At 40.3% G+C, this 144,179-nt stretch overlaps 6 protein-coding genes across 12 annotated transcripts; 3 read left to right on the top strand and 3 right to left on the bottom strand.

Moving 5' to 3' along the window:
- Nucleotides 1-45,843: 45,843 nt before the first annotated feature.
- Nucleotides 45,844-81,329, top strand: jag1b (jagged canonical Notch ligand 1b). 2 transcript variants are annotated; one of them, XM_077582188.1, is made up of 26 exons: nucleotides 45,844-46,281; nucleotides 46,518-46,823; nucleotides 56,180-56,231; nucleotides 59,146-59,397; nucleotides 59,835-59,895; nucleotides 62,337-62,467; nucleotides 62,545-62,664; nucleotides 65,183-65,296; nucleotides 66,520-66,633; nucleotides 66,741-66,854; nucleotides 67,173-67,219; nucleotides 68,199-68,372; nucleotides 68,736-68,886; nucleotides 70,587-70,751; nucleotides 70,832-70,945; nucleotides 71,030-71,143; nucleotides 71,274-71,387; nucleotides 71,817-71,933; nucleotides 73,194-73,221; nucleotides 74,858-74,943; nucleotides 75,537-75,650; nucleotides 75,729-75,838; nucleotides 77,073-77,312; nucleotides 77,700-77,840; nucleotides 78,869-79,010; nucleotides 79,384-81,329. In XM_077582188.1, the coding sequence occupies exons 1-26, from the start codon at nucleotides 46,225-46,227 to the stop codon at nucleotides 79,863-79,865; spliced, it is 3,660 nt and encodes a 1,219-aa protein (XP_077438314.1). In that variant the 5' UTR covers nucleotides 45,844-46,224; the 3' UTR covers nucleotides 79,866-81,329. The 2 variants fall into 2 exon arrangements, with proteins under 2 accessions (XP_077438314.1, XP_077438313.1); XM_077582187.1 differs by having other exon boundaries at nucleotides 45,847-46,281; nucleotides 59,140-59,397.
- A 2,836-nt stretch (nucleotides 81,330-84,165) lies between these two features.
- On the bottom strand, nucleotides 84,166-118,750 carry slx4ip (SLX4 interacting protein). Of its 3 annotated transcripts, XM_077582858.1 has the most exons (8): nucleotides 118,604-118,750; nucleotides 118,386-118,441; nucleotides 108,164-108,253; nucleotides 107,781-107,907; nucleotides 96,413-96,490; nucleotides 95,213-95,301; nucleotides 86,026-86,132; nucleotides 84,166-85,948 (listed from the first exon to the last, which is right to left on the bottom strand). In XM_077582858.1, the coding sequence occupies exons 2-8, from the start codon at nucleotides 118,410-118,412 to the stop codon at nucleotides 85,264-85,266; spliced, it is 1,203 nt and encodes a 400-aa protein (XP_077438984.1). In that variant the 5' UTR covers nucleotides 118,413-118,441; nucleotides 118,604-118,750; the 3' UTR covers nucleotides 84,166-85,263. The 3 variants fall into 3 exon arrangements, with proteins under 3 accessions (XP_077438984.1, XP_077438983.1, XP_077438985.1); XM_077582857.1 differs by lacking the exon at nucleotides 118,604-118,750 and having other exon boundaries at nucleotides 118,386-118,560; XM_077582859.1 differs by lacking the exons at nucleotides 96,413-96,490; nucleotides 118,604-118,750 and having other exon boundaries at nucleotides 118,386-118,560.
- A 337-nt stretch (nucleotides 118,751-119,087) lies between these two features.
- mkks (MKKS centrosomal shuttling protein) lies at nucleotides 119,088-121,811 on the top strand. 3 transcript variants are annotated; one of them, XM_077582855.1, is made up of 5 exons: nucleotides 119,088-119,853; nucleotides 119,977-120,148; nucleotides 120,266-120,447; nucleotides 120,521-120,631; nucleotides 120,706-121,811. In XM_077582855.1, exons 1-5 carry the CDS (start codon nucleotides 119,164-119,166, stop codon nucleotides 121,126-121,128), a joined length of 1,578 nt encoding a protein of 525 aa, XP_077438981.1. In that variant the 5' UTR covers nucleotides 119,088-119,163; the 3' UTR covers nucleotides 121,129-121,811. The 3 variants fall into 3 exon arrangements, with proteins under 3 accessions (XP_077438981.1, XP_077438979.1, XP_077438982.1); XM_077582853.1 differs by having other exon boundaries at nucleotides 119,088-120,148; XM_077582856.1 differs by lacking the exons at nucleotides 120,266-120,447; nucleotides 120,521-120,631; nucleotides 120,706-121,811 and having other exon boundaries at nucleotides 119,930-120,109.
- srd5a2b (steroid-5-alpha-reductase, alpha polypeptide 2b) lies at nucleotides 121,162-127,195 on the bottom strand. Of its 2 annotated transcripts, XM_077582861.1 has the most exons (7): nucleotides 127,022-127,195; nucleotides 124,215-124,394; nucleotides 124,051-124,114; nucleotides 122,401-122,561; nucleotides 122,223-122,324; nucleotides 121,996-122,146; nucleotides 121,162-121,914 (listed from the first exon to the last, which is right to left on the bottom strand). In XM_077582861.1, exons 1-7 carry the CDS (start codon nucleotides 127,062-127,064, stop codon nucleotides 121,848-121,850), a joined length of 768 nt encoding a protein of 255 aa, XP_077438987.1. In that variant the 5' UTR covers nucleotides 127,065-127,195; the 3' UTR covers nucleotides 121,162-121,847. The 2 variants fall into 2 exon arrangements, with proteins under 2 accessions (XP_077438987.1, XP_077438986.1); XM_077582860.1 differs by lacking the exon at nucleotides 127,022-127,195 and having other exon boundaries at nucleotides 124,051-124,346.
- A 2,110-nt stretch (nucleotides 127,196-129,305) lies between these two features.
- Nucleotides 129,306-136,424, bottom strand: memo1 (mediator of cell motility 1). Its single transcript, XM_077582451.1, has 9 exons — nucleotides 135,952-136,424; nucleotides 134,452-134,533; nucleotides 134,287-134,355; nucleotides 133,857-133,969; nucleotides 133,562-133,673; nucleotides 132,953-133,095; nucleotides 132,796-132,872; nucleotides 132,528-132,632; nucleotides 129,306-131,593 (listed from the first exon to the last, which is right to left on the bottom strand). The coding sequence occupies exons 1-9, from the start codon at nucleotides 136,010-136,012 to the stop codon at nucleotides 131,462-131,464; spliced, it is 894 nt and encodes a 297-aa protein (XP_077438577.1). The 5' UTR covers nucleotides 136,013-136,424; the 3' UTR covers nucleotides 129,306-131,461.
- Nucleotides 136,425-137,885: 1,461 nt separating this feature from the next.
- spast (spastin) lies at nucleotides 137,886-143,504 on the top strand. The gene is made up of 16 exons (XM_077582718.1): nucleotides 137,886-138,283; nucleotides 138,368-138,451; nucleotides 138,522-138,605; nucleotides 138,690-138,853; nucleotides 138,920-139,032; nucleotides 139,103-139,196; nucleotides 139,270-139,344; nucleotides 139,430-139,501; nucleotides 139,587-139,662; nucleotides 139,759-139,850; nucleotides 139,964-140,043; nucleotides 140,126-140,168; nucleotides 140,642-140,721; nucleotides 140,807-140,877; nucleotides 141,015-141,055; nucleotides 141,138-143,504. Exons 1-16 carry the CDS (start codon nucleotides 138,166-138,168, stop codon nucleotides 141,261-141,263), a joined length of 1,413 nt encoding a protein of 470 aa, XP_077438844.1. The 5' UTR covers nucleotides 137,886-138,165; the 3' UTR covers nucleotides 141,264-143,504.
- Nucleotides 143,505-144,179: the final 675 nt, after the last annotated feature.

Raw genomic sequence — 144,179 nt, 5'->3', positions numbered from 1 at the left:
GCATGGTCTACTGTAATTAGAAGCAGTGGCCTTGTTGGAAATATCTCACTGAATTGATTAGATTGGTTTTGTCTGCAATGTAACAATTACTTTATGTAGATGTACTTGGCATACTGTACATACTTTTTTAAAAATAAAATACACATCAACAGATCTAACTTTTTGGAGGGTAGGAGGGTTGTCTTGAAGGAGGTCTTTTCTCTTCTTTTTTTTTTTTTTTTTTAATATGTTATAAAGTATGTATTGTATTGCAGTATGTATTGTTTTGGGGCCAAAGGTACTTTTAGTGCAGCTCTTCAGCAGCATGTCAAAAATGATTCTGATGTTGCAGCTTAGTAATGGAAACTAGACACAGATTTGAAATATACTTGGGTGGGTGGACTCCAACTGCGAGGTTTGGGGGGTTGGGGAGTAGTAAGGTTATGGTTTACGCATAACAAAAAAAAAAAATTGGGGCCATTTTTCACTTCATATTGTGCATTCTAGTGAATTTTCAGACTGGAAATGTTGATAACACATTACTCAGTGACACCATATTTTTTTGCACTTATTCTGTATTAAAATAAAAGAAAATAAAAAATATATAAATAAAAAAAGGCTGTCATATCTAAAGTTATATACGGTATCTGGTTGTGGCTCTCTCTCTCTCTCTCTCTCTCTCTCTATCTATCTACATATATATATATAAAATTTTCTTGCAAACTTCTTGGGTGGCCCGCCCAAGTATTAACATGGTGTGGGAAACACTGCATAATGCAGATTTTTTTTTTCTGATATGATGAGAAAACATTGACAGAACAAAACATGACGTAGTTTGTGAGACAATCCGTTGCTGGACAAAGGCAGTGAAAGGGTGAAGGAGAGCTTTGCCTTGTTTTGCCTTCAAAATAAGAAAATAAACCCAACCACTTCTAAGGGCCCGCTCCCATTTGTACATACAGCTAAGCTTTCAGTCTGCTTTTAATATTGTACCAGAGCAGCTGGCAAGCTACATCACACACCTGGGTAAACACACAGCTCTGGTCCTGTTCACTCTGGCTCTCAATGCGCAATAGCCAAACATTGTCTTTAATCTTTATCCTGTTCTGTCTCACAAGACTCATGTGAAACCGCAGCCCAGTCACATGTTCACTGGCACTGTCCTCTCATACGTAGTGCCATGCATTTTGCATTACCTCAAGAGGCTGACAGGGCGGCACTGCTCCTCTGGACTGGAACGTCCCTCAAGCAGAACTCTGTTTGCATCAGTTCTGATGAGGTCAGCCTCTGCTTTTTGCCACCGCCTCACTGTTCTGCCAACCCCTCACCTCCCCCCCTGTACAGTATGCCAACCCAAGACTCCCAACCACACACTCATCACGTTTTCAACATGCTCAGGCTGCCAAGAAGAGGAAATAGTCTATTAATGTCCCACCTGAAGAACATTTACATGGTGTATGCTGCCCTCACCCACGCCTACATCACTATGGTTCACCAACTTATTTCACATTATTGAAAACGGCTGCTCGTGCGCTGACCTTCCCTCTGCTTGTTGGTGACTTAACCCTCGCCTGTTAAACTAAATCAAGAAAAACACCCTGGTTAGATATTATGGCGCAAATGCCTGGCTTAATCATTCACGCTGTTTTCAAGTGGGTTGAAAATGATTAAGAGGGTGGTGTCATTTGCACACCAGCACAGCATTTTGAAGTGTGCGCTTCAAATTTGAAAACTATAAAACATATACTCAGTCAATATTTATACTGCACAAAAAAGTCACAAGAATAAAAACTTAAAAAGCTACTTAGAGATCTAAAAGATTTTAAAAAAAAAAAAAAAAGAGAAAGCAAGTACAAGTTCAAAGGAACGCAGATCTTTAAAAAAAGAAAAAAAGATTTAGGACCAGACTGATGTTTCAGTAAAAGGAATCATCTTATGGAACAATCTTAATAAAGAAATCTTATTAAGAAATCAGAGAATCCAATTCAAAATGTACATTTACATACAGAAAGACTTATTTAATTGTATTAAAGAAATATGAAAGAGATTAAGTTCAAACATTATGCCATTACGTCATTTTTGTTGTTACGAATGTCAGAAATCATATTGTAAACCGACTACAGATGTGACTCTGAGACTAGCTGTCACAATTTTATTTATTTATTTATTTATATATATTTATTCATATTTATTTTGCTGTTGTTTATGTTGTTTATTAACTACTTTATCTTTTAAATGACCTAGAAGACTTATTTCTGCTCCTTTTCATTCAACGCTGAAGAATACGGTTTTATATTGTTGTTTTCTTTTACAAATGAATAAATTACATGATTGAAATGGGGAAAATTTTTAATGAAACTAGACAATGCATTTTTGGCCTAGCTTGCATATTACAATTATCAGTTTTATTTGCTAGTATGTGTAAAGAAAACTGGTAAAGATACTGATTTGATTTATTTTCTTTAAAAAAATGTTTTGAAAAAGTAAGGACTCTGAAACGTAAAATGACTTTTTAACCGTAGATTCTATGCAATACCTGCTTTGATAAGCATATTATATATCGTTTGAATTTTCAGAGGCCAGACGTTTGTGGTTTTTAGGTTAGCACAAGACGCAACACATTTGCCATGAATCATTGTTGGAGCAGACAACGGTTCTCATAAATAAGGCCATGGATGAGAAATATCTTGCTTCGCCGAATCTACTGAGTCATTGTCATTAATGTTCTGTAGTTTGTGTTCCTCCATTAACTGCTGTCTCTGATTTTGACACATTACAATTGCCCAAGATCTCAAACATGGTTGACTTTACTTCTCTCTTAGGTCCATTTTATGTTGTGTCTTCATACCTTGGGATTGTAAACGATAACAAGCCTATTTAAGTTAGAAAGTAGAGTAGAAATGTACACGCCTCAAAAATCTACCTTACTTCTTTATTTTCCTCCACTGTTAAATGGAGGTTTTGGCTCCTGTACAAGCACTCTCAATAGTTAGCTGTTAGACTTTGGGAACAATTTCATTTTATCAGACCAAAGCACCACTAATCCCACTATTTCGGTTTTACCCTTGCCATTCTGTCAAAGTATCAGATTGTAAAGCAAAGGTCTAAATGATACTTATTTACACCTGCTTAAATCATTTGCTCTCAAAAACATATAATTACGTTCTAGTTAATTTTTTTTAGTGTCCCAAAGACGTATTTATACGTATTTATGTTTTGTTTTGTTTTATGCTAAAACATACAGAAGGCGTTGATGCAGCCTCTCAACTGCAAAGAACAGTTGAAGAAATGGTAAATATTACAAATAATAACGGCCAGCGGGTGCCAGCAGAGCAAAAGAGATCAACCAGAGCCATGTTGAAAAAAGCTTATTTACCCACAGTTCTAAATGGATTTGTAATTAATGATGAAATTTAGCTATATTCTAATGCTGATTGCTGCAAAACAGATACTGATAGATAGGACTTTTTCCTGATGAAAGAAGAGACTCTAATCTTTCTTTTGGTAGGTTCCATGTTTTTATAACAATAGAACACAATATTCTGTTGGCCTTGAAAAATCTGTCAAAATCCTAAAAAACAGCCAGGAGTGAAGGGGATTACTTCAATAAAAATGGCTGGGGGTGAATGAGTTAAAAACCGTAGCACCTTGGCCCAGACCTTTATGGAGAAGAGCTACCTCTCCCTTGGTAACGTTTTACAGTGTCCCACCGCACTCTCCAGTGCAGCAAGAAGAAAGTGACGCCATGGTTTAGAAAGTTTAGGCAACTAATGGCCTTTTTAAGCTGCTAAAGTGCACTCTAAATAACAATTTGGACCACAGTCGATGCCCAAATTTGCATCGTATAATGTCACTGCGTCAGCCCAAAGGCCAAGTCACATCTGTCAGGCTTCAGCATCACTATAGATAATGGAGACACACTTTATCCCAGTGATCCGCCATGTAAAGCAATCCCCATGGCAACCCACCCACCTTTCTCTCTTCCTTCATATGGCCTTGATGAGATCCAGACTTAGCATGGAAGCATATTAAAGTGGCCCAACAATGTCAGCAGGAGAGCTAAATGGAAGGTAGTGAAATCTTTTGAACCTCTGTTACATGACAAAAGTTCTAAACACATCCAGCTGAGTCCAAAGTTCAGGGAAGACATAAAAGCCCTTTCCTATGTTACCTTGGAGGATGATAATAGGCAAACAGCACTAAAACTACTAAGACAGTCCACAATCAAAGGCCCAGAGAAAGGACTCCCTGCACCTCTCACCATTCACTAATGGCCTGTGTGTGTCACACAAAACTGATCTGACAGTCGTTATATCTCCTCTTCTTTTCTTTTTTTGCTGCTGGTGATTATACTCTATTAACTATGGGTTAATTGGAATACAAAAGACTTAGAAGAGCAGTAATTACAGCTTGGTAGGTCACCCTGAAAGCAAAGTGATGGTTGGCTGCTTATATGCATGACTTTGTGAGCGCCAGACTCCGGAGCAGACTTGTTTTACAGGAGTCCAACTTACTGCTGACATAGACAATAATTCAGCTTCTGGCTACAGTGGAGAGGAACGACAATGCAGAGACAGCGTACACTATTGTGTATGTGCGCCTTCAGCTATGTGTACAGGCTCCTCTGCGGCGTTTTAACCACACACCATAAATACGAGCTCGCGGTGAGGCCGTGGTGCCCCAGGAATGCTCACATGTGGCCTGGTGGCTCTCACCACCATTGACGAGGGAGTTAGGTGGCTTTTGGTCAGCAGGATTCCTGGTGGAGAGCTACATGACGCCGTGGTTGTCCATGCCAGCTTCCTTTCTGGCGCAAGACTCTCACTGAAGTGTGGTATTTGTTTACGCCACACATTCGTAAAGCAACCAATCACACTATTGTTTACGGGCTGACAGATCTCAGTAAAGGACAAATATGCACTAAAATAGCAGCATCTGAAACAAACATGGAATGGCACGGCAGACGGCAACATTTCTCAGATAAATTATAACTGTGCGAATGTCTTTGCATATTTATTTATATAACAATAAAAACAGCCCCTGCAAGGCCAAAGTTAACTCAGATAAAACTATCTTGGCTCACAGAGGAGGATTTGGAAATTAAAAGAACAAGCATGGAAGTTTAAGAATTTGACTCCAATGCCAAGTAAAATATGAGATAAAATCAGTGTTCCTTGGACTACGAGTTTATTAACTTAAATAAACTAAAAGCAGTACAGGGATCTCTTAGGCCCCGTCCACACGAAAGCCCATTTCAATGTATCCTCACAAGTTTCTTACCGTTTAGGCCATTCGCTCACACGACGACGCGGTTTCAGAGCTTGAAACCGATCACTTTTGAAACCGGGCTCCAGAGTGGAAAGATTTCAAAATGCGCCCCGTACGCGTCCTTCTGGACACCATATGCAGGATACTCCTCCAGTGATGACGTAATGGTCGTAGCTCGATGATGACACATTGTCGTAGTTTGATGACGTATACTCCAATTCTCGCGTGACTGGGCGAAGCGCCAACCTGTCAACACCAATGGCGGATAGCCGTGTCGTAGTGGTTTTGCGCAACCTCTTTAGCGTGCTTATGCTTTTGCGGCAAAATATTTTGCTTCTTTATCCCCACGTTCAACAAGTGGTGTTGTACTTGAATCACCCACCTTTGTCACTTCTTCTGTGTTCGTTTTCTTCATGTTGTTTTGATACATGCAAAGCCATGTTTGTTCTGTAAATTGCAATAGAGTTTTTAAAAAAAAAAAAAAAGGGAAAAAAGTATTTGTTTTCTTCACTGATTCTTCTTCTACGCTTTCCGTTTACTCCATGTGGCTGCGTTACAGCGCCACTCCAGACTTGGCATATACATTACAGCCATTAAACGTCCTCAGCGTCTTCTTTTGGACACAGACGTGTGTACAAGATTTGTTTAAGGAACGAAGCCGGCTTTGCTTCCGCCTGGACGGGGCCTTAATATGCAATGACTGATGCATTTTGCTACAATCGGCACTCCCTTCAGTTTATCTGCTGAAACTTTAACATAACTGAACAAAAACCCTCGTCCATTCCTTTTGTTAGTAATATAGACAAACTTGTGACAAAGGTGGAAAAGTGTGCTCCCAGGTATGGCGTGCATTCGGTCAGAAAGATTGAAATGGTGCAAAACAATAAATGAAGCTTTCTGTTTAAAAGACCATTACTACTTCTCGTTTTTCTTACTTCCACACTGTCAAAATCAACGCACGGGAAAAAATAGTTACCAGCAAGCCAAATAATGCTTTCAATTTGCTCCCTTATATGGTTCAGAGTTGACGATATTGGCAAAACGTAACAAGCTATAACAGGACCAAATGTATCCAAGTCAATCACATTGGAGTCACAGATTAACATACAGTATGTTGCCTTGTGATAAACTTCATAAGTGACTCAAGATTTTAAAATAAAATAAAAATTCTCACAGACATTCTACCCGAGTCTTACCGGGTAATTTAAAGATTATGTAGCTTTGTTTTTGCATCATGTTAGTGTTATGGACATCGTGTGTTTTCTAGGAGGCTGTCAAACAAAAGAAGACAAAAAACACAAACTGTGATTAATGCTGCAATTTTTATAACAGCCATTATTATAATACTGATCCCATGGGCGGATAAAAATCAAATAACTCTGCCAAATTATTGATGTGGCACCATTAGTCATAATGGAAGCGTAATAGAGGTTCTCAAATAATGCTTATTCCGTGAATGGCTGTGCTGAATCAGAAATCGTTAAAGACTGGCAAGAATTCACACGCCTGGACTGGAATGTGAACGTCTCTGACAGTAATTCATAAAACTAACACACCAAAAAAAACAATCATCAATTCGAGTCACTTATGTTGTGGTTAGCAATTAAAATCTCAACCAAACGTCAATAGCATTACGAAGGAGTGCGTGTAAATCATGAGACCATGAACCAGTTTTCCGTCCACACATTCGTCATTGGAGACTAATCTGTTGTCTCCCGTAACTTCATGGCTGACAAGGGTCAGTCGCCTCAGGCACCATCAGAGACTCTATCCCCTCGGTGGACAGATGTAGTGGCATAAAAGGGGTGGCGGTGAGGGGGCCCGGATGCCCCCTCTCCGCCGCGCTGACCTCTTTCTCTCTTCCAGAGTCTGAGAAAGGGTCTCGAGGTTGAGGGGGGTCCTGGGGACTGGACGCATTGCAGCATTAATTAGACACTCAGTTACCACTGAGCCTAATGTTTGGCCTCCCCCTCCTTGAGGTTAACTCCTTCCTGACAAGCAGGGAAAGTAATGGGGCCTCTGTGGCTCGTTTGCCTGATAGACTGCTGCTAAACGCTTCATTCCCACATTGGTGTACATTCAGATCACACACACACACTGGCCGAAGAAGGGAGGTGTGAGGTGGTGGACGACAGGGAGGAATACTTCATCCCATCAAAGGCTTTAGCGGGTCATTTTATGCAAACAAAGGGACTCTTTTGGCGCATTATCTATCAACCACCGACATCCTTGCTGTGCGCCCGGCACTGGGATTGACTGAGGAGGCCAGGAAAGAAGAAAGCGAGCGTGCGCCGACAGGATGTCCCTCTGGGTTAACAGCAGAACAAACAGTGGAGACGAGAAGGAAGCCTACCTCTGTGGGATTCAAGGTGGGCCGCTTGCTGATGTCCTTCAGCGTGTGAAAGATTACTTCCCCTAAAAGTTGCCAGACCTGGTTTCCACGGTACTTTTGGCAACAAATATAATCACAAGTGTCTCTGCCCATTGTTTAAGTAATCAAACTCAGTTGACAGCAGTAATCTGATCGTAGAGGACTTGGAATATTAAGACTTGTGTTTCATTTGATTAATTCATAGCCTACAGGTTCTGTGCAAACGCAGCATGAGATCATGACCCTGAAGTTCTAAACAATAACCATCTGCGGTGAACCGTGTTGAGTTCTCGCTTCTCCTCTCTCATTTCATCTTTGTTTTGCACCCTTCTCTTCCTTGAGATAATTTATTACAGTCCACCTACACATAGTACACACACACCTGGATCTGCCCTCCTGCATAGGCACCGGACCAGCCATGTACTAAAAATATGTCATGACATGCATGCTGTTGAAAATAGATTATTTCAGCCTGAGGCACATATCAGCATAACACCTGTGTTAAGGCTGAGCCATTCTGACGTGAATGCCTGAAAGAAGCAAATATGAGGGGTCCTTACGTGCCTTTCCTTTGACAACATTCTGTAATTTCGCAGTTGCCGGTGTATAATCATCCTGGCTTCAGTGATCCCATTTCCATTATGGATTTAATGAAGATAATAACCATTGTTGGGAGCATGGCTCTGCGTTTTATACTCTAAAATTAGACATTTCAAAGGAACGATGAGTGGGTTTTCACAGCCATAGACTTTATTTGTTGCTGAGAAAAGTGCATTTAACAAGATTTGTTCTTGGGCAGTTGATCCACACAGGACGGACAGTGAAGAAGAATTACTTATGTGTTAGTTTTTACCTTTCCGATCGAATATACGGATTAGGTTAGAGGCACGTTCTTCGCTGTCAATCACTGAAACGTGGCATTAGTTTTCCACTAAAAGTAGTTTGATAAGGTGACAGGAAAATAACAAATAGACACTTTAACACTAACAAACTTTTCTACAGCTTGGACAGTCTCACTTTCCTCTCTTGGATATTGATGCAGAATGCATGTGTAAAAGGAGAGCATGAAGTCTCCTGATAGGAACGTGAATAAATGCCTTCGATACTTTTTCAGCAATTACAACAAGTGTGAAAGTGGCTAATCATGAAGCTGAAAGGAAAATTTCCAATGAAAAGTTAAAAAAAAAAATTTTGTCTTATAAATCTGTCTTGGGGCAGAGAATGATTTAAGTGAGTGAAAAAGCAACTTGGAAAGCTCTTGTGGAAATGTGACTGTCAGACCGAGCCCAAAAGCCCAAAAGGTGAAACAGTACATGCCAATTTGACAAGGTTCCATTGTGTGTTTTACTGAAAAGTAAAAACATCCTTTCCATCAGGAAAATCCTTCCATTCTGTTCATTGCTCTTACTTCCACAAAGAAAGGTTATCCAGTTTCTTAAAACTGCTGCTTATGGTAACATCCTCCAACTTCTCACTTCTGGCACATCTAAACAACACCTGTCACTGATGTCTCTTTCCCTTCAAAGGAATTGTATCATTTTGAGGATTGACAAGATGGATTAGAAAAATTGCAAACCTCTGTACATGCCAATACAGCTGCTTCATAAATCAACCCTTTGTATTTATTCATTTTTTTAAAATACTTTTTAAGATGTTGAATTAATGACAAATAAGAAATTAAGCAAGCTCACAAACCCTTAATTAATATATCAACAGAGATAAAGAGCGACTCATTTTAAAACCCAAGACGATCAGCACATTTACGGTAAAGTCTCTATAAAGTGAAAATAAAACTGTCTTGTGAATTTGATGTACTACAATAAGTGTTGTGAACAACCCTGCCAATGTTGAAGGATTAAAAATGTTGCCAAGTATATAAAACATTTTTTTTAAAAGGCTTTTTTTCCCCCATGCCCTGCTCAACTGTAAACTGTCCGTCAAATATATGTGTATGTCTATCATTTCGTATGCCTAAAGGTCCTTATATGATTGATCCACAAAAATATATATCCTCTTTAAGCCTGTGGTGGCTGGAATATATCCCATCGAATCCCACCGATGAGAGACGTTATAGCTACCAGTTAGCTCGCAAGCTAACATGTTTAGCCACTCTCCAAAGTAGAAAAGTTGAAAACACTCGGCTGTTGCGTTGCCATACACATGGCCCAAAACTCCGCTTAGATCTGCTCTCGTCGCGTATGTGTTTACATACATGTGACAGTACACGAAAGTAAACAAACATGTCCGACGATGTCCATCTGTCGGCCCTTCAGGCTGCTCTGTAATGATCCTACCGCAGGTTCACCGACGGAAACCTTGTCACGACTTTCTAGTGAATTAAGTTTGATCATCTTCTCGGCGCGCCACTGTTAAGATCGTCTTCATATAAACGTGGCCTAAATGTCTTGCAGTAAAACATCAGCCGATGTTATAGCCACGTGCATAAAAATCTGTAAAATTCAATTGATAATCAATTGTCAATTAAAATTCAGTATTACATTGTTTTTAGTCTTGCACATTTTCAGCACATATTTACGATGTATACACAAACACATTTCTGAATTCACTTTACAGGGCCTTTAAGAATTAATTGCCATTAAATCTAAAAACATCAGGATTTTTATGGATTAAAAAAAAAAAAAGTCATTCATAATGGGAAAAAGCAACTTTTGAATAGCTGTCCACTGCAGTGACCACTGTCCTTGAAAGAGTTAAATTACAGATGAGCAACACAACTCTTTGTTGGTTCAAAAAAATGCATTAACCCTCACAGTCACTTCAAGGCAAACCCTTTTCTAAAATAACAGCCTACGAGCGGCCTCCAAAAGCTTTTCCTTTGACCTTTGGCTGAACAGGATGACTGACCTGTGAAGGATGCGGGGTCTTCATGGCCATTACCTTGGCCTGGCCAAATGTTTATGTTTGGAGGGGTGTGTCAGGATGAGTGTACGGCTCAGATTCTTTGAGAGAACGGGAGATGGACCCTGCCCCTTGGCAAGATTTGAATGTCAAGTGTAGATGGATTTTGAACAATGCACCAACAGCAGCGCTGATGAAAAATGGCCCTCAGTCATTGGCCCCAAAGAGAAAGCACACTTTAGATTTCCAGTCCACTTTGTTTTCCATGAGAATCAATAATATTACTACGAATAGCTGTGTGTGTAATATATCTTATCAGCACAATATTCATCATGTCTATCTTTACACTTTAACATTATGGTGATAAAGAGTGTTTCCTTGATTATGGTAGCACAATGAACAATGACCGGTATCGAGTTACTCTCTTGGCCCGAGACTCTCAAATTCCACGTCCACTGCAAAGTGAGCCCTACGTTTTTAATTACACCCTCCAATTGGTCCCCAGCCAACCACCCCCCTCTAACACAGGTGGTGGGACGGAGTGCAAATTTCTCATTCTATATACGCACCAAGAGAGGACAGAAAAAACTAAGGCATATTTGTTTGGAATGTAATCTGGTTACAGATGTGACGCCAGACTAACAATGTCTCCGCTCTGTGGACCACAAAAGAAGCCAAGCCCTTCATCAGAAATAACACTAATTATCATGTAGCATAACCAAAGAATACAGTTAGTTGGCTGTCGCTATATTGCATGTCACACATTTTACTGTAAACATAAAACTTAGAGAAACATGTTTAGGAAAAGTTCCTAAATGTTGAATAGCTGCTTGGGGTTTTTTGTTTTGGTGTGCTTGGCTTTTGGGTGGCCCCATGCTACCAATGGGGGGGTCCAGAAGTACACAATACTGTATTATGCATATTGAACCCCACCCACATTTTTCCCCATGCTACACTCATAGACATTCCATTATGTGTTTTGGGGAACGTGTGATGAGGCCCACACAGCAAGAGCAGAAATAGAGCATAGTGTGACGGGAAAACAATATTGACGTGCACTACTTCTTAAAGACTACCATTATAATCAACAGCAATGAAAACTTTAATATAAAGGTGTCATATAAATACTATTGGTATTAGGTTAGGGTGATTAAAGTTCCTTGATTGACTGCAGAAAAAAAAAATACATCAATTCAATGTTTTTTTTTTAGAATATAATAATTGTGATATAATCCTTTCTGAATGGTTTGAATTCTCTTTTGATGGCAGCAGCATCTTGAGCAGATTGGTCAGCTGTTCCACACCTCCTTTCTCCTTTATCCTCACCTTGAAAAGGCTGTAGCTGTTTGACAGGGTATCTGGGTTATCAAAAAAAGAAAGAAAAAAACATTTCCACCCGTCCACATCTGCAAGTCTTACGCGTTATGTTTTAATACTGTGCCCCACTCTAAAGGGACAGAGCCTGTGCCTTGTTTTTTCCCTCTGCTTTCCTTATGTTTTTTCTCTCTCTTTTTTTCTTGATTTGAGAGACACTGAAATGCCACCCGACAGGCTTCCTATTTAGTTGCCCCTATTGTTCATTGTTTTCATTTTTGTTGGATGGGTTGTGACTGGGGCAATTGCCCTTTTCCAACCTACTAATAGTAGTATTGCCCATTAATCAGCGATCAGTTCTTCATAATAACCCTCTCTTTAAAATATGATATTGATATTATTATGACCATCGATGTTACTTACTGTACTTTCATGTAGCCGGCCTGGGATCAATTCCCATGATAGTATGCATTTGGAAATGATGAATTCTGCCCATGCACTATGACTAGACTGTACCTGTCATAAAATGAAATAAATAAATAAAGGTCTGCCTGTCCATCAAGAATATAGAAACTAAAAAGGAATGTGAGAATGTATGGCATGACCAAAGAATGCATGCCGACTTAAGTTATGAAATCCAGTATGATTTTAAAATCCCTTTTTCAGTTCCAAAGAACGGACCTTTCCAACGAAAGAGGTGTGTACTAGACACCCTAATCTAGCATGCTTAAATAATTATTTTACTGGTCAGATGTTAAAAAAAATTCTGGTTAAAGTTAGGGGTTGGAGATGGAGAGACAGAGAAGAAATCATCCGTTTGGCTCAATTATTATCTCTACTCGCTTGTCGATCTTTTAAAGTATGTGAGGGATTAACGAAAATGTCGACTACAGCTGCTAACCTTCATGCAGTAGCCACGGATTGCATGCATGTGAACACTTTCCATTTTCTTCATTAGTCCAGATGAACAGAGCGCTATTGAAAGAGAGAAGACTCCCTCAGAACTGACCCCTTAAATGGTGGCCATGCCCTTTAACCCCTCCACCATCCTGTCACAGGAGCACACTTCTAGACGTACAAAGCAAACACACTTCTTTAAGTCATGAGCGGTTAGTATTTATTGGAAAATGGAAATGTAATAAGTGGTTTAAGATTGTTGTCGAGAAGCATTTCCTCTTAATCAATCCATGTCACAAGGTCTCTTCTAATTCTTATGTTTTATTGTGTTTTGTCCTAAATTTACAAACTTTGTCTGAGGTGAAATAGGCAGTCAACCCCTGATTAAATATTGCGTTGTGGATAAGTTGGATATAACCGAGTTGGTTTTTCGCAGTTCTGACCTGAAAGCGTTCGAGGCAAAAGTCTTCTCTTCTTTTCCTTTCGGTAAACAACCAAAATGGCGGATAGTGATAAATAGTTTTTTATTTTGGTCTCAAAACTAATTTTGACCTCCAGCAAACTTACCTTCTCACAATTTTGCTTCATTTATTGTTTTTATCTTATTTCATAAGCATTCTATACAGTTCAGTATTTTACAGTATAATTTCATGCAAAGCGATAGCGGCATTCTGTCACGTACGTTGTGTTACGTGAAGTCATGTTGAATATTTATGAATGAAGAAAGCTTTATACTCAAGTAAATTGTGTTTTACCATTTACGGTCTGAGTTTTCTAAGCGGTCGCCATTGTATAGTGGCGTCACTTGTAGTCCGTCGGTGATATCGGGGTCCTTTTTTTTCAGAATTTCCAAGTTCAAGGGGGCGTTTCCATACACACTTCCTGGTTTGAACTCGGAAAAGTCCGATTTCCGACCATCCTCGAATGCAGCATAAGGTAACAACCAATCACGGATCAGCTTGTGAACGTCACATGACTAAAATCGGAAAAAACAGTAGGGCACATAGAACATATTACTAGTAAAGAAAATTTGGGGGTTGACTTCCCTTTTAAGTGTTGCATAAACTTCAATTAAAGTGAGAATGCTGTGATTTTATTATTATTATGTTGCTTAGCGTTAGCTAAAGTGGCCTTGCTGTTTTGGGTCAGAACACAACCTTTTGCTTTGGCATGCACTTGACAGCTTTTATGTGGGCTGAGACTTAGTAAACAACAATGGAGTGGAGAAAGAATATTTTAACCAAGAATGGGAAAACTACTACTACTGTGTAGTCTTAAAGTTAGCACAAAACCGTTTGAAAAGGAAATGTTGTTTTGGTCTTCCACACCCTTCTGTCATTTGTCTTTACCAAACCTACCCCCAAAGAGAAAAAAAAATGCAATCCTTCTTCTCTTGTACTCATGTGCTTGTTTTTTGCAAGTGGAAAAGCAGCACGTTTTGTGGAATCCAGTCAGCCCACGCACTCTGTCAGGACACTTGATTCCAATTAGATATTTTTCTTTGCTGTCTTGTTCTGGCCTGTCTGGGCCTCCTGCTTTCATCCCTCCCTTTGCCCTCCCTTGCTGTTGAACTCTCCCCACCTCTCCTTCCCTTCCTCGCCTGCGTCCTCTTTCTAGCAGCTGATAGCAATATGCCATTTTCTGATTGCTTTATTTGTCCGGACCAAGTTCACGCGACCAACGTTAAACACAAGCACACAACACGTTAGGGCTGTAACCAAACTATTAAACGTGTCAAACAATTTGGCCTTAATATTGCGCAACGCAAGTGAATATTAACCTATGGCTCTTTTGATTATAGTGTGGCCAACCTTGTGAAGTCACAGTCCTCCCACACATTCACTAATGATATCCTTGCCACTGAGTGTACACAATACATTTCACCCACACTACATTGGCCACATGTAATTCCTCATCCAAATGACTGTGATTTAAAAATTCCAACAACCCATTTTATATGTAGTTTCATGCTTTGCATGCGGTTGTCTTGTCTCTGCTTTTTTATATATATATATATATATTCGGAAAACTGAAGTTATTAGTCTCACAGACTTGTGACCTCTGCTTTAAACATTTATACTGACACAGACAATGTAGTAAAAGTCTGTTTTATGTATAGTACCCAGGAATAAAATTGTAACTCTAGTTCAGTATAAATAACCAAAAAGCTAAATTTTTCTGTTCTTGCGGGCCTTGACAGATGATTTAGGGGACATCTTTCTTAAACCTAAACACTTCCAGGCAGGGGGTTCCTCTGCAGCGTCCAGCCCGTCACTCCACAAGTGAGGCCTCAAGTTTCCACCAGCAAAGCTATTGTGTGTGTCAGCAGCATTCATCATGTAGATGTACAACTCTGGAAAATTCTTCTTTTTTTTTTTTTTTACTATTTGTAATTTCATGGCGAGCCACAATAAAAGTCTCAGATTTAATTTAGTATGTTCAGTGTTGCGGATGTTGTTTCTTGGGGTTTTGAGATGGAGAGCGTGCAAATGAGTTTGTTATTGAGTTGGCAAGCTTCTCTTTTGTTGGATGTAATTGCCTGATGGTGAGCTAAATGGATTTCTATTGGAAAGGCTGAACTTCAGTGTCACTTTGTGGTCACACACCATCAATTAAAGCTTTTGGATAGGATTTTTCTGCAGATGGGCCAGGTTTCATAACAAGCTCAGTTTAGGACTGATGCTCAAGGGACAGATTAGTACCAAAAATTGCATGTGGGGGACGGTATCTACATGCCTGCTTGCTTCAGCAAATAAATGACTTATTACTCACTTGGGTCGAACCCTTCGACCCAGGGAGAGGAGATATGGATGAGAACATAGCCTATGGTCAAGGAGAAATTCATTCACTAAGTTAAAAAAAAAAAAATCATCAGATTGCCTCGAAACTCAAAGCGCGTCCACCTCATCCGGAAGATAAAAATCAATGCCGTGCATGGACAGGATGGAGATGGCAGATGGACTTCTACTATGTTATTTCCAGATGAACACATTTGGTCATGGATTCCAAAAGCTCTAAAGCAAACTTTTCATAATCAGCAGATAAATCAATTCCAATTGGGAAACAATCCGAGGACAAATGAGAAACTCGTTTCATGCAAAATAACCTGCTCAAAAGAAGACAAAGTGGCACAAATCATTCTCACAAATTAAATACTGTGGTGTCACTTTCGTCTGCCGAGGTTTGTGCTGTTCCTCTGATGTTTTTATATGAGAATCCTTTTATTTTGTTTAAAAGTTAAAGTACCACGGATTGTCACACCCACTTAAGTGAGGCAAAATTTGTTCTCCGCATTTGACCCATACACTGAGGGAGTGGTGAGCAGCGCCCGGGAATCATTTGGTAATCTAACCCACCAACTTCAACCCTTAATGCTAAGTGTCAAGCTGGGTAGCAATGGGTCCCATTTTTCTAGTCTTTGATATGATCCTGCCAGGTATTGAACCCTCAACCTCCCAGTCTCAAGGAGGACACTCTACCACAAGGCCACTGAGCTGGTTTGACAAAGCTGTTGTTTCCCATCCATTAAAGAAAGAAAAGCACAATGGCCACAAGTAACTTGACACTGACAAGACTGGAATTTGCCAAAATGCATATTGACAAGCCACAAAACTTCTAGGAGACAAAACCAGAACTGTCACATCAGTTCTATGTTTACAGACACAAAAATGAAGCATACAAAGAAAGAAAGACTCTACCTACTGTGAAACATGGTGGTAGCTCTGTTATGATTTGGGGCTGCTTTGCTACCTCTGACATGGGCTGTCTTAAATCTGTACAATCTGAATAGAAATTCCAAGACCCTAATGGGATCCAGAACCAAAACTTTAGGGTGACCAAACAATACAATTTTGCTGATAATCAAATAATAATTTCTCACCGGGAACTATTTCTAACAAACTTGCCAATCTGGTTACCTGTGGTTGTGTTATTACTTTAGTGTCAAACTTGGAGGTTTCCCTCTTCCAACACAAACTGATTCCAATCAGCAGGATCGTTATCAGGCTTATGCAGAGTTTGCTGATGAGCTGATCATATATCAGCTGTGTTGGAGAACGGAAACATCCTAAACCTGCAGGACTGCGGCCCTCCAGGACCGGAGTTTGACCCCTATGCTTTAGCGAATGCTAAATGCTATCTTGGTTGACATTTCAACAGTGCTAAACAAGCAATGCACTCATCATTATCCAGCCTTTTTTGTTTGGTCACGGCAGCTATTGGAAGTGGCTGTGCCGTTTAACCTATCACTGGTTCTGTATTGTAACATTGTAAGTATGCCGCCAGGAAAGCCCACCTTTTATTGAGTGTGACTGGCGACTGCAACATTAAGCTAGTAGGTCTACATTTTTCATGAGTCTTTGACATTAGAAGCAGGAAGTAGTTCTAGTTCCGGTATGACGAAAACATGCCTAGTAGGGATTAAATGCGTATGAGAAACAGGAAGGAATTTAGCAGTTAAATACCAATTTAATTGTTTTATCGTATGAATCGCTATCACTGGGGGGGGGGGGTACCTAAAAAAAAAAGGGTTTTTTTCACTCTGAACTTCTAAGTGAATTTTACAAGGAGAGTTTTGAGCACCAAAAAAAAAAGGCTACTCAAGGGTTGAGGAACGAAGCCACAACAGCTACTCTACCACCTGAACCATGTCACTCCTACTGTGTGTTAGTATATTGATGGTGCCAGGCGGAATCCTTGTACCTCCAAGCCATTTTTGGTTAATTTTGGACACACCAGCAATCCAGTATAACAGCAAGAGTGGCATGGCTAAGGTGGTAGAGTTGCTGTCATAAGTTTGTTTCTCAACGCTTGAGTAATTTTTCTTTTAATAAACTGGTCAAATATACTCAAAACTCTCCATGTAAAATTGCTAGTTTTTTTTCCAAGAAAATGTTGCTCTCTCTTTTTTTTTTTCTCTCTCTTTATTTTATATTTTTATTCTGTTTTATTTTTTTTATTTTATATATTTTTTTACGGTGAACTGTGTTATTAACATACACATGGCCCAAACAATTTGATTTCTGACTGAAATATAAAGAAAAAACAAAAAAGCGGGATAGCAGGATTGGACCTGCGTGAAATTGGAATAAAACAATGGGGTTGGCGAAATCTGCCGGGGCTCAGGGGCAAGGCTCAAAATTGGGACACCCTACGAAATGTGCCTAAGCTTGGTCGCAGCTACAGGTCATGGATCCTCCAACGGATTAAAATACACATTTGAAAACACCCAAGAATGGCTAAAATAGAATCATTGATTGACATGTAGTCAGGCAAAGTTGGGACCACACAGGGTAATCCTTCACGGCTCTTCAAGGGCAAAAGCATGCATGCATGAAAGATGGCCACTGGAGAAGAAGCCCAGTCTTGCCCCCCTTTCCACTTAAAAAGCACTCGCTCTCCTTGAGTGTCTCCAGAGTGGGACAGATGCAACAAGGCAAGCCGACCTTCTTGGAAGGGTCAAGGGAAAACACAAGGACTGTTGGCGGTGGGGGGGAGTGTTGACCTTAGCGGAGGTATGCATCACTCAGCCAAGATGATGCCACCTTGGTGCACAAACACAGGCCCAAACGTGAAGAGAAAAAAAAAACACTCTCACACAGGACAGTGGGGGTGGAATGAATGAATGAGTGTTGCCCTTGCTTGTCTGCATTTCACAAGATAACCAAAGACAAGTGTGCTCTGTCCAAGGCTAAGGGACATTTCTACGTCCCCTTGACGCTGTCAGTCAGCTCTGAAGGAGAGATTGTTCATGCCTCTTACAGTTCCGAGTACAGTGATGAGGCCCTTCAACTTAACAATAGCCACTTTATCCATCTGCCGACTTCCGCGCCTCCGCCGTCTCTCCGCCGTCTCTCCGCCGTCTCTCCGATTCTGTCTCCGTATCCAACACCCACTCAAGTGACTGTATAAATTCAGATTATGGAAGAATTATTCTGGTCTGTCTGGCAATTAAATGCTCTTATGTGTGGCTTTCCAAGGCAGCCATCCAAGCCTCCATCGGCACCAGTCCCAGTCAGATCTAATTCTACAAGCGTCTGTGGTAATGTCTTTGTCTGTGGTAATGCGTTTTTATCAGAAGGGAATGTGTCACTTTGGATTGAAATATCCCCTTCCTCTCACGCTTCCTCAATCCCTTAGCACAACAACAAAGAGGAGGATTTATTTCCCATTTGTAGATCCAAACAAGACGAGGCCATCTCAAAGTCATCAGACATTTGTGAGACACTCATTTCTTTTTATCTAATTCTCAAGTTTATTACCCTGTGACATGAAACATTAAATTTACCATCGCTGTTGGATAGGAGAGTGAGTGATGAGGTTGCACGAAGCAGTAAAAATCCATTAATGTAACATCCATACATGTTTATTTTGGAGATTAGTTACATTGAACACATCACAAGGCCCCTCGACTTTATTTCCAAGAGACATCACGTCAGAGCCATCCTCACCACATTTAGCCACAAGCTAAGGTCTCTGACAGAGTTGCGCACACGCTCACGCACACACCGTTGCCCTTAGATGGGAGCCACTAGCCGTGGCAGCGCCTGGCATCGGGCCAGAAGAGAGGATCTTAAGTGTGGAGCCCGACTTTGCCTCAACCCAAACGCAAAAACCACTTTAAACACATTCTTGCACATATTTAACACAGCAGCTCAACAGCTGAGGTTGAACCAGTTGGGGTCAGTGTGCAGAGGACTAATACAGCATGGGGGGGCTGTGGGATTAAGCTATTACCTTAACCACAGGAAGTGGGTGAAATATGATACTTGGTCATTTCACTAAACCTCTTGCTGAGCCGTTCATGTAGTTGTTTTGTGTTTTTACATTTATTTTCAAACACTTTAATTCAGATCTTTCAAGACATCTTCAGTGATTTTCGGTATTTTGATGGCTCAAGTCTCTTTCTTCGTAGTTTGAATCCAAAGTCTGAACAGGACCAAAACTGATTGCAAACTTTCACATTTTTATAGTACCATGTTCCTTGAGATAGGTTGAGTGTTGAGTCAGTTTTCATGGTCTCTTATGCTGTATCTTTTTCATGGCTGGTCGGTAATATACAGTATAACTATACTATACTATACTATATTACAGAGGTGGGCACTTCCGTCAATTGTCAATTCCCATCAATGACGATGCACACCTTTCGGTTAGTGTACAAAGACGCGAAGCCTTGAAAAAATACACAGACTGAGCACCGACCAAAGCAGGATTAATTCCGTCGATCGCGGTGATTATACACAGTCCTTCTCATTCCGTGTATTTTTGTGAGGCTTTACATTATCAAGCATTCGCTGAAAGTGCTGAAGCACTCGCCAAAAGGTGGGCATTAAGGGGAATTGAAGATTGACAGACGTGCCCACCTCTGCTATACTATACTATGCTATACTATATTACAAAAGCTACAGTGGAATTCAAGAGACAAGTGCCACTCATTTTGTTTACATCAGGGGTGTCCAAAATTTTTCTTCCGAGGGCCACATACAAAAAAATAGAAAGATGCCACTTTCATATTTTTTTTTAATTATTTTACTTTAACTTATTTATTAAACACGGTAAGATCAATGAAGCAATTATACAATGTTGATATAATGGAGTTATTTTTCGAAAACCTGCTTACAGTCATAAGGCAAATAGTTCAGGATTTATATTTTAGGTTTTGGCGTGATCCCTGTGTCAACATTCAGAACCACAATAAAAACAATCGGTAGTAAACTGACCACACTTAAGAAGCATTAATGTGATGTTTTCACAAATTGGACCTTGACACAAAGCGACAAGTAGATGAAACCATTTTTGTTTCTGAAAGTGAATTATCTTGATCTCCACAGTGTCACAAACAGAAATTCAGTTACTATTTTAGCTGTAAATTTATATTTATGTCTCTGCCCCCTTCCTGAAGATACAAGTTTTGCATCAGAACCTCTGTCTTTGCTTAAGAGAAGAAGCAGGTGGACTCTGGCAATGCTTTAAAAATAATAATAATAATAATAATTCAATAAATGATGTGTGATTTAAAAGAAAAATGTGCACAGAGTCAAAGATAAACCCCAAGTTTTTAATTTTTTCTGATGTAGTAAAATAATGTTCTTATAATTTTAAAGTTTCTCCCTCTGAGCTCCATTGATTTTAATTACCAACTTGAGGAAACTGTCCCTCCGGCACACGATTACTTAGAACTACAAAGGTAAGCACATGCCTGATGGCCCAGAGTGCTTGTGCCAAAGAAAATTATATATTTTACACATACACTGCAGCTACTGCACATGCAAAGTTAAAACCAGATAATATAATTACAGGAGCTTGTATTGGTGTCCATCCATTAAATCTACTGTATATCATTTGCACTATTAAAATGTTTCGGGGTGAGTCATCGAGCAATTAAAATGTTCTTCCTGTGTGAAGTGCCTCAAGGGGATCATGGTTCCCGTCGTCTGATATGTCTGATATAGATTACACATTATTTGCAGTGCTAATTTACCTCCCGATGCACATCTGATAAACATCTGTTCTTAATGTGAGGTCTTACGGAGCCTCGCTGGAGGTGTCAAGTTCGACACAGAGTCTCATGAGGACACACAGAGCGCTGCATTCGCTTCTCATTTTTTGACCAATCTAATGATCTAAGGAGGCCCTGCAGTGTTTTCAAACGCTCAGATAATATAAATACATGTACAGTACATTTACTGCACTACGCTTTATCAGACAGGATTATTTGAAGGCTAGCTCATGAAGCATGTAACCTTGACGTTGGAGGAAAAAGATCTTTATGTGGGCTCTAACAGAAAATACAGTAAAAACATTGAAAGTCCCTTTGGTGAAAGATGTGGTGGTTATTATAAGGACAGATAACACATGGGAGCATGTGGAAAGAATCACAGTCAGACTCGAACACACGCAAGTGCAGGCCCACACACTTCCTGTCAAAAACATTTATCCCACATATGAAATTTAACCAATGTGATGTGGTGGAATGGGAGATTCGCACCATTGATGTGCTGCCGAAAATTAGACTGCATGTGTGTGATGCGATCATATCAAACTGGACCAAATCTTCGGGGAATGTTTGCAGCATCTTGTTGAATCTAGTGACGCATTTGAGATGGGAAATATCCCGTTTGGACCTCAAAGCTTTCTAGTCAAATGTCAAGAATTTTATAACCACAGATGTGCTTGTATGACCGTTACACAGAATTCTCATCCGGTGGTCGGAAACCCAAAAGTGGGTCGCAGAGCTATTTGGGTCGATCACAGACAGGTGGTCAAAAATGACAGGCCTTCCTTAGTTTACGATTTACCTACAATACATAAACGTTACAGATGATCACTGGATTGTTCTATATTTTTGACCTTGAAATGCTTTTCATACAAATGTACTGCAATTATGACTTTCATACAAACGTACTGTAATTATGACTTTCATACTGTACTTGCATAGGTTAGCAAAAGACAAAGATTTTCCTAGACAGGCACACATGCGCTCGGCATAAAAATGGTCGCATTGCAATTTTTGCGTCAGACACTCTGCCCTGTTTGGGGCCATCTTGCACATCTCTCGACATTCCAGCGCATCTGGCCATTTGGTAACAGAAAGTTGACTACTGGTGTAAAAGACGGCCGCATCAATCACTAATGCTAAATGTGATCTTGGGTGACTGTTCAAACTACTGCTAAACTGTCAATATACTCACCATTATCTAACCTTTTTTTAAGTCCTGACAGTATTATAACAATGGAAATATATCGCTACACCCAGCTTGCGTTGTCTGACCGACTGGCGACCGCAGTGGGTAGTAGGACTACATTTCCCATGATCCTTACATGAGAAAGCAGGAAGAAGTTACGCTACGCCTCTAATGGGTATTCCGCCACACCGAGATACTACACCGTCATGCTGCCCAATTCTACCTGTGCAAAGACTACAAAAATACCAGAAGAAAGAAAACACCACCCATGTGCACAGTTAGATTGCGCTTTGCGCTAGACTTCTGGAAATGAAAATGGGGCCCCATGTGTTAGTTATTGTATTATCTTCACATCTGACTTCTTACAGTTCGCAGCGATTCTCCGAGATGGACAGCCACATTTGCACATGATCCATGTTTGCCTATACACAGTAGAGCACGGACGGGCCCGATCTCACTTTTCAAGGGGGCATGCTTTGAGTTCCAGAGGGGTGTACATGAAAGAGTAGCAGAATATAAAGCAGTGCCCAAGGATACACTGCAGCGCTCAATGGGAGGACAATTTAGCCCTGATGGAAAACCTGGATCAAAGGCCTGGCCTCCATAATTGCACATTCCCCAACAAAACACTATGCCATTTGAAGAGCGGGCCAGACCTCCGGACTCCTGAGACATGTTCCTGTGCACCGTGTACACATCAGCCTTGTTTCCTTCACCTTGCAGTCTTGCCCCAAGATTAGAGAAATTCTTTCATTCCACAAGTGTTCGTGATTTTTGTTTGAATGTGAAGAATCCAAGTGACGCTAGCTCAAACAACCCTCCTCGCTGCTCATTTAATGTGGCGTGCTATCATTACACTAAAACAAGTCTTGTGAACATATCAGATGTACCTAACATGTACTGTCATGACATCAATGTTGTGCAGGGTGAACTTTTGGTTGCAATGTGCTCACAAAAAAACGTAAGTATTTTGGTTATATAAGGAGTGCACAAATTAACTGTACTCCTGAGCCTCTGAAATGAGTTCCTGCTTGCCTGCTTAATTCTAATTATATTAGGAAGATCTGTTTAAAATCATGGGTTCATCTTTCTGAGAGAATCTCTTGTGTGGCTCTCTCTGTCTTTACCTGTAATGTACGCAGGACAGTTTTTCTTCCAAACAACTTTGAGGATTTGTTTTGTTGTTGCATCTTTGTTCATTTTGTTGTTTCTGCTTTTGTAAACAATATTCACTTTTAAGCTAATATAGTAAATGTAAATTGACACTGGCTAAAGTACAATTGTTTTACAAGTAGTGCCTTAGCGCAATAAATGTTGGGAAACACTGTCATGTACAACAGCTGCCATCCAACACCATTCCAAGCTAGTGTACTATCTAGAGCTCAGACTTACACCGAAAATCGATGCGCTATTCATTTTGACATTAACAAATGAGTTCTGTATGAACTCGATTCGGTAACTTACACCCTAAAAAACGGATTGGTGAAATTGACCCAAAAAAAGGTTACATTTGACCAATTTAGCTGGTGGTTATGTGTCCGACAGATCCTTTGGTTAAAACAACCACTCTAGAATGGTAGGTGTTTTCAACCAATATACTGTATATTGGTGGTTGGGCCAACCGATACGAATTGGTCATTCTGACCAAGATACTGGTTAATCTTTGTTAGAGGCTGACATTTTTCCCCAAAAAAAGGAAGTACCATTGACTGTCACGGTCACGTTAGTGGGGCGAAATTCATTCTCCACATTTGACCCATCCTCTGAGGGAGCGGTGAGCAGCAGCAGAAAGGGCCACACTCAAGGAATTATTTGGTGATCGAACTCCCCAATTCCAACCCTAAAGTGTCAAGCAGGGAGGCAAATGGATCCCATTTTTATAGTCTTTGGTCTGACCCGGCCAGGAATTGAACCCACAACCTCCCAGTCTCAGGGCAGATACTCTAACAATTGGCCACTGAGCTGGTAACGCCTAGTGATCTATATCTAGACACACATTTCCATTTTTAAACACTATATTATTTATATATTATATTGTAATCACATAATAATTAATAAATACATTTAGAATACAATAAATTCATACAATAAATATATTTTGAAGTGCTCTATCAAGACTTGCTTTCTATTGTAATTTATTTCATTGGTTGTTTGGCTAACCCAAAAAATTGGTATGCCTGTAACCACTCAAAATGGTCAGTATCTGATCACTATTGGTTAATCAAGCCAATATGAACTTAACCTACTAGATTGGTAGTATTTTTAACCAATCCATTTTTAGAGTGTATTGTACTTTTGCCAAAAAACATGTCATAGTCCAACAAATGAAAACTCCAATTTGATCAAAATGGTAAATGGACTGCACTTGTGTAGCGCTTTTTTGTAAACCATGTCCAAAGCTCTTTACAAAGCCTCATTCATTCACTTATGAGAAATTTTATCTATGTATGAAACATTAAATTACGCCAGTGCAATTGACGCAGCAGCATTTAGCCTATGAAAAATTTTCCTTTTTAGTTTAAAATAGCTTACTTCAACATCCAGGATCCCTCGTCGTACCCTGGCTAATGGTAGAATAATGAAGTGTGTTTGTTTGTATTGCTACAGTAAATCCATCTTTATTGTGTCGTGCTAGCTAGATAGCTAGCTGGCTAGCTAACTGGTCCAGCGTCCAACTGTCCTAACTCTTGATGACCCGATTGACTTGGATGCAGTCGAGTCTGTAGATTGCTTTCACCCATCCCCAAATGGGCTACACACAAGATCAGATAGGATCTCGAAAATGACATGGAATGTCTTGGCAGTACTGTAAGGCTCCGTGGTAAATATTTCATAATTGCCAAGAAAAACGAACATTAGTTTTCTTCAGAGGAATCATTTTGGTGGACCTTGGGTTTGGTATGTTATTGTCTTTATGAAGCATAAAGTGACGGGACTTCCTTTAGCTCTGATACCAACCATTTGATTGGATGCACTGATATTTACACAAAAAATCCTCCCATCACTGCACAGGCGGCATCAGAAAACCATGGTGGTTAGGCACACACTGACTTCAGTACATGAGAGCCTTTTGACTGCTTACTGCAGGACTTCTGATGGTTTTATGTTGCGTCTAGACTTTAATAAGTGGTTGTGTTTTCCTGAGAGCACACCCCAAAATTCCCTTGAAAGTCAAATGACGAGGCTTTTGTTGTTGAGCTGAACTCAAATAAACATACCTAATAGGCCGAAATGTGGTCAACCTTCAGAGGGTTTGAGTACAGTGTATCATGTACTGCATATCCTGGATAGCGTCAATATAGTATGAATTTCAAGGAGTACACAGGAAGAATAGCAATCTGCCGGCAGTTGATCTCCATGGCCATGTCGTTCCAGGTGAACTGACACTTACTCTCATTTACCATCTGTGGGTCACCTGTGACCCATCCTAATAATACCTGCTTAACAGATGGCTTGACACCTGGGACACGCCAAGCATTTCATCCTCCAATAAGTCCTGCACCATTGTTAACCACAGGATTTTCTTTAAGCTAAAAGCTACCATTTAGTAGATCTAATTTAAAAAAAATAATAATAGAAACAGACAGGTTTGGGTTTAGACACAGTACTCTCAGACCAATGTGAGGAATTAAGTAGCAAAAAAAATAATAATAATTTTGTCATCAGGCAATGCCCTCTTCCAATAAGTTAGGTCTTTTAGGAAATGGGACACAAGTTTGTTAATTGGTAGCGAGGCAGGGGTTAAACAATTCCCTCAACGTTGCAATCTGTCAGTCTGCACCAGTGCATGCTGAGACCAAGGACCGGACACAGGAGTCAAGCTGAGCCCTTCCAAGGACACTAAACTGTAGCAGCCGTCGTCTCGGAAACACTCGAAGCAGCTGTGTGCTAAGTGATAGTCTTACACACGACCATCCTCTGACTTGAAAGTTATTTGGGACATTTCAAGGCAAGATAATATAAAATTGCGCCATTTATATCCAGATAAATGCAAATCAGTAGTCTAGTAGCACTTTTTTTTAGGAGTGCTATGAGGATCATATATACAGTACGTGACTACTCAAGCACATATGTGTGCTATACTGTATTTGTGTTTGTTATTTGGCATGCGACATCCTGCTTGATGGAGCACCGTCCGTATGCCACAGATGGGTGTATGCCAAGGTGACAGGTGGCACTATAAGCCCGTTGCCTTAAAGTCAATTTGGCGAATCTGAAACCTCTATGCCAATGACTCATTTGTGCTCTATGTTAGATATGCATACGGACACCTTCCGTCCGCAATCATTTTATCTGTCATATGTCATTTTTTCTGGACGTTTGCGGATACAAACGACACCAGAAACCATTCGGGCAGTGTTGAAATTTAAGGCCAATCCTTTCTACAAATGGTGGAACTTTTTGAAGAGCGTCTGTGGGAGAGGGCACCGATGCCTTGTGGTGTTTAATTAAAGGTTGTTAGCCTTCTAGAACACCACTGCAAGCTACACTGCTGCCAATTAGACATGGGCTGAGCACCGGTTTGACGGTTTCCCATAGTTTTAAAAAGTGAATGTTTTAATAACCACCAATACTGGCTCTCACTGGTAATGAGCTGCTCTTTCCTTTTTTTAAGGGGAAGTCTAAACAAGGCACAATATGTTTGGCTGCTTGCAGTGTTGAGTAAACGAGTTGGCTCTTTGAAGTTAATTGCCTCAAAATTGCATTTTTCTCCTTCTGGGCGAGCAGTTACACATGGAGGAGTGACAGAGACAATGCTGCCTTTTGCTCTGATTAATGTGATTTGTCCTGATGCTAGTTAGCATCAAGGACAACACGAGTAGCCCGTACATTATACTGCCCTGCTCTTCTTTGTACTTCGGGGGAAAAATTTATTCAAAGCAATGGATTATTTGCTGATTGTTCAATGTGTAGTGTGTGAAAGAATAAGGCCAACAACATTTGCACAATTTACTTTTAATACATTTATTTGTGTAGTAGTGTTGCAACCAAAAAGCTAACTTTTCAGGGTTAGGGTTAACCCTAGTCAACAAAAAAGTCTGGAGCTACTCACTTGTCTCCTCTCTGTCGTTTTGCTCTGGTCCAGTCATTGCTTTTTTTAACATGACTTGTTTCAAACAGCTTTATTAGCAAATTACATGTTGATTTGTGTGCCATTAAATGGCTGCAGGGAGTGAGTAGGCGTCACATTTTGTCTTCTTTTTTTTTGACACTATATGAGTTACTGTATTCATTAAGCCCCTCTGTCATGATCATCAATTCTCACTCTTGTCATGTCACAGCATCAATCATTTTAAAGCCGTAGCCGCTTCCACCCATAACATCTGTTACATGATTTAATGTTGTCATGTGCCACACTCTGCTGCTTTTCCTGCCACTGTTGAACACTAATGCAATAACAGATTATAATGAATTTACATTAAATCAGTGTTTCTCATAATGTTACAGCTGATATAAGAAAATTTGATTGGAATTATGAACATGTCATTCCAAACAGAGGAGTTTTTCTTTTACCAGAACGTTGGCATAATTCGTAATAGTGTCCAAATATGGAAAATATGCATCATGTTTGATCGTCACTTCAAGCCATGAGTCAGCAGGAGACTGTTTCTTCTTAGTGACCCCAGGTTTTCACAATACCAATAATCAGTTTTAGCAATGCAAATGTAAAACATACTTACTAATAGTCACTTCACAAGAGTGTTATTTATCGTAACAGTATGTTGGCCCCACCCTCTTACATTACTTAACGTGATAAACTGTTGGTCAAATTAACATCCAGCTTGGAGTTCATGCATAGAAAACTTGGGTATGTTGCAATTTTACACCACTGCAACCACAAAGTGGACCACACCTGCAGGATATTCAACCACAGGATGTGTATAATCTATACCACAAAATTTTGCAAATACCATCCATAACCACTTTTGAGCAAATGTTAAAAAACGGCCCAAAAATATATTGTTCTAATCTATGGTTTTCAGACAGATATGCGGGGAAAAAAAACACACCTTTCAATCCTTATTTGTTTATTTCCAAATCTTAGTTGCTTCTTTTGAGGATTTTGTAAACAAGACGTTGCATTTGCAGCAAGAGTGGTTTGACACAGTGGAAAGACATAAGCCAGCTGTGGTTCTGATCCAGACGCTCAATCGTATGGGTCCTCACAGTCCAGAGTGAGGGAGGGTTTGCTGCTGCGAGGCTACTCCACCTAATCCCAGGCTGCATTACTCAGCCAGTCCAGTCAAACGGCACACAGACGTGGGGACTTCCCAGTTCCTCCAAAGACATAGAGGGATACTGTATTGCCTCATGCACCACTGAGGTAATATCATGACTTCAATCCAATACTGCAAGGTCGAACCCACACTATCCTATAAGTGCACACCATATAGTTTGAGAACATATTGCACAAAAAAAAAAAGAAGAAACATAATCCTGAGTCTATTGTAGTATTAAAGACGTCATGCAATCATGGCCATAGTCAGCTATAAGTTATGCCGTTTTTTTTTCACTAAATACTTATTTACTCTTACTCAAGTAATGATTTGAAGGGCTACTTTTTACTTTAACTTGACTCCAATTGTTCTAAAGCAGGGGTGTCAAACTAATTTTTGTCACAGGCCACATCGTAGTTAGGGTTTCCTTCAGAAGGCCATTATGATCAAATCAAATTCCATATACAACAAATTGATGAATAACTACCGGCAGTTTTCAAATCAGAGGCCCATAAAAACATTATTCAATTTTTATCATTTAGTAATGAATCAATGCTTGCAATATCACATGGCTTTAAAAAAAATAATACAATTGAAACCGATGCACATAATTTGTTTTTTGCGGGCTACACAAAATGATGCGGCAGACCATGTCTGGCCCCCGGGCCTTAAGTTTAACACCCGTGGTTGACAGTATATGTTCTCAATTGGTAACCAAACTAATTTGATGTGAATCTAGTGTCTTGCACAAAGTCAAGTTAAAAAAAAAGTTCCCCACGGGGAAAATAAAAGTATATCGTATCGTATCATATCGTATCGTATCGTATCGTATCGTATCGTATCGTATCGTATCGTATCGTATCGTATCGTATCGTAAGCGGGCTATGCTCCAGGTCATTGTAATGTTGAACAAACAGTATGCGAGGTAGAAAATGAATGAATGAAATTAGCTTTAATTTCATGTCAAAATTCAGACACTACTGTAACAGAAAAATAGTTCCAAAAGTGAAATGAAAAGCTACGAGTGCTTACTGTAATTTATGTAATTGTAGCTGACAGCAAACACAGCACGTAGTGAAACACCAACTCTTAAGTAAAACCCTGAATAATAATAATAACAAAAGCCACATAACTACGAGTCTCGTGTGTTGCAAGAAACCAGTAGGAGTGTAAAATAAAATAAAAAATAAAAAAGAAAGTGACATATCCTCACTTGCACTTTGGCAAGATAAATGACTGACCAACAGCTGTACTCTGTACCACTCACTCCAAGTAAAGTTATTGGGCTATACTGCTCACTGTAGCGGTTAAAAGGGCAAATAATTGTATTTGGTAGCTTAGTCAAAATAGATGCCACACGCTTCACGCTTTGAACCTTTTGATTTCGCCCCAATCAATGTACATAATGTAAACATAAATGTAAAAATATAATCAATTATGATGGGAAAAAAAGTTTATTATATGGACATAATTATTGTAAATTTATATTATTTAATTTCTCTTTACTGACAAACCGATGTTATAGCAGTGATTGATTCATTTAACAGGGTTTCCTCGGGTCATTATATACATATTATTATGTGAGTTATGCTAAAAGTAAGTCCTTAAATGTCATGAAATAGCATACGATGCCCAGAAGCATTAGAAATTGAAATACCATTGATGTAAAAACATTGTTGTTCATGCTTTATTTTACATACAACATTGTAACTGTAGTAACTACAATGCAATTTAGCAGTAATAAATGTGATAAAAATATAGTTATTTGTGGGGGCTGGTGACTAATTGTAACTTACAATGAACAGATGGTCTAGATTCCACAAGTTGCTTCATGTTCCAAATACCAATTGCTCTAAATTTGAAAAGAAAAACTTACTGTTTTGTCACCAATGTCCAGCATGAAACACTAATCCCACCTAGTGGCAGATAATTACCTCAACACAAATGTATGACTCCTTTTAACTGTTTAGTATTTTTTTTAACCTCAAATAACTTCATAATTACTTACTATAGAATTTAATACCTTAATAGATACAGCCACATTTTTATTTGTTAACCATATTTGTCCACTTTTATGTTAACAAGAGTATGGAAAACTTGAAAAAAATATTTCATTGTATGTATGTATATATATATATATATATATTTTTTTTTATTATTTCTTGAGAGAGCTCTGTATTGTTCATTCGGTAAACTTACCGATCAGACATGTCATCATCATTGCTCTCTCTCTTTTTTTAATTTTTATTTCATTGCATATTTTTTTTTTAGTTCATTGTATTTTTAGAACAGATACAGTATAACGTGCGATTCATGTGTGATTAATCTCGAGTTAACTATTGAAATACTGAGATTTATTACGATTGAAAAATTGTAATCGACAGCCCTAATATATAAAACAGTAATACATGTACTGTATGTGTGTGTGCGTGTGCACAAGTGTGTGTATATACAGTACGACGTGGGCATTAAATTCATTATAATTTGCATTAAAAAGCATTAAATAAGACTTGCTGATACCTGCAGAAACCCTGTTTGCAATGTATGCAATTTTTTTACAATCTAATACCGGTAAGTTGTCTGAAAGGAAAGGAAAAATTTGCCCTGGCTACGGCCCCACATGCAATATAATAATAGTTTGTCTGACTGGAGCGACATACTGTGGAGAGTCAAAAGAAGAAATTACCTTATCTCTTGTCATGAGTGGTGCACAATGCATTTAGTCAGAACAGATACTGATCCAAAATTCTCCAGGGGGAAATCCGTCACATGGATGTGCAGCAGCTCCACGAGGTATCGCTTGCACGCAACTCTGAAATTACCGTTCTCCACAGTCCCTGGCACACGCTGTACACCTTTAGGGCGAGAAGACTGCAGGCGGAGGGAAACATTTGTACGTTGCAACAAGGCTCATAAAAAGCACAACACCTTTCATCATAAAGGGTTCACAGGAACTTGATTGTGCATAATTGTGGTTGCGGAGGACTATTTCTGGCCTCAATAATGTGTGAGCAAAGCAGTAAGAGTCGCCCAACATCCCACTTGTCACATCCCTTTTCATTTGCCACATAGCAATTAGGTTGTTTTTAGCATGTAACACCATTTGTTTCAGTACGAGAGGACACTTTACAAAGCACAAACCGTGGAATATTTGCCTTGATAGATAAATATGAACTTGAGGATAAATATGAACTTGTTCTATCTCTTAAAACAAACAGGGCCATATATTTCACTTGGAATAACACGGATCAGCTGTATCAACACTCCTCCTACTGCAGCCAACCACCTCAAGTGGGAAACTGGAGTCTGAGAAACATCCATTTGAAGAGACGAGGCAAGCCGCTGTATTTTTGGATGAGTCCAATAGGCAAGCAATCATAATGCTGAGTCACTCAAAGTACAGTCTATACAAATGTCTATACAAATCTCCTGTGCTGGGCTAAACACGGTAAGAAGCACTGACCTACAGCACATTTAGAACATAAATTCACATTTTTGTTCACTGAAATTGTATTCATTTTTTTCGCAACAATCTATTCTCTTCATACCATAGAGTTTATCTTGGCTTCCAGTACATGCATGTGTAAGTGGATGTTGAGTTTTTTTGTTGTTTTTTGCCAATCAGATTTCAGCCCCTATGTGCTGCCACATCAATCTAATCTGCCCAGGGGGGCTTCAGAATCAGTAGTGCTGGTCCATGTAACATAAACTATTTTAGCAGTGGAACTGTTTCTTTAACCAATCAGATTTCACATGGGCCAGCTGGCTGGCTCAAAATAACATCAACAATTTCTATCCTCTGAATGGTTGGTGACAGTGAGCTCATTTTAACTCACTAAACACATCTGTATTGATCAACACACAATTATAACAATAATGGTATTAATCAGCATCTCTAGTGAGTTGCATGTTGTTATGTTGCGTTTATTATAGTATTGATGGTGTTACTGTTTATAATTGTGATGTGATAGTGGCCATATTAAAAAGTAGTCTGCCCGCCACTGACAAGTAGACTTCATTAGAAAAAATACTGAACTCCAATGTATGGTTAAAGAATATATAATATATAATATAAATGGTTAAAGAGTATAATGAAGCACTTTTTTTTCAGATGACATACGAAACAGTTTTCTTTCAAATAATCTCACTTAAATGTTGTGCAGTAAAGAAAACGTCTGCATTGAATGCCTGGTGTTAGTGAGAGTCGCTTAACTTTGCACTCTCCAATAATCTAACCGCTGTTTACACTGGCACAGCTGTTAGCCTTGCCTTTGTTCAGCCGTCTGTGCGCTCCCTCCCTTTCCCCAGCTTGATAACATAATACCCTGGGTATGTTTCTACAGGGCAATAAAACGAGCAGGAGCCACTATCTGCTCTTTGATTGAGCAACATCAACAGCTTTAGACACAGTCCAAGCTGGAACACTTCAACATCACATTGTTTTTGTGCTCCCATACCGTATGTGCTTGAAAGTGAAAGTCTCAGGCCCTTGAGTTCTTTTAAATACATCACTCGCATTCATGTACAGTGTATAACGAGCATCTATCTATCTATCTATCTATCTATCTATCTATCTATTAGGGCTGGAACGTTTTTTGAAAACCGATAAAGCCGATCGGTTTAATAGTTTCGGTTCAGTCCGCCTTTTTTTTTGTCGGTCCCTTCATTCATTCTTTTTTTTTTTTTTTTGTTCCCCCCTCATGAGCGCAAACCCAACGTGGGGCTCACGATGCAGTGTGGAACAGTTCACAATTTACTTTCTGTAAGCAGAAGATCACACTTACCTTCACTTTTAAAGCCAAACAATGTAGACAAGTCATTATTCCACTTCCGTCCATTTTCCTATTGAAATAACGATCTTAACACAGTTTAGTCACAAATGTACTTAGTGTGAAATCTGGGCTTGTATAGTTGAACACAAAAATGATGTATTTGTAGGTAACCTGTTGTATGAATGGCAACAGACTGATACACACAGGGTGGTTTTACCTTTTGCCATACAATTGAAGAGCAGTTATTTGTTATGCCTGCCACTATATGCTACAAGCATAAATATAATAATAATAATAATAATAATAATAATAATAGCAATTAGCTGTGAATAATATACACTTTTACTTTTAACTCCAAGACATTGATTTTTCTAAAACCGAACCAAACCGAACCGTTAAAACCATTCCACCCCTACTATCTATCTATCTATCTATCTATCTATCTATCTATCTATCTATCTATCTATCTATCTATCTATCTATCTATCTATCTAGCTGTTTAGTACTACAGACGCTCCCCTACTTACGAACATTCGAGTTGCGAACAACGGTACATACGAACATTTCTGCGCGTACAGTATGTCGAAAAAGGTTTGGAAAGAAATGCTGTAAGTTAGATTTTGTATTGCGCGTAGTGCTTCTTTCCGCCGCTAATACCGACGATTGGCGCTGTGAGAGCTCATTGGAGGCTGAGCAACGTGGCGAGGAGGAGGAGGAAGAAAACGCCGGTCCCCATGAAGCAGGAAATAACTTTTGAAGCCGATTCCAGCGACGACGAAGAATCTCTCATGATATAAAATACTCCTCTTCCTCCTCCTCCATCATCTCCTTAAGCATCGAGTACATCTTCCAAAAGTAAGTTAAACTTCATTTTATTTATCTTATTACGTACATGTACATACTGTGTGTGTCTCTCGCTCTCTCTCTCTCTCTCTCTAACATACGTAGTACAGTACAGTACTGTACGTATTCTCTCCATTTTATTAATTTTTTTTCAGTACAAACCAATGCAGGTTACTTGTACAAGCCTTAAACATACTTATATAAACCTTCAATATACTTATATAGGCTTTAAACATAAATTATAATACAAAATATAGCACTGAAGCAACTTACGAACAAATTCACCTTACGAACGATCGTCTGGAACGTAACTCGTTCGTAAGGTGGGGAGCGTCTGTAGTTCCCTTCTTAACAAATGACATTTGGATACCGCAAAATATTGATAAAATATTTTATTTAAAAAAACATCTTCACAAAAATAAACACTGATTGTAAAATCATATTTAATCATTTTATGGTTGTTGTTTTTACTCTGTCACACTTTGTTAACGTCATGAAGATCGACTTCCTGTTCCCATTTGAGCGTTTAATGTCAAAGCATGCCGGTGAAGTCTTGACTTCAAGTGCTTTGTTAAAGCCACTGGCATGTGGGAGACTCAGCAGGTGAACCACCCTCAAGCACCCCTGGTGGTCTCCTGAGAACTTAACCGCGTAAACTTCACAGAAATTATAATATTGAAACTTATTGTAGGCGATTGGACAAAATAATCATTGCATTTTTCAAAAGGGTCAACAAAATTATAACCCGTCATATGGACCATCGACTCTACTTAATCTATTGCAGAGACAAGTCTGGCCGGTGCTGTGAGCGCTGCGTGTCAACTAGCAAACAGAAAGGTCTGTCTTTTTCCCGGCCTCTGGGGAGCGTTTATTGCTTGCACTCATTGACACACATACAGTGTGAATGATGCCAACTATGACACCCCCCCCCCCCCCCCCCCATACAAGCATGCCTACTGTAGTCACTCTGGACTGCAGAAGTCTGGAGGGACTCTGTGTTTTGTTTCCGTCATCAAAGCTATTGGGTTTGGGCTCTCCACCTATCACTCAGCAACGCTCATGGCCACTTGGACCCTGAAATTTTACCCCGGGTTGTTGAGAGGAGCGGGTGGAGGGGCCAAAGAGACGCACGTCTCCTTGGTCTTGCTCTGCACGGCCGGGGGTCACTCGGCCATTCTTCTGTTGCACAAAAGACTGCTTCAAGTGCCTCTGTGACAATGGCCCTTAGATCACTGGAGCGTTATGATTACTGGTTAACGTGAATGCACTCTGTATTAATTGAGCCAGACTTAATGTGAACTTTTTCGTTTTGGGTTGGCATAGAAACAAGGTAGTAATGTCCAGTAACCATGACTAAATGTTTATGGTGCCCTGCATTAATTAGATTTTTTTTTTTTTTTTTTTTTACAAAGCACACATGACTAAGGTTGGGGCTCAACGTGAGCCTGCTAATGAGAGCAACCTCTCACTTTCAACTCCTCTGCAAACATATTGTCATTCACAAGCAGTCCATAATGAACATGCTCAAACCGCATGTACACAAAAGGAGTGCTGCGTGATTTCTCAGGGCAAGCCTTTAACTTTGCACAAAGGAATGTCAGAATGCGGACACAAAAGAAACCAACCACCCATAGCATATAAAGCATCAAGTGAGATGAGATTTCACAAACTTTTCACCCCAGATTGGACACTATTTTGATCAGGCAGCATCGTTGCCAAATTTTAGCTAAGGACTGACAATGGAGTGAGCCTCTTGTCTACTGCAGACCCCCCTCATTTGCACTTATTGTGAGACTTTCCAGCGGTACGGCTTCTTTCAGCACTAGTCAAGTCAGCCAGTGACAGACAGGCACCCTTATGTCAAAACATTGTCTACTGCTGCCAGTCTGCAGCAACCTCAGACAGCAGGCAGCCAGCCGCAGTTACACTCTCAAAATCTATATCGCTGACATGTGCACGGACTCATCCCAGCACATGCTACATATGCTATAAATGTAACAGCTCAGCCATCAGTTTAATACATGCATGCGCTGGACAGAGTTTTTATTTTTATTTTATTTTTTATTTTTTTAATATATATATATATATAATAAGAAGAGAACAAATCCAAGCAGTGATGCCAGTTTGCTGCAAGATGACACGCCTTCAAAGGCTTATGAGGCAGCCAACCGTGCCAGGTTTCTTTTCTGACCCGAGCTCACAAGACAAAACTCTCTTTCTCACATTCAAAGCTTTAAGTGTTATATGTGGTAAATATGATGATTTCAGTGCAGCATACTAAACCGCTGGAAAGAAGGGCATTATCAACAACATTCCCATGTCTCAGATCCAGCGCAGTGGAGCACATAATCAATAGCATTCAAAAGATGTACTCATAAAAACTGATTACATGGCCAACATGGTCAACTAAAGTCAGACATTTGTATCTGGAAAATAACAAAAGTTAACTGAATTTGATCTAAAACAACAACAATATTGCAAGTTTATCAGGCAGTAATTTACTAGGGTATTTGCTCTTTAAAATAGTTTCGCAAATGTCTTCTGTGATTACATTTGGTGTGAAGTCTAATCAAATTCAGTTGAGTCAACAAGAAATGTTTTTGTTTTTTTAAATATATACCAAAGCAGAGTAAGTGACGCTTCAACTATAATCTGAGGAGCCAAACAGACATTTTTGAAAATAATTACACACTGCATTATGTTGAGGTATGTACGACACCCACTTGTGCACTGACTGTGTACTATTTGTCATGCTGTGTGGAAAATATTGCAGTTACTGACAGATTTACAACTAAATTATGCTGCTTTTAAACTTGTGGCGAAGACACGAAAAAAGAGGGGAAACACTCCTGTTGCACATGAATCGATTGTGAAATAACATTTAAGCTCGATTATGAGTCTCTCTAACATAATACAATGATTTGTAAATCATTTTCAACTTACAATATATTCACTTGAACTACAAATAGGCTACAAAAACAAGATATTTATAGTTCAAACTGATGAACAAGGTTTTCTTTTCCTTTTTTGCATGTATTCTCTCATTTTCAATATGTCTGCGACATGTTCCAAGCATGTTAGGGACAGGATGAAGAAAAGACTGGGAAAGTTGAGTAATACTTAAAAATCACCTGCTTGGAATGTTCCACAGGTGAACAGGTTAATTGGAAACATATGAGTGTCATGATTGGGTACAACAGGAGCATCCCTGAAAGGCTCAGTTGTTCACAAGCAACGATGAGGCAAGCAAGATTCACCACTTTGTGAAAAACTGTGATCAAATAGTTTAGGAAGGTTTTTCAATTGCAGGGAATTTAAGGATTTAATCATCAATGGACTATGGGTCTTAAAGCCATGAAAAGTGTGCTGTGGTCTGACGAGTTCACATTTCAATTGTCATATCTTTGGTTCTATAACATTAGAAATTGGATACAGCCTATGAACAATGATTCCTTTGCTTAAGTCCAAAAATTCAAGTCAGAAACATTCTTGAAAAGCAATGCAAGTATACAACCGGCTAAGTAACAAGAAATAAAATCATCAGTCATCAGTGTAGTTCTTATGACGCGATCACATGGTCACATGGGTAACGCAGCCAATCGGATGTGTGTGAATGAAGTGGAGAGATTCCTGTATTTGCCAGGCTAAACATTTTGGCATCCCTAAATATATATATATATATATATATATATATATATATTATATATACACACACACACACAGATTGGCATGTAAGTCAAAGTCAGATAACTGCATTACTCTGTTGAAAGTTTACTTACTGCTGTGTCTATAGAAGTTTATCAGAGTAGATTATAGTTGAATACTTCGAGGCTTTGGGAAAATAATGTACCCTAATTAATGTGTGCATGTTTTGCCACACACACACACACATGCAAACAATGCATTCGTTTCGCTGCTTTAAAGAAAACAATTCGACATCCTGAGTAAAGGTGCTTTTAGCTCTAAGTTTTCTTTCCTGCCAACATTTGCACTGACATCCTCATCAATCACTCAGCAGGCAAAGCAAACGGCCATCATGAAGTTATTTTAAAGAATGCCAACCCTCGCTGGTGATTTACATCATGCGCCGCCGGAGCCTTTACATTAACTGCCTGACCACAATGAGGATGGAAATGGGCTCATTAGTTTAACATTAACAGGTAGGTGACACGCTCCAGTGAGGCGGATTCGCAGCTTTGGCTTGTTTCTTGTTAATGAATTGTTACCGCAATGTTTCATGATTGTGGTGGTTGTGCTTCTCTGCAGCACAAACTGAACATTGTCTGTCCCTTGGTTGATGATTTAACTAATTTGTTTGACAGTAACAGTTGACATTAATCTGACTTATTACTGGGAGGATGTTAGTCCACATTTTCTAATGACGTTAAGTTCATTTTCCTGTTATGATATTATACACAAGAAGGCACAATGTTTTGACTGCTTGCACAATCTAATGAGATTAAATTAAAGTGGAAAACAATTCTAATTTTGCTATTTGGATTGACAGTCAAAACATTTTTTATTTAATAATATTTAACAACGTTTACGGTATCATACTGAGAGTAATGTTATGACTTCTATTGGGTAGATCTTGGTATGATGGCAGTGCAGTTCTACACCGCTGCAATCTACAACCGCAACAATAAAAGGTGGTAGTAACGTTGTGGCCTCTTGTGTATGATGGAAAGACAAGCACTTTCCCCATTGTGGCTTTCTATCTGCAAACTTCCCCAAAAATAACATCAGTCCGACCTGCTCACTCAACACGGAGATGATTGGACATGAAAACACATTTCAGCAAGCAAATTCCTGTTCTATCTCAAGACTTATTCTTGGTGCATGAGCCCACTTTCTATCCATGTGTGGGAGAACCAGCAGATCTTATTTACTTTAGAGAAAAGTGAAATGCCTGGGTCGCCTATATTCAAACTGACAGGCCCATTTGGAAGCAATCTTGAAATGTGTCATGGAAAAACCACGACGTCATGGTGCAGAGGATGTCAGATGTCGCCAGCATTAATATTTTCCTCAGAGGCTGGCAGTGATGGTAGATCCGACAGGGATTAAGTACATGTTATAGTTCCTCCCTGCATTCCATTGCCCGTTCGTTTTACTTTGAAGAGGGAAGACTAGTTTTTAGTTTAGTTTAGTTTACTCGCGGCCATAATCGGCCCTCGCTATTGTCATTCACGTTAACGAGCAATTCCAGAATCCACTCAAATCGGTTACTGCTTTTACTTTTACCACACAAAAAAAACGCTTCAGTGCAACAAATAAAAAATCTAATTTGATCAAAATTAAATGGTAAATGGAGTGCATTTAAATAAAGTTTGAACGGTTGTTTTATCTTTGGTCGCATTTTAAATCCATCCCTGTCGTGTAGCCTTGTCCTAGCTAATGCTAAGCTAGGTCGTCTTTCAAGTACGGCCAGGATCCATGTTTGTAAATTTCCTTTCGTTTTTTGCTAGGATGGTGTGAGAGTTAACAACGAGATGTTAAAGAATGTGCAATCCCCACGTACAAAGAAGGAAGACGGGGCATCCTATTCAAAAGTTTGCCTGTGACGCGATATGCTATGACGCATTCTAACTTGAATGGGAAAATAATGATTCAGTGTTCGTTTTCAACGGCCAATTCGCTACTCAATTCGAGTCACCACCGATTCGTGCAAAGCCCTACTAGTTTTATAACCAGAGTCAGATAGCTGATTCATGGCTGCATTAGCCGTAGTGAACTGTGGCCAAAAATCAGGGACAAAAGAGAGGAAGACTTTTATCAGTGTCACCTCCTCCAGATAGGAAGTTTAGCTAATTGACTGTATAGTCACGTTAAGTCAATATCCTGTTTGAAGAGAGCACTGTTCTCATCCAGTGAACCTCAGAGTAACATGCTTGGCTCATCTCACTCAGATATTGTGATGTCTCGAACCTCTCAGCTTGAAATGACTGTGTCCTGCCATCTGTAATATTGTCACATTTGCCTATTATTACACACATGTGCACGCACACACACACAGATTTGTTGAACACATGATTACAAGGCCTTGTTGAATGAACCGTTGTTGACTCCTTGGAACTGATGCCCATGATTGGTAGGCAGGGATAATGCGATTTGGAACCCCGGCCGGGCCTCCGCTTCCAAAGCAGGTTCGAATGCCTCTAACAATTAAAGCTGCAGTCACGTTTCTTCGCCAACATATTGCTGTATTTTCCAGAAATGTATCTTTTATATTTAGTGTTGACCGGCGACATTGTCACACCGTTGTACTGAAAATTTAGCCAAAATGACGGATCAGAAATTATGCATTTTACCTTGTCTCCCGTTCGTACAAAGCTAATGAAACAAAATTATTTTTGCATTTCTGTAACAGAAACTAAACAGTGATTATCTCTTCTCAAGATTGTTCTTTTTTTTCCTCACTGGTTGTCCTTCAAAACAGAAAAAAATGTTGTAGAATCACATTATGGCGATACGATAGCATAGATCATACATACTTTCATTATTGATTTTGTAATATGGCTTGTTGGAAAAGGCTTCAACAATCTGCAACAGTAAGTATGAGGACAAACTGACCCATCTACAATTGGTTACATACAGTTTAACCTAAGAATATAATACATCGAATACAACAAATGTTAAAATTCTGAAAAAATAACCTCAATATATGCGTTATGAGTAATCTAATGTAGTTAATTTGAAGCTATGTACCAAAAGAGATCATGCTTTTTCAAGTGTGATTTAGGTCTTCTTTTTTTTAACTCATTATTATCAGTCTCATTTTCCTCAAAATGGCCTTGTCGTTCATGTGCATTTTCCAAAAAATGACTTCTAAACTCCGGAAATGTCTTTGCTGTTAGGGAGTATTGTGCTACTTGTTGCTATGCCTGACAGCCAACAAAATTGCCTTCATGTGAACAGTGATTTCCTTTAAATAGCATTAGTGTACACAGCTATTTTGTTTTACTCTGGTGTGGGAAAATGTGTTTTTAAAAATATCCATGCAAGTGTGGCCAAAATGACATAAATGATGACCCCTTGGGAACAAAAAGGCAAAAACAACTAGAATAAACGCGACGTGCGTGAGTCACCGACATCACCCTCACAGCAATTAAGTTTACTTTAAACCAACTAACATCTAATCTTCTGCTCTCAACCTAACCCGCTGAACTGTAATCCCATTTTTTCACTCTATGCATTAACCGCATAAAGGTTATTTACACAAACACAGAGTATGGGTATAGAGGTGGCAAATCCAGGTTCATAAAGTAAAAACCCTGCCACAGTTTGGCTTTTTAGCCCCTTGTTCTAGCTAGCTCCTCCGCAGGTAACTGAGCACCCGAGGAGCTAGCTAGGGATCTCGCTAGCTAGGGATCTCGCTAGCTAGGGATCTCGCTAGCCAGGGATCTCGCTAGCCAGGGATCTCGCTAGCCAGGGATCTCGCTAGCCAGGGATCTCGCTAGCTAGGGATCTCGCTAGCTATCACCTGGGGCAAAAGACAAACTGTGGCAGGGTTTTTACTTTCTGGAACTGGATTCGCCACCTCTGGACCATGTCTTTTAAGGATCATCATTAGATGATCTGAAGTTACCAAGAGAGTGGCAGATTATTACAACCAGTGATTTGGAAACAGGAACAATTCTAACAGATTAATCACGTCATGTAAACTACAGACCATCGTGTTGTTCTGGAGACTGATATTTGTAATTGCTCATTTATTTATTTTGGGAAAAACAAGTTCTAAACGAATATTCAGGTTAGAAAAGGGTTTTACTTGGGTTTTTAAAAACCCAAGTAAAAAGTATATTTGGGTTTTTGTGCGTTTACAAAGCCTTTTAAAACCCAAATATTGACAATATTCATGTTTTGACTGCATGTAAACATAGTCATTGTTTAAAGCGGGGGGGATGGGGACATTCTGTGAGTACCTAATCCACCAAACTCTTGTTCAGGTTCCGAATTCAGACAGGCTTCAATGCTTGGCATGGCGACGGGATGGATTGCAAAAGGCTGAGGTAATTGGATTGGAATACGGCATTGAGTGTCAGACAACAAAAGATATCCATCTCCCTTGTGGTTGTTCAGCTCTTTTGTCTGCGGCTGGAATGTATTTGCTCATTCACGCTAGTCTTCCGAGCTCAGCGAGGACAGAAGGACGGTAGAGGGCCACCGGGACGGGATCAGTCTGGTGGTCTCCCCTGCGTGGCCCGGGCCACAGTGCCTGTGTGAGGATTCGTGAACCATGGGTTTCCCCCCACCACCCTTCCTCCCAAAGCCCAGGGGTCATTTGTGTGATCATTACCATAATCACATTAAGGCTGCAGGAGATTAGCACCATGGCCTCAGAGGAGAAACCCTCATGCTCTCCACCGTGCTTAACTGGACACTGAAAACACTGCTTGGCTACCTGACTATGAAGTAGATGGTAGTTTTTTTTTCTTTCTTGTCATTACAATTCATTCCTTGTTATATATTGTAATATTTTTCCACATTGATCTCCACCAACATATCTCCTCATCATCATTCCAACATAAGCATCACCTCTGGGCAGGTCATGGGGCCGTAACGCACACACACATTCTAGACTCAAATCTGCTTTTGCCGCCAAGGAAAAAAAAAATAATCCCCCCCAGGGTAAAAAACTTCTTCAATTAACCCTAATTACCCAGGCGGAGTGTTTCAATGAGGCCTGTAACCTGAGATGTCTATCAGCTCAGTCGGCCAGTGAGGAAGCGATACCTTTCATCTTGAAGTTCAACCACAGGAAATGCCGCATTTAGATATTGACAGCAGTGATTTCAAATGATGGAATGAGCACACTGAACTTTGAATTCACATAGCCTAGGTTTAAAATTTACATATAAGCTATGACCAATAATAAACATTCACAAATGACAAGATTTATTTTATTTTATTTTTTACTGTATGAAGGAAGCAAAACAAAGCTGCTCTTTTGATTGTGGCTCTTCCCTTTTCAAAATACAGATTACATTATGTTTTTATGGAGTCAAAATGTTGAACAATAAAAAAAAAAATTGTGAGGACTATAATGCCGGAGGATACAGTACAGCAATTCATAGAAACATTCAGCTTTGGACCCTGCAGATTTCAAGTATATCAAACATAATCAAACATAAACTGATAATTGTTTAATTTTATTTTTTTCCACATCTTTTCTTTATTGTCTTTTTCGTCTGCATGTTTAAGTGATAAAGTAGCAATAAAAATGTTTTAGTGCATTAATGGCAACATTATTTACACACTGACGTGATTCTTGAGACCGTTCGAAGCTTCTGTGGTAGAAATGTACAAAGCAGATGTGTGAATCGGTCATAAAGAGCATTAAAGTGTGATGGTGAAACTCGACATGGTTACTGATTGATACAGTCCACCGTAGCTGCCAACTGTGTTTCCGTTTTTGTGACCCATTGACTGACCTGTGTAATTGCCTCACACAAATCACTAACCACAGGGTAAGAGGGGGTTTCCATCTTCTTGTCTGTGAGTGTGTAGGCTCAGTTTGATCCACCTCACAGATGAACTCCTCCAAAAGATACACCTGGACGCAAATGCACTTCTACAGAATGGCTTCCGGGAAAGCAGAAAGGTTGCGATAATATCTTTCACCAATTATTTTTCTATTGAATGATAAATGTCTTCATTCTCTCCAGTTGAAAAATATTCCAAAGATAATTTCAGTGATAAAATATGCTAGAAAAAAATCAGGCATTCTAATTATTTTAGTGATGGAATTCAATGCATTTCATTCAAGGATAAAGATGATGAGGATACTCTTCATTTATCAGAAAGTCCTTCACACAGCTCCTGCCCTTGATGCTGATTTCTTTTACAATGCAGGCTACAATCTTGGTTACAAAAGAGTATTAGCGCCACCCAGAAATACAAAACAAAAATGTTATAAAATTAAAATCACAATCTTACCAGTGTAAAGTAGTACAGAGAAAAGTTGTTTAATTTTTTGCATTAAAGTCAGAATTTTCTGAGAATGAAATTAAATAATCAGTATTTTTGGTATTTGGGATGTCAAAAGTCAGATTATTATCAGAATCAGGACTTTGAAGCAATTGTCTAAATGTTTTGTGTCTGTTCTGGAGAAAGAACCACACGGATTTGGGTGTCACTGTGGATAGCCTCCAATACGAGTTGCTGTTTGTTTATGAAGTTGTCCGCAAATACTTTGGGGGCTGCTTCCATCCACAATCCGAGGAGACTAAATCCATCAATGCAGCCATTTATTTCAATACCAAACGGTTTAAATTTATTTCAATCCAAAAATCATAAATCTTTAGGAACTCCGATGTTGCGCAGTCGCAGCTGGAGATTACATGTTCGTTGTTATCTTGAAAATATACGATTTATCCTAAAAAATATGCAACTTTTTTTCTCTAAATGCTATGACTTAAATCTGAAGAATGTTTAACTTTATATTATGATGTATACACATTTATTCTTAACATTATACAACTTCTTATGTCAAAACATATAAGACTTTATTCTGATAATATGACTTGACTCTTGAAAATGTACAAATATTCTCGTAATATTATTATCATCTTGATATACATTTTTTTTCTCTTGAAATTTTTGGCCCTTTAACATCACAACTTTATTCTTGAAGCTATATTTCCCTATCCTGAAAAACCATGCAACTTTTTCTTGTAATGTGACAACTGCAATCTCCAAAAATATACATGACTTTTTTTCAAAACATACTAGCGTAAAACTGATTTACGAGTTTAATTTATTCTTGCCTGATTAGAAGTGATTCTCAAAGTGAGGTACGAGTTCCACTGGTGGTACACAAACTCCCTCTAGTGGCACATGAAAGAATCACTGAATTAATTGCTCAAACTGTGCATTTGGTTGAAAGGTGTGTCAAATTGACCCAAGTTTGCATTAGTTAGTTGTGATGCATTTCTCCCAGACTAACCAAAATAGGTTGTGCAAGCAATAATAAATAAATATCATGTAGATAACTTAACAACACATAATATACATGTGTATATACTGTATACATTTAATGTGGCAAATAAAATTGATGATTACAGTATTAAAAAATACAGCTGTCATGTGCTGTCATCGGTGTCTGTCTAAAAATATTAACATTTTAGCCTACAAGAACGCCACTTGTGCAAACACATTGCGGTTTTCAATGTAATCAATGGCCTATTGGCCCATTTTACTGTTTCATGAGCACAAACAAAGGAAATTAATTGTGGCTGAATGTGCCTTAATATATGCCATTTAATTAAGTGAATGTATTTTTGTCTGTGATAAACTAGGCAATATCTGAAATTGCACACTACGAGTCCCATTTTATTTTCTCAAACTGATCTTCATGCTCTGATTGAAGATGAAATAATAATAATGATTAAAAAAACGAATCAGAACCAGTTACTCCGTATTTGAGTAGATGGATTGGTTTTAGGACTTTTTATTTTTCACGTGTGACTATTCTGAAGTATTGTAACAGTAGTCTGGCGTACATTTTTTTGTCTGCTCCACCCACCTCTGATGGTTTATAATAACGTGTTCGTTTAGAAGCGCCAACCTTGGCGGTTTGTGAGCTCGGTCGCGGTAAAGGCGATGGGGCGGGCCCTGCGTGTCGCTCATGAATATGTTGAAGGTGGAGGAAGGCCGTGTAATGCACATACACGCTCACACACAGACACAGACACTCCCTCTCGGTTGAACTTGTGCAGGCTGCCTCGCTCTTCTCACCAGCTCTCAGTCAAGTCAGTCAGTGCGTCAGTGGGGCAGTCAGCAAACGCGCAGCGCCGCATGGCTTGTGTTTGCGCCAACTTTCCTCACTAACAAGTGGAATCTTGTCTCCACCCGACGAGGAAGGACGAACCGCGGGACACGGCGAGGGAAGTGGATCCGGCGCTAGGCTTGAATCGTGACGTCTTTCTGGCGTGTCGTGCATGTTTAAATCGGAGCGCCGTGGTGCCGAGTGTCGGCCAGACGAGTAGTTCGAACAGCGGCCACCTCAGTCCGCAGGCATGACTTGGAGACGGGTCGCCGTCCTTGCTGCCTTTTTACTCCTTTTTCTCCTAAAGGTACGTAGAGCGGGGCTCTTTTTTTCCCTTTTTTTATGGCGGGGGTGGGGGGCAAGTATGCGTGGGAAGGGTCACGCGGTTCAAGCTGCGTTGATCGATTGTCGCTTTAATGCGGCTATGCTAACATGACATAACGTGCACGCAAATAAAAGTTTGAAAACAACATGGTACCTTTTTGAGTGCTTTTCCCGCACTAATCTAATATGTCGCCGCATTGACTGCTCTGTCGTCAACAGGTGTCCGATGGATCGGGACAGTTCGAGTTGCAAATCTTGTCCACGCACAACGCGAACGGAGAGTTGCTGAGCGGCGCGTGCTGCCACGGCACACGGAGCACGGCGGACACCAAATGCACGCGGGGAGAGTGTCGTACCTTTTTTAAAGTTTGCCTCAAGGAATACCAGTCGAGGGTTTCGGCGGCGGGGCCGTGCAGTTTCGGAATGGGATCTACGCCTGTCCTCGGAGGGAATACCTTTTCATTTAGGAGCTCGGTCAGGAATGACAAGGCCAGGATAGTTTTGCCCTTCAGCTTCGCCTGGCCGGTGAGTTGAAGCACACACAAAAAAACGATGTGGATTTGGGGGGTGTTTTGTTTACAATGCAATTGTGTGCAATTACTGTCTGTCAGTCACTTGATTCTCTCTGGACGTTTGCAAGAAAGCACAACAATGTGAATGTGGCGAGAAAGGACCCCCTGGTCTCATTATCTGCACCAATTAACCAGGTGCGGAGGTATTTTTTTTCCTCGAGAAGGCCTTGGGGTGACAAGCTGCTGCTACAAGGTTCATTTTAGATAGCCATAAATTCCCATTTTCTGACAAATGCCTTGAAAATATTGGTTGTTTTAGTGTTTCGCTTGGTTTAAAGGATGATTAATGGTGTTGCAACTTCGGACTTGTTCCGAAATGTGTGTGTGTGTGTGTGTGTGTGTGTGTGGAGGGGGGGCATGGATGTAGCTTAGAAGCAGAAGATCATTTCATAAGATTATCTTATTGTATCTCTTAAGCTCATATAACAAGTCACATATTTACGAAGTCCCTTGGCACACCACCTAACAAAAAATCGAACGAAAAGTTGATGCACATGTTTATGTAGTCTGCCATCTAGTGGCTTAATTGTTTGATCTGTCACGATACGTCACTGGCATAGAAAGATTTACAAACAGCCATAGTTTGAAGTGAAGTTGGATCATTTCGGGAATCACTGTGCTGTGAAGTATTTCCGCTCGACATTCAACGATTAAAAAAAAAAAAAAAAAAATCTGTGGGTTTCTATGATATACTGCGATGTGTAACCAGCAGTTTCTTTGTCTGGCATTTTGTCCGCGGGATAGCATTTCTCAGCAATCCCATGCAATTTGTAGTTAAAAGAACAACATTGGTTTTCCAATGCCGTGTGGATCCTCTGCCTCCCTGGAAGCTGGTCATGTTCAAAACAGTAAAACCTCAATTCCTGGTTTCCTCAAGTGTCAGCTCTTTCTCACCGCTCGGCCTGTGGGAATGTTGTAGCTTTGTGCACGATGATTTGCCATGCTGGAGTGCATTTGAATGTTGACTGCACAGACTGACTGGCCCCACGGCTTGGCCCGCAAACAACTCGACGCGCGCACACGCACGCTGAAAGGACCAGCGGCTCTGTGTATGTGTACAATTACATCAAAACTATTTTTGTCTTACTTGAGGTGGAAGTGGTGTTTTTTTTTTGTTTTTTTGCTGCATGTTGAGCACGTCATTGGCACACCAAGAGTGCATAATTTTTTCTCACTTTGTACTTTTTATATGCATGTTTCAGCAGCCAGTTATTACTTGAGGGCAGAAAGAGAGACGTTCTCTATGATATAATAGTCAGTTAAACAATGTTCTCAGCAGGATTGTGTGCTATTTGATATATTCTGGCGCCTCACAAATCCCCCCCCCCCCCATTCTTTCACTTCAGTTGTAGTCTAGTAGTACCCTTGGACTGAATTTGTCGGATTGATGACGCAAGCTACCACCAAGTACTAAAACCACAAAGTGATTTCTCTTCATAGCGAGTCGACCTCTTCATCTTGAGGTGGCTGATATACTGTTCCCGTTCATCAAGGCCAGTGGTTCTTGATCTTGTTGTAGGTACTGAACCCCACCAGTTCCTAAGCACATTCACGGAACTCTTCTTTATTGAAAAATAAAATGAAGAGAATGATCAAAATGAACAGGTAGAGTAGCCTTTTCGTCAAATCGGTCTCTCTTCGCCTTGAAATCAGAAAGCGTTCTCCATGCAACTTAAGGAAGTGCTCCTTTTTAGTTTTGCTAGATAGCTAGTTGTGCTGGACTAGATTTGCTCAACTTGGCATGATAAATCATGCAGTAAGGAACCCAGGGATGAGCCGATACAATAAAAACAGCAGAGGTCCCAGAAATGAACCCTGTGGAACACCACGTAGTTCATATTGCACTTATTCGTCCGGCCACTTTCTTTTTTGCGTGTGCTCGATATAGATATTGTGAAGGGATTACAAGAATCAAGAAATCACATGAAGTACCATCACAACAGTCACAAGTCGACTGCTGAGCTAAATTCCCTGCAGCACCGATAGGCCAAGCAATGTAGCGTGATCACCTGCAGCAAATGATGAAGTGTCATTATGAATCTTTTGAGTCGGGTGTGTGCCTCTGCTGAAGCCCCGAGACTGACCTACCGAACGCCTCGGGATTGATCGATCTAGGTTACTATTGTTTATGCAAATTAGGATAAGTGTGGCTGATTAAGGACAAAATCTAAGTAGTTTAAAATGGTAGAGTTTAGTGCCTGCAGTGACATTTCTTTACTCTAATTGGGGATTTCTAAAGGCAATAAGATGTTTATGCTCCCATTATGGGCTCGTTTTTACTTCTGTATTCAAATTGAAGCCATAAATGGTTTGAATTCCAGTCCATTTCCTGTTTGAATGAAGATCTTATGGGAATAGATGCGTTTTTCTGGAGGAGAAGTTCAAAAGACAAGCGAGTCTCTTGATAGCTTCTCTCATCCATCACTTGAAAAATGCTTTAGCTCAGTGCACATCACTTGTCAAGCTAGGTATGATATCACACTTGTCATCAGTTGATTGGCTGCTGTGAATGGATAGCGGTGTGGTGCAATCGGGTTGTTGGGAACCTCGGGTTCATGAAGTCTCCCCCCCTCTCCGCCCCTTCGTTTTCTCTCAGAGCTGGCCTCTTGTCCGAGCAGGGGTCTTTGTTTAAGTCACGCTCGGTTGGACCCCAGGCATTTCATCACTTTAACCTTGCCACCCACAGCAACTGCTGCACTTAATGAGGCTGCACACATGCGCTTAGATCAGGTAGGGTGCGAGCCAAGCATCCAGCTGCATGCCATCGGCTGGATGTCTTTCAACAAGAGTTGCCATGCAGCCCCCGTCTTGATTGGAGCGTTTTTACGTGGCGCTTTCATTCAGCGTGTGAGCCCAGCCCGTCGGACCCTCGCTGTGTGTATCGCCGCGGGACAATGGTGCGCCCTCGGTGACTACAGTGAGGATTACTGAGCACAATGGCAGCAGTGCTGTTGTAATGCCAGTGCAGGACAAGCAACAGGAAGCGGTTGTAGTGGACTCAGCAGTGATGATGTTGGCTCGCAGGCAAACTGGAACCCTTGCCTCTGAAATCTCTTCAGCGTGTTGAGCCATATCAGTGCAGTAAAGAAGACATTTTAAATTGGATTAGCTGAGTGCCGAGTCCTTTGTTTAGGTATTTCCTGCTCAGGTCAAACCATAGTATACAATTTTTGTTACCTATGACAAGATGAAGATTTGTATGTTACCGGAATAATTCAATGTGTTGCCACAAAAGTTTGTGGAATAATCACTAGAGTTTAGTTTAAATGCAGGATATTTTCTATTAATCTTTGAGAAAACTTGGAAGACTCTGCAATATTACAAAGTTGTTCAACTGACTTTATTGAGTAATCATGCTTTTAATTATAGCGTAATTTTCTGCTGCATCACAATGTCTCTCAGTTTTGTTTTGGCATTTCAGTGATTGATGAACTGGGACTAGTCAGTCAATAGTTGGCTCAACCTTGAGGGTGACCACCTCTGGAAATTGGGGGGGTAATGATATGTTTGTTTTCTATAGGCTGCCCTGATGTGGCGCTCAAGTACAAATTATTTAAGTATAAGAGTAAAATCTTTCTTTTAGCCGTGCCATTTTTAAAGTGTGCTTGTGTTTTTGTGACAGTTACATAATAGGGTGAGTTCAACCTGCATGGAAAACATGTTTAATTGGGTTCAGCTGTTTTTGTTTCCCTATAAGCACAGTGACCCTCACGGAGGACCAGGGTCACGCTGCTTGTTTTGGTTTAATCTTTTATATGGCTTTCATTCTTGCTCCTGGGTTCAGGGCTGGATGGCCTTTGGAGTCCTTCGCGCAGTGTTTTTGTTTTTGTTGGCACAGAGCAAGATTCTTCATTCTCCCATGCCAGTTGACATACGTTGGCAGGAAGTTTAGTAAGCTGCTGATTGTACAACATTGTTTTTTTCCCCAAGTCCTTGTTGTGATGAAAATCTCTGCGCAAACAACACATTCCTTCCTCCCAGGGCATCAGTGCCATCGCCGGCTTAGTTGGTGATTCTCAAAGTGGCCTTATTATGACTGAGCTTCAATGTAATGACAAAACGCTGTGTGTTACTCAGTGGCCTCTATCACTTGTTCCATCTCAGGGTGATGCTCCTGAAGTGATTGACTCAGGAAAACTGATAGAGGAGGTTAACATGTCTTTGTCACAACTGTTTACATTTCCTCTAAAGCTGGCCTAATCTGTTGTGCCTTTCCTGTTTTGGGTTATTTTACTGTGAACAGCAAAGCGGGGCAAATGTTTGCAAAGTTAGCGACTGTGCGCCTCTGTCGGGGTTCATTAAAGGTTTGCAAACGTTTGCTAGGAAATTTTGAACTTCCTTGCAACAAGATAGACGATGAAAACACCCGGCAAACGTTGCGAACTTGTACAAACGCTGACGCCATCATTTGCTAGCGCCGCAAATAAGGGTGTGAATTGCGTAGTGCCTGGCGATTCGATCCGTATCACGATTCATTGGTCACGATTCGATTCGATGCCAATTAATCCAGATACAAATCTATAAATTGATTATTGCTATTTTTTTCTTTTACTCAAATTTAGAAAATACTAATGAGTAAACTCGTTGCATGTACAATGTAAAATTTGCATGAAAATTTATTTATTTATCTGAAACTTTAGGTTTATAACTGAGCCACTGTATTTAACAAACAGGTTGCAGTCTGTTTCATGTTTGAACCGCCTTGAAATAAAATATTAAGGCTTAATGTTCCATTAATATAACATTATTTTCTTTCATGCTAAAGTGTGAACCCTAACCTTAAGTAAGACATTATTGTTGAATATTTATATAATATAAAAATCGATTCTAAAATTGCGCACTGTAACATCGCGATATATTGCTGAATCGAACACCCCTAGTCGCAAACATTCGCCCGTCAGTGGGATACGGGCTTAAGACTTGTTTTTTGTTCCAATAAACTACCTTATGAGGGTAAATCAGCTAGCTCTAAGAGCAACGTTAGCATTTAGAAAAATCCCCTTTGTGGTAAAACTAGCGTTATTTTTGTGATTTGAACTGGAGTGATCTAGGCCCCTTACGGTATGTAACTTGTCTTGGAGTAGTGGCTGTTTGGCCAGGAAAGATAAGACGAACACACTCACTTTGCTCGGGAGCAAGCAAGCTGCAGTTCAAAGACAAGCTTTGGAGTCAGCTGGGAGTCTGGGAAAAGTGAACCTGGCAGTGGCAGACAAGGTGATAAGGCCCTTTCAGTAATGGTGTGCTGGAGTGAGGACCTGGTTCCTATCTTGGTTTCAGCAAGCGGTTATTTGGTCTGGAACCACATTAATGGCAAAGCTACTTAAGATTAAGTTACTGCTGACGTTGTTCACACTGAACTTTGCTCATGTTTGTGTTGCTGTCCAGTGGAAGTCATCTCCGAGTGGGGGGGGAATCACAAACAAAAATTTTGAATTTGGTAGCGTTGTAGTTAAGACCACAGCAACCGAGAACAAGACATTGAGACTTTTGGATGTAGAGACCGAGACAAGAATCAGATGTTGGAGGTCGAGACAAGACCAAGTCTGTAAAAAAATAAAAATTGCCTCTGAATGTTAGCAAAAAAACAAAAACAATTACAGGAGGAAAAGAGCATCTTTTTGCTCATTGTCTTGCGGTGTTCTGATTTTAACTTTTCACAGTGCAGTTAATCTAACGGTTACTTTCCCTGTCTTTATGCTTCCTCTGTATGTGCTGATTAAAGTTGCACATCGCATTCTGCATTGTTTCTCACTGATGACAGTAGTACTGGCCTGGTCTAAACCTGTCATGATCAAAAAACCAGAGTCCGCCCTGTCCGAGACCAAGACCACGCAGTGCAAAAAATGCCTTCGATTCCGAGACGAGAACAAGACCCTTAAAAAATGGTCTTCAGACCGGTCTCGAGACAAAGACTGATATTGAGAACTGCAACACTAGAATTTAGCTTAAAACTTTTGAATAAACTTATTTGTTGACATGCTTTTAATTAAACTTTTTTTTTCACAACTGCATTTAATAAAAAAATTAATATATTTTTTTTAAACCAAAATTCAGGAAAGAGAATTTTAGAATCAGCCATTTTTGGGGAGAAGCGTGCATTTCATTGGACAGCGCTGTATAGTCAATGTTTTAACTAAAAACTTTTTTAACAACATATCTAATGTTTGTGTTGTTTATAGTCAGAAAACTGAATCAAATCAAGAGGCAACAGTAGGAATGGAAAAAATGTTTAATATCAAGTTGTTTCTCACATACACCTCAGAATTTGGACTATTAGAGTTGTTTTTTTTTTGTTTTTTTTTGCTGCCTTAAAGGGTGATTCTTGTTGCCTCCACAAGTGTTGGATCATCCTGGTGGGTCTTTGGCAAAGGGCCGATCAGTTTATAAAGGCATGTGTTTTTAATTAATAATGTTACCTGGCGCCAGCCTATTCCAACTCTGTTAGACATAAACCTAACATTGGATTACATCAAAGTTTTGGCTTCAGTTTAGTTGCGGCAATATTCGGGTGTGTGTAGCAATTAGGTGAATATGGAGCCTAATATTGCAGGTTTCTTGTTTGCACAAATGCCCTGGGTACTTGCATGTGAAAGTGGTGTAAATCTATGGCGGCACAGCTCTCTTGCCTCCATGTCGAGGCAAGTCCTCAGCTGTGAAAGAGAAGGGTGTGTTGGAGATCGGCCTTAAAAAGGAATTTGCAGTCAAACATTAAACGTTGTGCACCAGGATGACAGTCCCCCATTGGGAAATGGAGCTGGGGTGTGTGTTCTGTGTGGGGTGCATGTCCTGCACCCTTAGGTCAGATTCGGGTTTGGCCATTGTTGTGCTTTGGTAACACGATAGTCCTTCAAAACCAGATTCCAAGATTTGTTTCAGAGCCACTTTAAGGTCAACTATAGAAAATCCCAGAGTCATTCCTGGTTTCTCATATCAACCACAGCTTACGTCAATGGTGATGTCGCAACTGTGACTGATGTTGATATTTTTGGGAGATGGGTGATCTTTGTGGTTTCTGTGTTGATTCGAGTTTCCCCTTTTTGAAAGGCACATTGACAAAACTGTGTCACAAATGGAACTCTTCAGAAAACAGGTGAGCTGTGATTGGTCCTTACCTGAGCCCTGAGCAACTTTGATGCCATGTTCAGTCGTCAGCAAGTGGCAAAATGGCCGCCCCGCCCTAAGAGATGGATAAAAACAGGAGGATTTTTCTGATTAATTCATATTCCACAAACAGAATATTAATACAGGATGCCTTGTTTAGACAAGTAGGATTGCATAGAATATGTGCAACAAATTGGCAGTGTTAATTCAACACCTACAGAGTTAAACTTAACACTTAAAAAGTGTATATTGGTCCACACTAAATATAGGTAAAATAACACTTTTGTAAAATAACACCTACTCTGGGCACCATTTAAAATTACATTTCAGCATCAATTCCCACAAAATTAAATTAAATTAAGTTTTGCTGTGTATTATTGTAAATACATTTTGGGGGGTTGAATTCCCCTTCAAATGCTCATCCCAAGTACCTTGATTTATGTATCCATGTTTGTATGGAAGCATTGCTTCAATGTTCAATTTATTGTTCAAGTCGTGTCCAATTTATTTATATAGCCCTTAACACAGTCTCAAAGGGCTTTACAATTCTACAGTTGACAAACATTAACAACATCCCCTGATCTAAACCCCCCCAAGAGAGCAAGGAAAAACTTGGGGGGGGGGGGGTCATTATATGGGGAAGGCACCACATATGGGAGGGAATCCCCCTTCCAGGAATGCCAGGCTGCAATTGAATCAGAGTGAGCAACATTTAAGACATAACGTGGTGCTATACAAAATTAGCTACAATAGCATTGTTGAGCTGAATTGAAGCCGAATGTCTCCCGTGATGAAAAAAGGAGTTGTAGTCCAAAAGGCTAAGTGAGAACACATGAGGGGAACACCAAAGTAACAACGTTGTTAAATGTTAGAGTGGGGAGGGGAAGGCGTCTAGTGGACCCTCGTTTCTAATAATGTAGCCGCATGCTGGGCGGCGACACTTGTTGATTAGCTCTTGGATTTCCATTGTTACTAGGTCTGCGTGTGTAGCGCTTGCAGCCAACTTGTGAGTCAGAGTCTGCCATGCATGGTGATGATGAGTGCTGTGTTTCAAATAATAGCCACTCTGATTGCAGGAGACGCTGGCACATGATGAGACAAACGCCTCCCGGAGAGATGGAAAGTTTAACGGCCGACAAAATAGGGCCGTGAAAAAAAAAGGGGGGGGGGGGGTGACTCGTTGCCACTCTGCCCTCCGCTCAGAGCCGATCGGGGGGTTTCCTCGGAGCAGGTGTGTACTCCGTGAGGTCATCGTAGCGATGGCGTGTGCCTCCGAGAAGAGTTGTCGGGGTGAAAATGTGACAATTAAACATGCCTTTGAGGATGTGAGAGGACATTGTTGTGCTCCCTCGTGAATGTGGTGACTCGTGAGAAAGTGTAAGCTGATATCGGCGCGAGTGCTACCGACACTGATCGGTCCTCGTGCTCCGGGAGTGCAGACAAGCCCGCCAGAACGCAGCATTCTTTCTGTTTCCCATATTTCTCCTTGAGTTATCATCCTCGTTATTATTATTTTGTCTGCCTGTCTTTTGTGACGCTCATCTTAAAAAAACAAGTGTCAAGTGTGGGTGGTTCCCAGCCTTCGTAGCGCCACGTTTTCAATTGGCATGAAATTGCAAATCTCATATAGACTGCAAAACAGACCTGCTTTCTCAGAACTTTGGAAGTCATCCGCTGACGTCTCTGGCCACATTTTGTAAACATGTGGAAAACTTTATTTGGGGGGAAAAATCGGTTTTCAAAAGCGAGCAAGCTTTCTGTGGCTGAGATGAAGACATATTTTTGGCATGGCTTTCTTTATTATCCCGCTTTGTGTACTATTTTATTATGACTTGTTGAAGTCATTACTGCAGAGTCTGTGTCGTGTCATCCGGCTGGGTCATTGGGGTGGGGGGGGGGGGTGGGGGGTCGTGCATCAGACTCCCTCCTGCAGGCTTTGTCTGCTCATCTTTCCTGCCATTTGTCTGCTTTTGTCTGTCATGTAAAAAATATGGCAAGTTTATCCTCCCTGAATCAGATCAACAAAACTTGTTGTTAGATACACAGGTGGTTGCTTTGGAAGCACTCAATGTGAAGTGACGCTTATTTTTAAACAAGTTTATTCTTGTAGATTGTGTAACCTTTATTTTAATCGTCATCGTGTTACACAGGTTTTTATTTATTGATTTAAAGGTTGTCTAACAGTCTCATTTTCTCTCTTTTCTACAGCGATCCTACACTTTGATAGTAGAAGCTTTGGACTTCAACAATGAAACTAGTGGTGAGTAACATTTTGAGCCCATTTCCTTCTTTTTCTCTCTTGTCCTTCATGGCATTTGTAAGGTCAGGAAAGGAAGTTATTTTTTTCCCCCACCTTCCCCTCACCCACCCGCCTTCCACACGGTCTTCTGGGCGTGCACGTGTCTGAAAGAAGAAAGTGTGCTGACAGGTGGATGTTAGGCGCGAGAGCAGGAGATGGGAAAGCAAGTGGGGGGAGAGAAAAAAGACGAAATGAAATGAAAATGTTTGCATTCTGCCCCGATGACTGATGGCAGGTGCTGCCCGCCAGGGTCTGGGTCACGCAGTCTCACTGTCACCAGGGCGTGAAACACCAGGTTCATCCGGCTACCCCCTGGTCCGCCCCTGCTGCCAGCATGCTCTCATAGAACAGAAGGAGCAGGTGGTAGTCTTGATCTATATTACTAGCTTGTTAGTCAAGGTAGGCCCCATAAGGTGTATGTGCAGTGAAGCGTTACCGACTCATGGGTGATGGTGTGTGTGTGGTGAGTTAGGGCTCTAGTGCAGCTATAAATTATTTTGGTATTCGGATATCCTACTGAAAATTCGAATAAGCAAGTATTTAGATGAAAATGAATAGATTTTTTTTTGCTTGGCTCAAGAGCAACAATAAATAATAATAAGAAAACATCTCCACTTAATAATGAACAACCAAATTATTTTAATTTTTAGATAATCAACTTTTTAATTTTTTTTTTTTACTTGAACTGCGCTCAGCAGCACACTAGTTTACAAATCTCTCCCTACAGACTTTGGTCTATGAGACAACGTGACGTCAGAACCACAGTTTTTGCTGGCTAAAACGGCACATTTGAGCCAGGTTTGTCAAAAAGTGATCAGTAGGAACGAAAACTGTGTCAGGTTGTCGGCATCAAAGTGTGCAAAGTCATTTACGTCTGTTAAACTGCCTCTGAACACTAATTTGACGGCTCTTGCCAGCCAAGCGCTGTTAGCCGCTAGCCCTGTCTGTTAGCCGCTACTGCTTTCAGCTTCCGCTAAAGGCTGGCACCAAATGTTGTACAATACTATGTCATCTTAAGTGTTTTTTAGCGCCCAGAATTGGCTATTGAAAATGATTTCAGGATTGCATTGTGTTGTTGAAGTCAGTAAGAAGAGCTGATGGTAATAAAAGTGTTTTACAAATAAAATTTATCATTATTATTATGACGCTCCAAACACAGTCAAGTTAGCCGTTATGCCGCGACATGCTGCCGGGAAAAACTTCAAAATAAAAGCCTTACAACAAGGCAGTAGATTGTCCATAGATTATTTGGTAAGGTAAGCTTTATTTTGAAGTGTTGGCGCAATGTTGCTATCATGCATAGCATGAACAATTGTTACTGCGTTATACATGTAGATAAACGTGTATCTGAGGCAGAGAAAAATGCCTCTAGCATTTTTTTTAACCAACGTACTCAAATTAATTAATTAAAGGGGTGACCGCAGTTTTGAGCCCATGCTTGTTTGTGCAACTCTGTCTGTATTAGGTCAACAAGGTTTCGGTCTTTTCTGCCGTATTTGGCGCTTCCCAGAGAGCTATTAGGGCACTGGTGTGAAGAGCCCCCTTGAATGTGCACTCAGTGCTGGTGAAGGTGAATTTTCTTACATCAGACCTAGTCAGAAGTACTTATTTCATTGCCAGTCTTCAGATAGATTTCAGAGAAATACGTGGAAAAGTACGGCCCTGTTTGCTTTCAAAAGTTAATATCTTCTGAATGCTGTGATGTCCTGTGCTGGAGTGCGGCCTCTGCAAATTTGCCTTGCCTATTTTACGCTCTGCCTCGAGCGGGGCAACACTTAGCGGGGATGTGCTAGCCCCAACACTGCAGGCCGCCGCCGCTCAGTAGAGAAGTGCCACATAGCTGAAGCACTAGATTCCAGGCCACTGCGAAATGTTGCCGCTCACTGTGATTCCAGTACTCAAACAGCGCCCCACCGCCATCGCATACGCGCCACTAACATGGTAAATAAATGACAGCAAGCCACCCTTTCCACTCTGGTTCAACTACATTGCATCATACTACACAGAGGAGCGACTCACCCTCTGGTCAATCCCCTCTGTGCAGTAAATAACATCTCTGACACATTTTTCATTCTCTCCCAGGTGAAAGATTCACAAGAATTGTTGTGTGTGCGTGTCTCGTACGTGCTGGACAGTGTAGTCTCTGTGTTGAGCTCCAGTGGCTCAGTTTAGATTGTTTACTCAGTGTGCGTGTGTGTGTGCGTGCAGTCCAGTGGTCTACCTTAGTCCTTGTCCTCTTGTCACAGCCATGACCCCCTCATGTTTGAACCGAAAGTCTGTGTGGTATCGGTGTAATGTTGTAAACGACATGGTCAAACACTTGTTGGAGAATATTTTGAGGGGGAAAAAAAGTTAATTTGAGACAATTTGAAAAATGTATGTGAGCTTGGGGAAAAAGTGCTGATGGGCACGCTGGCTCTCGCCCCAGCACTGAAAGTGGCGTTGGTGTCTTCACACTATAATTTATGGTGACTGCGGTTCTGTCCTGGCCCGAGCAGAAGCAAAGGGCAGCATGAAGCTGTAAACCTGAGTTGGAAAGCGACTTGGGACACTTTAAGGGAGTGTGAGTGAAGGCAGGAAAAAAAAAAAAAAGCAGTTTCAAGTGCTCATTAAAAGCCGCCTTCTCTTTTTTGCATTTCCTGTAACTACTCTCGCCTCACCAGTACACATAGTTGCTTTGATTACATATAATCAGCTATCTTCTGTGATTTGTGCTCAAGCATTTTCGGTTAGCCACTGCAAGTTCCCTGTTACGCGCTTTGGAGAGGCCTGGCACATTCCAGCACACTCGTACCGAAACACGGCGGATTCCTTGGATCGAGACGCTCGCAGCTGGTGTTGATGCTCTCACTTGTTGTGGTTGTTCAAGGTGCAGATGGGAAGGTGATAGAGAAATCTTCGCACTCGGGCATGATCAACCCCAGCCCGCACTGGCAGAAGCTGACCCACAACGGCCCCGTTGCGCAGTTTGAGTACCAGATCCGGGTCAGCTGCGATGAGCACTACTACGGCTTCGGCTGCAACAAGTTCTGTCGACCCAGGGACGAGTTCTTTGGGCATTACACGTGCGACTACAACGGGAACAAGACTTGCCTGGAAGGCTGGTCGGGACCGGAGTGCAACACGGGTAAGGAGTCGTGAATTGGCCGTGTGGACTAATGAGTGACATCACTGCATAAAGTATTAACTGAACTCCTTAAGAAAAGCTTGAGAAAGTCTTAATTATTTATGTGTTATGAAAAAAGCAGTCAGACTGCAGTGTGACTCATGCTGATACATGGTTGCTGGGTCATTGCTACTGAATGGATGACTTTGTTTATATAAATACTCCCCCCCCTCTTCTATTTCCATTCAGATGTTGTCATCAGCATGACTGAATAAACTTGTCCTAATTCTCTGCTTAGTTTTTGGATTCCAAAATGTTGACGTGACTAATCAAATGGAGAATACATGTGTATTTGTGCCCAGAGATTAGAGTGCGGAACATATAATATAGCTAAGCTAAAACTAAGTTTGCATTAAGTTGCCAGGCAACCAACATGAACTTTCTCCCCTCTCTTTTAGCAATATGCCGACAAGGCTGCAGCACTGAACATGGGTCATGTCAGGAGCCAGGTGGATGCACGTAAGTGATCCAAGCTGCCATTTATTATTGTGTGACTGTTTGTTTGTTTTTTGCCAACTGCATTGATACACAGTAGATCACTTCATTTGGTTGATCCGCTGCTTATTGAGGTTGTAGTTCATCGTATTGAGTGGTTTGTTGTGTTATTTCTAGTGCATACGCGTTTATTATATTCGTTTACCATTTACCACCAAATCCATTTGAATGGGTTACTAATTGTACTTTTGCAGGAAAAAACATGTCAAAGTCCAAAAAGAAAAATCGAATTTGATCATAATGGCCAAACTTTAAAGGCCACTTTGAAATTATTTGACTTCAATCGATGCAAGCAATTATATATTGTTTATATTTGCTAGTGTTGTTTTGGAAAAACTGTAGCATAACAGTTTTATGTTAAAGGTTTTGATAAGGCAAATAGTTTTGGATTTTTCAAGATTTTGGAGTGGTCCATGGCCTTTTATCCCACTAGAGTAGATCCCACTCCTGCACTGAACAGCATCTCCACAAAACAAGAGCAAACTGTAGTGAGCTGAGCATTTTCCAAACACTTACTTGTATGTCAAATGTAATTTTTAGTATATGCCACAGGCCACGGAAAAATGGATGGTGGGCCGCAATTGGCCCCTGGGCCATAGTTTGGACACCACCGATCTATATCATTTGTTGTCCAAAGTGCTTTTCAAAGCCTTCAATTGTTTGAAAGCATATCAGAATGTACTTGTGTGGCTGATGTCAACCTGGGAAAAGGTTTTTCTTTTTAGTTTAAGTTTTAGTCGGTTCGTCTCTCCGGTTCAGCATTCAAATTTGCAATTTGCCTTCGTGCTAGGATGTCGTCAGAGGCCAACAGCGAAATGACGACAAATGTGTTGATTCGCCTTCAGATGGGCTTTATTGACTGATTGCATAAATGTTGAATATAATGCTCATTAGCCGTGCATAACCCTAGTTATTTACTCATGTGCTAGGGCAAATATTAGAAACAAAACATTATGGTGCCGCACTGAAGTACTATTACCTTTGGTTAAGTGATGTTGAGTGAACCTCTGTGGGAGCAACCCGTTTGGAAAAACTGCTAAGAATCCTAGTTGGAAATGTCCCCCCCCCCCCCTCCCCTCTAATTAGGCTGACGTTATCAGTCGAATCTTGTGTAACATTTGGCGTGGCCTTTTTTAAAAGCGTATTGTTTGTGCAGCTAATGGCTTCCTAATGCTGTTTATGCACACAGCCAGAGGAAGAGCCAGGCACAGATGGGTATCGGCGCACGGGCATTGTGTGCATCATCCTGTACGAAGCCCCCCGCTCTCCTCAGTCAGACATAAAATGCTTTCTTCGTTGTCTACTTTGGCTCCAAATCAAGTGCAGGGAGTGTGGGCTTGGTTGGCTTTTTTTTGCACAAGCGTTGTTGTTTTCCCACAAGCTTTTGAACTCAATCGGGTTTGGCCACTGGCTGAACAAGAGGTTGAAATGTTTTCCCGCACAGGTGTGGCTGTGTTTGGATCTGACTTGCTCGTGTTTCTCATCATAGCTTGTATCAAACCTGCCTCCGGGTGGGGGCAGCTGCCAATGCTGCGGGAATCTTACGTAGTTGCGTACCTGTAAACTTCGGGTTTGCACATCTGTACACATTGAAGTGGTCTGTGTTTCCACATTGAGTGTGCGTCGGAAGTACTGCTGCATTCCCCAGTAATTTAAGATGCGTAATAAGAAAATCATTTGGGAGCTTGCTGGGGAACCCTCCGCCACTACTCATTGAGAGAAGATTAGCACACTTTTAAGAATAGGCTCTTTAATCACAGAGTGAGGTTTAACTTAACCACAGGTTTATTTTTACGGTCCATTTCTGGGGGCAAATCGCCATGCGGCTCTCCCAGAGAGGACACTCCGTTTGCTGTCGTTGCAGCCCCTCAGCCACCTTTTAAAGGGAGCACACCTTTCAGCCAGGTTATATTATGGAGCCCGGGAAGAAAAAGAGTGCAACATTATCCGTGTAATTAGGGACTTGGACATGTTAGAGGTCATCAAGAAAGAGAGCTTTCCTCCTCCTCCTCCTCCTCCCCTGCCCTGAGGCAAAAGCCGAACTCCTGACTCATGGGAACCAGCAGCATGAAGAGGCCGGTGGGATCCACGCTGCTCTTTGGTTGTCCTGCCAAGCCGCAAGCACACTGTTGGTCAGGAGAATGTGTGTTGCGATGCTAATGTTAGCCATGGCGAAGGTCTTTGGAAGTGGAATTTAGTGTTTGGACCCAAGTTGTTGCATAAGCAGCGTTTCATTGAAGTCGCATGTGTGGCCTTTTAAGATGCAGCAGTCAAGACAGGAATACTGCTTCTTTGTTTGCTGCGTGTTAAATCCAGATTATTGTTACTTGTTTAGCAATGTGGAGTAAACAAATGATTAAACTGTTTTTGTGTGTGCATGACAGCCTGTCTTTTGTTTCCCGCAGGTGTTTGTATGGTTGGCAAGGCCAATACTGCGACAAGTGTATCCCCCACCCCGGCTGTGTACATGGCACCTGTGTGGAACCCTGGCAGTGCCTCTGTGACACCAACTGGGGCGGACATCTTTGCGACAAAGGTTCACATTTTGGACTGCAGCGCCCTTAATTTGAATCATTTTAATTTACAAGCTAAATAATCCCTTCCATATCACAGATCTGAATTACTGCGGCACTCACCAGCCGTGCATGAATGGAGGGACTTGCATCAACACGGGACCGGACAAGTACCAGTGTTCATGTGCTGAGGGCTACTCCGGAGCCAACTGTGAGAGAGGTGAGTGCCACAAGATTACTGCTGACTGGAGCCATAATGAAAAACGCTGCTTAGATGGTGTTAGAGTGTTGTGTAATGTCCAAAAATTGCTTAGTGGGGTTATAGTTTATGTTCGCTTTCTTATACAGTGGTACACTAATTTACAAGTGCTCCATCTTACTTTTGAGTTATAAATCATCAAGTTTGTTTACTATTTTTTATTCTTATCATTTTTATGACAGTGATGCAAGCCAAAATTTGAGTTACAAGCTGCAACTTGAGTGAAGGCAAACGAGAGAGCACGGTCGCAGGTGCACTTTGAGGTGCTTATTGAACGGGACCGTCAAACAAATACAAAATGAGAACAATCGCAAGGAGCTGCAGTTCGCAAAACTTAACAATCTCCGATTCGAGTGATTACACCTGATTAAAGCTGTTCATTTCGTTACATTCTCTCATATTCTGTTATTTTTGTTCATTAAAACATGTAGCAAAAGTGTTGGTTTTTTTTATGGGGGGGGAGGGGTGGTCAACCCATTGTTTTCCAATAATATGTTCTATGCAGCTCATTTAGTCTAACCACGGTATTCTGATTAATATTGCATTAGTGGAATATGAATAAAGCAGCAAAATCCACCCGTTTTTATCCATCGCAGGGTCAGCCATTTTGGCGCTCCTTGGAGACTGAAAAGACATCAGTTGCTCAGGGTGCAGGTAACGACCAATCACATCTCAGCTTGTGAATGTCACGTGACCAAACTCAGAAAACAGGTGAGCCATGATTGGCTGTGACCTGAGCAACTGTGATGCAATTTTCAGTTGGCAGCAAGTGACAAAATGGCCACCCCCTGAGATGGATAAAAATGGGTGAATTTTGCTACTTAATTCATATTCCACAAACGCAGTATTAATCAGAACGCCATGTTTAGACTACTATGGGTGCATACAATATATTATTATAAAGAAAATATTTGACTTGACTCCTCCTTTAATGATATCTCAATGGGAAAACTATTTGACATTGAGTAAACGCAGTTACAAGCTTGTTCACGGAACCAATTAAACGCATAAAAAGGCGCCGCTGTATTTTGATTTCCAAAATTCTACACAAAAGGGCAATGTGGATTAGTGTTTCCTTTATGTAATCATTTTTGACTGCTTGAAAAGAAAGAAAAGATGTGAGGGTGTGGCGTTTGACATGACATTTCAAGGTAAGAATGGCCTAATAATTGTTTTAATATGCTGGAATAATGCTGGATTCTGTCTGATCTTGTTTGATATTTTAAGGCTTAATCTTGAAATCCCTCTATTCATGTTGCTTGAGTTGACATTCCTGCTCATGCTGTGCGGTGCTGCTTGTGAAAGTGTTGGTTGGCAAGCTAACAGAAAATAAACTGGTGACATTTTAACTCGTTTTTAACACTTTTGTAATTGGGCTCCGATTGGCAGAAGAATAAAATGGTGTTGATGTTGTTGAAGCTGTGTTTATTGTTCTGTTTGGCTAACAAAAACAAACCATACAAGTCAGGACCCATTTGGAACTGAGGAATGAAAGTGGAAACTTTGCCAGCTCTAACTATCCTATTTTGCCCAATTGTATTGTTGGAAGTAAGTTTTTGTGTAATCCTGCTGGCAAACAAGCAACGGCAATGAAAGTATTCAGTCCCTGGTGGAGTTGATGGATGATTTGATCTCATGTAGATGTGAGAAGGTTGCGCTGGCGTCAGAACTGAACTTCTCAGAGTCTGCAATCAGATAAACTCTGAGTCTGCAATAATCCGTGTCCACTCCTGCACAAATTCACCCCCCGCCCACCCCCACTCAAAAAAAAAAAAAAATCAGGTGATCCTCTGGGGGCCGATCGTCACGAAGCAGACGGTAATGCTAATGTTGAACTGCTGCAAACACTTAGCATGGAGATGATGGTTCTTTGCTCATTAAATGTGAGCCTCGTGGGGTGCTGACAGCTTAACTGCGGACATGTCAGGAAACCGTGCCCTCCGTGACGGGAGGTGTGGGTGGGGGGGATCGTCGACATGTTGGAGCAGAGAGGATTGTCATCTTACCTCCTCATTCCCTTGATTGCCGCATCAGCCCCTGAGTAAATCATTCATTTAGTGACTCGCTCATCCCAAACTTGCACATAATGAAGTAACTTAGGGGCACATCCCCCGATTTTTCCCCCTGCACTTTCCCACAGAACTCTCATCTGGTGCCCCCACTCAGGCGAGCAGTCATTGGGAAGTCACAGTGCGGTGGTCAGGTCAACTTAGCATGAAAGATGATTTCCTGGCAGCTCTGTGTTGGGCGAGTAATGAGCGTGAGATTTGAGGCGGGAGTCGGGTGATAAATGCAGGTGTTATGTTTGACGCAGGAGTCACTGGCAAGATGTTTTGGCTGGATGGAATATTTTGCTTTTGAATTGAACGGCCCCATTCAAAGAGATGTAATTAGACCTAAACCTTAATTGGAGGTGGGGTGGATTGAGTCAGAAGAGTGTGTTGTGCTCACGCTTGATTGTGTCCTTTTTGCTTTCTAGCGGAACATGCCTGTTTGTCCAATCCCTGCTCAAATGGAGGGAGCTGCTCAGAAACCAGTCACGGTTATGAATGTCATTGTGTGCCAGGCTGGAGCGGCCCTTCGTGCACTCTCAGTGAGTAAGACTTGCACTTGCAGCTTTAAAATACAATAAAATAAACTATATATATATATATATATATATATATATATAATATATATAATATATATTTTTTTTTAATCCCAATTTTGTATTTTAAATGGCTTCCGCTCTCTTGTCGTGTGATGGACTATGCATGTTGAGCTTCGAGGTGAAGTTTGCTCTGTCTTCCTCCTACATACCCAAAACATGCATGAAAGACAATTTTAAGGAAAGTAAATGCAAAACTTTTCTTTACAATAATATATTTTGAAATACAGCCATTTTTATCCATCTCAGAGGGCGGCCATTTTGCCATTTGTTTTAAGGCTTAGGTAACAACAAATTATGGCTCAGCTTGCGAACGTCACATGGCCAAACTCAGAAAACAGGTGAGCCATGATTGATTGAGCACTGAGCAACTGTGATGTCATTTTCAGTCGACAGCAAATGGCAAGATGGCCGCCCCCTGAGATGAATAAAAACGGATGCATTTTGCTAAATAACTTATATTTCACTAACACAATATTACGGTAATCAGAATAGTGTTTAGACTAGTGGAGGCACATGCATGTTGTTTTTTGAGTTGACCTTTTTAAGGGCTTGTATCACAGTGTAAAATTGTTTACTTGGTATGTCCCAATACTTTTGTTCAAAAATAGACTTTGCTACTGTGTGTAGCAGGGCTCTCCAAACTTTTTCCTCCGATTGCCACATACAGAAAAATATGAATGCAAGTGCCACTTTGAAGTTTTTTTTTTTACTTTAATTTATTAAACACGCCAAAATCAGTCAAACCATGCAATTATATGTACAGTTACATTGGAAAAAAAATACTGTAAAATGTGATAAGGCAAATTGTTTTGATTTTTCCCAATATATTGGGGTATCCCATTAGAATAGAGCCGTCCCTGCACTAAAGAGCAGTCGAATCCCATCTTTATATTCACAACCAAAACAAGTTATTAGAAGCTCATTAATGTAATAGAGTCACAATTCGGACACGGCGCAGAAGGTGTAAGAAATCATTTTTGTTTCTAAAAATGAATGAATCTATTATTCATCACCATTATGAAATGTTACTGCTTTACTTGTAAATAGTTCAATTGCATCTTCATATGAGGAAAAGCTGTAAATAATCTACTGTACAAATGTATTGTAGTGTTTAGTGCAGTTTGGACACCATTGGTATATAACCTGACTGGATTTCTCTCATGCAGACATCGATGACTGTTCTCCAAACCCGTGTAATCACGGCGGGACCTGCCAAGATCTGGTCAACGGCTACAAGTGTCTTTGTCCCTCGCAGTGGACGGGGAAGACATGTTTAATAGGTGAGCCTCCCCCTCAACTCTTTAACTTCACTGGCTGTCAACTGCACATGTAAATACCAACCCAGCGTCCTCCCTCTCCCCTCCCCGACCCCCCCCCCCCCTTCTAGATGCCAACGAATGCGACGCCAAGCCCTGCGTGAATGCCAACTCGTGCCGCAACCTGATTGGCGGATACTTCTGCGAATGCATCCCTGGTTGGACGGGGCAGAACTGTGACGTCAGTAAGTTGACAGCTGTCATCGGCAGCTGTGGACACCGCCGACAGCCCAGACTTTTTTTTTTTTTATCTCATTCCGATCCTGCCAAAGTGGTTGTATAAAACGTCCACTTTGTTCTAATAAGAAAGTAAAAGTGGTCCCTGCAGTCCAAACTAAGTTCTTGGTATTGCTACCAGGTCCCAGATCTGTAGTTTGAAAACATTCTCAGGATAGTTTCGCTTGGCCACAGAACCAAATTGCTCAACACTTTGTGCACTCTGCAGCCACGTTGCGCTTCCTCCACCAACTCCTATTCACAAATGTTGTTGTGTTTCCCCACAGATATAAACGACTGCATGGACCAGTGCCAAAATGGCGGAATCTGCAAGGTATGTGTCAAAAAACATCAACAAAAATATGCTTAGTTTGCCTGAAAAATTAAAAAAAAAAAAAATCAAACTTTAAATATTTTTTTCCTGTAGTGCATGTCAACAACACATGTTTATGTACTATATCTTAAATTAGGGATGTTCAGTTTTTATCAGACTGATACAGTAAGAGTACTCTTGAGTACTTACCGATACCAAGTACACAAGTTGCAATACTTTGAAATAGGGCCGGGCCCGATACGATACCTGGTATCAGTACTCGCCAATCCCTAGCTTAATTGATTTGTTCTTTTCATTTTGCAAGAGAATCTGAATTGCAATTTTTCTTTGTATTGATATCCAAATGTCACAATATGATATTATGATTTGAACCTCGTGTTACGATAATTATCACAATACTACGGGGAGGTTGGAGATATAAAAAGGTTAACAATTCTGTATAAATACTCACAATATTGTTTAAATAAAAAATAAAAAAGCTCATGTAATTGAAAATAAGCACAATATTGTCTTTTTATAGATAACAACAGTAGGTTTTCTTGAATTATTGGCCCAGTTGTGCAAATGTACTTCACAATTGTTTGGCTAAGTAATGTTTTTTTGATGAAGATGTTCTACTTTTAACATCATAACATTACGACGACGATATCGTGGCAATTTTAATAACGTTACCCTTATATAGATTTTATTTTTTTACCCCACCAAATCTCTCAAATTAAGTTGAACAGTAGTGTTAGTCATTGTAGTATTTTTCATTGGCTTCTGATTAGAAAATCAATTTGCTGTTAAAAATATAAATAACCAATTCATGTTTTTTTGTTTTTTTAATCCGTAATCTCAGATAAGCAGTACGGATAATGTATGAATAATTTTCACAGTGAAAACCACATTAAACGTTCCACCTTCTCAATTCCAACTCCTGAATTCATCCTGTCAAAGCACTCAAAGATGTTTCCGTGTGTATTGTTGCTTCAAACAGGACTTGGTGAATGGCTACCGCTGCGCGTGTCCCCCCGGCTTCGCCGGCGAGCACTGCGAGAGGGACATCGACGAGTGCGCAAGCTCGCCGTGTCTGAACGGCGGCCGCTGTCAGGACGACGTCAACGGCTTCCAGTGTCTTTGCCTGGCCCGGTTTTCGGGGAACCTCTGCCAGGTAAGGCGGCCTCCGCCATCATCTGGGCCTGCACGTGGGCCCGCTGTGCGCCAGCGTCACGGTGTCTTCCCACCCTCCTACATGGCTGCCCTGCGGTGTTTTTTAAAGGGAATGCTTTGTTGAAGCTTCCCCTGGCTTAAGTGGGATGCATTCCTCAGTGCTGAAGCCCAGACTCCGAGGACGGCTCCTATGGCTCTGGCTTGTTTTTCCCCTTCCTCCATGTACTTTGTGTGCGTGTGTGTTGTTTCCTGGCACGGCCTGTCGGGAGGATGCTGCGGCTTTTTGCTCTGTTTAGTGTAGCAGAAACTATGTCAGCGATCAGGTTTACACCTCTCTCTGTATTCTCCACTTTTCCTGCCCTAGCTGGATATCGATTACTGCTCGCCCAACCCGTGTCAGAATGGAGCCCCCTGCTTCAACCTGGCCACAGACTACTACTGCGCCTGCCCGGAGGACTACGAGGGCAAGAACTGCTCTCACCTCAAGGATCACTGTCGCACCACCACGTGTAAAGGTATGTCCTCTCGCCTCCTTGAAGCCACAAGTGTTTCGTTGCAGGAATTTCCTGTAAAAGGATACACTTTTTTTATATACGCTGGACAAATGAAGATTGGAGCACTTCAGCTATGTTCTTCCCATGAGTGCGATACCTGTTTTTATTTCCTGTGCTCAATTTTCTTGGCCAAGGTGAGCACACCCCACCTCCATCTCCTCCGCAAATCTTTTCCGTTGATTCCCCTCGGAGTCCCGGAAAATCTGGCAAAAGGCACATCGTATTGTGTGTGTGTGTGTGTGTGTGTGTGTGTGTGTGTGTGTGTTCCTGGGAATGACTTGGTGGGCGACCACTTCTTTTTCCTCCTCAATGAATCTGCACATTGTGCGTGCATGTGTGTGTCTAATTGAGTGAGGGGACCAACCACGGAGTCCGATACCAGACGGTGAGATTCTTTCTGCTCTTGGCAAGAATTAAGCGATTACAGGGGAGCGCATTCGGCCCGCTCGCCTAACATGATCGGACAAGGGGAAGGGAAAGGATTTCAGGGCAGAGTGGCCCGGATTACTGTGAAATTGTTTATGATAGCATAACAATTTATTGGGGTTTTTTATTCACTTGTTTCCTTGTCACTTTTTTGTGCAGAGAGAATGGGTTAGAAAGAGATTTTGTACTTAAAGGGATACTTGACTCGTTGAGCTATTTTCAGCAGTCAAAAGTGAATATTTTGTCTATAATTAATGTGATAACGTTATTGTTCATGTACAATTAATATCTTTTAAAGCATTTTTTTCTACTTGGTGTCGACTGAAGATGACATCACCTGTGCTGAGGAAGTAGGTAACGACCAATCATGGCTCAGTTTACTGACCAAATCCAGAAAACAAGTTAGCCAAGATTGGTCATTACCTATTTCCTCAGCAAGGGTGATGTCATCATCAGTTGATAGCAAGTGGAACAAATAGTTTTTAAAAATATTAATTGTACATGAAAAATAATGACGTTATCAAATTGATCCTGGACAAAATATTAACTTTTCGCTGCTGAAAATGGCTTAATGAGTCAAGTATTCCTTTAACACGATTATCAATCCAATCATATGTTTTTGTGTAATTGCTTTCCAATTGGTACCACAAAGCTGGAAACTTGCAATTGGCCAAAATGTATAGATTCCTAATAGGGATGTTTGATACCAATACTGGCAATTTGTATTCTTCTAATTTGTAGTTTGTGATGGGGTGTCGCGATCCAAACTGATATCAGATCTTGGTCCCATATCAGCCAAAAAAACAAAAACCTGATTATATCGGTCTACATCCAAAATCTCCGATATTAGCAGTCCATTCCAGACTTCGCTCCTGCTCTTCTAGAAGAACAATCAATCTAGAAGAATGAGAAATATTTTCTCATACCTACCGTTGCTGACCTTTTTTTTTTTTCTATATCATCACTTGATCAAGTATCTTCTAACATTTCATACTCAAATAAATAAATAAATAAAACCATGTATCATGCCTGCTGATATTCGGAGAGTACGCTACTCTGCAATATCAGACATGAAAAAGTTGTATCAGGACACCCCTAATTTCTGATAAAAAAATAATAATAATAATTTGACTTTCAATGTTCTACTCCAATTTGGAATCCGTGTTGATCTGTAAATGTTTATACGTCTTAACAACAGCCAGCATTGGTCCCTCCCTCCCTCCCTCTGTGCGCAGTGATCGACAGCTGCACGGTTGCCGTGGCCTCCAACAGCACACCGGGAGGCGAGCGCTACATTTCGTCCAATGTGTGTGGACCTCACGGCCGCTGCCGCAGCCAAGCCGGCGGCCAGTTCAGCTGCGAATGTCAAGAAGGCTTCAGAGGAACCTACTGCCACGAAAGTACGACCTCTTAATGCCAAAGAAACGATTCCAATGTCAGCTAATGTTCCAACCATGTGTTTTTTTTATTTCCATGTAAGATATCAATGACTGCGAGAGCAGCCCGTGCCGCAACGGTGGCACCTGCATTGACAAAGTCAGCGTGTACCAGTGCATCTGCGCCGACGGCTGGGAGGGCGACCACTGTGAGATCAGTGAGTACATAATTGCAGCATCAAAGAGTGGCGTTTTTTTGAGGCGCGGCACATTAATTGCACCCGTCTCCCGTGCGGCACCAGACATTGACGACTGCAGCACCAGCCCCTGTCATAATGGCGGAACGTGTCGGGACCTGGTGACTGATTTCTTTTGCGAGTGCAAGAATGGCTGGAAGGGGAAAACGTGCCACTCCCGTAAGATCACTTTTCTTTTTTTTCCTTATACCCGTATAGTCTGCCTGTGCAAGCTTTTGTGGTATGTGCAACGCATGTATATTCGGCATCATGTATCTGCAAACTAAATGTTGTTAAACGTTCCCTCCAGGCGAAAGTCAGTGCGACGAAGCCACTTGCAACAACGGAGGCACCTGCCATGATGAGGGCAACACTTTCCAGTGCAAGTGCCCGCCGGGGTGGGAGGGGACAACCTGCAACATAGGTGAGTTGACTCAACAGCAGTCGCACACACTCCAGTCCGGTGGTTCCTAACTCGGGTTCGAACGAGTACCCCTAACAAAGGTTAAGAAGAACCACTGCACCAGTCAGATCCAAAAGCAGATTTTAGCCCTTCGCTCTGTCAGCACTCTCGCTGTCTCTGCCCATTTTGTCCTCCCATAAGTGCTGACAGACAGATGCTCAAATACCCCCATTGCACTAACAATACCCTTCAATGTTTTGGAATGCAGACTTCCCCTAGGAAAGGATCCCTGGTCAAAATAGCCCGAACCAATAACAATGCGCTGTGATGTTCAAGTCGGAATGGAGCAGCCTGCGTAATTTAAGAGCGCAGATTGCTCTTCTGATAAGCAATCCACGTACTCCCAGACATAATAACTATAGGCATATTTTTTTTTTGTTTTCCCTTCAGCTAAGAACTCAAGTTGTCTTCCAAACCCTTGTGAGAATGGAGGCACCTGCGTGGTGACGGGGGAGTCGTTCTCCTGCGTCTGCAAGGAAGGCTGGGAGGGCCCCACGTGCACCCAAAGTAAGTCCATGATTTATTATGCTCACATTTATGCTAGCAAAGGTTTCCAGGAGGACTGTTTGTCTTTAAAAAAAAAAGAAGAATAAATTGACTCAATGGCATCGATTGATCAATTTGGCATTGTTGCAACAATGCTGTATTGTGAGGGAGATTACTTTAATCATTGGGACCTTCAAAACAGCAGATTTTTTTTTCTGTAGCCTTCCCCAAAACTGTGACTCAAGACACGACAATCCTGTCTCTGAGGTCTATATAGACAGTTCCTTTATCTTTAAACTTTGGAGCTTGTATGTGTCTTTTCAAATCATTGTCCAATCAGCTGAATTTACAGCACGTGGACTCCAATTAAGCTGATTGGTGTGATATCTTAGCTTTTTTCCGCCTCTTTATAATACATTAGAAACATCTCCAAATTCACCCTTTCTTATAGAATTCTGAAGTGACTTAAGTGAAATGAGTTTTTCCATATTAAACTGAAATGAATTGAATCTGGTTCTGACCAATCAAATTAAATATCAAATTCATTCAAATGAAAAACAATAGAGATGACTTTTAATTGGGATATTAAATATATAGTGAAAATTCAATGGGAATCAGATAAATCCTAGTTGATGTATTAAAAACTGTGATGATGTGAAGTTTGCACGCAAAATAATCTTATGGACAAACCCTGAGACATAAAAGTCCTTTATGGCGTTTATGTAAATATATTTAAAAACAAAAACATGGCTGCAGCCGGCCATGAGACGAGAAAGAGGAGGGAGAGAAAGGGGCTCAACCTTAGGAAAGTGGAGACAGATGTTTCTCCCCCTTGTCCAAATCACAGCCCTCCCTCGCCCCCTCCTTCCCTCCCTCCCCCTCTCCTTGTTGCATTCCTGTCCAAACAGTGACATGTCTGCTTGTTCTGCAGCCCTGCTCTCTTTCACCGGCCGCCCTGCCCCTCAGCTCATGCACTCCCAAAAAGAAATTCCCCGACATTTGAGGGGAAAGGAAAAAAAAACAAAACAAAACAAAAGCAGGCGGGGAAGAGTGCAGTTGTGAATCTGGGTGTGTGGAGTCGTTGTGGTGGTGATGGTGGTGGAAGGGAGGAGTGAGCTCGCACTGTGCGGTTAATAAGACAGAACCTTTGGGCGGCGTGGGAGCCCGGAGCCGGCTCATGCAAGCCCAGACGCGCCCGTTGCCATTATGTGTACCAAACACTCTGACGTGAGCAAACGGAGAAGAAACAACACGCTCATGACTTTCTACTTTCTCTTTCAGATACTAATGACTGCAGTCCACACCCATGGTAAGTTGTTAAGATTTACAATATCCTCAAAAGTTGCCCAACGACTTTTATATTAAAGCATAAAAAACATTACAGGATGCATTTTTTACAGTTTGGTTTTATCACCCTAGTATATGTACACCAACTAGCAACATTATGACTAGGGATTTTGATTATTTTTTATTGCAATACCGTTACGAGTAGTCATCGATACCTAATACCGATAGATAATTTTAAAGAAAGATCTATATATATATTCCAATATCACATTCTCTCTAAAATTGTATGAGATCCATGGCCATTTTCTGTTAATTTCTTCTATTTTCTCATTACTGATCGTAAAATGGCCACGAGTACCGATACTTTGGGGGAAAAAAAGGCCGGGGTATCGGCCCAATACAATACTCACTATTGGTATTCACCCATCCCTAATGAATACCTCCCTGACTGTCAATAAAAAGTGAGCATTATCAGTGTTGTTTTTTTTGTCAATATATACATATATTAAGGTAATAATGTTGATTTTATGTCCCAGGAGGAACCACACTTCAACTGCAATGGAAACTTTTGTAGTACTGACTAGAGTAGAGATAGACAGATATGTTTTTTTTACCCGGGGCCGATACCGTTTATCAATAGTCAAGGAGACCGTTAATCGATATTTGGAGACGAGAAAGGAAAAAGATTGGCATAAAAATAAATAAATAAACTAAAAAAAACATTTTTTTTAAAGCATATTTTTTATTGAACTTTTATGATTTGTAAATGTATTTATTTATTTATTTGTTTGTTTTACTTGGTCAATAGACATGTTTCTTTTAAAATTCTAACAAAAAAGTTCAGGGACGTCCCATGGTCATTAGCTTATCTTAAAAAGTATATATATCTCCCTACTTTCTACAATACATTCAGTTTTTCAAAATATCTGAAATGAATTTGAATTAATTATTTTAGCTTTTTTCTTCTTTTTTTCCCCTCTCAAACAAAAACAATGTGTAGTGGTCCCAGGGTCATCAGCATGTCTTAGAGAGTTAACTGAAAAATTAAATAAAGTTTCCCGAAGTTAAAACATTTAACTCATTCACTCCTAGCCATTTTCACTGACGCAACCCACTTCACTCCCAACTATTTTTCTGGATTTTGACTGATTTTGCAAGGCCCACAGAATATTGTATACGAACATGGAACCTACCAAAAGAAAGATTAGAGTCTCTTCTTTCATCAGGGAAAAAAAGTATATTTTTATCTGTTTGCGTTTTGTAACAATGAGCATTAGAATATAGCTAAGTTGAATCATTTTTCACAAATAAAACAGTGGCGGGAAATAGCTTGTTTTCAACATAGCCCTGGTTGATCTCTTATACTCTGCTGCTACCTGCTGGCCATTTTTGTAATGACTAACATTGCTTTGACCGTTCTTTTCAGTTCAGAGACTGCACAAAGCCTCCTGTATGCTCTAGCATAAAAAAACATATAAATACGTCTTTGGGAGCATGGTAGTGTATTTGCCTTCAAATGAGTAAAATTGATCTGCTATCGGCCATATGATTCTTCAAAAAGGCAGATGAATATAATATAATAATATCTGCGTCAATATTCGGTCTAGTATTGACAAACAAGTTTTGTCTATAAAAATGACCTTTGTCCTCTATTCCAGCTACAACAGCGGAACCTGCGTTGACGGAGACAACTGGTACCGCTGCGAGTGCGCCCCGGGCTTCGCAGGTCCAGACTGTCGGATCAGTGAGTATTAAGCCCCGCGTCCAGCCACCTCGCCAGTATCGCTCGTCCCTGATCCGCGTTTGAGCCGTCACATATAGCGCAGGCGGCCGACGGGCCCGCTCCGAGCGGCAGGTCTAGCCGGCCAATTATCTGGCCGTTGGGCTGCGGGCCAGGCCGAGCCATTTCGGTGTCACTCCACCAGGCCCCGCTGCTGTCCCCGGGGGAAAGCGGCTTAGTGTGCCAACAGCTAATCAGCCATGCTCTCTGACACTGATTACACAGATTGTTTTCCCTCTTAAAGGCTTTCAGATGGCCACATTCTTTCCCATTGCGAGCCCTTTGTTCCGTTAAGTCCAGCCTGTAACTCCTGCCTACTTGCCAATGATGCTGCTTTTTTCAAGCTGAATAAGGTGGAGGGAGGGAAATCTGAGCCTATTTAATGCAAGTTGTTTTTTGTTTTTTTTAATTAACAATTGTGTTGTGCTGTGCTGTTGAAATGACGCATGACCTCGATGAACTTAGCCAGCGAATTAGGAGTTGTTTGCAGACTGATTATCGCCACTGTTTGCATTCTGTCTGGGTGTCTTTATTGAGCTTTCCTTTGCTCGCCGCAGATATCAATGAGTGCCAATCCTCCCCGTGCTCCTTGGGCTCGACCTGCGTCGATGAAATTAATGGCTACCGATGCCTGTGCGCGCCAGACAGAAGCGGGACGCACTGTCAAGAAGGTACTTTCTCGACCCACCGTCAGAACCGCCGTGTTTTACGACCTGCCACATTTTGATTGTGTTTTTGTTTGACGGCAGTGACGAGAAAAGCCTGCTCAGTTAACAGCCACGTGATCTCCGATGGGGTCAAATGGGACGAAGACTGCAACACATGCCACTGTTCCAACGGGAAAGTCGTATGCACGAAGGTATGTGAAGGACGGAGGGCGCGCGCGTCGGCGAGTGTTAATGTTGTCTATTGGGAGGACGTGTGCGTGAACAATGACAGGATTAGAAGCAGACTCGGAGCGGGCGTGAAAAAGATCTTAGGTCGGGCCGCTGATATTCAGTCATGTGGAGCGGCTTGGCTCTGCGGTGTCACATTCTCCACGGCGATGATGTCGTTTGTTTTGAAAGGAAACACAATGGCAGTAGTTTTGTGCCAGTTTCACATCGCCCACACTCGCACTGGAGGACGAGTCATTTGATAAGAGACGGGACACCAAGTGCCAATGTCATTCACATGGAAGCAGTAAATGAACGAATGGTGCCATTTCCCCTCTGGAGGAAATGCATCCTTGGGTGAAAGTCATTTAGAGTGCACCTGTTTGGGGGGCACAGATTTTTTTTTTTCCCCCATTTAGCGGATATAGGTCCTAATTGGGAATACACGGCTGCCATTGATGCAATGTTTTCAGATTTAGAATCTGTTTTTTTTTTTTTTTTTTGAGAACTGAAATCCATTTCAGAGTCACACTGTTGTCAAGAAACTAAAATAAATTTATAAAAAATTGTTAACGGGAAGTCAACCCCCCCTCCAAATTCTTTAAAATATGTTTTAAGTCGTTTGTGGAATATGAATAAAGCAATAAAGTCCACCCGTTTTTATCCATCTCAGGCGGCGGCCATTTTGCCACCTGCTGTCAAGTGACAATGACATCACAGTTGCTCAGGTAAAGACCAATCACGTGATTGAGCAACTCTGATGTCATTTACATTCGACAGCAGGTGGCAAAATGGCCGCTACTTAAGATGGATAAAAACAGGTGGATTTTGCTGCTTAAATCATATTCCACAAATGCAATATTAATCAGAATGTTGTGGTTAGAATAGTGAGGGCGTATACCCTAACATATTGTTGTAAAGAAAATTTGGGGGTTGGCTTCGATTTAATTAAAATGTTTAATTCCCATAGAAGTTCAAAAGGATGTTAATCACTCGCCTCAAACTGGATTTTCATGCAGTGCTTCTCAATTATAAGATATTTCATATTTCGTGCCCCCCCCCCCCCCAAAAGTATAAAAAAAAATTGTATGTATGCCTCTGCAGAGGAGCTAATACTAATGCATTATCTGATATTGAGAGCGCCACTGCCACCCCACAGGAAAAAAAAAAAACTTTTTGGAGTGTACCTAATGTAGCTGTTATTTCTCTAATCTCCAGATGTGGTGCGGTCCAATGACTTGCCATCTTGGCGCCCCACTTCGAGGCGGGTGTCCTTCCGGCCAGAGCTGCCTCCCCATCAGGGAGGGCCACTGCTTCGTCAAGCCCTGCCTCGGACTCGGGGAATGCTGGCGCGCCAACCCGCTCCCGCCGACCCCCAAATGTCACCCCAGCTCCAGTTGCCAGGACAATAGCTGCGCCAACATCACCTTCACCTTTAACAAGGACATCTTGACTAGGGTGAGTTTAGATCTTATCCTATTGTATCTGGAGTTTGGAATCTTTTGGGGCCGGGGGGCTCCGAGTAGGGTTTTGGGATTCGCGCCAATCTACACAACCCTCCCACTCACTGAGATTAGTTTCAGGATCACATGGACTAAAGAGAAAGGGACCATTGGCGACTTTGGCCACATGGGATCATCACTCACAAGCATGACAGCAGATAGAAGCTAACACACATTTGTGGTCTCCAATCTCAAGCAGCTATCTTGTACAAAATGCTTCCAAAACACTTGGAAAACACAAAACACAAAGCTCTTTCCTTCCCCCGCCCCCTCCCTCCCAGCCACTTCCTGGTGGCCCTCTGCTTTCTATTTGCATGAACATTTGCCTCGTTATGTCCTCCAGGGCGTGCAGAGCTTGACGGTGGAGAATGTTTGTAACCAGCTGAGGCGCTTGTACGTGGTGAAGAATTTCTCCTTGGAGCATTCCGTGTCCATAACCTGTGACCCGTCATTCTCTGCCAGCAACGAGATCCATGTCTGCATCGTGAGTAGCTCCTCCCACTTGTCGTCAAAGTCGGAGCTGTTAGTCCAGGGGTCAGCAACCTTTGCTGTCAAATGAGCCGTTTTCGGCCAAATGAAGAAGCAAAAATGCGTGTGGAGCTGCAAAACTTACAAAATTTGAAGATTGTGATGAAGGAAGCGGTGTGTTTTGTGTTGGTCTTATGTACTGAGGGCCCAAATTAGAGCTGCATAACAACAGAAAAATATCACAGCAGCATCCAATACGTATACATTCATTTGTTTCTATCTTTCCTCTTCCATTTTTGGAGGATTTTTTCTCTCGTAATTTTACATTTTAAAAATGTACATTTCTTTTGCCTTTTTTTTTGCAATTTTGTGGAAATTTTATAGTAATTTTCTTTTATTTTGGGATATTTTATAGTTTTTTTTAAACGTTTCCTTTTCTGACTTCTTTTTGTGGACATTTTATGGCAACTTATGGGGTTTCTTCTTGTTTTTGGACATTTTATATTTAATTTTTGAACGTTTTATCTTTTTTTTTTTTTAACCAATTTTCAGACTTTTTTTGCAATTCCAAAGACATTTTTTAAAGTCATTTTCTGTCTTATGTTTTGGGACATTTTATGGTTACTTTTTGAATGTTTTCTTGCCCTTTTTAATTAATTTCTCTGACATTTTTTGGGCAATTTCATGGTCATTTTTTGCTTTTCCTCAAAATTTTGGGACGTTTTATGGTCACTCTGATATTTTTTGGGTAATTTTTAATAACTTTCATCTTAACTAAAATTGACTCTTGCATTAAGAATTTTTTTTTAATTCTTCATTTTTAATCTAAATCAATTAATTTAAAGAATATTTTATCTAAAAAATAAAATAAGTATCTTAATAAAAAAAGTTAATTTGCGATCCACAGCAGAGACGTATTTGATTGACGGCGCGCAGTGTCAGCGCGCCTGAAATGTGTTGTCATCAGTTTGATAAGAATGATGCAATCAGACGCACCAGGCAGAGAAGTGAAACCTAATTCATTTTTTTCCTCTCCATGCGCAGTCGACAGACGACCACCGTTTGGACGGGAGCCCCATAAAAGAGATCACCGAGCGGATAATCGACCTGGTTAGCAAACGCAACGGGAACAACACCATCATCGCCTCCATCGTGGAGGTGCACGTGCCCAGCCCCAGCAAAACGGGTACGAACCACCGGCAAAAACACACGCATCCCCTTGAGGTTTTTGTCAGGCGTGCACACACTTGCGTGTTGAAAATAAAATGGGACAGCACATTCCTGCTACGTCATGTCAGGTGTAATTGAGTTAGAAAAGAATGTAGTTGAAACTGTCTGGAAAGAGCAGAGCCGCCCGGCTTTGCGGCATTGCGTCGGCCGGCCTCGTAAGACTCCCCCCACATGTCGGCCATTCGTCAACCGGCTGACAGCTCAAACAATCCCCTCCCCCTCTCACGGCTCCGAGGTTCAGGTTGCGCTGGCGGGAGCAGTAATACGCTAAAAGCCCCCCGTTATCCTTTTTCACTTTTGGCTGACCGTAAAATTTCTTGTGTCTCCAGACTACTTGGTGCCACTCCTGAGCTCCGTCTTCATCGTCCTCTGGGTCCTGGTGCTCATCTCCCTCCTGCTGTGGTGCATGCGTCGCCGGCGGAAACAGAGCAACCCCGGAGGCGGCGGCGGAGGCGCGGCGGCCGCCGGCTCTGACGACAACACCACCAACAACGTGCGCGAGCAGCTGAACCAGATCAAGAACCCCATCGAGAAGCACGTGGGCCTCTCGGTGGCCATCAAAGACTACGAAAACAAGAACTCCATCATCGCCAATATAAGGACAAATCACCCCGAGGGGGACGAGGACGACAAGGAGAGGCACCTCCAGAAGGGCCGCTTTGCCAAACAGCCGGCGTACACGCTCGTGGAGCGGGACGAGAAGAGCTCCAGCCCCAATTCCACGTCCAAACACCCAAATTGGACTAATAAACAAGACAACAGAGACTTGGAGACGGCAAACAGCATAAACAGAATGGACTACATAGTATAGCGGACTGCTGTGTTGCTGTGCAACCGAGCCTTAAACGTCTTCTTCGCACCCCGGCGGTGGGTGAACCAGGGGAGCTTCGGCACGCCATGTCGGTCGTGACCCCGCAGTATTTTCCTTTGTCGCCCGTGTTAATTTAAGTTTTGACAAGCTGGCTTACACTGGCAGTGACGGTTGCTTTGGTTGGCTGGAAACACAAGGCACTGGTATACATTTCACTGTAGAATGTTAAGTTTACTCCACTACATTTCAGTCCCTCCCCCAGCCTGGCCCGGCCCGCCCCTTTCTTCTTCTTTTTTTAATTTTTTTTTTAATTTAGTGGACACATGGAATGGGCTCCTGTTGTAATTGTTGTACAATGACTAAAACGACCCTGTTGTGTTCAGCACTAGAGCTAATCATTTTAGTGTGTGTTCTTTGAATTCTTTCTAGTACCGTTTTTGGAGAAAGTGCCTTTTTCAGCTTTAGACGTGGCCACTGTCAAATGAGGAAAAAAAGAAAAGAAAAAAGATCAACTTTATTATTTATTTTTATTTCGGGGATAGGGTGGGAGGCGGAGAGGGGGACGGGGTGGGTTTAATGTCAGCAATTGCTGCCAATATGAAGAATTTATGTGTTGATTTAGAACGTGTAGATATGTACATTTTTTTTTATTAATCATTGTGTATATTTGATTTATTAATTTAATAATCAAGAGCCTTAAGATATCATTCCTTTTTATTTATATGTTCTGTCTAGTTTGAAGGTTTTGATAGCTATGGAAGCTTACCATTTCTTTCAATGACCGTTTTGTTTCCTCCGATGCGTTCTATAAAGCCAAATGTCCGAATTTCAGAGACAAACTTTGGGCACTTTTTGGCCCTAAGACTTTTTATTTTTTACACATTTGACATTTCATTCATTTGTTGCCAGGACATTGACTGAAGGCAAGCGCGGATAAAAGCTGCTTGCTGTGAGGGATGGACATGGTGGCAGACATATTGCTTGCCATCAGACGGTAAATCATTAAGGGAACAAAAAAAAAAAAAAAAAGTCCGAAAGCAGCCGCAAAAGTTTCACGCTCACATTTCAAAGGCTGTCGAGATCCGTGGACGTGACAAGGCAGGTCACATGACTACGACAAGCGAGGATTCCCATCCGCATTAGTCAGCATGATATCTTAAGCTAGACTGTGAGTACTTGAAGAGTAGATTGGCGATGGGAACACTGTAGAACCACATGAAATAAAACTGCCTCCCTTGACAAAAGTCAGTTTGCATCGTTTCTGTGCACACTTCTTTCGAATGAGGCTCTTCAAAGACAAACATGTTTATCTCATTTGTTAACCCTTTTGAGATCATGGCAACATTTTTGTCCATTTGTTTGAACTTGAGAACAATGTGTTGATCTGGCAATATATTTTTTTTGAAAGTTGTATTTATTAAATATTTTGTATGAAAAGAGAATTAAAGATGCCTTTGTTCTGGAGAGTGTGTGATGAGCATGAGTCTCTCTGCGTGGGATTTTTGGGGGGTTTGAGTGCATTTACAGCGCTGGAAAAAATTAAGCAACCACTCCGTTTTCTAAATCAGCATATCGACATATATGGCTGTCATTCCATCCCGGCGTCTGTTGAATTCCATTCCATTGCACAAGCCGCAATGTCTCACATGTACTGTGAAATTTGTTGGAGGACCTCTGACCTAGAGGGGGGGGGGTTTCAGTGCTGCTGTACAAAACTGTCTTGAAAATGAGCTTCCTCCTTTGACAATGTTCCCTTCCTCTGAATTATCTACAGCAAGACAACACTCAGTCCCGCAACCAGGTCAGGAGGACCACCAGATCAAAACTAAGGCCAGCCTCAAAAATTCAATGAAGATCAATCACAGTCTTGGTTTTATGTCAGTTAAACATGTAAACTGCAACCAACCTACAGTCAAACCAGAGGAACTGATTACTGAACTTAAGTACTTTGTATTGGTCTTATTTTGTTCCAAATAGTAGTTGTAAGACAACCAACATAAAAAAAACTAATCATGATTGTTAAACAATGTTGTCTTTGTCTGCTTGTTTAATAAAACCTCTCAGACTGGCAAGCTTGAGAAGCTTTGGGGAGTTGTTAGACTTCTGCAGATTCTGTACAGGATTAAAGCCAATGTGAGAGATTATAACCACGTCTTGAGAACAACTTAAAACATATTTATGTTTCAAACACTTGGGTCAGTTTAAAAAAAAAAAAAAAACACCATGTTTGCTCTTTCTTCCTAAGATTTGGCCTCTGTATGTTATTCAGCTCCAATGACATCAGCTCCTGAGGAAGCCACCACTGATCTTGATGGTTAGCGTTGGACAGACTTTCACTGTCAATGCGCTGAGCATCAGGCTTTTGGAACGCGTGAGCGGGACGTTAAACCGATCTCAATCATATATCATCATGGTTGTTTTCCAATGACAACCGGGCAATTTACGTGCCTGTCAAAGTTACAGTGGGGTTTTTTCTCCTGGGGAAAAAAAAACAGATTTATTCAGATCATAAAATGTCTTTTCAGTAAAGCCAAGGTTTATTAAAAGAGTATATAATAGAGTGACATGTCATCAAGTACAGCATCATAAGTTTTGAATTGGATTAGGAATGTCTATTGGGCTGTCGTTACGCTGCACTCAGAGGAAGTGTGGCTCTTGACAGACGCTCAGCCTTCACAGATCTTCTACGGAAGCCTGGAACTGCCAATTTGGAGTGAACATTTTTAAACGTATTTAAATATGTATTTTCAGGAAAATGTTACAAACTTAGTTTGTTTTTTTTCCACCCCCCATAAAGTCAAATTGACTTGCCCATGCCCAGTGGCATTATGGGGAAAAATTGCCAGGTGGAAATCATGTACTGCAGACATAATAGATCATAAAAATTACGAATTAACAATGTATACTTAATTTTTGAACGTACTGGCATAGCGCAGGCCAAATGATTAAAAAAATAATATATACATAATTTTATTATAGGAAAAATGTTTTTAGCATTTAGCCTACAAGTACATTCAAATGTTTGTTTTTTTTAAACCTATATGTAAATACGTTTTGCCAATAAAAAATATTTACTTAATTTCCGAATATATTAGTATAACGTAGCCAAATGCAAAACAAAAAAAAACCCTGCATTTTTAATACCCTGTGGCATTATAGGAAAAAATGCTACATTTTTAGCATTCAGCCAACATGTACATTTGAATGAATTCGCCATTCAAAAATGTTTACTTCTTTAATTATCAAACATATTACTATAATGTAGACCAAAAGCTTGTAGCTTTTTTTTTTTTTTTTTTTTACTTGCGCAAGTTAATACTCTGTGGCATTGTCAGAAAAATGCTACATTTTTAGCATTTAGCTTACATGTGCATTTTAATCTATTTGCTTGCAAATACGTTTGAACATACTTACAAATACGGTTGAATGTATTTGCCAGTCAAAAAACCTTTAATCAACAAATTAATTGTTACATTAAAACATAAAACATTATAGGAAAAAATGCTTAATTTTTAGCATACAGCCAACATGTACATTCAAACATATTTACAAGTACATTTGAATGAATTCGCCATTCAAAAATGTTTACTTCTTTAATTATCAAACATATTACTATAATGTAGACCAAAAGCTAGTAGCTTTTTTTTTTTTTTTTTTTTTACTTGCGCAAGTTAATACTCTGTGGCATTATCAGAAAAATGCTACATTTTTAGCATTTAGCTTACATGTGCATTTTAATCTATTTGCTTGCAAATACGTTTGAACATACAAATACGGTTGAATGTATTTGCCAGTCAAAAAACCTTTAATCAACAAATTAATTGTTATAACGTAGATCAAATTGCTGGGGAAAAATTAGCATCTTGTAACCTGCGCAAGTCAGAACCCTGTGGCATTATGGGAAGATTGCTAAGTTTTTACCATTTAGCCTACAAGTATGTTCAAACACTCGAAAAAACATTGCAAGGTTTTTGTGAGTATGTTCGTATTTGTAAATACGTTTTGCCAATAAAAAATATTTACTTAATTTCTGAATATATTAGTATAACGTAGCCAAATGCAAAACAAAAAAAACAACAAAAAACAGCATTTTTAATACCCTGTGGCATTATAGGAAAAAATGCTACATTTTTAGCATTCAGCCAACATGTACATTCAAACGTATTTGCAAGTACATTTGTATGAATTCGCCATTCAAAAATGTTTACTTCTTTAATTATCAAACATATTACTATAATGTAGACCAAAAGCTAAAAAAAAAAAAGCTTCATTTTTTTTTTTTTTTTTTTTTTTTTTTTTACTTGCGCAAGTTAATACTCTGTGGCATTATCAGAAAAATGCAATTTTTTTTGCATTTAGCTTACATGTGCATATTAATCTATTTACTTGCAAATTAATTTGAACATACTTACAAATACGGTTGAAATTATTTGCCAGTCAAAAAACATTTAATCAACAAATTAATTGTTATAACGTAGATCAAAATGCTGGGGAAAAAATAGCATCTTGTAAACCTGCGCAAGTCAGAACCCTGTGGCATTATGGGAAGATTGCTAAGTTTTTACCATTTAGCCTACAAGTACGTTCAAACACTCGAAAAAACGTTTTTGTGAGTATGTTTGTAAATACGTTCTGAAGTATTTGCCAGTCAAAAATGTTTACACCACAACGCCAGTTCCCTGTTCGGTAATCTTGATCTTGTCAAAAACTGTGGTACTAACAAATAAAAGCGCTAATCTTTCAATAGTGTGTCTTTGCTGTGTGTTTCTGCGCCGCAAACACCAAAATGAAATGGTATGACGCAGCGTCAATGAAAGGTCTGGGCGCGCTGGTGGAGAGACTGTACGTCACATAAGTACAGAAATGAGTATGAATGGAAATGATGCATGAATGAAAACGCTCTAAGAATAAAAACAAACAAACAGATGAAATCAATCTGGAAACAGCAATCAATCACAGCAGAGCTTGAGCAGGGAAAGTGGACAGTTTACAGACACATGGGAGCCAGTATTTCAGCCTAAAAGCCATGACGTACTGCATGGCTCCTGCCTGTCTGAAATCCCCAATCTTCAACACAAAACCCGAGTCTAAACTCCAATTAAGGGTTTTTGACTTTCATTTGCGAGCCTCTCTTGACCACCACGACTTATGGGTGGAGGCGAAATCTGTTTCAAGTATTTGACAAAACATAACTCAAAACGCTCATGTATCAATTATGTGCTGTGTGTATTGGATCTGCATGTGTGGCTTTGTGTGAAAAAGAATAGAAATTGTAGTAAAAGGCCATGTGTGTGTGTGTGTGTGTAACAAATGCGATGTGGCGGATGATGGGGCCTGCCACAATTTTGTCTCGATCTGGATGGCGTCAGGCATTTTTACTGTAGCTCCTCGGTCCCCCTCAGGACCTCTTTGGTCGTCGTAATCTGGAGATTCTGGGCACATTTTCACTTGCCTCCTCCCCGCCTGCGGATCTGGAACTAATAGAGGCGGCCGAGGATGCGAGCTTGACAGATAGGCCCCTCCGACTTGCGGCCGGCCTGTTTTGCTTCGTCTGTGCTGTGTTATTGCTTGCGAGGGGGAGCCTCTGGTCCCGTTTCCCTGGAGTAAGCAGCTCTACTTCCACTGTGGTTTTCTTGTAGTCGGAGAGCGGGAAAGCCTTGGACTCCGCGTCTGGCGGAAGAGGGTCGTGTTCGGATGTTTGCGTGAGGCGCTCATTGGAGCGGGTTTGCGTTGCGGCCGGGGGTCGGTCCAGGCCGGTCCTCTTGGCCTTCAGTGGGCGAGGGTCTTCAGAATCGCTGGGTTTGCTCCTTTTGCTCCGCCTGCTTCCTGGACTGATTTCACGCCGACACAAAACCACCGAGACCAAGTTTGGCTTCATGTTGTCTGGAGAACAATGATCCGTTTTCCGCTGATGGGTCAAGGCTTGGTTCTGAGTCACAGAACTGGAGCATGGTACCTGTTGCTCTGAATCCAGAGGGGCACTTGCGTCACATGTGCCGCTTTCAACGCAGACTCGTTGCTCACTTTGCCGCTCCCCCACGATGGGATCTCGGTGTTCTTGCTGGACGTGAGCTTTTTGGGCTCTGAACAAGACAAGCAGATGCTTGAGCATCCTGTCTGACTGGAGGGGTCGGAAAGTTCTGAATTAGATCATACTTACATCTTTTGAAGCGCAGTCTTCTTTATTTTTGCGGCGCAGTTGAAAGACTCTTGGATTTCGCCCTCTCTGGAAAAATATTCGGATCGGCTTTGTTGGCTCAGCTCGGTCTAGAGAGGACAAACAGAATCCGTGTAAACAAAAAATATTATCCCTGGCATCCTTAGGCAGGTTTTGGCTCCGCTGCAGACAGCTGTCATCTTCTGGCAGTGCCGGACAACATTCAACACAATGCATTAAAAAATAAAATAAAAATCAGAACACAATTAGATCAAGTCGGTATTGTGAAGGAGTACATTGAATTAGTTTAACATGAAACTTCTACATTTCAAATACTTCAATAGCCACAATTGAGGAAACTTGATATGTTGGCCATTAAGCAAAGTCAAATTATTTGTTGCTTATTTCTTTAAAGGGGAAGTCAACACCCCCAAAAATTCTTGACAATAATATGTTCTATGCAGCCCCACTAGTCTAAATACGGAATTCTGGTTAATGTTGCGTTAGTGGAATATGAGTTAAATAGCACAATCCAGGAGTTGTTAATCAACACTAAAAGGCGACCATTTTGCCACTTCTCAAGTGAAAATGACATCACAGTTACTCAAGTCTCAGGTAACAACAAATCACAACTCAGCTTCAGAAAACAGGTACGCTGAGATTGGTTGTTGCCTGAGCAACTGTGATGTCATCTTCAGTCGACAGCAAGTGACAAAATGGCCGCCCCCTGAGATGGATCAAAACGGCTGGATTTTGCTGCATAACTCATATTCCACTTACGTGGGAACGTTGGGGTTAACCAAACCAACGTATTTAGACTAGTGGGGCTGCATATAACAAATTATTGTCAATAATTGTTTAATTTTGACTTCCCCTTTAAATGTTAAACATGTTTGATTACCTGTAGTGAAAATGACAATGACTATCTCGTGGATTGTAGAAAAAAACAACAGTGATGAACACCTGATATATACAATTGGTGAAAAAGCTACTACATGTGAAACAAAAGATATGACTGAAAATAAATTCAAATAATTAACTAATTGGTGTACTTATAGTTAAATTGGTAATTATTTATTTGTGATTGGAGGTTTGTGATTGTTTTAAATTTAGAATGCTCTGTGTGTGCAAAACAAACACATTGCTGCGTACTCAACCTTTGAATTAGCTTATATAAGTGACACCGACTACATGTCACTGTAATACTAAAGTCAGAATTGACGTTTTTTTTGGACCATGAGGATAAAAAAAAAAAAAAATTGTATAAATAATACATAATTAAAAATGTATGCTCCAATTATATCTGCAAATCTCACGGTCACGATAACCCAGCAAACTGCCAATATATTATTTTCCACAAAAGCACATTTGTGGATGTAAAATATAATCAATGACCATCTAGTTATTTGTTGACACAAAACTGTGTCCAAAAAAAAAAAAAAAAGAGGCATACTATGGTTAAAACATTATTTTTCAGATCATTGCTATCCTATAAAGTGGTTGGTAAACTGATTAGTCCAATATGAGAAAAGCCAATGTGGTGAGCTTCGGGCTTGGCAACAGTTTCCGAACACATCGGGGGGAAAATTATTTGTGACAGTTACATGCAGTGGAGGAAGGAATACGCAGACTGGAGCATGGAGCCTGTGCCCTAAAAACACTTAAAGTGCTTTCTTATTATTTGTTGGCAGCCGGACACGCTGACGCAGAATAAAAAGAAAAAGTGAGATTAGGCGAGTCGAGCTCTTCATCTTGCCCACAAACACAAGAAAACTCACACAGGAAGTGTTCCACAGATTGAACCGCGGCGTGTAGGCACGAGGTCAGTCTCCTACGCTCGTTTTATTATAATCGGGAGGACGACTGGAAAATGACCCAAATGCAAACACATGCCCAGCCAACACACCGACAACAATTCTGAGAAAGGTGCGGGTGCATTATAAAGCCTTGATGTGCACTTTCATCCATTTACTATGAATAAACGGCGTTTGAAAATAAACTTGAAAGAAAAGTCAACACGAAATCGATAGGAGGCTCTCTGAGAACGTTTTGATGCCTGTCCGTTCGTGTCGGCGTAACTTCAAAAGAGTGGAAGAAGGAAGGGAAGGGAAAGATGTTGGTTTATATATATAGAGGACAGAGACAGAAAGTCGGAGAGGGAAAACGGATGGCCGATGATGCGACATCACCAGGAAGCAACTGGAGAAGTGGATGAATAAGAAAAGATGATCCGTTTGCGCATGAATAATAATATTCAGAAGGGATGGGCACGTACCACTATCAGGTATCAGTACTAGCACCCGCTTGTGGCTAATTTACAATCAGGAAATAGACATTTGATAACTTACATTGATGTTTCTGCATTTGGCAATTTATTATTATATTATATTATTAGTATGGGATTTTTTTTAATGGGCTTTAGGTGAACTGATGAATACACACACGCACGCACATGCTCACCCCCATACAAAAAAAAATAAAAATATATATATGTGTGTATATATATATATATATATATATATATATATATATATATATATATATATATATATATATATATATATATATATATATATGTGTATATATATATATGTGTATATATATATATATATGTGTATATGTATATATATTTAAAAAAAAGAGAAAAAAAACTTTTTTTTTTTTTTTTATTATTTTTTTTAAAGGAGAGCAATGATGATGTCAAATTGAATGAACAATACTGAGCTCTCCTAAAAAAAACAAAAAAAATTAAAAAAAGGAAATAGACATTTAAGAAAATGCTATATTGGGATATATAGGTATTTCTTTAAAATCATTTGTCATTGTTTTGGGGGGGGGGATGTACTCACACTCTGAAAAAAGTAGTAGTAGTAATAATAATAATAATGTGTTTGTACAATGCCATAACATGAAATACGACAAAATGTCCGTTCCATTGCCTTTAGTGAGGCTCTTTTCACCCCGAGGCTTGCGAATTCAAAGAAAAACTAACTAATGATATCTGATGAAGATTACACGTATAAAGCTGACAAGACGAAAAACAGGAATCTGTCAAAACGCACACACGCCATGACTCAAAGCACACATTGAAATGTTTTAATCCCTCGCTCAACTGGAGTTCTGAAAATATGTATATGCCTGTGAGGAGAATAATCATGGCAAGTATACAAAAGGCTGAAATTGGCACCGCGAATAAGGATGATCATGAAAAAAGCAGAAAAGATCTCCTGCAGAGAAACGAGTCCACTGACTGCATCCCTCACCCTCGAGAAGAAGAATGCCCTGTTTGTCCAAGCTCACCTCGCATCTGCCCTGCGCAAAATCAACCAACGTGCATGGGCATGGACTTGGTGGAAATTGAAGACAGTTCTTATCCCTTCAACAATGAGGTTTGTGGATACACCCATATTGAAAGGATTAACGTAAGCCCGCCAGTATGCGCTCATGTTGCGCAATACAATCGAGGCAGCAGCGATATGACAAGAAAACCGGGACCGAAGCACGTGTCATGTAGGCCTGCACTTGGCCCAGGTGGAGAAGATCACATGCTCCGGTCCCTTGGGAAAGTTGCAGCGTTGACTGTTGTGAGATGGGAACAACTGAGGCGTGCTGAGATGATGAGTAAACACAAAGGCCCATCCACAGCGCAGAAGACACGCATGTGTGTGTGTGTGTGTGGAGGGGGGACTGGAAACACATCTGCTCTGCCTTTGATCCAAACTTCTGCAGCCCAGCACGCCACTCACCTCCGCTGCCCACTCTGCGCCAGACTAAAAAACAACGGCCACAATCCTAAACACTTGCTCTTCCTTCCCATGCTGCCCTACCCACTGCTGCTGCTGACTCACCATAGGAGCAACTCTTTAAACAGGATTTGAGTGTAGAAAGGTCAAGGGAAACTCTCTTACTCAAGTTTGGGCCTTGTGGATACAAATAGCTGCACTTGCACTTTTGTTGCGCTTTTTAGTCCAATCCAACAAAATGGACTCCCTACAAAGATGGAAGGGATGGCTCTGACTCAACAATTTCGGGCATGGGATCGTAACTGGTGAAATAGCTGTCAAAAACAACATCAAGTCTAACATCTCTAGTCATTGACTAGCTAGAAGTCAACCAACAATAATATGTAATAGGGGTGTGCCAAAAAATCGAATCTAATAAGAATCGCGATTCTCATTTAGTATGATTCAGAATTGATTTTATTTAAATTATTTTATACTGTCTTGCCTTTGCCTGTGTGTGCCTTTATTTGGAGCGCTGTTCATGTTGTGCCCGGTTTGGCCACTGAGGGGCAGTGTGGTTCCACGCGGTCTAATACACTGTTAAGTTGTAGCCACATTAGAAAGTAGAAGGAAAAAGTCAAGATCAAGTTATTCCAATAAAAGTTTTTTTTTCAGTGTGTAGCCGTTCTTTTAAGTGATCAAAGTGCCGCGAGTAGCGCGCTAATTAGCATTAGCAAGTCAGACTGGAGTAGATCATTACAATTCCTTGCACATCTATAGATTGAAGCAAAAATCATTGTCAATCAAATAATTTTGAATAAATCGCATACCCAAAAATCAGAATCGAATCGAATCATGAGACATTCAAAGATTCCCACACCTATTATGTAATACTGTATGTCCATCTATTTGATCCATCTCAGGCGGCGGCCATTTTGCCACTTGCTGTCAATTGAAAATTGCATCACAGTTGCTCTGGACTCAGGTAATGACCAATCACAGCTCAGCTTGCTAATGTCACATGACCAAACTCAGAAAACAGGTGAGCTGTGATTGGTTGTTACCTGAGCCTTGAGCAACAGTGATGTCATTTTCAGTCGACATAGTAGCAAAATGGACCCCCCGCCTCCCCCCAAAAAAAAGATGGATAAAAATGGGTAAAAACGCAATATTAATCAGAATACAGTGTTCAACTGGAAAATTTGGGGTTGAGTTTCAGGCTGACAATGCTAATAATGCTAATAATGCTAAATGATGCTGCGAGTAACAGTTTTACTTGACTAAGAACATGGTAAAAAGTATAAAGTGTTATTTTCGATTTGTTTGTTATACAGAATATGTGCACATCTTAAAAGATAGATTCAGATGCTAAGTAGCACAATTTAGCTACTATAGCTAACAAACCTTGCTTTCACGATTAACTCATTTTAATTTCTCCAGGTCTATACGTTTCCCGCCTTTTCCATCTTCATACAGTGTCAAGATGAGGCAGCACACTTGACTTCATCTAAAGGTAACATTCTTTCAGTAAAACCTGGGTTTGGTTTATCAGTTGCAGGCTCTTGGACAAAATATCACAAGTGATGATTCTAGAGGTACAAGGATTCCATCGTATGCCAGCGAATTATTAAAAATAATACAATAGAAACGTGAAATGTTATGTTGTTACGTTATGGTCAACAATGTATTAATAGAAATACACAAATATGCCCAAAGTATTACATGCTTTCATGGCTTGTCTTGCATATGGATTTAAGTGGCATTCCATTCTTAATCCATAGTTTAATATGATGTCAGTCCAACCTTTGAAGCTATAACAGCTTCACCTCTTTTGGGACGGCTTTCCACAAGGTTTAGGAGTGTGATTATAGGATTTTTTGACCATTCATCCACAAATGCATTTTTTGAGGTCTTTCTAATAGGTTGAGGATAGGATTCTGTGGAGGCCAGTCAAGTTTGTCCACACCAAACTCCCTACATCAACCTTGCTTTTTTTACTGGTGCGCAGTCATGTTGGAACAAAAAGGGGCCATCCACAAACTTTTCCCGCAAAGGTGCGAGCATACAATTGACCAAAATCTATTTGGTATGCAGAAGCCTTCAGCGTTCCTTTCACTGGCACCAAAGAGCGAATATTACGGACAATTCCAGGCCCCCTCCCTCTTCCAAGCAAGGTCCATGCAGATATGGAAAGTTTTTTACATGGATGAACTTTACTGGCCTTGAAGTCCTGACCTCAACCTGATATAACACCTTTGGGATGATTTAGAGCGGAGTCTGAGAGCCAGATCTTCTCGTCTTATCAGTGTGTGACCTCACAAATACACTTCTGGAAGAATGGCCAAAAATTCCAATAAACACACCCCTAAACCTTGTGGAAAGCATTTCCAGAGGAGTTGAGCTGTTATAGCTGCAGGGCAGACCGACATCACTTTCAAACACATGGATTAGGAATCAGATGTCACGTAAAATTCATATCGCTGGCGTATGGCACAGTTTGGTACATTTCAGATTTCTTCACAGAACTCTACTATTGGTCAGTATTGTAATGTCATGCTGAAACATCAGTGGCTTAACACTATGCCTCATACACAAAGAACATTTTGTTGCACTTTGTAGAATGAGCTGACTGATGTGTTTATAAACTGAATCAGTTAACTATTGGATATTGCGAATTTTACTTTAAAAAATGGCAACCACAGCTACCAGTAGATTACCGTTTTCGTTATAACAGTCCACAACTGTACATTTGATTGACATTAAAACTGTGAATTTTGTCGACAGTGAAATACTGTAATTTTACAGAATATTTCTGGAATCCACAGCTGTCAGCAGATTGCATTTTTTTTTTTTTACGGGAACAATTCTTGTGTCTTGTTTTACACAAAAAGACAAAAAACAATCAAGCCTTACATCAACTCTAAATATCCTTGAATTGTTTTCAAAGTATGAAACTTTACCATGGAAAAGCCAAATGAAAAATAGCATGTGATGTAAACAAATAATTGTTTTTGTCAACCAAGTGCGAGGTCCACCACAAAACTCTCCAATCCAACTGTATGTAATGTATGAGCTCAAGAACCACATCCTGGGGAGGGGAACGCCGTCGACAGCAAGGCCTCCGTGAACTGGAAAAATTGGTTGCGCTGAACTTTTCACTGATGACTGTGCTCCACTAAAAATATTACAATCGCCGCTTTCATTGAAGGCCAAACTGCGGCGAGTGCAGAGACATTTCAAAGGGAAACAACAGAGAAAAAAAAAGCTCAGCAGGCTGTTGGTCATGGAATGTAATGGGAGAGATCATGTCCATCCTTGATGTGAGTGCCAAGGTGAGAAGCTACACCAGAAATTCTCAGAATACACTGGGGAGTTTGGGATCAAATGAGCAACTGGCCCAAGGATTGTTGTCCGTAATATGAATGGACAAGAAAGAACTTGAGGGGACGGGGATATTGACAAGAGCGCAAAATGACATACGCTGCATGCATTCTGAAAGGAAAATACCGTAACCAAACCACTTGATATCTCACTTTAGCCAACTCCATGAGCCAAATTCTTCTTTAAAAACCCAACTACAGTATGCATTGTACTATAGATTCAAAATGCACTTGACTTTTATAAGTACCATGTATCCTGCTATGCATTATGACATTTCATGGGGTGAACAGGCAGTTTGCTATTACAGCGTAAATGACTCATGTATGTCGGATAAATTGTCCGTACTATTGCGTTAAAGACAATGCTCAGTGAATGAACTTCACTGAAACTTGACTAAAGCATTCAAAATAAAAGTTCATTTCTTTATATGCTTCACTATACGCACATACCTCATATTCTTTTGACAATGCTTTGAATCTTTTCATGGCACCCTGCCAACATTCTCCGGTGATGTTGCCAACAGCGTACGTGACGAGAGATTTTGAAATACTGCGCGATCATTTAAAAAAAAAAAAAAGGAAGCAAAACATGTACATTCCAGGCAAGTGGCTGTCGGAATAGATATCTATATATAGAGCCTTCCCTCTGAATGGCACCATGTTGAACAGGCAGTCCCGTCTCTATGTTAAAGCTCCGATTATCAAATGACACATGTGGCTTGTATCATAGCTACATGTCTGATGTTTGAAAGAAAGAAAAAAAAAACTATCCACGTCAAACTCATTGGAGTCAAACACACAGCTTGCTCTATAGCTCTATGCTCTCAACAGCTAGCTTACTGTACCAAGTAGCATGCAGGCTAACCCATCCAGCATTCAGGATGTTTGCCAAGACGACTATAGTATTTATTTACTGCTATTTTACAGCAGCAAAGTGTGCAATAACCAACCCAGATTTTACCGTTAGCCACAATGGAACACAAGATTCGATTAAAGTTAAGACATTTGAAACTTAAAAAACACAACTATTCTATAATTAGAACAGTGCATCAGGAATGCGTCTGCTATTTAAAATAATTTTGGACACTGTATGGTGTACGCTATATAAGTCTTCTCCATTTACTATTTAGGTCAAATTCTATTTCTATTTTTCAGGAGTTGCGTTAAATTTTAGGAGTGAGTCCGGCTCTTAATAAAACGCAAAAACACACAGCCAAGAAGAACCCGAAGAAAAAAAAAACATCCTGAAGTGGCCTCTGGTGAGCTCTTACCTCAATCTTATTCCATCTCCCTCCCTGTGGAAGGAGCTGAAAATGCAGTCTGGAGAAAGCACCATTCAAGGAACGGGGCAAAATACATTCAACTGGTGCAGATGTCTCACGTTACCGAAATGATTTGATTGCAGTGACTTTTTCAAAAGGCTGTGCAAGACTATTAGGTCACGAGGGCCATGATTTTTACCCAGACTAATTTCAAGTTATTTCCGCAACAATTATGGGTTTTTCTTTGTTTTTTTATTTTCTTCTTCTTGACTTGGAGATCGTAATCATATGTTTGGAAGCTGCTGTGGATCAAAATAGGGAACTTGGTTGCTGCCAAGATATCTCTGCATCATCAAAGCGGTGGTGCGTTTGAGCAAGGCACTTCACCTGTTCGAACTATGATACCGTTTGATTCTATTATTTATGCATTTGTGACTATTTAAAATAAAATAAAGCAAAAAATAAATAGAAAATGCATTTCTCCTTGTTGTCAGTGAAGATAGCTGTAAGCTTTGCCGTTTCCTGCCATCAGTTTCCAGGCAGGGTGCAAATTTCTGGTGCATGCAGATTCTCTCCTTAGCAGAACTGTTTTCTATTAGTTGCAGTCTTGCTTTTCTTTTATTTAAAATAAATCAATCTTATTATTACTTTCTTGATTGATTGTCAGGAGATGCTTTTTTAAATTCTCTGTCAACCTTACTTCCTGTCAAGACCACCATATACTGTATAAAGTGAGAGCGATGCTTGGCAACGATTTTTTTTTTTTTTTTTGCAGAATCTTCTGCCAGGCGCCTGGAAGAGGAAATATAGTATAAACAACACTCACTGCGGTTGAGCTGGGTTTTGTATAGTACACTGCGGCATCCTCTGGAAGGCTTACACACACGACGTAGCGCTCAGGAAACACATGCAATTCTGCAGGCAAGCAAAGAAGTAACACAGATCACAATAGTAAATATATTGTGGTCTCAGCTTTAATCATGAATCAATGTCAGACAAAAGGAAATGTGGTGGGAGGGACAAACCCATACCAGTTACTTTCCCTCGGAATAAATAGCAAATGACAGTGTATGTCTATAGCGGCAAAGTTTTATGAGCATAAATTATTAGCTCCCGAGAGTATTACTTACCATCATTTAAAACACACAATTGTATTGCCACAAATGCGTAAGACTTATTGTTTTGAGTTTAAAATAACCCACTTTGATATCTTTTATTCCTTTCAGATGGAGTTATTCGAGAATAGCAATCAACATTTTGAGTTAAAAAGGGTGTCAGTTATTTTATTTTATTATTGTTTTTATTATTATTATTTATTTATTTTATTTTTTTATTTTTTTTCTGGAGAGCTCAGTATTGTTAATTCAGCAATCTTACCGATTTGACATGTCATATCATTGCTCTCTTTTTTTTCTTTTTTTTTTTAAAATGCAAAAACATTATCATACAGTACTTACTCTTTTTGCATATAATCACTATAATTGGCTAAACAGACCTGCATGATGATCGACTAAAATGTTAAACGGCCTGAAAACAATGTACCGGTAAATCATTGTGGGCCCAATTAGACAACCTTTGACCTCAAGAAGACGGACTAATTTGATGAGTAACAGGCCTGCTGAGAAAGCCATCATCTCAGTCTGCAGCAGGTCAGTACTGTCTTAACATCCCCTCCCCGAGGGATGAGATTTTAACTTCACTGACAGGAAGGGAACCGCGTTGGTCCCATGAAAAGGTGGCTAAGGGTCACAGACACTACATGGGCCATGGAGCTACATTTCCACTGCACTCAGAGGCAATTTCTCTCACTCTCAGGCCTCTCGCGGGAACCACTTAATGTCTGCTGGTTCCCAACAACACCCAGAGCAGGTAGAGACAGGACATAAAAATAAGTGAGGGGGAGAAACATCAACATATAGAAGCCAAAGGATTGGTCTTTCTGTGGGAAATTTGGCTGAACATGAGTCATTGAAATATCCTTTTCCGATTCAGTTGAAATTGATTGTAAAACATGTCGTTTACATACCGCCATAGCGCTGCTTGACAATACATCGAAGGTTGAAGTGGCGCTTCAGAAAATTGGCGACTAGGTTGAAATTTTTACCTACAATGAAAAACAAGGATAAAGTTCAACATAATTCAGAGAATGTCATAGAACAGAAGGGGTATGTATGGAAAATTTGATACACATAAAATACTGTACATTATCTGTGCTTGACTGGACAGAACTGCTTGACTGACAGACTGAATATACAGCACATGAATGAATGGATGAATGCTTCATCCATTGAAACTCAGTAACCAGAACAAGTTTTGGGCCAGCACTCCTCAACCAATCACAAACTAAGGGAATAATATTATTGATAATAATATTGAAATAGCTGTATGGTAGCTGCCCAAGTGTGTGCTACCATGGATTTTGTCCAGTGATGCAAATGTAACACATACTCAATTTGATAAAGGCCTAATGGTACTTTCCCAATATTATTACACCCCATCTTTTCAACGGTAGGTGTGATTCTTGTTTTCTTTTGCAGTTTTGTCAATTTATTACATATGAATGCTTAATTCAGAGTGAGTTGTTTGTATTTTATTTTGGGATTTATCTCTCTATTGCAAAGTGAATGTTCTGGCTTTTGTCAGAAATAAAACAAAGGACTTTCTTTAAAGTTTCCTGTCATTGATTTAATTGACATTTTATGTATCAAAGGCATTAGTGGCATCAGTTACTTGTATCGGTATCGGTACGTTCTAAAGAGTTGAGTACTCGTACTGGTGTCGGTCTGGGGGAAAAAAAGTGATATTGAACATCCCGACTTGAGAAACCTTTCTCCAGGCACACAGCTCTATTTTTCATGGAATGTTCCTCATGGTATTCAAAATGTGCTGGATAGACACAGTGGCCTGTTGCCTAATCTGCTAGGAATTTGTTGACTAAAAAGCAAGGGTCCGGCTAACACGCTATACAGTCCTTCTTTGTAAACTAGTCAACAGTTCTAAATGGCTAAGTGAGCCAGCTTATCTCATGGAAAAGTCAAAGAACTTAAAAAATGAAGTGACTTTAACTTCCTTGTTCTTGTTTTTGTTTGTATATTTATACTAGTACAGTCAACCGCCTCTATTTGTGGGGCAAATGGACAGAGCCGGGCCATGAATGGTAAAAACTAGCATATTACTGAAGGTTTTTGAAATGTGTTGGAGGAAAAAAAATCCAAAATGCTGATAAGCATTTAATATACAGTCTCCAAAAAACAGAGGGGAGGGAGGGGGCAAAAACAATGTTATTAAAAAAAATAGGGGGAAAAACTTGGGAAAAATACACCCTGTGAATATGCAAATCTGCAGGTGCCTAACCACAAATATGCGGGGGATCAACTGTGGTTGAATATCTGAACAGGTAAACACTATACTGTTACATTTCAACGTTAACAAAAAGTTGTGCTTTTGGAAAGCATTCAGATTAAGGCTTGATACTTTTGGGAAGTAAGCCTTCCTTCCCCATAACCATATAATATGACAGGAAAAAAGCCTTCACTATTAGTAAAAAAAAAAAAAAAAGAAAGTGTTTCAAACCTGTTTACCACACAGCAGCCAGGCCAGAAAAGCGTGAAGATGCATGTTTGACTATTTCCCATTTCTCTGTGATCTGATCTCAACACAAAACCTGTAATTATAGTCTTCAAAAAGAAGAAAAAAAGTTATCTTGTAATTTATTTATTTTTAGATAATGATGTGCAATTACCCAAAAGAGTAAGCAAGCCACAAAACTGCCACAGGTGTTACAGTTAAGTCCGCTGCCTCGTGATGAATGGCAGCTTTTAGCTTTCTTTTTATTCTTAAGTATTTAGCATGACAGAGTAGCTGCCTAACAATGCCATGGAATTATTAACAATGACATTTCTATTGCGTACAATTCTTTTGTAACTCGATCCTTAAAATGACGACCTTACACATATTTTCATTAAAATGCTCTTAGATTTTAATTACGTATATATGAGAGTGTACAACTGAAAAACTTCACTACTTTAAAAAAAGAGTTGCCCCTTATAATAACTGTGATAGTAATAATATCTATTGCCATACGGTGATAGAATGAAGCATTTATTATAGCAAACAAGTTGATTTTAAAAGTCCACCATCAGACAGAAAAGCTGTCAATACATTTTTGTTTTCCCACACGACAGTCTCGTACACATGTCAAATTACCCCTTACTGGAATGTTTCTGATCCCTTCAAAGATTTAGGTGCAACTTAACGCCTAGAGCTCAATTTGGACAGATCAGTCAAGAGTTATGAAAATACAATATTAGCCCCCAGAGACAGAATAATACTTCTTTGCTCAATTAAGATAGGATTCCCAAAACAATCTTTCCAGACATGACAGGAAAAATAACTGTAAGTAATGCTGTATATGTGTTTGTGTGAAGTGATGACAGGGAAAGAGCACTTGAACTGAAAATGGATGGGAAACCAAATTGAAATGATAAATTGTCTAGCAACCTGGGTGATTTGGAGAACAACATATTCTGTAACATGACTGAGCTGTGCTTTATCTTTTCTCTGTCTTGCATTCATTATCCTGCCAAATTACATTATGGTTTAGTGTGTAAGCAATACTACTGTGTCCAAAAACCAGATGGGATTTCAAGATGAGGGCTACAATAAAATAAGGGAATGGCAAATATACAGTATATTTATTTTCACAACAGTTGTTAAATAAAATTAATGACATGTGCCCAACATGTACAGTCATTTCTGAACTATAAGCCGCTACTTTTTTCACTTGCATTTGACCATGCGGCTAATACAAAGGTGCGGCTTATTCATCAGATCACAATGGGGCGCACTATAAAGGAAGCGCAAGAGCGTCAGGCAGAGCAAAACAAACCAAGTGAGCCCAAATACAGTAGGTGAGACAGAACGAGAGTGAGACAATTTGCGCCATCATTATGGGGGAAAAAGTAGCGGGAATAATTATATACTGGTGCGGTAACATTAAAACACTTGTGGCTTACAATTGGGTGCGGCTAATAAGTGTAATAAACTCGAGAATTCTCCAAATTTAGCTAGAGGGGCTTATAGTCAGGTGCGCCTTATAGTCCAGAAATAACTGTAATATAGATGCCAAAGATGCCCACATGATGTCAATTGTCAATGGTATTTTCCTTATTCCCGTATTCTTTGAGACCCGTTATGCAGTCATTCTCAGTTTTTGCTCATTTAAGTCTGTTCTTTGTTCATTTAAGTTTGAAACTTAGCAAGTAAAACAAATCAAGAAAATAGGTTATACAATAAATGCAACCGCTCTGAAATATTTAAAATACTAAGACCTAGAAATAAGTGTTTGCCTGACCTCAGGTGTTGTATTGCAGTACAAGATGCACATGGTCCCTGCTGGGTGCAAACCTTGAAGATCCGAATTTGTTCAACTGCAATTTTTTTCACAAATTTATACTAATGATCAATCGCCACATGGCTCTTTGATTTTTACAAATTAATGACCAATCTAAAGTGTAGAAAGTGGCTTACTCGCTTTGACCATGCTATGCTAATGGCGCAACAAACAATGTTTGGTGTTAACTTTGGGTATGAGAGGATTCCACCCGACACCAGCGACATGTTGGAAAGAGAACTAAAACTTTGAAATGGTTTGCTTTGAAAAAATAAAATAAAATGGGGGGAGGGGGGTGAATTTATGATAGTAAATCAGCAGACGCCTATTAACCATTCTGGATGTCTATTCAGCTGGAATGCAGATTCATATTTCTGTGTCATTTTCCATGCCCATAAAGGCAACAGCGACCATTCCAGCTCTAGTTTCCTTTCACATTCATGGCTTCCTATGTTTTTAGAAGCTTTAATTTAATCCATTAGTTTTATGTTTAGTTCTACAACTATTCTCATCGAGTTCCCTGGTGGGTTGAGTTTGCCAATTCCCAGGACAAGTTTGACGGGGATGTCTGGACACAAAGTTGGGAACCAGTGAAACAGCGCGGCTCGAGACATCAGCTGTTCCTCCAACTTCATAACGCTCCGCACATCACAGAGTTGCTCTTGGCCCTGTGCCCGGGTTCTCTCATGCTTAGCTTACATTCATGTTTCTCTCCCACAAACATTTTCTGGTGCCTCCTCTTGACAATGTGAGGTCCCATTCTTTGGCAACTGTAGGCCACAGTGGTGAAGAACACAAAAATCTAGAGCATGGACTGTTCCATTTGTACTTGATTCAAGAAACGATAGAGTTGCTTAATTGTTTAGAAACCCTGTACACAACAATATTATGCTGGGTTAATCAAACCGTAAACAAGTCCTCACGCCATGTTTTTAGCAATGTGGTAGATAATGTTTTAACCACTTGTCTGGAGAGTCTCCTGCCATGGTGTAATATATCACAGGACAAATACAGAAAGTCCACTGGTGCCAACCAAGGCTTAAAATCTGTACTTCAGGCACACATACACAAACAAGCACACATCCCTCCAGCTTTCACCGCTTCCTTGAAAAACAATGAGAGGAAAGAAAAGTCAACAAACCAAAAGGCAAACAGACTGATGAGGGCAATAAAATGAAACGGACATACTGTAAGACAGACTCTGTCAAAAGCAAGGAACATGATCGGACTTCATCTGTTTCAGTCATAAACTGATAGATAGATTCTTTTTACTTGCCTGTTTGTCTTCTGTATGGTGTAAGTAGCAGTTTTTGACACACCTATTGAATGTGGGCATGCTTTATGATCGGCATCAAGCAGACTTAAAATAGCAGGATTTGTCCTTCACTTGTGCCAGTGACTGTTGGCAAATTTGGGGGGGTCAATGGCATAAATATTTTTAAGTGCTGCAAGATACAATTGCACCACCAATGTGTCCGGACCAAACATTATTTTAAGATCAACACGCCCATGAGCTCTGAGATGCCGGTAACAGCACCGTGGGTGCTAGGCAGAAACTGACATAGGTGATACCGTCTGCCTTTGTGCTGGCCGTATGAGTTTCCCTAACCTAATGTTAACTTGACATGGCTGTTGAGTGAAATCTGTTTGACACACTTTCTATTAGCCATGTAACTGCCTAACTGGGTTTCTAAAATGATTACTTGGAAGAGCCAATGTGCATGGTGAAAGTTCTGAGACTTGGTAAAGTATAGTCATAGAAGCAATGTCAAGGGATAGAAGGAAAGATGGTTACTTGCAAGGAAGCAACCACGTGCTGTGAATAACACGTTTGAACCATTGCTCGGGTAGGATTGGAATTTGGAACTAAAACAAATCAGTAAGATTTTTCCGACGGGTGAAGAGAACCATTACATTCCACATAAGTGCAGTCTTTAGATAGTTGTTACTTGTAGGAAAAGTAACTGAAACGTTGACATTTAATGAAAGCTTACAGAATGCATGAAAATGCCATGACTGTAATGTGCATTTAAATACAATTCGATACGTTTTGAATGGTACATTTTAAAGTGGAACGATTCGATTCGATTTGATTTAGTGGGATTGCAATTGGATTCGATAAGGTTCCGCTCAGATTGATAGGGTATGATCGGATGCAATGAGTTCCTTGTTGAAAGTAGACAATCATTTTATAATACTAATTATCTTGTCAGTAGTGTGAACATGTCACTCCTTCAAAGACGACAAAGTGCATTTGTAGCTATTGTCATGTTTACTAACAAATATTGTGTAAGATCTCAAAATCCCAAACTATTCAAGTTAATTCAAATGATCAGCAACATCGAACCGATTTATAGCCATTTTCGATCGTTTTTTGACCGGTTTAAAATATACTGAGATGTATTCATATAGTTTGTGCACCAATGCACTCAGATCTTTTACATCAAAAATGATTCTCCGTTTAAAATGTGTTTTGTTACACCCTTAGTCATGACATGTTGGGAAAACAAAATCATGTGGACTCCTTTATGAACAGGAGTTGAATCAGCAAGACAGTCAGACATCAGCACCTAAGAATCCTGCTCTTTTGACATATCAGCTTTGAAGTGGGCCCCCTCCCTCTGTCCTCAAGTGTGGGTGGAGACTTGGAGCTTACAGCGAGTGAGAAATGACGGAGGGAAGGATGAGAGAACATGAGGAAGTTACCCACATGTAAGTGGGGGCTTTCCTGGAAGGACATCACCCTCTGTGTGTAACTGTGTTGTAGCAGAGCACTCTGCCTTATCATCCTGCACAACGGCCACCTGAATCAATATTTGCGCATGAGTGCTCAATTTAACATTTGGGTGACCCTTCGACAAAATACGCCCTAGCATGGCAGTTCAGGACAGCCCATAATGCGGCATGTGACCAAAGTAGTGGAGAGTATTTTCTGTGAGATTCTATATTGTCGAGATAAGACAAGAGGATTCATTTTGTTGTAGTTATATAGTGTGTTGCGGTTGAAAACTCAGATGTAGGTGACGTCTTCTTGCTGGTTTCAGAGTGAAACACTGGCCAACTTTATTCATTTCTGACAAACTAAATAAAAATTGTTATTTACCGCAGCATCCTTGCTTGGGAATCACTGATTTAGTCCATATAAATAAACCCTGACACACATGGCATTTCAAGGTTCGGCCACCAACGTTGACACTTAAACCCAGTAGTTGAATTATTATAACAAGACTTCGTAAAGTAAAAGATGAATTAAAAATGTTCAATATTTGGTTAAAGCGTGTTATTGTGCACCACGATTAGCTTCAATACTGTCTTGTCATGTCCTTACTGTAAAACACAGGGCAAATTAAGCACACTGCCCTGAAGTGACACCTGTCCACAAGCAAAGTCACAAGGCTGCAGAGAGCACATGACAAAGGGATTTTTTTTCCCACACCTAAAGTAACAGACAGAAAAAGAAAACAAGAAAACACTTTACTTTAGTTCAAGAGAGTGTGTGCAGTACTCCCGGATAGTTTGTGGTGAGCGGTCACATGAATGTAATTCGTGCTAAGGCTCAGGCCCTAATTATATGGGAAAAGAGTGTAGTGTGACAGCTACGGCAGGGATTGTGGTTATGTGCTAAGAAACTGCAGCTGACCCCGTGGACGAGGTCAAGAAGAAAAAGTCAGAAAACTTCAAGTAAGGACATGAGAGGAACTTGGAAATATAACACTGACCAGGAGGAGAGGCTATGTCCCCAAAAAGTGTTAAGTGGCAAAAAAAAGAAAAGAAAAGTAAATGATGCATCAGAATATTCATTGGGGAGTTGTCAACAGTGGAGTCAGACTATCCTATTAGAAAGACAGGGGGGCATACAGGCCAGCTTTTAAGAGCCACATCAACACCACATAGTCCTGGGAAGAAGGGGGTTGCCCAGCAGGGGCCAGAGACAGGAGGGTGAGCAGGAAGGGACTGCTCGCTGCAGCGCCTACGCTGATCAAGATCCATTTTGAGCCTGGACCTTGGAATTCCTTTGTTCCCGTCACAGGTCTCTGTTTCACCCTTGACTTAATCCCAGACTGCCATGCGCCCAGAACATAGAGCAGGGCAGGTAAATCTGCCACTGGCATGCCTCTCTATTTACAGACAAGTCCCTCACATTGCAGCCACTCACATAAATAGTTATAGTTGTGATGGCTCAGGGAGAAACAAAGAACAGTTGGATGAGCTGAGTCTTTATTCCCGACAAAACAGACCTCCAACAAAAAGAGAATGTGGCTTATTGAACAGTTTGTTTAAGAGACATAGAAGATATCTGTTGGCCCTAAAATGCACAGCACATCCTCTCTAATGTGAACGAAATGGTCATTGTAACAATTGGTAACACATTTTCACAAGAGTAAAGAAATCCAACAGCACTTGTGCTTTTCCTACAATGACCATGATCAGGCTGCCTTAAGCCCCCTTCACAGAGCTGCCAAGAGGAGTCAGTGGTACACTGTGCAGCACTAGCAAAGCCCTCTCCCACGGCTATTAGTGACCATTCATCTGGGGAGCCTGGGAAAATGCCTTTCCAGCCTGTAGTGACCATGGGGAAAGAGACTGGCAGGTGTTCCCTCCCTTCTAAGCCCTGGCACCTGTGCAGGAAGAGGAAGAAGTACCCAGCTCTGCCATGGGCTGAAATGAACTCCACTGTAAGTACCACCAAGAGCTATTGTCACCAGCACTCCAACACTTGGTAGGGACAGTTTTCAAACACGAAGTTACATGCACAGAGACCTTACTTACCTTACGTTGAAACATCACCTTTGCTACATCATCATATATGCAGTAGCAGCCTAAAGACACCTGCTTCTACATTTGGTAGTTGGATTTGAGAATGGGTCTTGACAAGGAACACCTGGTATTAGCTTTTCTTAAGATGCGTAAATGGCAGAGCTGGGCAAAACTGTTGTTACATCGGCCCGTCTGCATTTTCGGCGAGTGCTTTATGAGGCGAAGCCTCGGAAAAATACATGGACTGAGCATCGACTGAACAGGTTTACGTCCGTCGATCCGGGTCAGTAGACGGTCCTTCTTAGTCCGTGTATATTTACGAGGCTTCACGTTATAAAGCACTCGCCAAAAGGTGGGCATCCGTCAATGACAGGCCGATATAACAATGGTTTTGCCCAGCTATGGTAGATGGATTTGGTAGTCTGGCATCCCACAAGGGGATGGCTATGAAACTCTTACCGTCACAGTTAATAATCACAAACATCCTTCTTTACATAAAGTATCATATCAGATAACGGAATTGTAATGCTCATGTTACAAAGACCTTATTTTCCATTCATTTTTAAAATACAATTATTTAAAGAAACACTTGTGTTCACTGTAGTGCTTCAAGGAGGGCGCCAACATCTCCTGGGATCAAATTTTTCTAGCCTTCTAAAAGTTGTGCTTGTTCATTCTGCTTGGACAGAGCCAAGCTGTTTGGTGGGAAAAGTTCCCTCTGTTCATCCCTCTAAAAACATCAATAAATCACATCACAATGAGCTAATCATGGAGTCAAGTAGCCGGAGTAAAAAAAAAAAAAAAAAGACGAATAATGTTCTGTGAATATAGACGGGCACTTATCTGCCACAATTTAGCTGCATACTCCGACAGAGACTAATACTAGAAAAAAGAAAAGAAAACAAGTATGATATATGGTGGTCACTTATTGTTCCAATGAGTATAAAACTAATGTTTTGTCATAACCAGATAGATCATAACCAATGATTGGGATCACTGTTTTTGGACCAATTCAACACAATTATCAAAGCACAAGGCCCTTCTTCTAGAAGAATATTGTTCCATCCAATAAAGTTCCATAGAAAATGTAGTTGAATCTTTGATTCATAGCTTAAATATATTTTCTTTTTTATGGGCAACTTTCAAACTGATTTCATGCTGCTCATTTTTTTTCACATGCCATCTAGTTCCAGATAGCATGACTCGGTAACACTTGCACTTGAGGTCCTTGGAATGTTAAAAGCTGTTGATGGCTTATTTGAAGAGCCACCAGCTGTTGTTACACTGCCTATATAAATGGCATTAGCTCAAATGCTACAACAACAACAACAATACCCCTTAATACCAACCTCCATAGGCCTCGCACTGGCACAGGCAATGTAATTTCACCTGACACCTTTTCTGTCCACAATGTACATGCATGTCTTTTCGTATATACTATGTAATTCTAGCAGTTGTGTTCACGAAAACATTTGCTATAATTAGCGCTCTGTGCTGAAAATATACAGTAAATGCAGGCAACCAGCTTCCGTGCCTTGTAACAAACAACCTGGAAGGACTTCTGTGAGAGGATTTGCAGGCTAGCATTTCACCTGTTTGCAGAATTGACGACCCGAATACTTAATACCTACCCTGGGGTTAGGTTGGCTAAGCCTAGTCTGTCGTCCCCTTTTTGTGGCTCCTGCCTGCTTGCGCCCTTCTCACAGTCTCCACCTTTACTGTGCAGCCACCTCTCTCACGAAGGGCCAAAAATGGCATTACACTCACTTAAGACCTTTAATAGGATAAGAGCACAGGAACTACATAGTCAAGTGAACGTGCAGAAAGTGTTTGTATGGAATCATGTTGCACTGCTTGCATACGTTATGGCATAACTACAAGAAGCGTAATCATTTTTACATGCATATTTCACTTCTGATACATTGGTAGCCCCCTTGTTCACACAGCGGAGAGTGTGTGTTTGTGCCTGTTTGTTTGCAGGGCCTCTGCCTGTGATCTTCATCATTAGAGATGCCTGTCTCTCTTCGGTCTGTCATGAAGAATATGAGTTTCAGTAACCTTAGACTGTGCGTCTGTTCACACCTTACCCTGGGGAAGGATACACTGTAACTCTTCAACTCACTAGTACCGTCCCTTGGATGTGGTTGTGGTTGTGTTTGGATGAATGGTTGTGGTGAGTGCGACCAAAGGTGCATGCAAGTACAATTTAATCACCGTACTGTTGCCTAATTTATGGGCGTATACTATATTTTTGCATACAGTGGAACCTCCAAAGTAAAACATAACCCATACTGTGACACTGGTTGACTTCCAGGATGTTCTAATTTTGAAGCAAATTTTCCCTAAAGATTACCAGTGGAACCTCGTCCAAATCTTTGCCATGAAGCTGGCCTAACATCAACGTTTGAAAACATTTTGAAACTGTCTCTGTCAAAATAGCTCTTCCATTTCCAAAAAGGTTTGGGAGTGATCTCGAGGCACCATGCCTTGCTCAAACCGAACTCAACATCTAGTTATGATTGTTTTGTCTGTCGAGAGACTTTAGCCATGACCCCCAGGTTCCAAAGCTCATGTCCTTACAGATAAGCTACTGCCATTTCCAAACATCAAAGTTGTGATACCGTTTGATTTAGTGTATTTTATGTTTACTTGTGATTTTACATCTATCTGATATTTACATTTGTTTGATGGTCTCAAACATTAAAGTTGGGAAACTATGCAAAAAAGTAAACATTTTAGAAGGCAGCAAGCATTTCTTACAGCAGATCATACAATATCGCCCCCTGGGGTGACAAATTCTGACGAAACCATGTTTACACTGGTAACGGAAATATCCTTTTCTTAAGCTGTTGAAGTCTCAAACACATGCCTTGGGCAACATTGCCCTCAGGGGTCACCAATTCTGACGTGTCACAGATTTTTCCATTACACTGGCTTTAAAGTTCAAGCATTTGGAGTATTTTTTTTTTGTTTTTAAAGAAAACAAAAATAATCCCCAAGATGGGAGCAGCATGTTCAGGAGAAACAAGCACAAGGGCCTCCACTAATTACAATAAGTACATTCAGTGTAATGATAAGTTGTATAATCAGTTGTTGGTTTATGTTTTGTTTTTGGCTTCGATATCAGCTATCAAAATAGCTCTATGTGAAACCAGTCTATGATGCCAAAATTGTTAGGAACCATTGCAATAAAAATACAATGACAATCATGTGACCATTGTAATGTGGATCAAAAAATTATTACCTTTCGCAATAAAAGCTGAAGCAGGCGCTAGCTCCTTTTTGTTTTTGGGCTGTCTTCCTTTTTGAAAGGACTCTGCGTACTGCTTAACCCGTTGATCCACAGCATCACGAACCAAAGTTGTAACTTCCTACAAAACAAGAGCATTTCAATCGAATGAGCAAAATATTGAATTATGCACGTTGTGATTGCACTTGTGGCAGTGGACAGCCAGTGTGTAGGCCTACGAGAAACTAGGTGAGGAACAATACCCCAGCCAAAAAGAAGAATAGACACAAAGACTAAAGTCATTTCACATTCCACGCTACCGTTTTCTTTTAAAGGCCCAAAGCGGTACGGAAGCTATATATTCATTCACACGCACACCCTTCTCATTGTGTCCCTACCTCGATGTGGCTTGGAGTAAACCAGCTGGCGTCCTCATGGCTGCCCAGGGGCAGGACGTGGAGATCCACCAGCACGGCAAAGTTCCCACACTGTAACACAAAGAGGAAGGATAGCCACAGGTTGCTGTAGGCCATTGAGCTCCGAGACAACAAAGGAAATCAGAGTGTGAGTGATTGACAGCGAAACAAACCACCAACGACCCCCTATGTACTCGAACATCACCCCCGGGGCCTTTCATAGCAGTCCCTTCACTCTTCTTTCTCTGTTTGGCGATCTCTTATCCAACCTCGAAACATAAATTATGGTGCTGACTTTCTGTAGTGTAGCCTTATGGTTTCTCTCTCGCCGCATAAAATGTTACGACTCTGCAAAGTTTTACAATTTTGTACCTACCCAAACTATGCCAGCAGCATATAGCGAAATGTAAAGCAATGAAATGCTCTTTCATTCGAAGCGGTGTGATTCAGTGGGAGAGTGGTCGCCTCGCAACCAAGAGGTTGTGGGTTCAATCCCATGAAATTGTGACCACGTCGAAGTATCATTGAGCAATATACTGAACCCCGAGTTGCTCCTGATGCTACGTCAATGTAAAGCGCTTTGAGGGTCTTGTAAGGTGGAAAAGCACTATATACAAAAGTTTTGACACTCCTTCTCATTCAATACAATTGCTTTATTTTCATGACTATGTACATTGTAGATTCTCACTGAAGGCATCAAAACTATGACGACAACTATGAGAACTAACAAACACATGGGGAGTTATGTACTTAACAAAAAAAAGGAGAAAATAATAAAATATGTACATGAATAAAATAGCCACCCTTTTCTCTGATTACTTTGTTGCACATTCTTGGCATTCCCTCGATGAGCTTCAAAAGGTACCTAAAACCTGAAAGGGTTTTCCAACAGCCTTTAAGAAGTTCCCCGAGGTAAGAATGCCAAGAGTATGCAAAAAAAGTAACAAAGGATGGCTATTTTGAAGAACAACATAAAACATGTTTTCAGTTATTTGACCTTCTTTTTTTTTTTTTTAAGTACATAACTCCACATCAGTTCATCGTACAGTTTTGATGCCTTCAGTGAAAATCTACAAAGTAGCCAGTCATGAGAATAAAGCAAATGCATTTAATAAGACCTGGCCTGTAGTGTAAATGAATTACCTTTTACCATGGTAGAAGGTAAAAGAAACCTGTACATCCATCTACCTGTTGCCTTTAAAAAAATTTAAAAAAAGGTCATGACCTTCTGCGAGTATGTCCGCTTTGTGTTCTGTTAACCAGAACCAGATTTCACACTAAGAACCGTATAATCCCGTGAATGACACACACCCATACGCCTCCCAAAATCACACTTAATAAGAAGTTTTTTTTTCTCTGTACTTTTCTATAATATGGTCCACCAACTTAATATCTTTTATTTTCAGTGAATACAGTATGAATGCAATAAATATTCAAAACATCCAAAATAAAGTTCAAATGCTTTTAAATGCAGGTAAAAACGATGCTCTTTTGCCATACCTATGATATTACAGTCTAAGTATTTCAAAAATCATGCTTTCCAAAATTATGTAATTATATTGTACGCTCTTTAAGGAATGTTATTAAGCTATTTTTTTTTAAATTCTTTACTTTGCTTTTTACAGCTTTTTAACTAACTGTTTTTAATTGCGGTATGTGAAATTTATTAAGTTATGTTGTGTGTGAAATGCGCTATAAATCAGTGTGTGTGTTTTTTTAATAACCCCTTGGTACTGCCGAGGTAAACATTTCAACAATCAAACAATTTGTTGTTTCTTATTATGCCCTCTGTATGATCTCTAAACCATTTTGTCAATAAACTACAATGGACAGTGAGGCCAGAACTGTCGTGGCTAGTTAAATTATTGTTAAATTTTTTAATCTGCCTGATTATGACACTGTATACACGTGAGTGCGAAATCTGCCTGCTGCAGAGAGCGTGTGAATCTTGCCTCTCCCTGGACAAGCAAGCTGAGGACTAAGACCACCTACAACAGAGAAGCAGCAAGTACTGCTCTTTAACCATGCTGTATGAAAAAGAAGTGATCTTTGGGGGGGAGATAATAATAGGAGAAACGTAACGATTTACAGGGGGGGGGCTGATTTCAGGCTTGTTAAATAGAACAAGAAACTGCTGTGTACATTGAATAAAATAGCACACTCAAAGCTTTGTTTTGAGCGAGGCCAATCCCCTGGGCTGATGTTTGCGCACCAAATGACTAAACTCAACAACCCAGTCCAAGGCCTTGGAATGACGTAACCGCAGAAATTAACGGGCCAACGCCAAACCCTGAATTTGCCTGGTTAAATTCAATACACTGTCAAGACAAAATGTACCTGCTGGTTCTTCAAGGTTCCAACAATTTACTGTTTCGATATCATTCATATATCATATTATAAACTGTTTGGTTTCACAATGTACTTTTGCAGAGAAAACTCAAAATAAATCAGAGCAGCTTATTAGTAGATTACTCATCGACTACTAAACTGCAAGTCCAGCGGTCAGCATAAAATACGGCTCACAAAGCAGGTCTAGGAATGATGTTTGAGACCAGCCAGCCCAGCACATCTATTTGGCCACAGATTTGGGGAAATTTAGGGTCAAAGTTAAATCTTCCAGAGTTGAGCAAGATTTTGCAAGAAGCAACGTGTAATGGCCAATAACTTGAATAGGTTACTCAATGTACTTTTGCATTGATCTAGCTAGCATATAAAGACATTGGAAAGCCAGGTTAACCTTTTTAGTTTAAAATAACTTACTTCAACTCCCACACCCCAATACCCCACACTGTACCAGCCTAAGGCAGAAGAGACAATGTTTTTTTTCTTTTGGTCTCATTTTGAGTACTAGCCTCATATTAGCTAGCGCTAAGATATTAGTTATCTCAGGTCTGGTGTTGAAGTTTGTAAACTTCCATTCGTTTGTTGCTAGCATGGCATTAGCCAGCCAAAAATTCCCATTGCTAGGACGGCATTAGCTGGCCACATATTCCCATAGCTACTTCCGGGCGTCCGCTTGAATGAACCGCGTACATACAGTAGCTAGCTGTCACGCATGTGCACTCCCCATGTGGATACGGCATACATAGGGAAACAGGATGTGCCATACAAACATTCCTTGCTGACGACAATATGCTATGACACATTCCGACTCACATGGCATAATGATGGATTTTTACCCATACCTTTTCTATACTCCTTAATCTATTCAGGTTTGCACGGATCTGGAATATATCCAAGATGACTTGGAAGAAAGACAGATTACACCCTGGAATGGTCGTCAGCCAACCCCAGAGATGCATTTAAACCTACTGTTTAAATGTGTGCACGCTGCCTATCAGTGTCAGCTCTTCTCTACATATCAGTATTCTTTCCAACCAGTGCCCTTTGTCTCTCAGCGGTCCACGGTTGACTGGTGGTCTCAGCTGACTGCCTCCAACAATTACGAGTGCGTGGGAAAACCTAGCAACAGAGGGTCAGGCCTTGTCCATCAAAACTGACAGAAAGACAAGGGGGGGTCCACAGTGACTTTTTGAGCTGCATTTGACATTAGCTCAGCTGGTTTGGGTATCTAACCTTTAACATTTCAAACCTTCCCAGAAAAAGTAGATACAAAATATATGTATAAAAACTGAGAGACTGTTATAGCATTGAATTAAAAGCTACGCGAGTTTATGTGATGTCGCAGCTAACTACACTCAAATGTGGCTAGGAGATTTTTATACTGTTTAGCCACATTGGCTAAAAGATTTCATGACCCAGTGCCAACCCTGACATCTGTGTTGGTGCACTCACTGACACCAGGCGCTGTCCGTATATCCTATCAGGGATCACAAGATCTATCTATTAGATGCATGGCTTCAATTTAAACAAGCTAATATGAGCTCTAAAGAAGGACACAACGGTAATTTGATCAATATCTTAGGGGGGAGCAGCAAGGTTTAATGAACAAGTCTTTGCAGAGGCATAAACTGGGTGAATCCCCTAAAGTTATTCCTAAACTTCTGATTGAATCTTTTACTTTGGCAAACAGCCAGATATCTAGCAAACGTTAGACTAATTTTTTTTTTATCGCATTAGAGGCGCAGACAAGACCTGATGGAAATAAGGCATTCATGATAAGCATCAGTCTACCCTTCACTCAAAAACAGCATGTGATTTCTTCTCAGAGAAGACTGGAATGTAAACTAATGCAATCACACTAATGAGAAAACTATTAATTTACCAGGCAACGCTTTTCTGTGGAGGTGCAGAATTCCCCTTTCAGTGACAACCTTAAAGTAGGGGGGGTTGAGATTTTACAAAAGGACATTGGTGAGGAGTGAGTGCGGCCGTTTGTGTGATAGAATAAAGAGGGACGCAAGTGACAGAATCTAATTTAACAACAACAAAAAAGTGTTCAACTTCCATAGCAATTCCATCATGTGGTCTAAATTTGCCATCTCCTTGCACAAAGAGTGACCAGTGGATCTCTATGGTGAACTCTGCCATGAACTATGACCTCCACTTGTGACCCCCTTTTTAGTGAGATATCCACAAGTAGCATGAGGCTTAAGTAAAGGCACACAAGGACCGGAAAGAGGCCAAGATATTCCAGTTGAATTCCTGAACTTTAAAAGGAGCCAATTCAACAATTATCACTGCACATTTTTTTGAGACTATTAGAGTCTGAGAGCGTTTAATTAACCTGACATATTCATTAATCAAGTCCAATAACTATTTTTTTTTTGTATTTCACAATTGAAAGGTAATTTTCTGTGAGACTTTTTCACTTGTTGGTAAGAAAGCTTTGATAATGGTCCAAGTTGTGGAGGAAGTTACTCTTTTCATGCATACTAAAGAGAGCCGACACAGCTTTGTTCTCTGTCTTGCACAGACCTTTTTAGCATTATGGACATAAGCTGAAGGCTGAATGAGAAGTGGCACACAAAAAAAGAGAAAAAAACGCTCCTTATACTAAATCCTTTGTTATGCCATCTTTTGTGTGCTGACACAATGTGCATGAATAGGAGTGCGTCTTCCTGCAGGCAAAAGTAAAACTTTCTATCCTAATTCTCCCTGCTGCCAATCTTGTAACCATGGCCTGTATAAAACAGAAAACAGACAACTGAAATATCTTAAACATAAGCTCACCACTGTCCACCGCAGGCAAAACAAAAATCAAAACAACTCCATTAAATTTTCAGCCCGTAAATAAACAATTCCTGTCACGAACCCGCTGATGGTTCCCTTCTGTTCTACAGGGCTCTGGTCTATATCACTTTCAGGTCCAAAAACACTCTCTACCTTTCCTTATCTCCCTTCCAGACCTGGCTGTCCATTCCTGCTGCTCCGAGATGGGCACGGGGCCCGAACACTACGAGCGGCTTCACCCGCCTCCCCACCTCGCTGCCCTTTGCCTTTTGCTATCGCGGCATATAAGAGCCAGACCTTCTCAGACTGCACTTAGCTCAGAGGCTAACACTAACCAGCCACAGATGTTTACATTAGATGAGAATGGGCAGCATGTGGTCTCATTCGGTAAGACTTGCATCTCTCCCTTTTTCGGACTTTCTCTCTTTCCGGAGTCTTCAAACAATCCGGGGGAGTGCACTAGTTCGGTGGGTGTAACATCTTTTCTTCAGGCTTTATTTGACTCATTCTAAACTCTCTCTGTGAGTCACCTGGGTTTCCCCTTGAAAAAAAAATAAACAAAGCCCTGCACTCCAATTTTTTAAACTGCCAGATCCTGAGTGCTGAGGCTCAAGAATGTATTATTATTATTATTGAGGCTAGTGTGTGTGTGGGTGCGTACGTGCATGCATATGCGTGTAAATGATTTGTGTGCAAAGCACCCTTCATGCAGGTGAATGTTAGCACACCTGAGTCCTCTTTTTTGATCATAAAAAAAGAGACACAACCCAGGAGTGGAATTCAAACAGCAAGAACGAACAGGAATATCTCCGGGAAACATACAGCAAACAAAACCTAGGCAGACACTGCCTGCAGAAATTGGTGGATACAAATTACTGCCTGGGAGGTGTTTGGTTTCTTTATGGAAAGTCAATTAAATACACGAAGGTGACCAAACATCCTCTTTATGAATTCATGAAAATAGCTGGTTTGCATCGCGTGGCAAATGGGAGCGGAGTTCAATGTGTTACTGCGACTGGTAGACCACCGACTGATCTGAAGTCGATCGCAAGTGTGTAGGGAAAAAATAAATTATTATTATTGTTATATATTAATTGTTTTAAATGTATTTTAAAAGAAAAGAAAAAGTAGGTCAGCATTTTATGTATGTTCAAATAAGATCCTGAGCTATGTCGGCGGCTCAGAACTTTAGCTCACTGGTAATACTCTGCGCCGCCAAACCTGGGGGCTTGGACTGATCCTGATTTGCACCATTAAAAGAAAGAAAAAAAAGAAGTTGATCGTGGGTGCAAAAAAAAAAAAGAAGTTGCGTTGTCATTATTTATTAATTTAATTTGTCAAGTAAGACTTCAAAAGAAAGTTATGGGTTTTTTTCTACTCATACTGAGCCAGTGTACATTAAAGCAGTGGTCCCCAACCACCGGGCCGCGGACACCTTTGGACCGGGCCGCGGCGGGCCGCACAGTTGAAAGAATAAAAAAAACTTACTGTACTTCCGGTTAATTGATTAGCCGAGGCTTAAAAATATTTTATTTTGAAAAGTGACCAGATTCTCTCTGTTTACGACGAACTCTTGACACATGTCAAGATGCTAATTATCTCTGTCGCGTTTTGTTACCCTTGTTATGCTAGTGGACTTGCGTTTGTTGTCGTAGCCTTTTATTAATCAGCCGACGAACAGCCAAGCAAACCCCCCCAACCCCTACCCACTGGGTTGCCGGTCCGCCAAAGTTGTGGACATGTATGAACCGGTCCGTGGTGAAAAAAAGGTTGGGGTCCACTGCATTAAAGGGATACTTGACTCATTGAGCCATTTTAAGCAGTAAAAAGGTAATCTTTTGTCCATAATTAATTTGATGATTTTATTATTTTTCCACATACAATTAAAACCTTTAAAAATTATTTATTTTTCCACTTGCCGTCGTCTGCAGGTAACATCACCTGTGCTGAGGAAGTAAGTAACGACCAAGCATGGCTCACCTGTTTTCTCGGTTTGGTCAGCAAACTGAGCCATGATTGTTCATTACCTACTTTCTCAGCACAGGTGATGTCATCTTCAGTCTTAAAAGATGAACTTTTTACTGCTGAAAATGGCTCAATGAGTCAAGTATCCCTTTAAAATAGTTAACATATGCCATCTCTGAATGTGTCCTCATTTTTGGAAATAAAAATATGGCCATGCTAGTACCGACCATAAAGAAGTGCCAGTTTCTTTTCTTTTTTTCTTTTTGGCCAACGCCACCTCATTAGGCTCCTTAGGAAGGATCCGCTATGTTGAAAAATGTCAAAATGTTTGCTCTGATAGTGTACAGAGACATGATGTGTGGTCCCACATGGGCTCCTCTACAGAGTGACAACAACACTAAACAGTGCATAAACCTCTGACATGAAAATGTTCTGCGGTGCCTCAAACCTTTTCTACTAAAAACAACTGGGTTTCTGCCGCCGCTTTCTACATTAGATGTTTAGATGTCGGCGGTGCATTTTGCTAATAAAAGGCAGATTGCGAGGTTCTAGAGTGGTAATGTCCTGGCAGCCGGCACTTCAGTGGATCAGTGTTTTTGCCTGCGGGCCCTTTTCGGGAGGTCTATGAAGTGGCGGGTGACTACACGGTCTACGCCTATAAGAAAGCGCACCCCCTCCAGTTGTGCAGACAAGGGAGGGAGTTCCTTTGAAAAACAAAATAAAGGATCATAAAAGTTACTAGCGAACAGCCTAGTAAACATGGCACTGAACATGACGCATAAATGCTTTCACTATGCTGGAAAAGTGCAACGGGCTAACAGACTTACATGCATTCCTAAATATAATGTTTCCATGGAGAATCTCGTCCCAGAAGTTGATCCATTCATTTAACCCACGGTGACAGTGGTGTTGGTTTTGTGAAAGGGGAGCCAGTTGCAGTGCCTTGAATGCTATTGTTCAGCCTGATCTCTTCTTACTTGCTTGTTTGTGGTTAGTTGGTTGAGTGTGGTTGAGCCTCTGAGCATTTTCTCAGGCAGAATAACACAACTGTATCATTATGTGCCCAGTGGGAAGGAACCCGCCGTGAACCTCGAGCGTTTTACTCTCCCACAACCAACTAGTGGTGGGGGGTGCTGAAGTGGCCTGTATGCAGGCATGCATATGAAACAAATAAAGGGGAGTGGGTGCAATATCTGGTCAGCAGGGCACACATGGAATAGTGGAGGATGTGGAGATCAGTGCAAAATGTCTGAAGCTCTTGTTCAAAACTCTCAATAAATGAAACATCAACAAAACAGAGATCATCAGCTTTGCCTGCACTTAACAAAAACATCTGAGGTGCATTATTGCTGACAGAGAATCAGACTGAGGATAAACAACTGTTTTTTTTTTAATAGAAAGAGTTTCCTGCCTTGTATGAATTGACATTCTCACTAACAAAGACCCTGAGGGAGGCAATCCTGTTTGACATTTGCACCAAGGTTGACCAGAGACAGAAATAGTAGTCTGGCATGACAGAGTTAAAACGTGTCGTACTACTTCCCTCTAGTGGCAAAAGGTTGTTACTATAAGACAATAATATCAAGAGCCACTGAACCATACATATATTTTCAGATAAATACTTTCCCCAGTTACACAACACATATTTTGTGATATGAAAAAAAATCTTGGTAAGATGTGCTTCTTGCTGGAAACAGTAAGAGGTACAATTTGGCAGTGATAGCGACTTTAGAGTCTTCAGCATCTCATGCATTCCCATGCTTCCCTCCTATAACACACCAAAATCAAATGATCAGCTCATCAGCAAGTCTGCATGTGCAGTAGCCTGAAAACGATCCTGATTATTTGATTCAGGTATGTTAGAAGAGGAAGATATTGAAAACTATCGAGGACCAGACTTTGAGACCGCTGAGTATGCTATAGTCTCAACTGTCTATACATCGGTGCTTTTCAATTATTGTTTTTTTTTTCTTACACACTCCCAAGAAGGAGAAAATATTTCACACACCCCGAACCCCAAAAACACACAACTCTCCGTCACGACTATTACTATCATTTTTCTATAAAATTGTTGTAAATACACCTCTGCGGAGGAGCTATTGTAGGGGATGTTCAATTACACTTTATTCTAGTAAGGCCTAAACAACCAAAGCCAACTGGCATAAACTCCAGCTCACCAATAAGCCTGAACAGGTTAAGCGGGACAGAATATGGTCAAATAAAAAGGCTATTGCTATTTCTATCTGCACCTTGGCCTTTTAATTTATATTAACTGATTATTTTTGATCAACTGATATGTTTTATTGATTATATTTTAATTGTGTGTGTTTTAACCTGTCTTTTTTCATTTCTGTAAAGCACTGTGAGTTACCCTGTGAATGAATTATGCTACACAAATAAATGTTGCCTTGCCTTGCCTATTGCAAAGAAATTTTTGGGTGAATTCTTCAGTAGGGCAACTCTAACCAGTGACACTCATATTCATTCATTGAATTTTAAGTTTCTAATTAACCTCTCATGCAGATTTTTGGAATGTGAGAGGAAGCCAGAGTACCAGGAGCAAACACGCAAGCACGGGGATATCCTGCAAACTTCATACGAGAAGCTTGGACAACCCCGAACAGCAGAAGTGAGACAAACAATATTTCAGTAGAACGTTGATAAAAATAAATCAAAATCTATTTTTAAACTACAGATAGGTGCAGTGTTTCTTTATATGCCCCATTAGATTTGAGTTCAGATTAAAACATTTCTGAAAGAGCTGAGATCAATGTAAAAACAAAACGACAGCTACATAGATTATAGTGTCTGGAACAGTTTACAGTGTTCAACTACAGATTTCCTAATTAAAATATGGTCCATTGTTTTGTTTGAATAAAATTGTGCAAAAACAAACTTAAAACAACAAACAAACAAAAAACGATATGGTATACTATACTTAACTATAATAACCACAAGTGCGATAGATGCATAATATCCTAGAACAAAACACACTGTGCTACGAGAATAATGCACAACAAAAACATACAAAATTCGATTAAAGAACCCCGAAAATATACCGTCTTTTGTAGCTCTATATACAGTACATTATTGTCTTTCCACTTACCTTAATAACAAATTTGAGCGGTGCCATTGCAGTTATAGAAGTACAGTAGTTTTCGCCTGAAAACATACAGTGCAGGATTAAACTACTATTTTACTATTAAACCTGCATCCTGCAAACAGCTGTATTCTTTTCCATACTGATTAATAGGTACACTATGCGTAAATCATTCAGTTGTAAAAGCATGCAATTACAGCAAAATGTGACGATACATTTCTTACCGCTAATAGTTTGAATTTCTGTGCAGTCATTTGGCTGCTGAAGATGACGTCACATTCACTACGCGCAATCTTGCGACAAAAAACAGTGTAAACGCACTCGCTTTTAAGACGTTGAAAATCCCGTGCCTCGACCTTTCGTTATGTATCTGATATCGATATAACTTCTCACAGGAAATCTATTGTAATTGTCGCAAATTCGAAACATTTTAAATTATGCGACCGCTGGACCAGTAGGACCAGCAGGTCCCAACGCTTGACCGCTGCCATGGAAACAAGTATTCCGCGTAGACGCCTGTATTACAAATGAGTAGAAATTACTGACTAAAGTTTGTTTACGTGTGATCACATTATATGTATTACATTATGTGTAATACAAAAAAATAATACTATATTATTTGGCTTCTTGAAGTGACTGAATTCACGTTTTTTCGATGTAGTTTTAATTATAATCAGGCAAAACCGTAACTTGCAACGCTGTTTTTAAACCGAGCAGACTTGTCAATTCTACGCTAACAAAATTTGCAGAGTTTGGTGTTCAAGTGATCATTTCGAGAAATGAGATGTCTCGACTCGTTAAGAAATCACCAGCGCTTTGTACGGATCTACCACTGGAAAACAGTGACATTTTGAACAAGCTTCATCTTTTGGGCCAGCTTCTCAGATCTTGTTTTGGTCCATCGGGGAGACTGAAGCACATTCACAACAACATCGGAGGGCAAGTTGTGACCACCTCAACGTCATCAGTGCTTCTTCCAGCTATTAATTCATCGATACCGCTTCTAAATCTAATTTTAGCCTCCATTAGCAGTCACGTTTCTCGTTTTAGTGACTGTGGGTTGTTTGCAGCTATTTTTTGTGTGACTCTTATTGAAAAAGTCAAGCAGTCTGGTCCACGACACAACGAGGCTATCAGGATAAATAAACACCTGTTGGATCTGTGCATCAATTATCTTCACCAAGAGGAATGCGATTGTAAAGTAAAGCTTGACTTTTGCAGTAGCCAAAACTTAATCAAGATGGCTGGCAGTATTCTATGCAGCAAACCGGCCACTATGCTAACAGAGAATGAAGCACTTCACATCAGCAAGTTGGCAGTGCAAGCCTTTTTACTGACCGTGCCGTCTAACAACACTGGTATAGTAACCCTGGGCACGACACTAATCGTGACCATTGAGGGTCTTCCTGTAATGGAGTCTGTGGTGTTTCCAGGATTATTAGTTGACATCCCAGATGGTTTTGAGGGCTTGGAGGTGAGAAATCACCCCTGCAATCCGCTGTGTGTGGTATTGTTTAGTACATCCCTTGCTGGTGATCTTTCTGAAATAGGAGATGGGCCGATTGAGATCCAGTACGGCGCTGACATAGACTCTCAGATCCTAGATCACCTCCTCGAGATTGGCAAACAGGCATTGAAAGATGAGGTGAAGTTATTTGTTTGCCAGAAGGTCATCCATCCAGTTCTGCAGCAATACCTGAGGAGTCATGGCATCATAGTCGTGGAGAGAGTTGGGCTTAATCTCATGCAGCCTCTTGCTCGACTCACAGGTAGCTACAACTTGAGACATTTCTAAGTGCTGTTTTGAACATAACAACCATGTCTTGTTTTTCATTTAAAGCCCTTAAATATATGTGTTACAGTTTTTGTTTTGTCTAACTCCATAGGGGCTCAGCCTGTAGCAACATTACACACTACAATCCCTCACAAGGCCTATGGAAAGGTGAGGAATGTCACCCCAAGACAGTTTGGATCCAAGACTATGCTGCATTTGTATCCTGCTGAGGAGTCTGTGATTTGTACCACAGTCCTCTGCCACAGGAATGAGACGATGTTAAATGAGTTGAAGGTATGATTAGGTAAAAGACGCATTAAAGGTGAATATATGCAGTAGTTGTTTATTGTCTTTGTGGTCATGAAAGGTGGCATGCCAGAAGACAGAACACGTGCTACGACTTACCCTGAAGGAACCGTTTGCTTTACTTGGAGGCGGGTGCACAGAGACCCACCTAGCTGCTTACATCAGACACCAAGTATGCACCAATGTTATTTCGTCTCATTTGCATATCAGTATTCCCTCCACTTAATTTCTTCATTTTAATCCTAGTGTGACGCCACTTCAAGTGCATCACGGTTAGGCTGCCTGCAAACGGAGTACCTTCTTGGTGTGGAGGCTTTCTGCAGTTCTCTTGAGTCAGTGGCCGCAGCACTACAGCACGACGGTGGGGATTCTCTCATCGATCTGACTTGCGCTCACCACTGGACTCTTCCAAAAGATGCGAGACAAGGTGACATGGAGACTTGTGTGAGCAGGTGTGGATGTGGACTGTTGGAGAGTAGCCAGAGTAGGAAGTGGTGTCACTTGAACACAAAATATCCCGTGTTCTCACCTGCATCCTTGACTGGAGATGTCACTGTGCATGCAAAGGTGCTTGACTCCTTTACAGCAAAACTTAATGCTTTACAGGTTGCTATAGAAACTGTAAATGTTGTTCTTGATATACGATATACTATACAGGATATTAACTGACTCAAACCGGATGGATGGGCCGGATACAAGTGCTTGTTGACATATTTATATTTATTGAACTGTGAATTTACAAAACATTAACTCATTCACTCCTAGCCATTTTTACTGAAGCAACCCCCTTCGCTCCTGGCTGTCTTACTGGATTTTGACAGATTTTGCAAGTCCCACAGAATATTGTGTTCTATTGGTATAAAAACATGGAACCCGTCAAAAGAAAGACTAGAGTCTCTTCTCTCATCAGGGAAAAAAGTACATTTGTATCTATTTCCGTTTTTGCAGCAATAGAATTTTGCCAAATGTTATCATTATTTACATGTCTGTTGAAAACTGGCAAAAAGAGCTTGTTGCGACAAGGACCTGGTTGATCTCTTATACTCTGCTGCCACCTGCTGACCGTTTTTTTGCAATAATTACCATTGCTTTAAGCCACCTCTTCATGTCAGAAGCTGCATCAAAGCCTTCTGTATGTTCTTGCATAAAAAAAAAAAAGTTTAAAAAAAAAAGTGAAGGACAAAGTATTAAAATGTGGGATTTGAATGAGGTTAAAAACAACCTCAGATTTTGTAAGAATAACATAAAATTACCTTTGGGCTTTGCCATATAATTGACTGAATATGGGTGAAAATTGAGAACTTTTTAGCATGTTGCGCTCTCTCTCTCTCTCTCTCTCTCTCTCTCTCTCTCTCTCTCCAATGTCTTCATATAAATGAGACGTTTTCTCAAAGTAAAAATGGAAGCAGAGCCTTTCGAGACTTGGGGTAGTCCTGGAATTTACCCTTGTAAAACCTGTTTAAAAAAAATACAGCAAATGAGACAGTCTGTCACTCACTTGGTATGTGGTACCGCTAAGATTGTAGTACTAGTCACCTGTGATGGTAAAAGGCTCTTGGTCCAATGAAGCATGTAGTAAACACAAAAAAGGAAAGCGATGGAAGACCCCAAGTGGCCATAGCGTAGCCAAACCACTCAATAATCTCTCCAAAATAATTTGGAGCAGATACATACTCAAAAAGGCCTCCTGCAGGAAAAATGGGGAGAAGAAAAATTATAGCTAATAACATATGAGTTTAACCATGATAGAAACTGTTTCATACCTTTAGGGACCTTGTAAATCACTTCCCCCTTTTTCCTCAGGTTACGTAGCATGTAATCACTGTGTGTATTGATTACCATTCCAGTGTAAAATAGCAATAAACCTAAAAGAAATCATCACAAATTCATTGAAAATATAAACTCAACAAAATGTAGCCTATCTATGTGTTTGACATCCACCAATTTTGAAGCAACAGCCAGTTTTCCACTCGTCCAGCTGAGCACAATGCAACAGGTAATATCCCTGCAAGAATCCGTTTGCAGAGGTGACGATAATTGCTCCCATCATCACATTCAGTGGGTAAGGTTGTCCTCTGCTCAGAAGTGAGTAGACAAATGTTCTGGGGTCAAAAGAAGGTCAACAAAGTAAGTTCAACAGTTAGCTTTGCAAGATGATTTCAAACCAAATATTCCTGTTACTTTTTGTAAACAGTATTACAGTTGGCCTATATTACTTATCTGTGGGAATGTGCCAACCACTAATCTCTTTTGCTGTCACAATTTAAGCCTACAATAATTTGTCTGATTAAAGGAGATGTAAATAAATAAATAAAAATCGTTACAATATGTTGTCTTGGCCCCCACTAATCACAACATTCTGATTAACACTGCTTTTGTGGAATATGACTTAAAGCAAAATACACACATCTTTATCTATTTCATGGGGCGGCCATTTTACCATGTGCTGTCGCTTAAAAATCACATCGCAGGTGCTCAGGGCTCAGATAACCAATCACGGCTCAGCTTCTGAAAACAGGAGCTGTGATTATTGGTCGTTACCTGAGCAACTGAAATGTCATTTTCAGGTGACAGCAGGTGGCAAAATGGCCGCTTTGTTATGGAACGGTGGCTTTTGTTGCTTAGTTTAGATTCCACAAACGCAATATTAATCAGAACGCAGTGTTTAGACTAGTGGTGCTGCATACTGCAAACTATTGTAAAGACATTTTTTTAGATTGACTTCCACTTTAATGACAATGCCATTGTTGCGAATAGAGAAAATATGGAAGGAATTATAAACTCAAAAACAAAAAATTTAACACCTGGTTATAAGTTATTTATTTTTGGTAACAGGCTACATGAAATTAAAGCTTGGAGATTAGCCAAGCTTTATGGGCAGCACGAAACAAAGACGTATGGCTTTAATTTCTCCAGTTGAAGGCTAACAAACAAGGTTTCAGCCAGCTCGGTTTCAGCAGGGTAACAAGATGGCGTCCTTATGTCATGTGACCAGCAGTTGACCAATTACAGCGTAGTACTCTGCGTACAGAACTACACTGTAATTGGTTGACTGCTGCTCACATGTCTATGTAGAGTACTACGCTGTAATTGGTCAACTGCTGGTCACATGACATGTGGACGCCATCACCCGAGACAGGCCAAACTCTCGCTATCAAAAGCTCTGGTTGGACCATCCTTTAAATGTTGCTAAGCATTAAAGAATATGAATTAGCGCTGGACAAGGCAGATGGTTAACATTTTGTGAATTTTGATTTTGACCACTACTTTTTTTTTTTTTTTTAGCCTTCTACATTTAGCTCTGCAAATGTCCAAGCTTCAATTTGATAAATCGCATGAGTGAACAGAATATTGTTTGCATTTCATTACCTCCATCACATAATGGAATTGAGTATTTCATATCTGTCAATCACTATTACTTATCATGTTTGTTCAAATTCCTATGCTCTTCATGCACTGACATACAGGCAGCCTTATTTATTTTTTGCATGCATTCTTGCCAATAGATCAGATCTAGTTCAGTCAAGGGTGCCTTCGTTGTAGCCTGCTGCTATCTGCAGACAGATCTCTTCACGACTACGTTTCTTTTACCTGTGAAAATAGTGCAGGCAAAAGGTTCCAAGCAGTAGCATCTTTCCCACACTGTAGGGTTTGTCTGAAGTGAGCATCAGAAGTGATGGGATCAGAATAGCTGGCAACTCCTGGACGAACCAGGCCAGGCGAGCTGGCACCAACCTGGTGTGAGGAGTGCGTACCATGTGGCGGCCATAGCAGGTTTGGGTTTTCTTGTGGTGGTACAGATGCAATAGTCCTGCCAAGACCATGCCGAAGCTGAAATAGTCCAGTAAATCCTTGTTGCAGTACATCCTGTCTGTCTGTTTCATCTTTTCCTCTTGTGAAGTCCGCAGGTATGTCAAACAGCCACTTTGGAGTATCTCAAAAACAAAGAAAGGAGTGTCAGTTGTGAGTTCATTGTGTGCTTATACAAATGTGATTGAATTGACTAATTATTCTTTTTTTCCCCTTCACTTTGAAGACACAGGCCTACGGAAAAATTGCTACCGTCAAAACACATTCTGGAGGTATATCATTGACTTGAGAAAAGCCTTTGACACAATTGATAACAACATAATTCTTTAAAAAAAAATTGCATATGATTGGGTGAAGTCTTATTTAACTGATAGACAACAGTATGTGCAAATAGGGGAGTGCCGTTCAAGAACGGGGAGCATCATTTGTGGAGTCCCCCAGGGGTCTGTGCTAGGACCTTTATTATTTTTGTTATATATAAATGATCTTTGTGATGTATCATCAAGACTTAAATATATATTATTTGATGATGATACTACAATACTAGCTTCGGGCAAAAATCTTCAACAACTTGGAACCGAGATAATGGAAGAACTTAACAAACTCAAAGAATGGTTTGATTTAAAAAAATTAACTTTGTTTAAATATACTTAAAACAAAAGTTATGGTTTTTTTTGGTAAATTTAAGGGGAACACTCAAATTACACAAATTAAATTAACAAATTAAAATCGATAATGTTGAAATTGAGAGGGTACGGGAATACAAGTTTAAAAAAAAATAAAAATAAAAATAAAAAATAAAAAAACATTTATTAATTTTTTTTTAATTTATTTGTTTTTTGTTTTTTTTTAAAAAAAGAGAGCAATGATGATGTCAAATCGAATGAACAATACTGAGCTCTCCTGGGAAAAAAAAAAAAAAAGGGAATACAAGTTTCTCGGGGTGATACTGAGTCATAATCTTAGTTGGAGACCTCAAATAAATAGCACCCGTTCCAAATTAGCAAAAAATATTGCAATAATGAGTAAATTCAGGTACCTGCTTGATGAAAAATCACTCCACATACTTTATTGCTCACTTATTCTTCCATGTTTGAGCTATTGTATTGAGGTTTGGGGAAATACTTGGAAATGCTATTTAGACTACAGAAGAAAGCTGTTAGGATTCAGGGCCCATACTAATGGACTGTTCCTAGAATCTAAACTATTAAAGCTTGAAGATCTAGTAAAACTCAAATCTCTATTAATATGATATAAAGCAAATAGCAGTCAACTTAAAAAAAAAAAATGAAAAAAAAACACCTAACCCTAATTGTTTACTCATTAGAGGGTAATTATACTTTTAGGGGAGCATTTCATTCAATTCATTTCAAGAAGCATATTATATCCAGGGTTTCTCCAGATGGAACAAAAATGTTTAGGAATATTATTATATTATGTTTAGGAATATATTGAATATTAGATGACATTACATTTGGAAAAATATGTGGTATGGCAGCAGATAGCTGTATTGCAGGGCCTAAGAACTTGAATTTCCATTTGTATTTGTTTTATACAGTATTTTGTTTTGCACAACATTTTGGTTCTCATTTTCAATAGATGTTTCTGATTGATGTGCTTTTTTTTTATGTTGAGTATTAATGTTTAGTGAGAAAATTCGGGCTCCTGTATGATGTACACTATGATGGGGTAGGCAATTATAAGCTTTTGCTTCAGCCTACTTCTTTTGGGCTTCAACACAATTTGCTGACTATTGTATGTGGATGTTTGTTTTTAATGTATCATGCCCAAATAAACTAAACCAAAAAAAAAAAAATAAACATGTAAGTGTGTGTATGTTTTAAGCTTCATCAGCCAGGCTCCAAAGTGGGTCCCAATGTAATTCAATATTTGTATGCATCATTGGGGTCTTTTGAGCCATTTTATGTCTGGACCCTCACCTAGGACCAATTTGCCATTGGCAAAATCCCAGACAATTTAGCTCCTAGCATCATTGGGACGCAAAACCCCCTCCACCATGGAAAAGTGGCGGCTCATTGAGAGGTGAGAAAAACACCAGAAAAAGTATTGTTGACTCAGTAAAGTGAAAGTTTGTTAATAAATGCCAATATTGAAATGGCCTTTGACAGATTGGGCAAAGTCATTCTAAGGCAAACAAAGTTAATGCCAAATGACTCCAAAGAAAGATAACCGGTTTGTCTTGATTTGAAGACCAACTTTGAAGCTGTACACCAGTGAGCTCCAAAATGTTTTTCTCTAACTGACACAAACCGAAGGGAATGGTTCCAATAATCAGCAGGCCTACAGTTGGACTGCTTGTTTTCAGCAAACTGTTTTTGGGCTTTCTTTCTGAGCCAGCTTAAGAACAGGATACTTTCTGGGATGACAGCCATGTGAACCCTGTGCAGCATAATATTCTGACCAGCGACAAGCTGGCGTCCCGCTTCATCAACCCCATTAACAGTTATGTATCTGTCTTATTCAGATAATCTCTTGATATGACACAGGCCACGAGGATCAAACTTTTTTGATAGACCCCGACAAGGCCTGTTTTAAGTGGAACCGGTCTATGAAATCCCGCTGTTACTCTTATGCCCTACTTGGCAAAGAACTGTACTCCAAAATACTGCTTAAATTCATAAATCATACACATTTGTGTATCACGGATAAGAGCTAATTAAGCAGGCAAAAAGCTGATGATGAATTTGCATGTTTGATCAACATTGACAGGTGTCACAAAAAGTGTACTCACTTCTGTTGTGTAGCTTTCCCAGGTCTTTTGTTGATAAGATCATGTCAAAGATCAGTCCGATAATTAGTATTTAGCCAATAGTAACATCACACACAAAAATATTTACAGTGTAATGGAGACATCCAACAAGTTTCTTGTCAGATGAGCTGCTCTTCTGGATTCTCTCGCTTTTAATGTGACTGCCTCTGCCCACAAAGTGTCGGGATTTCCATCAGTTATCGCAAGGCCATTGGCCCTGACATTATGTTTTATTATACAATGTTTCATAATCTGGCAGTCAGGATCTGCGGAAATGCTTTTGTGTAACAAAAATGCAACTTTTCACACTACAACAGTGGTTCTTAACCTTGTTGGACTTAACCCCACCAGTTTCCTATGCATATTCACCGAACCTTCATTTTTATTTGTGTCAAATTCAAGACATAGGTATAGGGTTTACCGGTGGACAAAGTGAACAAAGAGAGTAGCCTTCTCATTGAATCTGGCTCTCTTCACCCTGAATTCAGCATCTGTTGTATTCTTGTATTCCGCATCCCCATGCAGTTTACAGTATAGCCGTTCTCTGCAATAATATGGCCAAAAATAATTTGGCCAAAAATATATTTTCAATAGCCTTTTTATTTGACCATTTATGAATGAACTATCATATTAGTAGATTGACATCTTAGTTGTTTACAATAGTTACGCCTGCTTCTGGCCAATAGTTGACAAACTGGATCCGCCCTCTGGCTGTGGATGTGACGTCAAGGGCGTGTTGTGTATGTGAAGAAGGTTGTATGCGGATTATGATGCTTCAATTGTGTCATTTTCAAAGTTGGTTGACCTGTTTTCATGTGAAATGTCTATTTTTTTTTGTACTTTACTTTGAAATTGACAAAGATTTTGTCAGGTAACTGCAAGAAATGTTCTTGCATGGTGCATGCAGTTTCATTTTTCGACAACAGGTGGCAAAAAAATAAATAAATGGCGTGTGTCTCTATTGACAGGTTGGACAACAATTGACCTGTTTTCATGTGAAATGTAATTTTTTTTTGTACTTTACTTTGAAATTGACAAAGATTGTGTCAGGTAACTGCAAGAAATGTTCTTGAATGGTGCATACAGTTTCATTTTTCGACAACAGGTGGCAAAAGAAAAAATGGCGTGTGTCTGTATTGACAGGTTGGACAACAATTGACCTGTTTTCATGTGAAATGTCTATTTTTTTTTGTACTTTACTTTGAAATTGACAAAGATTTTGTCAGGTAACTGCAAGAAATGTTCTTGAATGGTGCATGCAGTTTCATTTTTCGACAACAGGTGGCAAAAAAAATGGCGTGTGTCTATTGACAGGTTGGACAACAATTGACCTGTTTTCATGTGAAATGTCTATTTTGTTTTGTACTTTGAAATTGACAAAGATTTTGTCAGGTAACTGCAAGAAATGCTCTTGAATGGTGCATGCAGTTTCATTTTTCGACAACAGGTGGCAAACAAATAAATAAATGGCGTGTGTCTCTATTGACAGGTTGGACAACAATTGACCTGTTTTCATGTGAAATGTAATTTTTTTTTGTACTTTACTTTGAAATTGACAAAGATTGTGTCAGGTAACTGCAAGAAATGTTCTTGAATGGTGCATACAGTTTCATTTTTCGACAACAGGTGGCAAAAGAAAAAATGGCGTTTGTCTGTATTGACAGGTTGGACAACAATTGACCTGTTTTCATGTGAAATGTAATTTTTTTTTTTGTACTTTACTTTGAAATTGACAAAGATTTTGTCAGGTAACTGCAAGAAATGTTCTTGAATGGTGCATGCAGTTTCATTTTTCGACAACAGGTGGCAAAAAAAAAATGGCGTGTGTCTATTGACAGGTTGGACAACAATTGACCTGTTTTCATGTGAAATGTCTATTTTGTTTTGTACTTTACTTTGAAATTGACAAAGATTTTGTCAGGTAACTGCAAGAAATGCTCTTGAATGGTGCATGCAGTTTCATTTTTCGACAACAGGTGGCAAACAAATAAATAAATGGCGTGTGTCTCTATTGACAGGTTGGACAACAATATAATCTAAGTGAAGGCATTCCTTTTGCCACTAGACAGCTCAATAACAGCCCTCCTTTTAAAAAAATGTAATACATGACAAGCATCATGATTTAAAAACTGTTACGATACAATTCTGCTATATTATATTTTCAGAGAATTTGGTCAGTAATGCGCATGCTCCTGATTGTATCATAAGCTTGTGCAAGTGATTTGGAGTAATAAGTGGAATTATAAGGAAACACAAGACAACAGACTTGCTTTTCAGTACATTTTACTTGCTTTGTAACATAAATCCTTTGCCTGATCAGAAGAATCTCTTGCGATGCTTTGCCAGTGGAACCTGAGATCAAACAACTCCGTTTCGGGAGTAGTATATTTTCAGAAAATGATGTGTGTAAATTGCCGTGTTCTGAGAAAGAAAAATAAAATACAAAAAATCTAAAATACAAATAAGGATAATTTAAAAGCAAAAGTACAGTGTTGAGGTTCAGACTTTGTCTCACTACAGGAATTATGTGTGGTTGGGGGGAGGGGGTTGGGGGCAGACGCCAATCCCTGCTGAAGAAAGCAGATCAGAAAACAGTTGGTGCCACTTGAGACCAACAGGTGTGGGGGGTCACACACGTGATGGGCACCAGGTAAGAGAAGGCAGGGGTGGGGCGGGGCAGGACCCAAGGTTGAGTATTACACTTTCGAAATAAGACTAAGAATATACTTTGAATGTGTTTGTGCAACATTGATAAAAAGGCACAATAACACAGTGTGTCGTGCTTTACTGGTTTGAAATCAACCCCAGGCCAAGTGACCGACTGCTGATCCAACTTTCAATCTGTGCTCACTTTACATTATTTTCTCCAAACTGCTGTTGAGGACAACAAAACGTCAAGAGGACTGCATCACCTACATGCTCAACATAAATGAGTACAGCCAAATGTCATTCTTTGGAACACCTTGACAAAATATTCCCATAAATGTGGGTCATTAATTGCAATTGTGACTTGCCATAATACAAGGAGTCAACAATGTTTTCAAAATGTGTACCACAGCCGACTAATCATCAGCAAATCAGGAAACTTGTTCTTGTGTTACGTGAGACGTTAATAAGCTTATTTTTCAAAAGGAGGCTAAAATACTTGATTATTTTAAGCATTTTAAGAGTGAAAACATTTGGGGGAGAAACGTTTAAAAGTGATCATCCTCAACTGGTGGGATGATGGAAACCCTGCGCTGCCTGAAATATATTGCCATTAGGGTTGGGTTTGGGGTAACTGCTGGCATTCAGCTTTCCGTTATGTTTAGCAGATGTAAAGGTCAAACTGCTCAATCCCAACTACAGCAAAGCATTTATGGCTTCGTGCAGATGGGAAAAAAAGCTTTCAAGCCACCCATGATTCGATTCAAATATTCCTAATGCCATTCAATTCAATGACGACTCCAGATTTGAATTTTTGTGTCAAAACATGACAACAAATGCTGGTGATGTGCTACAAGTTCCTGCAGTAAATAAATGATGATTTTTTTTTTTCTACACTAGAAGTGTTAGCAATGTGAAGTTTTGGTTACTTTTGGGTAATGTGGAATTTGTATGCAGAAAAGGACAAGTTGTAACATTATTGGTACTTTGCTGCACCATTAGTTTACTGGGTAAATGATGACTAAATAGCATCTACAACAACACTGCTTGCGTCTAAATCCACACAGTACTCAAGTAAATAGCACAACTACTAAAACTAGCTTAGGGGTAAATAACATTTTTTTTTTTATGTGAATAAAATATGTTTAAGTAATTTGAGCTATAGCTGTTTTGTAAAGCAGGGGGTTAGTGAATGCAGCCCTTTTGTTAGAAACGCCAGCTTACTACGTCGAGTAGTTAGTCATCTATGAAACTGGTGTGGTAGTTTGTTACGTTTAGCGCAGCCAGAAAAACACCTCTTTAACTTCCACCCGGCAACATGTTACTATTTTTGTATTTTCATGATGATCTGCAGATTTTTCATTCCTTTTTTTTTCTCTCTCGAGGAAGATGAAATGAGAACAAACCACCACGATTGCTTATCACAACTCAAAATCCATTAGGAGGTCAAAGGGCATGGAACGACTACAGCCCTTGCAAGAGTCCAAGTAAGATCCCCACGTAACTTCAAACCATGTTAATGTTCAACCCTAACCGCTCCTCTAAAACCTTTCCTCCGACTAATCGTTTCAAAATGACACTTTAAACTGAAATATTCCACCTAAGGGAAGAGCTGGGAGGGCAACGTGGCTCGGTCCTTCCTGCAAATAGAAGGCGTTGGTTGGGGTGGTGTGGGGGCTTAAGTGTGGGGGGAGGGGCGGTGTATAGGTCAGGTTATGGCAATTGACAATAAATGGCAGGGCTGCGATGCCGCAGTGACCCCTGCGATCGACGACCTCAATGAACGATGAGCGCCCCCGCAGCGTAACTCACGGAGCTGTCCTGCCAGTTTCTGCACTCACTCGACTGAGCGTAGTTCAGAAAACTGAAGTTCATGTCTATACCGTTCTTCCTCAGCTCGGCGACAGCCTGAAACACATCAAAACACACAACACGGACTGATCACTTGTACACAAACATTTTTGGAACGTGGAAGGAAAATCGGAATACCAGAGAAAACCCACGCAAGCACAGGGATGATATGCAAACTCCACATAGAAATGCAAAATCTGATTTTTCCACATTCAAGGTGGACTTTATCATCATCAATCATTCAGGTCAATATTGGATCATTCAGAAATCATCAGGGCTGCTGGAGTCAGTTGGCTGCACTGAGAGAAAAGGGGGTGAATAACTTCACGCGTCTTCAGTTTTTTTATTTGTTAAAAAATGGTTAAAATATATAAATTGCATTCCACTTCACAATTGTGTCACACTTGGTGTTGAAAAAAAAATCTTTATGTTATGTTTAAAGCCTAAAATGTGGAAAAATGTCAATATGCCCAAGATTGACAGCTATGGAAATTAACATGGCAAAAAATGGTTGTTGAATGATATTTAATTTCTGACTTCTCAAAGACCAGGGAGTTTGTTCAAATTTAGGTATAAAAAGTCAAATTAATTTTAAGAATCATTATTTCTGTTGAAAATAGTAAAAATGTTGGGTGCTCACTAAAAATGAAAGCATCTGCATGCATGGTCTTGAACATCAATAAGCAGTAATGTTAGTACTGTATTTGTTGAACAGTAAACCATATTTATCTACATGACCCACAACTCTCAGTATGCTACGCAGTGGTAGTCCACACCACTGAACATTGTTATTAAAATTATAGTACTGTTATAGACAAACTATTTTTAGACCTCCTGTGTCACTTTACAGTTGTACAGCAGTTCTGATGAACACCAGCAAGCTAGCAGCTAAAATAAGCAATCATATGTAAAATGCTACTAAACGCAATGAAAAAAATGTATAAATCATTGCCCAATATAAGCATGTTAAATTCTGTAATGCTGTACTCACATTTAGCAGCACTCCAATCGGGTGACGGCCACAGATGGTATTGTGGTACTTTTTCAAGTAGTTGGTGAAAGACATGGGATCCAGCTGTTCTATAATGCCCATTCCCTTTAAAAACAAACCGGTAACACACAATGACCTTGGATGATCTTCATCCAATGGCAAACAGGATCAATATTGGACTGGCTGATTATGAGATGTATTCTATTCTGGAAAACACTTATTTATTTGAGCAACTTTCTAATACACTCAAAAAGCTGACAGTGTTTACCATTTTGTCAAGATGCTCAATTGACCTGTAGATTTCCCCTTGAGATTCATCGTAGTACGTGTATCGGAACCGCTGACCTTAAAATAAAAAAAGATGAAGTCAACTTTTTTTTTTTTTAAAGATCACTCAAATTGTATGGGAATAGATGGGAACTGACCCCAGTGGCAGAAGTCCGATGAGATAATGAAAAGGTTGGAAGGGTCTGCCAGGTACTTGCTGAGCAGCTTCCCGTACTCTTGTTCCTTGGACTCGCTCAGAGCGCCCACAAGCACGGGAACGATGCTGAACTCATCTTTGTGGCTGACAAGAATTGGAATCAGTCAGTGAACTGAGTCAAGGTGCAGTGATGTAAGGGAACGATTGCGCCAATGTGATTCACATTTACAGCACGTACTGCTGTAAAGAATGCTGACAATTCGCTTAAATCAACTGAATACATAAAGCAAACAACATGCACAGATGCCAAAATGCAAGTAGGCAACTACACAAGTGACTACAAAAAAGATGACCAACAAAAAATACCAATATTAAATGATCTACATATGTCATACTTATTTAAGTTGCTTGGAATTGGGTTTCCCATTGAAAGAGGCCTGATTACAATATGACAATATCACATATCCACCCCCCCACCCCTTTTTATGCTGTGACAACACACCCATATATGCCACTTGGGTGCAAAAAAAAAAAAACTGCAGAATTGTGTCAATTTTTAACCTTGTAATGTAAATCCAGCCTGACACTTGTGTAATGAAACATGATTTACCTTTCCATGGCTTTAGCAGTATAAGGCAAGTGCATTTCAATACTGTGCTCGTCTTCGTCCGTCTGCATGCTCATCCTTTCAAACAACCCTGTTTTCCAGAGGTCACTATAAACTGGAAATCAAAAATTGCCATTAGTGCATGTTTGAGTGGGCATCTCAGTTTCAATGAAAAAATGGTCAACTATCTGTGATAGTCAAGGAAGTTAAAATAGAGGTTGTTTTCAACTGTTCTAATTCCACACAGTAACAAAATTATTCTAAAAAAAAAAAAAAAGAAAGAATGAAGAATGAATACCCTTCTGGTCGATTCTCAGGTCATACAAAGGTGTTCTATAGACGTCTGCTGATGATAGGGCACAGCGGGAAAGGGGCACATGGTGAGAGGGTCCCAGGATAAAGACCCTACGACTGAAGGGTAACACACATCGTTTCAACCTCAAAAGGTTTTGTTGGTTGTAATTTTAAGAGCAAAGAAGTCTTGACTTCACACAAGATGTCAGCATACTGAACGAGTCTCCGCGTTGCTCACAAGTCCGAAGTTCAGCAAGCATCAAATTCGGGTGTTTACAATTTAGTACTGCTAAAGCACTTCCCTTGCATTAGCACTTGTGAAAACACACAGCTGCCAACCACCAGAAATTCAATTATAAAATGATTTGTCCGAATTAAGACATTTTTTTTTCTTTTTCTTTTTTTACATCTTGTCAAGAACATAAGAGACTTACGTAACAGAAGGGTCAACCTGCTTGTAGGCATGCGCGGCACAAGCACCACAGTAGGTATACCCTGCATGCCTGCAAAAAAATAAAAAAAAATAAAAAATAAAGCAACACAATGAGATGGCTTTAAGGCCCAGATAACATTTCTCTTCAATTTTTCAATGTGATTACGGAGCTATGATGGCTCTGGCGGGCATGATTGTAGACTGTGCTTGGGACAGCCAGCCTTCTAGTTGTGCATTCAGCTGGGCTCCTGAAAATAGAGAAGTACAAATGCAAGAGAGGGTTTCTTTGGAAATGACTTTTACTACATTGTATACATCCATCAAATCATCTATTTCAATAGAGATGCTAATTAGAAAGATGCACCTTTGTTGGTTAACGATTAAGGTCAAACTCCTGAAGTTTCTGCCATGTTTTACCTCAGTGTTAATTGGCCAATGTTATGTAAATGCATGATGACACATACTGAATATTATACCTTCACAATCTATCCATACTTTTTTTTTTTTTTAATGTGAGAGGAAGTCGGAATACCTGGTGGAGAAAAAAAACGCTCAAGAGAGCATGCAAAAATGCTAACTCCATACAAAAATGCCACAGCCCAGAATCAAACCCGGAACAGCAGAACTGTGAAGCAGACGTGCTGACCACTAATGCACTGTGCTGCAAGCCAACCATTATGCATCCAGCCATTATTGGAATTGTCAACGTGATCAAATTCAAGAGCTTCAATTTGAAAAAGGGCTTTAAAATGCTCAGCTTTGATCGGCAGTGTCAAAGTATTTTTTTATTTTAATTGACTAAAGATGATACTACATCAAATCGTCTTTTACCGGAAATATACACACCCCTAGTGATTACTGCAAGAGACTGAGAAAGTGTTTCTCATACTGCACCTTCTTATGTAGCTAAATTATTAAAAATCTGGGGAGAAATGTGTGAAGTTGTAACCAGGGTGTACAAACGAAATGTGAGCCTTACATAAATATGGATTTGAGTTAAAACATGCTGCGGGTGCATTAATTCTGAGTATGGTAATGATGCAGGTTTTCTTATCGAGCAATGGACACGACCTGTAGGGCAAACTTGCTATCATTACAATGCAGACATGGGGGCTTAGAGGGATAACAGGCAAACGACTGGCTGCTGAAATGAACATGGATGCTGTTGTCCTACCGAGTTGTTTGTTGCTCAGCAGGGACTATTTAACGGGATAACTAAATCATTCCAGTGTCACACACAACAATTGGCATCTTCAAAGAGTTGCTGCCTCCATGATGTTATTTCTAGCTAGGCTATGCAAAATCTGTCACACAGGCCTTTTTTCCCCTTTCTTTGACTGTTGGAAAATGTCGAACTGTGTATATGTGTTTTTATTAAAAACGAACGCGACAGTAGAAATTGCAGAATGACAAGGACCGATCAAGACAAGCAGTTGCTAACTATTAGCTTTCTTATCTCAATCAGCTGGATTGCAAACCAAACGTTAGCTGTGTTGTCTGAAGCTCCGATTTTTTTTGGGAGGGGTGGGGGGGTGCTGTCACTGGATATTAACGACGGAACAAAACGGAATGCTAGCTAAGCCAAAACATACGCTGAATGGGGGAAACGACAAAAGGCAGCTATCACACGGTGTGCTAACACGGCCGGTGTTGTGTTGACAATTACCCGAAGCGGAGTACCAGCTCCCGGCGTGACTTGCTTCTCTGCACACCACTCGGTTGGACATCTTGGTTCCAAAGCCGCCTATTTTGGTGTAGTTAAATCTTGTCGGTCGGTTAAAATCTGATTGTAAGCCAGTGTCAGCAATCACGACTGCCGTTTGCCGGCTGTGGCTAACTTGTTCGTAGAGAAGAGACAAAGAACAGTTGGGACTGGGGAAACAGTCGGCTAGCAGGCTAACAGGATAAAGTGTTCCGTCAGCTGCTTGTTGTTGGCCGGTTTGTCGCGAGGCAATTACAGGGAAAACCTACGTTCTGACAAGCGACTCAAACTACAAAATACAAAAAAAATGCAACTCGGCGGACGCAATCAGAAATAAAACTAGACTTTCAGATAGTTGTCATGGTCAAAAAATGAGGAAAATGATGGTTTGATTGATTAGCAAGTAAGCCAAGGGGCGTCGCCGAAGCAGTCCTAGTGACGACTTTCAACAACTGTGATTGGTTCAGGCACATTAAGGAAAAAAATAAAGAGCTCGTGGGGAAAAACAGGCGGAGCCTCGACCGTGACGTGTTCACGTTGATAACCGTTATTTAATTATTTTTGGAATATTATTATTTTTTATTTTATTTGTTTTAATTTCTTATTTATATCTTTTTTTAACAAGAGCACATAGGCGTTGTGTGTCAAAACGCGCATTTCTTCTTATCACTATGTGGTAATTGCACGACACTTTCTCAATCAAAGTTGGACATACATTTTGGTTCATTGAAAAATATTGATATTGTTAAAAAATAAAATGTGTGAGTGTTGTGTCGGTGAGAATATTTTGAATTATCGAATTGTTTTTAGCTCAATAATTCAAAATTATTCCAATTTGTTTGTGTTATATGTGCGACCAGTCCAGGGTGTACCCAACTTTTCACTGAAAATCCAAAGCCACAACCTTAACGAGGACAACCGTTAGGCTATAGAAAACACGATTGAAGAAAATAACATTTACCAAACATCCAACAAGATTGAGGATCTTTCACAGCCACTAAGCAGCACATCTGCATTCTATTGTGGGATTGGTTTTGTTTTGTATGCTGTGATGTGATTACCCTACGTTGCTGCTGTCTGCTGAAGTGGCAGAAGACTTCAAAGTAGTAATGGATCTTGTTTGCTATGGTGATGGACAGCTTCACAGATGAAGTCAGACAGCAATCCCAACAGGCTGTAATATTTGAGGATGATATTGTTTTGGGGAGATGTAGTATGTACTGGAGAGAGTGACCAGCAATTGTACTCAGAATGCAGAATGTGTGGTTAGGAGACGAAGAGGAAGACCAAATAGATTTACTGATATGGTGAAAGAAGACTTGGTCAGATAATAAGGAGAGATAGAAGGTTATAATAAATTGCCAACATGCTGCCCATGAGTATGCTAAATTAAACAGGAAAATGCCATTAAGGGAGTTTTTACACCAAGTTGATTATGTTATTGCTCTTCCGGGTACCACATGACCTATCACATGATGATGATACTACTGTATTTAACCTCTGATATGACCAAATAAACAGATTTTAATTGGATTGTTATTAAGGTGACAAAATAGTGACTTTTTGATGCAAGGCATTAATGTATTGATTTAAATGTAAATGGCTTCTCATCCTTCAGTCCCTTTAAAGCCATGATTGCATTTATTATTATTTACTCATTTGGACTTTCCATTTTGTGATTTTGTGTAAAATAATACTCCAATCAATCATGGTTAGTTCTGAGTGTCTTGAACACAAAGATAGAACACAATGATGAAAACCAAAACGAAGAATTAAGAAATATCACATTAATGACTTATATTAAATATAATAAAAGTATAATATTAAACTTCGCTATTATTTTGAAAATAAACACGGAAGTACTCTCCACTTGCTGCTGGGCTGCAGTCAGAGGGCGTGGCTTGAATGCAACGAAAACGGAAGTTAAGGATCGTTTTCTGAAATCAATACAGCACGTCCAACCGTTGCGTAGTCCGACGACAAACAAGCCTACATTGTTCTATTTTCGGAATAGTTTTCAGATTAGTTGTACTGTTGTAAAAAAAATAATAATAAAATTGATGCCGTTGTATGTTAAAAGACACATGTCCGACTTTGTTATAATGGTTTAGTCCAACTTTACCGCATCGTGCCAAAAATATGCTAAAGTCTGAACTGTAGAATTTCAACAAGGTAGCGATGTCGGTAAAAACGAACGCGAGTAAAAGCAGAGATAGCGGCGAAGTAGTGAAAAATTATCATAAGCAAGCGTTTGAGTATATATCCAAAGCACTGAGGATCGACGAAGATGATACAGGTGTGTTTGCGGTGCCCATGGGTTACTAGCTTACTTGATGCGGTCTTGTGACAACAGTTTGTAACAACTCTTGTGTGGTGGCAGGAGACAAGGAGGAGGCTCTGCAGTGGTACAAGAAGGGGATTGTTGAGCTCGAAAGCGGCATCGCGGTCACGATCACAGGACAAGGTAGGAGCCGAGTAACCAGGGAAGTACAGTACTGGCTTGCTTTTATGCTAATTCATGTGCTTGTCAACAGGCGAGCAGTATGAGAGGGCTAAGAGACTTCAGGATAAAATGATCACCAACCTCACCATGGCTAAAGACAGACTTGCACTTTTAGGTCAGAGAGTGGTTAACACATTTGCCATACAGTTCGCTTGACAAAATAAAATGTTGCTGATCAGTACTGTTGTTGTTTGTACAGAGGCTACACTGGCTTCAAAAGGCAGGCTTCAACCCCAGAATGCTTCGGATAATGCTCAGAAACAAACAAAACCTGTTCCTAAAAGTCAGCCTGCGGTTCGAGGGGTGTCCAAAAACCCCAGATCCTCCACAGCAGGAAGACCTAGCAGAATCCCTGATTTTAAGGTAATTGACCTTCATAATCACATGTCTTGTCATGATGCAGGATGACATGTTTTTGTTGCGGCTAAGGTAACACCACAAGCGGGTCGACCTACAAAGCAGCCCCAGAAGAGAGAACTGAAAAATTTCAAGAACGTGGACAGCAAACTGGCAAACATGATCCTGAATGAAATTGTAGACACGTAAGTTGAAATAATGCACTTTTTCAGGAAAAGAGTATTTCCATGCATACATTTCATGTGTTTATTTCAGCGGAGCATCTGTAACATTTGATGATATTGCGGGTCAGGATCTGGCTAAACAAGCACTCCAGGAGATCGTCATTCTTCCTGCCTTAAGACCGGAGGTGAATGTCTAAAAATGTGCCATGTTCACCATAACAAGCGCCACAATTCATGATTTCATTTCCCCCTGTGTAGCTCTTCACTGGCTTGAGAGCTCCAGCACGAGGTTTGCTCTTATTTGGCCCACCGGGAAATGGCAAAACCATGCTGGTGAATGAATGATTTCACATCAATCTGTATTTGTTGTTATGAAAGTGCCAGTAATTGTAGCCCATCTTTTACTTCCTTTTACCAGGCCAAAGCAGTCGCAGCAGAGTCAAACAGCACATTCTTCAACATGAGCGCAGCCAGTCTGACGTCGAAATATGTAAACGCAATTTGCTGGTGTGATCAATTTTTCGGTAATATATTTAGTGTGTTGTGGTCACCATTTCCATGTGACGTCTTTTCAGGTGGGAGAGAGCGAGAAGCTTGTCCGGGCGTTATTTGCAGCTGCCAGGGAATTACAGCCCTCTGTCATCTTTATTGGTTTGTGTTATACACTTGGAATCGAACCTCACACCCAAATTGTACCCCTTTGTTTACACTGGAACAAACATATTCTGTTTTTGCGGCCACATTTAGATGAAGTCGACAGTTTGCTTTGTGAAAGGCGGGAGGGAGAACAAGAGTTCTCACGCCGTTTAAAAACAGAGTTCCTCATTGAATTTGATGGGGTAAGCGGAGTGGACTGCTTTTTTAAATTTATTTTTTTAGGACGTTTAACAGACACTCTGCTTATATCACAGTTATTTTGTATTGTCATTTTTGGTGTGTTTTTATGGGCCAGGTGCAATCTGGAGGAGATGACAGGGTGCTTGTTATGGGAGCCACCAACAGACCTCAGGAGTTAGATGAAGCCGTTTTGAGGTACCTCATTCGTCACCCTTTGTTCGGCAACTATCACTGTTCTTATTTTTATCATCAAAATGTTGTTTGGTATGTCCTACAGGCGCTTTGCAAAAAGAGTCTACGTAGCATTGCCTGATGACAAGGTATTTATTGTTCCCACCAAAATCTTTTTTTCTGTATCAACCTTCAAAATTGGAAGTCAAAAATTTACTTGGCAATATATTTCATGCACCCCCACTAGTCTAAATCTATTGCGTTTGTCGATTATGAATTAAGCAGCCAAATCCAACCATTTTTATCTATATCAGTGGCCAGCCATTTTCATGCTTGTTGTCGACTGAAAATGACATCACAGTTGCTCAGGGCTCAGGTAGTAACCAATCATGGCTCACCTGTTTTTGGAGTTTGGTCATGTGATGTCTACATGCTGAGCCGTGTTTGGTCAACTGTGATGTGATGTCATTTTCAGTCGACAGCAAGTGGCAAAATGGCCGCCACCTGAGATGTGTCAAAACGGGTGGATTTTGATGTTTAATTCATATTACACAAACACATTGCTGTAAAGAAAAATTTTGACTTGACTTCCCATTTAAATATTGACATTATATTTAACCAGACAAGAGCCACGCTTATGCAACATCTTCTAGCAAAGCACGGGAGTCAGCTGAGCAACAATGAGTTGAGCTGGCTTGCAAAGTGAGTTTCTCATAGTCAGCACATCCATATTTACAATTTTACGCCCCAATTTCATGATAAATGTGTCACTTTTTCCATATTTTAGAGCAACTGCAGGATATTCCGGAAGTGATCTGACATCCTTAGCTAAAGATGCTGCACTTGGGCCGATTAGAGGTAAGAACCCTTCAACCGATAATTGATATGATTTTGCCCCTTGATTTGCAAATGATGATCATTTACTTTTAGTGTCCTCGATCCTTTACATTATAGTTCATCCAGATTATTTAATGTGAAAATCTTCTCTCATACAGAATTGGGACCAGACCAAGTTCGGCACATGGCAGCTAGTCAGGTTAGTTCATGCAATCAAAGATGCTCCTTCTACTTTCTAGTTTGGAAGTTAACCTCCTAAAACGTCCTCTGCCTTTTCAAAGATGCGCAACATCAAGTTGAAAGACTTTGAGGATTCCCTGAAGCGCATCAAGCCCAGCGTTAGCCCAGCGACTCTCCATATGTACAACCAATGGAACAAGGACTTTGGTGACACAACTGCATTTTGAATGGTTAATTTGTATATCAAAAATACAGATTAAAACAAATTGTGTATAGTTACAAGACAATACTAACAACCGAGATTTTTTGGTAAACCCTTCCTGTATAGAGTACCTTGTGAAAGTATTAACTCCTCTTGAACTTTTTGATATTTTGCTCGTAAAGATGTTCAATAACACTTTTTCCCCCAGACCAGCATAAATACTCAATTCTTGAGTAGTTATGATACATGTACAGATATCACTAGTACTTTTGAAACATAAAAAAGACAGATCATTTTAAAGAAAGACCTACCGGTATTTATCCCAATATAGCATTTTTCCTACTTTTGCCACATTTGGCACTGTGGAACACAATTGGGAAGTGGAACAACATGTATATGATATTAAATTAGTTTTTTTGTTTTTTACAAATAACTGAAAAGTATGGCATGCGAAATTATTTACCCCCTTTTCTCACAGTGCAGCCAAATGACTCGAGAAGTTCCCTGATGATTTTTAAATGACTGATGATGATAGAGTCCACCTGTGTGTAATCTAGTCTCAGGATAAATATGCCTGCTCTGTGATGGTCTGTTAAAAGAAAATTGAGGAGCAAACAGCTTAATGAAGACCAAGGAGCACACCACATAGGTCCGGGATAAAGTTGTGTAGAAGTTTAAAGCAGGACTAGGATATAAAAAGATTTCACAGGGTTTAAAAATCTCACGGTGCACTGTTCCGCTAATATTGAAATGGAAGGAGTATCAGACCACCCTCCAAAAATTCAGCCCAAACAAGGACAGGCCATGTGCAGAAGATGGATGAAGACATAAAAAATTCAGGGCAATTGTGGGAGAATACCTGTTGGAGTCTGCAAAAGACCTGAGACTGGAAAGGCGGTTTGACTTCCAGAAAGACAATAATCCTAAATATAAAGCAAAATCTATAATGAAATGGTTCAAAACTAAATATACAGTATCCAGTTGTTAGAAAGGCCAAGTCTTAAGTCCAGACCTGAATCAACTTGAGTGTCTTGAAAGATCTGAAAACAGCTGTTCACAAACGCTCTCCATCTAATGTACATGAGCTGCTGTGAATATTTATAAGTTTATATATAAGTCCATCTTTTTAATAATAATTAAAAAAAAAGTTTAAGATGTATTAAATTTCACTCCACTCTCACTTAGTGTTGATTGTTCACAAATAATCATCCATCCATCCATCAATTTCTGAACCGTTTATCCTCACAAGGATCCCAGCTGGCTTTGGGCAGTATGCAGGGTGTACACCCTGAACTGGTTGCTAGCCAATCCAGGGCACACACAGACGAACAACCATTCACTCACAATCACACCTAGGGACATTTCAAGTGTTCAATTAATCTGCCTTGCATGTCTTGCCCCGGAAAAAAAAAAAAACACGCAAGCATGGGGAGAACATGCAATAGCCACTCAGGAAGGCCGAAGTCCGATCTCACATCTTTCGCACTCCAAGGCGGACGTGCTAACCAGTCAGCCTACAAATAAACTAAGTGCACTCCAAGGCGGACGTGGATTTTTTTATCATTGTTTGAAGCCTGAAATGTGACAGGTCAAAAAGTCCGGGGTGGCTAATACTTTCGCAAGGCACTTTTTGACTTGAAGCACTGTTTGAATTTCCAGTTTTTCAAGGAAATTTTGTTTATGCAATTTTCTATGACTTTCAATATGTTATGATTAATACACGCCACAGGATTGTTCTTGTATTTTATTGTCCAGAATGTCCTGGAAAATCTTTTTTTTTTTTGCTGCCACAAGAGGGCAGCACACCGATGTAATGCCCTGAATTGCTCAATTACACAACACCAGCAGTGTTTCACTGCCATTAAATTTATGGCTGAATAAGCGCGCTAAACACATGCAAAAGTAGAAGTAACTGGAAGAAATGTATCATGTTATTTTGTGTGAAAAGATTATTATTATTATTTTGATGGAATGAAGTAAGACATGACAAGATAGTTTGTTTATTGTCTTCTGAATAACACTTATTTCAAAAACCTGGTTAAAAATGTCCCCAGTCATGTGTCCAACACACACCTTTATTTATTATTATTATTTTTTAGCATTACGATTGCATTACTGGTTAAATCTGAGCTTCAGCATTGTCCTGAGCTGTTCCACAATTCTTCTCTGTGGTTTTTCTGCATCTGGAATGAACCCATTTTACAAGTAGCCACAGATGAGTGGAATGCTGTGAACCTGAAAATAAATATCTTCTTCTGCAAAGCAATGTGGGCCATCGCGTTGAAGAATCAAGTGTCAAGAAGAGTGTGTCATGTGTGTTCAAGCACATACATGTACGTGTTAGAAGAGATCAGCGGCGATAAGTGAAGTTATGCACCCCTCTGGTGGAGACCTCACGACCAGCCAAAAAGCTAACAACCAGTTTGCAGATGAAGGTGCTTGTTTGCTCGTTAACTGTTGTGGAATAGTTTACTGGGATGTAGTCAATGTGTGTGGTCACAGAGCTTTATTTTAGCGCTACTTTTTCCCTCTTAAAACTTCAAGCCAATGTGACGTTATTCCCACAGGCCTTCCTGTGGTCAAGCCGTGGTGTTACCTGTGGTTCGTGTGGTTCAGCAGCTGCATCATCTTCTTCTGTGCCGATGTTTACTCACTGCGCGAAATGCAAACGTTTATTTTCGCTTATTGATTTAGCGCCACAATGCTTGTCCTCAGGTTAGGATTTGCACTCTACTGTTGCTTGTTAAATGACTGCATGAATAAGCATTAAGCTCTGGGCCGTTAAAAAAAAACATGTCATGACTTAAGAGCTTCTTTCGGGGATTTTATCACTTTTCCCCCTGTTTTGTCTTCACCGAGAGCATTTTGCAAAGCAAACACACACTCTTTAATACAGACAAGATGAATGAGCGCAATGTTTTCCACCACGTCTGTGAACGCA

The sequence above is a fragment of the Vanacampus margaritifer genome, chromosome 12 (genome assembly GCF_051991255.1).
Source record: "Vanacampus margaritifer isolate UIUO_Vmar chromosome 12, RoL_Vmar_1.0, whole genome shotgun sequence".
Classification (NCBI taxonomy): domain Eukaryota; kingdom Metazoa; phylum Chordata; class Actinopteri; order Syngnathiformes; family Syngnathidae; genus Vanacampus; species Vanacampus margaritifer.
The sequence above is the reverse complement of the archived record's forward strand: the minus strand, read 5'-3'. Positions and strand labels throughout refer to the sequence as shown.

Excerpts from the sequence above, each read along its gene's own strand:
- memo1 (XM_077582451.1), bottom strand. The coding sequence starts at position 136,012 with ATGTCCAACCGAGTGGTGTGCAGAGAAGCAAGTCACGCCGGGAGCTGG. Across the intron at positions 132,633-132,795 it reads TTGAGCATCTTGACAAAATG|GGAATGGGCATTATAGAACA; the intron begins GTAAACACTGTC and ends TTGTTTTTAAAG. Across the intron at positions 131,594-132,527 it reads CGATTGGAGTGCTGCTAAAT|GCTGTCGCCGAGCTGAGGAA; the intron begins GTGAGTACAGCA and ends GATGTGTTTCAG.
- jag1b (XM_077582187.1), top strand. The coding sequence starts at position 46,225 with ATGACTTGGAGACGGGTCGCCGTCCTTGCTGCCTTTTTACTCCTTTTT. Across the intron at positions 46,282-46,517 it reads TACTCCTTTTTCTCCTAAAG|GTGTCCGATGGATCGGGACA; the intron begins GTACGTAGAGCG and ends TGTCGTCAACAG. Across the intron at positions 66,634-66,740 it reads GGGGAAGACATGTTTAATAG|ATGCCAACGAATGCGACGCC; the intron begins GTGAGCCTCCCC and ends CCCCCCTTCTAG.
- slx4ip (XM_077582857.1), bottom strand. The coding sequence starts at position 118,451 with ATGTTTTCAGGCGAAAACTACTGTACTTCTATAACTGCAATGGCACCG. Across the intron at positions 108,254-118,385 it reads CGCTCAAATTTGTTATTAAG|TGTGGGAACTTTGCCGTGCT; the intron begins GTAAGTGGAAAG and ends TTTGTGTTACAG. Across the intron at positions 95,302-96,412 it reads TGTCAAGCAGCGCTATGGCG|AATTGCATGTGTTTCCTGAG; the intron begins GTATGTAAACGA and ends GCTTGCCTGCAG.
- srd5a2b (XM_077582860.1), bottom strand. The coding sequence starts at position 124,343 with ATGAAACAGACAGACAGGATGTACTGCAACAAGGATTTACTGGACTAT. Across the intron at positions 122,325-122,400 it reads TGGCTGTTGCTTCAAAATTG|GTTTATTGCTATTTTACACT; the intron begins GTGGATGTCAAA and ends GATTTCTTTTAG. Across the intron at positions 121,915-121,995 it reads AGAGCCTTTTACCATCACAG|GTTTTACAAGGGTAAATTCC; the intron begins GTGACTAGTACT and ends TTTTTTAAACAG.
- mkks (XM_077582853.1), top strand. The coding sequence starts at position 119,164 with ATGTCTCGACTCGTTAAGAAATCACCAGCGCTTTGTACGGATCTACCA. Across the intron at positions 120,149-120,265 it reads GCCTCTTGCTCGACTCACAG|GGGCTCAGCCTGTAGCAACA; the intron begins GTAGCTACAACT and ends CTAACTCCATAG. Across the intron at positions 120,448-120,520 it reads CGATGTTAAATGAGTTGAAG|GTGGCATGCCAGAAGACAGA; the intron begins GTATGATTAGGT and ends TGGTCATGAAAG.
- spast (XM_077582718.1), top strand. The coding sequence starts at position 138,166 with ATGTCGGTAAAAACGAACGCGAGTAAAAGCAGAGATAGCGGCGAAGTA. Across the intron at positions 138,854-138,919 it reads GCAGAATCCCTGATTTTAAG|GTAACACCACAAGCGGGTCG; the intron begins GTAATTGACCTT and ends GTTGCGGCTAAG. Across the intron at positions 139,663-139,758 it reads GCCCTCTGTCATCTTTATTG|ATGAAGTCGACAGTTTGCTT; the intron begins GTTTGTGTTATA and ends GGCCACATTTAG.